The 144,179-nt window shown below is 39.8% G+C and overlaps 6 protein-coding genes and 1 pseudogene across 9 annotated transcripts; 3 read left to right on the forward strand and 4 right to left on the reverse strand.

Annotated features, from left to right (window-relative positions):
• The first annotated feature begins 21,074 nt into the window (after window positions 1-21,074).
• Window positions 21,075-29,582, forward strand: LOC119738133 (annotated as a pseudogene).
• A 19,438-nt stretch (window positions 29,583-49,020) lies between these two features.
• LOC119738202 (alpha-1,3-mannosyl-glycoprotein 4-beta-N-acetylglucosaminyltransferase C-like) lies at window positions 49,021-57,911 on the reverse strand. 2 transcript variants are annotated; one of them, XM_038212965.1, is made up of 5 exons: window positions 57,826-57,911; window positions 53,994-54,147; window positions 53,234-53,346; window positions 52,618-52,711; window positions 49,021-50,183 (listed from the first exon to the last, which is right to left on the reverse strand). In XM_038212965.1, exons 2-5 carry the CDS (start codon window positions 54,121-54,123, stop codon window positions 49,495-49,497), a joined length of 1,026 nt encoding a protein of 341 aa, XP_038068893.1. In that variant the 5' UTR covers window positions 54,124-54,147; window positions 57,826-57,911; the 3' UTR covers window positions 49,021-49,494. The 2 variants fall into 2 exon arrangements, with proteins under 2 accessions (XP_038068893.1, XP_038068892.1); XM_038212964.1 differs by lacking the exon at window positions 57,826-57,911 and adding an exon at window positions 55,464-56,028.
• A 316-nt stretch (window positions 57,912-58,227) lies between these two features.
• LOC119738203 (alpha-1,3-mannosyl-glycoprotein 4-beta-N-acetylglucosaminyltransferase C-like) lies at window positions 58,228-74,853 on the forward strand. 3 transcript variants are annotated; one of them, XM_038212966.1, is made up of 5 exons: window positions 58,228-58,351; window positions 69,111-69,244; window positions 70,855-70,991; window positions 72,116-72,212; window positions 73,317-74,853. In XM_038212966.1, exons 2-5 carry the CDS (start codon window positions 69,139-69,141, stop codon window positions 73,949-73,951), a joined length of 975 nt encoding a protein of 324 aa, XP_038068894.1. In that variant the 5' UTR covers window positions 58,228-58,351; window positions 69,111-69,138; the 3' UTR covers window positions 73,952-74,853. The 3 variants fall into 3 exon arrangements, with proteins under 3 accessions (XP_038068894.1, XP_038068896.1, XP_038068895.1); XM_038212968.1 differs by lacking the exon at window positions 58,228-58,351 and adding an exon at window positions 58,417-58,511; XM_038212967.1 differs by lacking the exon at window positions 58,228-58,351 and adding an exon at window positions 67,166-67,385.
• LOC119738201 (alpha-1,6-mannosyl-glycoprotein 4-beta-N-acetylglucosaminyltransferase-like) lies at window positions 60,677-67,106 on the reverse strand. Its single transcript, XM_038212962.1, has 5 exons — window positions 66,998-67,106; window positions 66,540-66,672; window positions 64,375-64,517; window positions 63,421-63,523; window positions 60,677-62,667 (listed from the first exon to the last, which is right to left on the reverse strand). The coding sequence occupies exons 2-5, from the start codon at window positions 66,643-66,645 to the stop codon at window positions 61,982-61,984; spliced, it is 1,038 nt and encodes a 345-aa protein (XP_038068890.1). The 5' UTR covers window positions 66,646-66,672; window positions 66,998-67,106; the 3' UTR covers window positions 60,677-61,981.
• A 1,182-nt stretch (window positions 74,854-76,035) lies between the features above and the next one.
• LOC119738403 lies at window positions 76,036-101,725 on the reverse strand. Its single transcript, XM_038213289.1, has 20 exons — window positions 100,813-101,725; window positions 97,793-97,930; window positions 96,933-97,103; window positions 95,598-95,699; window positions 95,038-95,103; window positions 94,540-94,737; window positions 91,658-91,812; window positions 90,795-90,903; window positions 88,932-88,992; window positions 88,060-88,261; window positions 87,187-87,365; window positions 86,257-86,334; window positions 83,923-84,088; window positions 83,095-83,227; window positions 82,431-82,538; window positions 81,767-81,889; window positions 80,973-81,119; window positions 80,138-80,326; window positions 78,593-78,745; window positions 76,036-76,350 (listed from the first exon to the last, which is right to left on the reverse strand). The coding sequence occupies exons 1-20, from the start codon at window positions 101,416-101,418 to the stop codon at window positions 76,144-76,146; spliced, it is 3,291 nt and encodes a 1,096-aa protein (XP_038069217.1). The 5' UTR covers window positions 101,419-101,725; the 3' UTR covers window positions 76,036-76,143.
• A 2,429-nt stretch (window positions 101,726-104,154) lies between these two features.
• Window positions 104,155-119,282, forward strand: LOC119737741 (HMG box-containing protein 4-like). Its single transcript, XM_038212302.1, has 7 exons — window positions 104,155-104,293; window positions 106,628-106,772; window positions 110,330-111,840; window positions 112,456-112,528; window positions 113,247-113,539; window positions 114,454-114,576; window positions 116,895-119,282. The coding sequence occupies exons 2-7, from the start codon at window positions 106,655-106,657 to the stop codon at window positions 116,940-116,942; spliced, it is 2,166 nt and encodes a 721-aa protein (XP_038068230.1). The 5' UTR covers window positions 104,155-104,293; window positions 106,628-106,654; the 3' UTR covers window positions 116,943-119,282.
• An 8,022-nt stretch (window positions 119,283-127,304) lies between these two features.
• LOC119737657 lies at window positions 127,305-138,212 on the reverse strand. Its single transcript, XM_038212147.1, has 11 exons — window positions 138,063-138,212; window positions 136,989-137,251; window positions 136,252-136,407; window positions 135,394-135,676; window positions 134,188-134,246; window positions 133,233-133,954; window positions 132,837-132,998; window positions 132,197-132,349; window positions 131,435-131,569; window positions 130,786-130,982; window positions 127,305-130,078 (listed from the first exon to the last, which is right to left on the reverse strand). The coding sequence occupies exons 1-11, from the start codon at window positions 138,132-138,134 to the stop codon at window positions 129,902-129,904; spliced, it is 2,379 nt and encodes a 792-aa protein (XP_038068075.1). The 5' UTR covers window positions 138,135-138,212; the 3' UTR covers window positions 127,305-129,901.
• Between the last annotated feature and the right edge of the window lie 5,967 nt (window positions 138,213-144,179).

Below are 144,179 nucleotides of genomic sequence, written 5' to 3' on the forward strand. Positions count from 1 at the left end.
TGTTTAACGTTGAGGGTAAAAAACGAAACACATTTTAAGGAAACTAGTGAAATTTCGGAGCTTGGACCAAACAGAGAGCATCGTTTGCTACTTCATTTGAGGAATTCGTTTCGTTCACAAACCCCCTTAGCCTATGTAGCTTATAGTAAAATTAAACCCAATATCCATCTTAGTTGCTTTAAAGGAATAAAAAAGAAAAGAAAAATACTCATAGAACAGAGAATGAATCACGTGCATGTACCGCACTCTTCCGGATCACGTGTAAACTGTCGCAGTCTGAAATGATTGAAATGCGGAGTTAAGTTACACGTAAGGAAGTTTAAGGTTTCGCCTTAAACAACTAGAAGCAAAAAAGATCCTATCAGACCCGTGGCCTACCTGGCATGTAGTGATTAGCTTGGTCCGGTAGGTCAGTGCACAAACACCTAGGAACCAGGCAATATTTTCATTAAACTTAACCCACTTTGCATATTGGTAACCTTGAACATGTCCTGGGTTTTACCTCTATTAAGAAGGAGGTTAGCTGACGTAATCACGACTCCCTAGACTCGACAGGTGTTTCTTGTTGTTTAGTCTGATCCTACACCCACACCCTTTCCCGGCGACCCAGACGCCCCTACTTTGAGCCCCCTGTGTTTAATCGGGACGAGACACGGCAAGCCTGCAGCAGGTTGAAGCGATTGGAGACGTTTTGTCTGAGGCCTATGCGAGTCGAGTTTTGTTCTTCATATCCATTCAGGTAATTTGATTGGTTGGTGTTAAATGTATAATAGACCTATGAACAAAGAGGCCTCTAATTCTATTAATTTATACAAATCCGCACGTCTACAGAGGTCTGCGATAACGATGAAGCGCATTTCAATAGTTGGCGCAAGTCGGTTTTTTTTTAATTTTAGGTCGAATGAGCATCCTTCATCGGTTTCTTTACCTCGTTTTTTTTAATTCTAATGTAATGTTACTTTAAAATGTACATGATATTATTTTTTCGACTGCAATGGATGTAAGCCTATTCCAAGTTCGCGGCCCCTAGGGCGCTACAGGCTGGTATTATTCAGGGAGAACTTGTCCAAACCAGTTTACATTGATTGACTGTTCCACGTCTTCATATACAGCAATCGGAATCAGGTTAACATCAGAAGCAGAAACCGGCGCCCGTTTAGACAGGTCAGGCCAATTCAAGCACAAACCCACATGAACTCGCTACTTAAAGTATCATACAACATTTGCTTTTGCTGTAATTTTCCGGAATGGATGGATTTGGGGATAAGTATTTCATAGCAAATATTGTTATACTGACCTGTTTAAAGTTTTGTGTTCATGGATGATGGAAAAACCAAGAACAAAATGCTACTCTTGTAGTCTGGTTCCCCGACCCTACTTCAGACGAAACGGAGCAATTTATAGACGTCGGGGAATTTTCAGGGGCAGTAAATTGGGGGCAGTATTTGAAGGAATAAAAGCTGGTGTTTTTCCAACTTTTTCCTGAAAATGGCAACACACCAGGTGCCATGATGTCACAGGATGCTTGAGACTATTATTCACTTACAGTCAAGTAATGTATTTTATAATACGTAATTTGGTAGTTTGTTTTTGATGTTTGCAAATGTTGTATATTACCTTTAAAAATGCACTGCCGTGGTATAGATGTTGATTTCAATTTGCTGTTTTTCCAGCAATACAAAATTGATTCTTCTTTTTTTTTATATAAGACATCGAACAATCGATCCACGTTCAGTTTATAGGGAGTATTTACTTATCGAATTTCGAGTTATCTGCGGCCGAACAATAATTCAGTTCTCACAGGGTAGACTGGCTACCGCCTCTGTCGAAATAGCCAATCCAGTGACCGGGAACCTGTCTACTCACAGGGGCAACCCAAATATATATTTTTTTCAGAGGGTTAAAGACGTCTGAAATTGAATATCCCAAAAGGTGTTTTTTTTTTCGTTAAAATTAAATATTCAAATGACAAAAATCGTTAAGAGAAAAGAAATCGAATTCTTTCAAAAGCAAGGACAGTAAGCCTACATCTTTAAAATTTGGACACAGCTCGGCGACTGTGTAAGCAGAATTTCGCTGGTTAACGACCGTTTTTCGCTGCACCACTTTTACAGTAAAGGATGCCCGTGAAATCCCATCCCAAATGTGTTACATTTCCCATAGTTATAAATTCTATTGATTTGTATGGCTCTGTAAAGGTAAACCACTTCTGAATGTACATTGGCGTGCAAAATTATGGCCACACTGTCTGACTATATGGAAACTAGAGAAATTAGCTGTCAAAAGTTCTCTAGCGTTGCTGCAACTGGCGGATATCTTCATTCATTAGTAGTGTAGGATACAGACTCGGGGATGGTGGGCGTGTCTGCCTTAACCACGCCTCCTTCCATCACCAATCATCCGCTAGCATTAAGACTTTACATGCACATCCATCCAGTCACGGCCAGAGTCACGCACTGGGGACTACGTACACTTAACTCGCGTTCCGACTATAATCAAAATCACCCGGCGCTGGGTCTGCTACAGACAAACTGACTTCAGTTGCCATTTCAGTGAGAAGAGAGGTTTACCTAAATGGTGGCCAGGGAAGGCGCTGTTCTCAGTGCATGTTTTTACTCTACACCGGTCTGACATAATATTTTTTTGTTAAATCAAAAACACAAGACTTGGTCACGCATTTAGGAGTTCATTGTCAGAGCCTATATCCGTGTTCAGCCTTATATCTTGAGCATGAACGTGGTTCGATGTCGAACCATTGGCGCTATAGGTTTGCACACTTAAAAGCAGTTAGGCTAAACGTTTGAAATAACGAGTAACTGTATTTTTGTTCAACTTTTCAGTGAGTAGAATTGCTGATCGACATTAAGGATAGACATTAATATTGATGAACTAGACGGGAATTGGATATCTCTCTCGGCGTGGTGTTCACATCGCTCTGTATATATTGGGCTTCTAGCCTGTTTCCAAGTTCAGACTTTGCTGCTATGTTTTTGTCAATCCTCGCAAGAAAGCGTTCAATCATAAACAACATCACTAGGTCTTTCTACATCTGTAGTTCATTTCGTAAGTACGGTCTGATTTTGGACCGTCGGACGCACGATGTATGATCCACGATCGTGGTCTCATGGTCATCAGGGCGCCCTCTATAAATCGATAAATCAGCAGGAATTGTTTCTATTTCGAGAGGTCATTTTGGATGAAACCATTTTCGACTTGCGTCTTCAAGAATCAAACAAAAAAGAAAAACTCTCACACAAGATTGGGTATGGGTGTGTGACAGTCTTTAACTGCAAATACAAGATGGCCGTGTTTTCCCCCGTTTGAAATATTAAAACTTGCCCTATTAATAAGATAAAGTAGGTAAGGCAAAGCAGAATTAGACCTATTAAATTGACATTGTCAATGATATAGCACAAAGAGAGTCCGGGGAGGTGTAAGTTTTCAACAAACTGTAAACCGAGTGAGGTTCATTGATCTGCGCGATGCAGAGAAGAAAAACAAGAATCGAGGCTTGAAATCCAACCACGGCACATGAGTTTACTCGTGTCCCGAGGCTAACACAAAAATCCAATGCGACGGGGGGCTCACACACGGAACACTTACGGAAATCATAAATTAAAAACACCAGCCGACGTCTGGGTTACTTTACACATTGCAAAACTTGCCCCTAGGACGAAAGCTTTCAAGATGACATCATTTATCGACTTGGATATATTTCTTGGTTTCCTCTTGCCCAATTTGGAAAAATTAGCAGCGGAAGAGCATCCCTCAAATGTGAAAGTTGAAAAGTCCTTTGCGTTGAAAAGTGTGCCTATGCTCACGCATGAAGCTGTAAAATGTAGAGCCTTTGCGGTTCTTGATTTGTTCCAAATAATGCCAAGTTATAGGTACACCGTCATTTCGTTGTAAACACTGAGGTCATCATATTTAAACCCAATGCGTCTGTACAACATGTGTTTTTTTTTTTTAGGGTGGGGTCTTCCGGTGTTTTGTTGTCCAATTTAACGTCACTTTACGTCATGTTCTGTAAAAAAAAAAAAAAAAAAATTGTAGTAAATACATGTATGAAAACAATCCACAGAAATAAGAATTTGAAGATACCTTTGTCTGTAGAATCCTATCACTTTTCTTGAATGCTTGTTCTTGGGTTCCAACTGTCCCAAATTAACGTGGCGATGGTCTCTCAGTGGGATTTCTTTCTAGGAACCGTGGACTGTATAGTCCCCTGGATTCAACTCATTGAAACCTCCTTCTGGAAGCATGCCAAAAAGTGTTCACTGCACCATTTTTTTTCTGCCAGAACAAATTCTCAGAATCACTGAACTTCCTATCTCGCTTGATCCTTAAAACAACATCCCGGACGTGATTTTGGATATTGGTTTATTTTGTGCCCAACCCCTAACGACAAAATGCGAAAAAGTTAAAGGTACGTTGATATGTGTACGATACAGGGCTTGCAGTTTACAAGGAAACTATATTTACCCTTTTTTTGTTAGAACTAGTTTCATCCCGGTATTAAAGAGGTTGTGGAATGCTCGAAGACATTTCCGTCATTTTTCGGGTATATGTAGCCTAAGGTGTGATGAAATAAAAACGACTATTGTGTCTGCCATGAAATAAGTATTTCATAAGCATAGGTCGAAACAGGACCTGATAAACAGCTCTCAAAAGTACCTTTTGTACTCATTTCATGATAGACACAATAGTCGTTTTTATTTCATCACACCTTAGGCTACATATACCCAAAATGACGGAAATGTCTTCGAGCATTCCACGACCTCTTTAAGCACACATTGGCACAGGTAAATTTACCACGACTACTGGGTGTAACTATTTTCGTCTGGCGTACGTAAACGCGTCAACTGTTTTCTCGTTTTACGGGTATGTTTTGGTGTACGACCGACGCATCTATTTCTGGGATGCCCTCAGGAATCAAGAAGCTTAATCGGAATTTAGCTTGCGGCAAAGCGGGAGGTTATTCATTATTAGACTAAAAGTTGCCACATATTTTTGTATTTTTGAAGTAAAATTTTATATACCACACGAAAATAATTCTCTTAGGATGTCCTTTGCCCCGCAACCTGTCCTGCCAGTCGTTACTGTTCATCATCACTAGTACAAATCACACCCGTAAACAACCTTCATAATAATTCCATGTGGAATAAAGTGCCTTGTCTGATGAGGACGCGAACGAAATAGTAACTGAACACCACAAGAAATAACGGCAGTGTGAGGACTAATGGGGACTTTACAAATAAGTGACAATACAATACTTTTATGAATAATTATTGTGCACCAAAATTGCATTATTGTGTTCACGTTACATGAACAGTTACGTGCAAAACATTGAGATTATGAAATCGAAAACAAACAAAAACATCAAAAAGCCACCTGTTCACTTCAATTTAGAAACCATCCAAATTTTCCATGAACTTGCCTAATTATAACGTAAATTATAGAACATCCACGACCACATGAATGTATTGTGCATGGACAGGAATGGACGAGAAGGTTGCCTAGACATGTAGACATACACATGAAAAAATGGACTAACTGTGAACAGAAATTTGACCATTTGACGCTAATAATAATCACTTCTAAATTAAATTTAATAAAATGCTTTGATTCTGTTTTTGTACACTGACAGGGTGTTACAAGATGGGATTTACTGCGAATTTCCAGCAGACATGTCCTGAAAAAAACCCCGAAATTTGATAAGACAGCGATTGCGATAACCGAGTTCACGTCCAAACACTGTCTGCGAATGTTGGTCTCTCCCAATGTAAAACAAACAAAACCAGACCATAAAATTTAACAGCATAGATAACGAACTTTTAACTTTAATACCACTTATCTTTGTCGCGCATAATGTTCTGTTGATTGTTTTCCTTGTTCTCAACATGAATGTTCAAGTGCAATTTTTATAAGGGTCGCAACTGATAAGAGCAAATCGCTGGCTTCCCTTTTTCTTAAACAAATGAGGCATTCACGCACTGGTTGAGACTTATTATTTCCGGGAAGGAACGTGGCCGATGTCGAAACTGAGAATGGGAGGTGACAAATGGTAGTGACCCACCCCTAACAAACTTGGAAGAACCGCCATTGACTGCAAAGCAAAACATTGGCACGTGTCCAAATAATGATAACCGGCTTATATATTGCGCATGGAGCGTGGCATGTGTGAAATGTTGCTAGAGTTTTCGGTCAGTGACGTGTAGGGGCGGATCCCATTGTGTCAGACGGGGGAGAGAACAAGTTCCTTCGCATGTTCTACTTTCTTCAAGTGAAAAAATACTTTGTGCACGGTCTTTGTGTTTTATCGAAGAAGCTACAAACTCAAATAATGTGGTAAAATTGTTCAAAATATTGTATATTTTCAAATGCGTCAAAATTAACATCATAATTACCGGTATTCAAACAGAAAAGGCGTAATATATTTCCTTTATTTGAAGGGGTTAGGGTTAGAGTTGATTTTCTCCCATTTCAATATGACAAAGCATACGTTTACAGAATGAGGCTTTAAACTAAAGGCATAGGATCATTTACTTTTAATACATTTTCCTCATTTCCAACAATAACAAAGCTCAAAATACAAAGAAGAATGCAAACCCTAACCATGATGAACTTTCAGCTCATCGGATTACACGTTTTGAGAAAACAGTGAAAAACCATGCATGCACAATCTTTTGATCACGAAACACGGTCTCGTCTACTATAACTCTTTATTTCCAAAAATCTGTCAGTTCATGATCGTCGGCAATCACCTACATTCTAAATAACAACAAGCTAGATGGAATGATTTCATGAGGTGTTTAGTACCAGTTCGATCTTTAATCCAAGTAGGCCTACGCTTTTTGATAATAACTCCGAGGTTACGTTTGGGATAAATGCAAATGATCCTAGCATTGCCTTTTACTCGTAAATCACGCTGTCCTTTGTATTCTCGTCCACTAGTTGCATTTATGTCGAAACTGTATTATCTCCAAAGTCAATTAACGCAGAAACCGGTGGGGAAATCGAGTTTCCTCGTTCATATTTCAAAAACACGGTTACCCCCCCCCCCCCACACACACACACACCTTAAAGTAAAGTGGACACCTGAAGGTCTTGATAGTTGGTTGGTTTGACGAACCACATCCGGCAGTCCGAGCTCACTGCAGGAATTTCCTCTTCCGGTAGAAGTGCGCCTAAAAAGCGAGATGAATCCCTCCCCCTACATGATGCGGTTAAAAGTTGTTTGAAATTATATATAGGTGTTGGTGGTTTATTGCATGGAATCCATTCCCTTTCTATGTTTTCTCCCTCCTCGGACCCCTTATCTTCCCACACATGTTATACTTTGGTTTCCTTTGTTTTTACTTTACTAAAGAAACAATAGGTGTCCCGTATAGACTAATCCAGTGACAGCCATTTTCTGCGGTGGCACCAGGCTCGCGCGAGTCGCGCTCAGGTAGTACGCACGCACTTCGGGCTCCTTCGACCAATAGGAATACCAAAATGCGCGTGCGCCAGGGTGACCGTAAGGTCATGGCAAAATTCTACTAAATGCACTACACAAATCTGTCAGATTTATCAAAAATCTGCCAAATTCCCAGAATTCCTCGAAATACACAAAAAACACTTAAAATCACATGCAGATTTCTAGTATTGCCTTAATAAAGGTTCATATTACATTATTAACAATTTATAGTCACATAAAGATGTTATGAAAGTATTGCGTAAATTTCAGGCAAAACGCGGTTGCGTTATGACGAAGTCTGGTTCCCAGTGAACCTCAGCACCTAGACCAGCCAACCTGTCCCATTATGCAAGGGTTTGTTTGAAAAGATTGAAGATTTTTTAAACAAATATACAAATTGTTGGTTTTTTTTCAAATTTGCTATGGTTTTCTGTCAAATAACAATTTTTAAGAATTCTGCCAGAAATCTGCCAAAAAATGCATTCTGTCAAATTTTCTGTCAAACTCGTTTTTTTTTAACAAACGAATCTGTCGGAGTTAGCCGAAAATCGGTTAAAACGGTCACCCTGGCGTGCGCCTCGTCTGTAAGAACGCGTGCGGTATTCGCGTGAGCGTGACCACCACAGTAATGGCTTCTAATAATTCTGGTCGCCTTATAGTGGTTTGTGTAGCTATGTTCAATTGGATCCCAATTGGAATACCCAATCGAAATTTCCAACGAACATGAGTTACTATTGTGGTGAACGTGCCGCATTTCAGGTCTCCACGTACGCGTGACCCCAAAATACATAAGGGGTTTGTATCAAGTTACCCTCCAAAACAATTCGACCTTGCCAATGGTTGGCAGAGATTTGAACATGCATACACCGAAACATTAATGTTGGCAAATTTCCAAAATGTCCATGCCCGCTGATGACTTTGGTGGTTGCATGCATTCAAGGTAACATGAACACATACGTTGGAACTTGACCACAGTTGAATGGAGTTGCATAGCAATATTCTTACATGAATATTAATATGATCAACAAGAAATTTGTTTTAATCTCTCATCCCGTTTAAAGGGAAGATACAACATTTGCAATCATCATAAAACGAAATGATCAAATTATCACGAAATACCTTACTGGATTGTAAGGGAATGACAGTCTAAAGCACCCTGTAAAATCGTGGCTCCTTGTGTGCTGACATTTTCAAGAAAATCAAGAAAAATGGTATTTTTTCCAACGCTTATCGGCCGACCAGCGTTGGAGAAAACTGGCTTTTTTCCCAAAAACTGCTCCTATTTTTTCCTAATTAGTTATTCAGCATTTTCTTTGCAATTGATTACTCACCTGTGAAGGGGAACAAGCCTTCTAGACTGATTCTCTAACTTTACAATTCCCCAAAGTCTGTAAATTGCTCCGTTTCATCTTAAGTGGGGTCAGGGAACCACACTACAAAAACATGATTGGTTTTCTTGGTTTTTCCAGCATCTACTAGCCCAAAACGTGTAACAAGTTATTTTAACAATATTTGCTATAACATACTGATCCTCCAAATTCATTTATTTCTGAAAATTGCAGCAAAAGTAAATGTTGTACATTCCCTTTAATATAGCCAACCATTTTGTGTCGAATATTCGTGTTTTTTATATAGGCCTATTCACCATGATCCCTTATTTATTTTAATCGTTTTGTACAAAATGGTTCATAAACTAGATAGGCGTATACAAAAATGCAGGATTTTTCACTTGAAGACGCTGATGCGGAAGTCTGTAGGGGCTTATGTTATCCCAGCGGAAACGTTTGCTTAAACTTAGGATTTGAAACTTTACATTATTTTGTGTAGTTATCGACGTATGCAGGCCTATAGAGTAATTCTAAAACGACATATTACTACACTAAAAGGGACAATCAAGCCACCTGGACCGCGCCCTCTTGTTGACGGGACATCCAGTCGACTTTGTTTTGTTGTGGACAATTTGGCATCGGCCGGAAATTAATAAGAGCTGACTTATGCGGTCAATTACTACATGTTTAAAATGAAAACCGACTATTCGGATGTACCTGGTATGGTGTAAGTAAACATCCGGAACGGAAAAGCTTTATATAAATAATTGTCTATTTTTAGAAGTCTAATTCATTTTTAACTCTTTGCTTCTCTTCGTCTGACAGCTGAATAATAACGTCTCAAGGAATAGAATAAACACGGCTTCCTGTTTAGGGATGCGTTTTACTTATATTAATGAGTTCACCTACGTCACTGAGGTTCGGGTCTGCCGAAGAGAAAATTATGCCGCGGTCTATTTTTAGCACGTGTCATCGACTGCTGCATTCGCTCGTAAATTCTTGGGATCGGTTGGGTCAAGGGTCGCGTCAAATCCCAAGGGACTGGAAAGCATATTATCATGCTTATGCGAGGGGTATGCTTGAGAAACTCTAGTTCTAATGCTCATTGGAAAGTCGACAAGTTAGATGTGGGGGAACTATTTGTCATAAAATGTTTCAGGCAAAAAGTTGCTCTTTATTCCCACAACGGGTCAAGAAGGAGTATACCAACCACTATGCAGCAGTCATTCGTGAAATGCAGGATAGACTTAAAACAGACTACAATTTAATAAAACATTGAAAAATGAGAGATTTGCTTTCCAAGTGACTTACAACCTCCCCCAAATTGCGTTTGTCAAGCTCTATTGGACTGGTTCCCGTCTCCTACATGCTGATGGACAGTTAATAACAAGGGACCCGAACAATTATTAGACCCCCAGATTTAGAACATGGGTTTTCACAACTGTTGTTGTCGAAGTTCAAATGAGCATTTATACAGTTGGGGTTTCTCAAGCAAGGGGAGGGGCAAGTTGAGAGAACCTGATATTTGCATCCAATCTCGATGAAGATTTTCGTATGAAAGACCATGCTGGATTGGGATACCTCGTATCCAATGTTAGTTAATTGACAAACAACCTGCTGACCTATACTGCCTGGTGTTTTTTTGCTGAGCAACCTGTTGTGATTAGGCATTTTTTTGGGACAGGTTGAAATAGAAACCCCCAAAATCCAGCCTATCATCGTTATGAAGTAGGCACGTGCCCTTCGCGAGCCAAGGTACGCGCAGGAACTTATCCGCAATACCCCTGGGTGTTTGGGATACGAGGTGAACCACCACAGCAGGTGTAGTGGAAGGATTAAGTGGGTGCAGGATTGAGTAATCCTATACTGACTGTAACTGAGCATAAATGACTCCCAGATCGCCTATTTATGAATACAATAGCCTATAATATACCTCTTTTTTTTAGCATGATGGATAGTTTTTACGGGGGGATTTTTGTTTTTAATGCTGAGGTCCCCAATGTCCATGAATGTTCTCAAACAATCAAGTGATGTCGACCCTTCTTGACAGGCACGCAGGCAAAATGGAAAGTCGATGCCTTCTAGTAATGTAGACAATATGTTTTGAAGGCTCCCTAAGAAACTCCTATTGATGGATTGGCTAAAACGAGGGATTGGACTGAGCAAGAACATTCGGGTCCAATTTTGTTTCCATATTTCGGTTAAGTTCGGGCAATCTCTAGTGTTATTGTGCAAGACATGAACAAGTGGCTTAAGTAGTGGGATAAAAAAAAAATCACGTTGAGCAAGCAACTCTGTTTATCTGCGATAATAAGAGGCCGAACGAAAGATATTTTGAGCGGTTATGTTCAATTGTCCGAGTAAGTCTGACATCAGGGCGTTTCGAGTCGATTTTTTACTTCAGCAAAAAAGTTGGATGAATAAGTTCTTTTGTAGCAACTAACTGATACGTTTTATTAGAATCAAAGTCCATGATTTTAACTTGTCCCTATACACGATGTTTAATTGTCCAAAAAGTACATTGTACATGTACATGCACGTCGAACACCAAGCCGTGGAACCAGTGGCGTATTTAGGTAAACTTCTGAGGGCGGGCACCTGTGGTGCATGCATTTTGCGGGAGGAGGGGGGGGGGGGGCTGAAGGCAAATGATAATTTTTGCACAATTCAATAATTTTAAATCTGAGGGTGCACAAGGGGGCACGGAAATCTGTTAAGGGAGGGGGTCGCGTGCCCCATGCCCCCGTAGTTACACCACTGCAGTGCGTGGAACTGCCCTTCGGATGTTTCCTCATACCTATACGCCTGGGTGGTTAATCCTACGGTCCATGGTCATCCATGTCAGTTCCCGCTGAGATATCTTCAGTCAACACCTGTCATCATGCGGTCGTGTTTCAACCGCCCCTCCATTATCAGCCCATTGCATGACCACTTTATAGGGTGTTAATGAAATTACCACCAATCGACCTGTTGTATAGCAATTTACGCTCGTGCCTCCAAACATCATGTTCAAACAAAAACCTTCTCTTCTGTCAAAAGTCTGGGCACGCGACCGGACGGCTTAAGAGGTGTTGATTGGCGTTTCATTGTCACGTGGTGGCAAGTGTGAATTGATGACTGGCTGATGAGTGACTGTACTTACAGACGAAACAATGCAGCCTGTGTGCCGTTTATGCTAAGCCAATGTTCCGTGCATAGACTCTTGGTCATTCAAATTATCTCCAGGTCCGTAGATGGGGAGTGGGCTGGAGTTCAAAGTGGCGAAATGCTTCATGGTGCATTTCATATTAATCATAACAATGACAGTTTAATGATTGTTTTTTTCCCTGGAAAGTGTCTTCTTTTTTAAAGGTCTTCACAGTAAAATATGATTTATTGATGGTTATCGTGTAAACATTTTAAATCAAAATGTACACAAGTTCTAGGAAAATGTATGCACTGTGTTGACGCAATTGGTTTAGGAATGTTAACAAAATACCGATTCTGACCTTGCAGGGTCGTTTTTTCTGTCAATCTTTTCCTCACATGTTTAAAGTATACTTAACTGACACAACGTTGGGACACCATTTTGAGTGGTAGAAGCTGAATATCAGCCTTGTGATTTTATCCAGGTGTCGGACGCAGCACGTTTCTTAAAGTCACAAAGGATCATTTACTTTTCATGCACAATGCTCCTCCCCAATAACAACACCACTCACCATCAAAAGAGAATATTCAAAACCTAAGTTGCAGCTCAGTAGATATTAGACTATTCGAGAAAACAGTGGGGGGAAAAAAGTATGATCACAACCTTTTTGATCACAAAACACGATTTAGTCAATAAAACTCTTTATTTCCAATGATCAGTCAATTGACTGATTTTGGGAAACCACCATACATTTCTTGATTTCTTCTAAATGACAGTAAGACAGATGGAATAATTTCACGGGGTGTTTAGTACCAGTATGATCTTTAATCCCAATAAGGTTTTTTTTTTTTTAATAATTCGCAAGGTTACTCTGGGGATAAATGCAAATAATTCGCAAATGACCCCATAGGCCCTACACCTTTAAACCATCATCGCAAATTCAAGGCAAAGTTTTGGTCCCTTTACCTGGAATAGTGGCACCGGAACGCAATTCCCTTGCTGCATACCAACTTACCGAAGATCCAGATGCTGATCACTTCCCTGAAATCGGTGCATTCCTCGGCGGACGACAAACCGAAAATCCCGGAAAGAAACTACGCGGAAACGGATGTGCTTTCTTCACATTTCCTTAACCTTGACATCTATCATCAAAGTCAAACTCTTCGCTTTTGCCAAACAAAAAAAAGAGGACAATCTATGAGCGTGTATGTCGTCACGCTCACAAATGAAGGAATTCTATCATCTTAGAAATTAGACGCAAGGAGTTAAGATTTACCAGTATAAGTACCTTTATATTTGAGAAATTAGTTAATGGATTTTTTTTATCTTGACGAATTTTCGATTTGTAAGGTTTGTTTAAACAGGGGAAAAAAAACCTAGTTTGTTCCGATTTTGGGCGTCTGCAACCCTCCGAAATAGGGCTTTAATTTTGCGAACAAACTGAACCTGCCCCACGAGAGCCGAATTTTAGGCACCCTTTTGTGAAGAAATTCATAACTAAACGTTGATGATTTCTTTTTCGTTCGATGTCTCACTCAGAAGTGAATAACTTTTATATTGCTAGGAAAATAGCAATTAAAAAAAAACCCAGATACTTTTGGGGGTAAAATTCGAAAATAGCACGGGGAACCTTCTTTGAGCAAAATAACGATTAGGCCTAATCCAGAGTTAACCTTGCCAAGATACCCATCCATTGACAAGGAAATGTGTCGTTCACTGTGCATTTGTCAATGAATGGAATGGCACCGGAACGGAAACATATTTTTTTTTCTGAATGGCTAAAAGAAATCAGCCACCTGTAGATTTCAAGGATTGTATTGCCAGAGTAGTTTGGATTCTTCAGAAAAATGGGGGAATTTGGCCAGCAGTTTTTCGACCCAGAAAAAAATATATAGAGAGACTTGGTGTTAAACTCTGTACCCTTTCCATCTCGTGTTCCATCAACGACGATGTTCCCCAGTACCTATGTTCCCCAATACCGATGTTCCCCGAAATCCTTAGGATTAGGGTTAGGGTTTGGGTTAGGGCTAGGGTTAGGGTTAGAGTTATAGGGTAAGGATTTCGGGGAACATCGGTATTGGGGAACATAGGTATTGGGGAACATAGGTATGCACCCAACGACATGCACTTTTTTCAAACATGCTAGCAGGGCTACCGTGCAAAACTGTTAACTTTAGGCCTTTATCCTTCGACAAGTTCTGAAATAAACGACCACTATTTGTTGCTTTGGCTTCTTGTTTATGATTGACTTAGCCAGCCGTGGAGGTTATATACCATATACCCCGGATACCAGACGAGTAACAGACCCCAGGACAAACTAGAAGACATGCCTGCCTATATACGTCCCTGGCGACACTGTATCGATGTTTGGATTATCAAGCAGTTACGCTTTTGATTACAAAAGATGTAAACATGATGGACCCTGTCTATAGCTTGATGATAAACAGGTTTGGCTATAGAACCCAGACATTGAAATGTCCGGTGGTTTCGATAGCAGGATTTTACCCTGATGTTTATTATTTATATCAAGGGCGGATCAAAGGGAAGTTTGGGAAGGCCAGTAACCAAACCCCCCCCCCCCCCCTTGCATCCGACTGACCGATGTTAACTATTTACATTACGGGAAAATCCCAAAATCACTCAATATTGCTAATCTTGTTTCATTACTGTAGAACTGTGTGATCTTTTTTTATGCGATGGCCACCCCATCCACCCCCCCCCCTTTTTTCTTTTTTCTTTTAACAAATCTTGGCCTTCAACATCCCAGCCAGACCCCCCTCTCCCCAACCCCTTTGGAAAATGCTGGATCCGCCTCTAATATATATCGGCTTGGTTGTAAAATCCATTGCTAAGCAGAGCCAATTCAACGACTATATTTTAACAATAGCTTTGTCTAGAAAAAGAGGACAAATACCCGAAAGCCCTATATATATTTTTGATCATTAAGGTTGAAGTTTACAGGTTGCACCGTATAGCAAATCTCTTTTGTGAGTTTGTGGGTTTCTGAAACGAATCGGGGAAACTCAACGGTCTCCTGACAACGGGCAGAGCATACTGTCCGATGCTTTGAGTTTCCCGGTTTGAGTTACAACCTCAGAAACCAACAAGAGAGATGCAACCGTATAAAGGCTTAATCTCATTGCTGTCGTCACCTAATGCAAACCTTCAAATCTTATTATTGATCATGGGAGGTGGTGTCAACATCTTGTGACAATGAGTGTGCTACTGGCATGAACGGCAATTGCTCCCGCTGGTAGCTCAACACACAAACTATGCCCTTTAGAAAACAAACACAATGCAACAAAATGTCACAGATGAACATGCTGAGTCAACTCGATGACAATATCTTAGTTGTCGATCGTTTACTAGAGGAAATATGGTTCTGCCCATATCCCGTCCCAAATTGCGAATTCAGATGTCAACAGAAAAAACAATTTAACGAGTTCGACCGTAAAAATACTCACCGATTTACATCAATGAAATTCGATTGAGACAAAATATTGAAGTACTGCCTTAATGTACATGTACAATATAACTAGCGTAAAAATTATTGAAATGCACAGAAATTACCCCCCCCCCCTTCCCCCTTCACTCTTACTGGCGGACTTAAGATACAGCTCATTCTGGAAAAAATGACCTTCTATATGTATGTGATGCTGCGCGAGAGGTTAGACAACCTGTAAAGTCAGACACCGATCTTTTTTAACCTGGACTGTCGTACCGTGTGCGCTGTACTCGGATGGAAATGCAATCCAATTAAAGGGCTTAATGATTTGCCACGTGCCGTGTCTGTTTATTCCATCACAGCGGCAGGTTGATTACTGGGTGTTACATGGATGTGGTCGCTTCGCAGACACCCCGGTTTCGGCCTTGGTTTATGGTTCAAAAATACCGATACTCAAAAAATTGGACCACGGGGTCTATTAAATTGCAGATTTTTTTTTACCCAAAGATTTGTTTTCTTGTACGTACATAGCGGCGCGGTCTTGAATGATGTCTGCTGATTCAGAGCCAGCTGAGTAATAGATGTTTTACCGAAGTTAAAAGTGCAAGGACAACTATTTAATAAAATCAAAATCACATTGAAACTCGTACCCCGTGTGTCGATTTGTCAATATTACAGTGTGTGTCTCTGTCTGTGTCCCCATGTGTGTCCACTTCCCCCCTCTGCTCTCTAATTTCCAAAGAGTGAAATTGGGGACTAAACGTGTTAGAGTGAAAATCACTCTCATTTTAGACTGAAAAAGTATGAAAAATGAACCACTTCAGTCGAAGCTTGAGTGAAAGCTCGATCTTTACGATTGAAGAAATTTCACTCTAAAACATCTAGTCCCTAGTTTCCGACTGTGGGAGTGAATCTTCACTCGAATGGAGTGAATTTTCACTCTTTGGAATTTAGAGAGTGCAACTAAGTAATATGGCTTTTATACCTTGTACAACTACAAAACAAGCTTCCGTGCATGCAGCTCAAAAGTGGAAGAAGTTTTATCCAGACTTTACAGAATCAAGAAGGTCGTGAATTGAAAAAAAAAACAGTGGTACCATCCATTGTTCCCAAATGGTTTTAGTCGGATGATTCATGCATTGCGAATGATGTTTAGCTTTAATCGGCAAAAATATTACAAGTGGTTTTGATGCTACTGGTAGATGTCTAGCGAAGATTTCTGAAACCATAGACGAGGCCTGGATCGGTCTCCATGCCTGATTTAACCCGTAAACCTTGGAAATCGAATCTGTCACATAACAGGATAAACCCTTCGGGCAGTTACACTGTGCGGCACACGACTGCCACGTGGCATATCTCTGAAGGCCACACGAAGATAGATCGGACCATGATATTGTAAAACTATACTCAAATGTACCGGTACTTTAGGGCCTTTACATCTATTTCACTGTACCGGAAAAAATACACTGGCTAGGTAAATCGTGACTGTACCGACACTGTCTCGGTAAATCGTCACTTGTGGCGACACTGTCTTAGCTAAATCGTCATTGTACCGACAATATTTCATTAAGTCGTCAGTGTGCCGACCCCGCTGAACCGAAACTCTCTCGGTGAATCTTCACTGTGCCGACAATATTTCGGTAAATCGTCAATGTGCCGACCCAAACCGAAACTCTCTCGGTGAATCGTCACCGTGCCGACAATATGTCGGTAAATCGTCCCTGTGCCGACCAAGTCGACATTGTCTCGGTAAATCGCCACTGTGCCGACACTGTCTTGCTGAATCGTCATTGTATCGTCAATATTTAAGTAAATCGTCACTGTGCCGACCAAAAACGAACTCTCTTGGTGAAAATCGTCACAGTGCCGACAATTTTTCGGTGAATCGTCACTGAACCGACAACATTTGCGGTAAATCGTCACTGTGCCGACCCAAACCGAAACTCTCTCGGTGAATCGTCACTATGCCGACCAAATCGTCACTGTCTCGGTAAATCGCCACTGTGTCGACATTATTTCGGTAAATCGTCACTGTGCCGACACAACCAACGCTTTCTACGTGGAAAGTCCCTGTACCTATCAGTTCTTTGATCTTACAGCTCTGTCCTCTCCAACCGGTTTACCAAGCCGGTGCAGTCCCACCGCACCAAATCGACAAATCGACAACGGTTGAAACCAAGTCGGTACTTTCATGGTTCAACTGTAGAAACCTTTGACGAAGAGCAACACCAAATGAAACTGAAATGTTTGTCAGCAACGTTTGGTCTGCAACATTTGGTCTTGATTTTATTACGAACTCAATCTTGGTTAATTCCTAAATGTCTGATGGGCCAAAGTATTCTTAGCAAGACAACTACGGTTGTAGGTTCGATTTTCCTTTCTTGTTTGGCTTTATCGCTACCATTCTGCAACCGCGATTCTCAACTGAACGTTTTCTGCAACTCGACTCACTGAGCCACTTTCGTTCAAAATGTCACCCTGACGTTTTCTTGTATCCACAGCCACATCGCCGTAAAAAAAACCCTAAAATGTTTATTTAAATCTTTCTAGCCAACAGTGAGTGTGATTCCAAGATCATGCAAAGGGCACTTGCCCCATTTTCTCCCCAGCCGACTTCGATAAACGTCAACCTCCTGAAACAAAACGGAAATCGGTGATAAATATGTACAGCAAAACGAGAAATTGTTTTGATTTGTTCATTTCCGCGGTGTCGAGCCCCATCGGTTGGACATGGTTAGCACACGGTGGAAACCCGAAGATGACTTACCCGCATTCCCCTTGGGTACAAACTATTACCTCAAGTTTCGTTGCTACAGGAGATTTTGTTGTCGGAGGCAATATGTCGCTAAATTTCGTAGTTCTGAATGAAAGTGTTTGTTTGTTGCTTTGTAGTGTCCTAATGAAACACCAGACTCAGAACAATACACGAGTTTAAATGTGTTGTCGGAGGATGCCACGAATTACTTTTCAAACGCGCCATCATTTTTTTTTAATTTCGAGGTTTTTTCTGACGGATATTTTTTGCCTTATAGATACATTAGTACACCCTCTTTGACTTATATTTATAAAGACAAAACAGTTTGTCCACATGGATCTAAAATACCTATCCGTGAGGAACAGGGAAGGGTTATTTCAAATATCAACAATAATATACCGCCCAAATTAAAAAAACAAAACGCCAAAAGATAATTATTGTTTTCCTGTCACAAACAACGTCTTCATGTCTTAAATTGTATAATAACACTTCAGTGTTTCTTAATCTTTTTCGCTGTGGAACAGGCAGTAATTAATTCCGATTATTTTCCGTGCATAAGTCACAGTTTCCTGTCCTTCCTTCCCGCCGAAAGACAATGCCCGCAATCCCTTTGTCAGAAGTAATTTCACTGGCTTGGTGAAAACTACCAAAACGAGCGCGGAAATTTGACCAAATTGTGAGCTTCCGTGACCGGCCGGCGTCTGAAGGAAATACACCCATTAAATCTGATGCTTGCTGCTAATGAACAATTACAATACGGTACCCAAACGCGCAGGTGCTGACAGATAGTTTAATATTGACCGCGCTCATAAAACCTGGTTTGGTAACACCAGGTTTAGTGCGAAGTGTTTGCAGACTTTTAAGAAAAGAAATTTGAGAGTCCGAAAGGGCTACTAGAAACACGTGCACGAAACTGGTCCCCGAGGAGGGATTAAACGCTGGATTATGAAGGTCGAAAGATGTTTCAGGGAACCAGCCAATAACACGGCCATTCCCAAGTACACGGAGATTTAAAATCATCAGAATCAATCGTCAGTTTATTAGTGAACAATGATTTCATTTATGGCAAACTAGGCTTGAAGGAGAAATACCAAGGTTGTGATAAAGTCTGCCAGTACATTTGTGACAGGATACCTGTAGGCTAGAGTAAGGAACAACCACTGAAGGACACACGGAGTACCTCAAGCTTCTTTTGAGATTTAGGTCATTGAGTAATGTATCGATCTACTCAAAAATTGTAGGAAAAAAATAACGGAGGTACGACCTAAGGCAGAATTACCATCCTCTCTCTATACTCGAAAGGCCCACCCCTTAATTCACGCGGGACCGAACGGTCGCGTTGTGAACATTTTTTCAAGGCAACCTAGAGAAGAAAACAAACCTGCATGAGGTCGACAGCAAGTGGGCTCAATTCCAAGTTGTCTGAATGTTGCCATACCCCGCCCCCGCCAGTAAGACCTTGCCGTTAAACCAGGTGCCAATCACAGAGCTGTAAATCAGTCAAAGCTAAGTTAAGGATTCGCTCGCGGGTTTAGTCTATAAGATCAAGATCCACGGCCGCGTTGGCCTTTCGAGGTTTCAGCTCACGCACCAGACAAAAATACACCGAGCTCACTCAAGCTTGCTCCGTCATGGTGGTTACTTGGGACCTCAACAAGTGCCCAAAGTCGTGCAGGGATTAACATTCTGTTTATCTCTCTGCTTATCTTTAATTCCCGCGACTTTGCGCTTACCCCGTAATCCAGAAATCAGGGGGTCAGATGGGATTGAGCCTGACATCCGGCTGGGCACGTGGCGGTCGCTCGCCGTGCTCCATGCCAAGGGCATTTCCCCTGAGGGCCTGAAGCTTGACAAGAAACACCACGAGTCACCAGCATTAAATCCCATCAAGAGAGCCTGTTCCCCACCAGGCCATGAAAACAGCTTAACCTGCTGGTATCGCTGACGTCATAGGACGGATGATTTGCGAGAAGGCGCTAATGCCAGTCGTGTCTCCTTGAAAGTGTTGGGACTAATAAAAGGTGGTATCGGTAACGATCTGCAGTTCAAACAGACCTTTATTTCCATCAAAACAACGGAAAAAAATGTGGCCCCAGTTTCCCTACACATAAAAAAGTACGTTTAAACCCCAGAATATGGCTTCAAACAGGAAACCATAAAACTATAAAACATAAACACTACAGAGTACAGGATTCCTTGAAAATGTCTTGGAATTACTTTGAATGAGACGGTGCCACTTTACACATGGTTTTGCTAGATGCTTTCACGAGAAAATCTAAAGTTCAACTTGTCATACACAGAAACATGGGAGCAAATATTCATTCAATGTATAGAAATGCGAAATGAGGTTTTAGAACATACACGTTTTTACACCCGCCGCATCGCAATACAGAACGTCGCCTTGGCTTTTTTTAATTGCCGATTATAATGTAAAATATGTGTGTGGTTTGTCATGTTTGGAGATTGGAGTAAAGAGAGAGGAGACAGGGGAAAGAAAAGGAATTACAGATTCCAAGAAGAGAGAGATCATTTTGAGTTGAAGCAGCATAAGGAATTCATACAACTCAACGCCGGTATCCAAACTTTTAGGCTGCGGGGAAGCCACGAACCAGGCAGCTCATGATGACATTGAGAACCCTTCACCAAGTCTGTGCATAATGTACGGTGTGTGTACATGTACGTGTTACTCAAACCACGCGTGCATGGTCAGCAAGTCACTTTTAGCGCGTGGGTCAAAATAATCTACGTGCTCCCAAAGTTGCCAGCAGAGCCCCTCATGACGCAAAGGGGGCGGTGCTTAAACATCTAGGCACAAGCGTCACTCGCAACTCTGACCCCAACGGCACGCGATCACTGGGGTGCTTTTGTTCCCACCCCTACTTTGATAATGGTCGTGTCCAAGAGAGTGACAAGTCAGCATGCAATGCGGATATACTATAGCCTAGCTCCGTGATATGCTAAACTATGCCTTTTCTGGCATGCGCGGATTACTGTTCACTGCCACAAGCCGTGCGCGTGCAATGCCTCTACGTCGTCTGTCAATCAACCTTACACCAACTGAACTGTAACAAGCCAACAAGTGGTCCGCGAAGTTCTTATAAAAAGGATCCATATTCATAACAATTTTTTAAACTCGCAATTGTTTCAAGCCAAGCTACACCACGTACCTGTTTGCCTGCGCTGCACAGTCCTCCATCATTTCTGTCCCTTTTTGCCGGTTGGATCGCTTCGATAAGTTTATCAACAGCACAGAGGATTTGCGTCAGGGCACAGCTCCAGCAAGGTTTACCCCGGACGTGTACTTCCTGACCCTTCAAATAAAGATGGAATATCTGTCCAGAATTTTAAAATAGATTTTTTTTTTATTTTTCACGTGGACGAATGTACTGCATAAAAGCGTTCTGCACGTACATGCGAGCATAACTAGACAGTGTTTATCATTGCTGTGTTGTAAACAGACTCTGTTCTTCATCGGCCGAGATCCACTGAAGTTTGGATCCATTTAGCGTCAGACGTGCCTTCACCTGCTGTTCTTTAACCCCCAATCGTTCCGTCAGTTCCCTGGAGATTTGCTGGGATCGACCACTTTTCATTTTACCCGAGGCGTCCCCGTCAAAGTGGTTCCAGAACTGACCAATAAGATTGCTGCTTTGAATAGAATTCACCTTAAAAAACGCAGGCTCTGAATATCAATCGCTTAAAACGAGGGAAAACAAGACCGGCTATCACTGCGGAGGTCTAGCATCGGGAGAAGTTGGAGCACACGCGGATTCCAAACTAATTTTGAGCGTCGGAATTTCTACCAAGTCCCAACAAGTGAGCAACACTTAAAGGTAAGAAATCACACCATGCCTCGTCCGTAGTGTTTGATGTTATAATAGTTGTGTTTTTTTTCTGCGCGCGTTTAACTGAATAGCCCTGTGACGCGGTCTGAAAAAAACCTCATCATCAGCCCGTGGGAAATCGCATCAGGAAAACGGGTTTCCTGAACTATAACTACGCGGCTCTCACTCAAATTATAGCCAATTAAGCCTCGATATATTATCTCCTATCAATGCTGGTTTTGTTGAAACTATTAGGTTTCCAATGGTATATCTACACTATACCAAACCTTATAATACTGTTTGTTGGACAGCAAGCGTAGTTCTACACATCTTACGCCTTGCACAATGTGAAATCACAGTTTCTGAATAATTTTCAGAGTTTGAGTGAACGCTGGAAGGTTTCAGTGGAAGCCATGAAACGAAACCAATACACGTTTGCAATAAATGTTTTTCTTTCTGTTGAATTACATTTGGTACAGTCATATTTAACATGGTCTCAAGTAAAAGATCACCCTGTTTACCATGTAATTCTGTGATACCAACGAAATATTGTAAAGCACGCATATTCATTGAAAGTGTTTGTTTCTCATGGCTTTAACACTATATCTACTTTTGAAAACTGAAAATGCCATGTTTGTTAATTTGGGCTTCATGAAACAGTTTATATTTTTATAGACCTAGGCCCCCTAACGTTCCATTCCAAATGCTGAACATTCGAAGTAAATTGTGCGTGTTGCCGATTTTAAATATTTATTGCACACTAATTGTGCAATAAATATTTTGTTATTTTTATTTTGTAATTTTGTGCATTACATGCACGAAATAATTAATCACAAGTACTTGTTTTCTGTATCTTTTACGTTTTATGGTGAATACATGATCAAAGCTTATTCAACATATTTTCCAAAATATCATTGCTTAAAACCAGGGTTAATCTGCCTAAAGGTTTTCGATATTCCTATAAAAGTTCCTCTATGTGGTGCGAGTTTCTTTGTAATACGAAAGCTTCGCAAAATTTAAAGGCATATATAGGATCACTTGATTTTCAGGCATTTTGTTCGTTTCCAATAATAATTCCACTCACAATCCAAAGAAGAATGTTCAAAACCTAACCTGTTGAAGTTTCAGCTCAGTAGATATTCACATTACCAGAAAACAGTGAAAACCCATGCACAACCTTTTGATCACTAAACACGATTTTGTGAATAGAACTGTTTATTTCAAATCACCTACATTTCTTGATTTCTTCGAAACGACAGCAAAGCCAGATGGAATAATTTCACGGGGTGTTTAATACCAGTGTAATGTTTAATCCAAGTAAGCTTTTGAAAATCATTTGGTAAGTTACCTTCGGGATAAATTCAAACGATCCCGTGTAAAGCAGAACAATTTTGCAACACATGAAATGGTTAAGTTGGATCATCTCCGCCTAGGCTATTTCGCATATTTACTCTCAACTAAAATAATTCGTTTTTGTATTTGAGATTTCACGAGTTTGAACAAGGGTTTGTTTTTACTGCCCATGATTTACGTGGGAAACAATAGTATTATATATGCGAAGCGGAAATGTTCCTATAGTTGCACTGTAACATTGGACTCATCCCTGGGACGACAACTGCAATGCGCACGCTCTTGTTTTACCAGAGGGGTCACCAAACAGGAAACTCTGGGTCAGTTTGCTGCAAACTATAGGCATCAGACAATCAATTAAATATCGATCACGAGTAAACATAAGTTTCTAAAAAAATCTTTGTAAATTGTATGTTTTACTCCGATGGAATTGTCGGCTTAAGTTCAATTTGGGAGGGGTGATTTCAAACCATTGCTCAACAGACTTTTAAAAGTTGGGTTGGAATTACAGTATGCTCAAACTCTCTTTTCACAACAGAGTAAAAGTAGGAACCAAACAATTTAAAGCGAAAATCACTCCGATTTTAGATTGAAAAAAGTGAAAGAAGACACTCCATAGCATTGGAAACTTGAGTGAACATTCGATCTATTTCAATGAATGAATTTCAATCTAAATCGTCTTGTCCCTACAGCTTCAGTCTCATGAAATGAATTTTCACTCAATTCGAGTGATTTTGTTTCACTCTTTAGAATTTTTACTTAGACTATTTTAAGCGACGTGCATTCTTTAAAAAAAAAATTGACATTGTGGAGTCCGCGTTCACAGAAGGCGTGTTTTGAGTTGAAGCCACAAGGCAGGAAGGACCCTTGGTCATACGGAAATCCGCCTTCGAGACCAGGTCTTGTATTCCACATGCAAAATGCGCTCAGCAATATTGCACGTGCCCACAGTGATAGCTAACCAGGTCGCACTCAGTGCGTGCTCGCAAATGACCTCTCTATCTCTACTCCACGTAAACCATGATTGATTTGTGAAACTGAAACAATGAAATCACTATCAGCTGGACTGAATTTGAATCTAGTATTTATCATTGATGATGTATTTATAAGTTGTCTCACCTTCCCTGAAAGGGCAGATTGGACAAGTGACGAAAGGTCACTTACAAGGATTTTGTACACCCTTATAGGACACCAACTTTAACTGCCAAAGTGTCGTGGTTTGCGTTTAATTATTAAGTATTGATGCCCGTGATTTAAATTAATTGTGTGATTTGACGCTGACTCCTATAATGAATAGCATGGAATAATATGTTTTATATTGTCAGAGTTCGCCCTACCGCAGAAGACAATTGAAAAATTTAAAGATGCACACCCTGTGATCTTCAGAAAAAAAGATGTTTTTTTTCTCCTAACGCTGATTTTTTTTTCTCCCAACGAATTTAACAAAAAATCTACTATATTCCGATTTTGGGCGTCTGCGACCCTCTGAAAAAAGGACTTTCGTTTTGCGCACAAAATATGAACCCAACCTGCGAAAGCCGAATTATTGTCTGGCAGCCAATGATTTGAATTTTGTGAAGAAATAAGTCAATAACTAAACGTCGGTGGAACGCATCCATCTTTAATAAAGGTGCTGCTGGAATACAGTAATATATCTACGAACAGGTTGTGAGAACCAAAACTAACTGAAACTAAACTTTGGAAGCAAAGTATTAACAAACACAAGTTTTATCATCATGGAATTGAAACAACATAATTTTATCGTCTGAGATAAACTTACAATGAATATGTGGAATGGCTTTTAAACGATGATCTTTAATTTGCCTGAAATTGTTTGCAGAAATCCTTCGAACCCAAATAGCAACTTACGAAGAAAATAGGTGCAGGGTAAAGTTTTGCTGCCGTATATCCACTCTTTTGTTGAGAATTAAGCACTCAAGGAAGTCAGTTTAATATAAATTAACTATGTGCTCTCTTATTTTTGTTACATTTTTATCGAAAAACAAAGAGGCCCGAAACAGAAACCAAAAGTGCGGGAAGAAACCCCCTAAATTTTCCCGCGAAAGAAATTTATTTAAAAAAAACCTATTCGCAGATGAAATCTGATCTTCCCGGAAAAACGTGTAGTTGGCCCCACGGCAAGAGACATTTGCGTTCAATTACTGGGTTAAACGGAGAGGGACCACAAGGGGTCTGTGGGGGACTTCACGGGAACTCAGACGATTCATTAGTGTCATATTTTGATGGAAAATATTCCTTTACATGGAAAAGCAGGAAGAGATTTAGGTCCATTATAACTGTATTTTTTTAGGTTCCCTTTCGAACAAACTTCTTAGCTTCTTTACCCATCATTTTTGTACCGTTTTGGTGGGGGTCTACCCGATGTGAGTCCCCAATACCCTCTAAATTCCAAAGAGTGAAATTAGGGACTAGACGTTTTAGAATGAAAATCACTCTCATTTTCGATTGAAATAGTCTGAAAAATGAACCACTTCAGTCGAAGCTCGAGTGAAAACTCGATCTTTACGATTGAAGAAATTTCACTCTAAAACGTCTAGTCCCTAGTTTCCGACTGTGGGAGTGAATCTTCACTCGAATGGAGTGAATTTTCACTCTTTTGAAGTTAGACAGTACCGATGTTCCCTGAAATCCTTAGGATATAGGGTTAGGGTTAGGGCTAGGGTTAGGGTAAGGGTGAGGATTTCGGGGAACATCGGTATTGGGGAACATCGGTATTGGGGAACATAGGTATGCACCCGTTTTGGTGCACTGTGCACCCAATAAGGAAACTATTCCAGAAAAAAACTACGTAAAATCAACTCAATCATTTAATTAAATGAATAAGCAATTCATTCCCCAACAGAAGGAAAACTGCACAAACAATCAAAATATTACTGATTTTGCTTGTACTATCTTTAAAAACAAAATGGTTAGGATATAAGAGAAGATATCATGAAAATACTTGAGGTAAACATTCAAACTGAAACTTTTCGTGATTTCAATAAATTCACTTTCGCTCCAAAATGAAACACAATTTCCTCACTTCGGGTATCCCTATTCAACCAGATCAAAAATCCTTGAATTCAGTACGAAAACAATAATCAAGAGATGATTCTTCAACATCTGTTTGCCAGAACCATCCTCAGCCTTGCGTGAAATCGAAGAGGTTTTCCTGGAGCCAGGTTTATTCCCCCAGCATATTTTGTTTTGCGAAATTCTGGCTACCAACAAGGAACGTGTCGGAACGTGTCTGAGTGGCGTAGCTCGTGCCTGCCGTGCATGCAGCGCGCCGCTCGGCACACGACACTGGCGCGCGGTACGGCCACAGAGACCTCGGCCCGGGCCCGAGGCGGGCCCCGAGAAACCACCTGCTGAGCCGAACCGTGCATACATTGATATGTAAACAATTCCTGGTACACGTACCTGGTAGTGTCTGGTACTGGTAGAAAAGACCGTTATTACCTACCAGTTCACCGTTCTGCGCGTGCGCAGTGCTGGAGTGCACATCACCGAGTGTTACATGTTAACTAAGAAATGTAAACCAGCATCTAATTCTCAAAGCAGTAAGTAGCAAATGAAGATTAGCTTAATCTAAGTTGTTATTTATTGTTCAAGTCAAGACAAGAAATGGTAGGCTAATCCCTATGTTTATGGTATCGCTTGTTTATTTTAAAAGCAATCAGACGAGGTAGACGTGTTTTAAGGCCATCTGTTTGTATCCGTGTCAATTCGAAGATCACTGGAAATGTTATCAGCATTCCACCTTATCTTCTCTCCTTTTCAATTTTCCCTCAGGCTGAGTGGACTCGTCCGAACGTCTGCGCATGAGCAATGGCTTCAGTCGCCGTCACGGCAAACTTACTTGGGATTGGTCGAGACCACGGACTTTTGTCAAGAACCTTGTTGGTTCCCTCACCTCAGGTGACAACGCCTATCAGCCCAGGTGGTATGACGACGGTAAGCCGTAATGGATCCGTTCGCGACCACCATACGACCACGAGCTATTCTGTGCCATCACCCAGCCCAGCACTGCGGGAGAGTTTCACCTTCACACGAGCCACGACGAGTCCGGAGGATAGGAAAGATCTGGGTCAGTTGCTGGGTGTGGAGGATGATCAAACAAGAGCTGTGGCACCAAAGTTGGTGGATTGAGCATCAAGACACAGCAGCAAACCACTGAGAACTGCCTGCTGTCTCCTGTATCACCACATTCAATACTGAGTAGTCCTGCGATTCTCCCTACCGAAACATCCAACATTGAGCCGGCTGCAAGAATGCAGCATTCTCCTCACGTCACCTGGACTTTTCCCACCGTGGTCAACTCGTCTCCAGCCACGCAGGGTCTGTCCGAGCTCCAGAATAACGCCACTTTCACCATCCATCCAAGAAGCCAAAATGTGTTCTGCAATGTCCGGCAGGCTGGCTTCGCACCGCTGATTGAACGAGCCGGAGGACCGCCCAAAGTCATCCGTCGCATGTTCACCAACAGCCGCGAGCGGTGGAGGCAACAGAACGTCAACTCGGGGTTCTCGGAGCTTCGGAAGATGCTCCCCACGCACCCAATCGACAAGAAGCTCAGTAAGAATGAGATCCTCCGGCTGGCCATCCGATACATCAATTTTCTTGAGGATCTCAGAGATGAGCAGATTGCGGAGGATGCGGCGGCGGCCAGAGCCGAAGGGGACATGGACTCAGTGGAATGCTCACCAACTCGCACCTACTGCAAGGAGGAGAGAGTAACCGTCTCACCTCCAACAATCTCCGTCCACAACACTGACACTACTATCTGCCGTCAGACGATGCGTCCACGAGACAGCCGGAGCTCATCGGAGAGCGGCATTGGGGACACGGAGAGTCTCTGCGGGAGTGCCGGCAGTGGTTGTGACAGCCACGGCAGCGTGTACTTCAGTGACGATAACGTGGGATCAGTCGATTCCTCTGCTTGGTTCTCCTCCCCTGGAAGTAACCAGAGTATGTAAGAATCCCACCCTGCCATAATTGCATGATTTTCTGCAGATCGGTTGTATAAACAAGATTGGTGCGTTTGACTTAAATATGCTCTAGAACTTCCCAAGATTGCAATTATACAAGTTTGTAAGTCTGTCGTGTAGTATACATTCCTTAAAAGCCATACACAGTTGTGAACATAATTCACAGGGATATCTTAACGAATATGAATGAAGTAATCTGTTATTATCACTGCGCTCAAATTTTGGCTTTAACAAATGAAACGTCCAATTAATGGTTCATGTACTATGTACATGATAGATATGGCTCATTTGTGACTTAATGTTGGGCCTACATAATTATAAATAGAACTGACGTCAGGAACCTTGTCGTGTTGTGTGTTCATGTAACTAATGAGATTGTGTTTTTAATGTTAAAGCCCATTTATTTTGTCTAGCCCTGCCTATAAATAGGTGGAAAACATTCATTGGAATTTCCTAGGTGTAATGGTAAATTAACTTCCGTGAGAGACTGGTGTATTTTTGTGCATAGAGTTGAAGAGTTCGTATATAAGAAGACAGACTTTCCTCACGCAGATGTGATTAAAACAAAACAACAGGTTGACATTTTGGCCCGACACGGAAATAGAAATGTGTTTGGGGCAAAACATTCCAATCAGCTAATACCGTATTGGGGCGAATATTTCCATCTTTAATTAGATATATTCCTAATTCTGCCACAATACTTGTATTTCTGTATTTTTTCAAAATTGAAGATCATTCTGAATTTCTGATTGCTATTAAGTGCCGGACCTTCTGCGCATGAGCGGAACCGTGGCCTTAGGAAGCGATAATGTTTTACTATCTCGTGAGTTTGCAAGATGAATTTAAATCAAGTCGTATCTGTTGCAGACATTTTGATGTATATGGGAATTCCTAAGAAAAGATCTGTTAATTAAGAAATATTTTTATGTGTTTTACCGTCCAGTTTTTGAAATTATTGACGCCCGTGGGTGGTGTTTTTTGTACAGTATTTCATACAAGAAAATCGTTGGAAATAATATGTGTTATAGTAGGCCTACGATTGATTTGTTGTGAAATTACATTGTGTTAATGTGGCTGAACAAACAAACAAACACCAGTACGTAAATTTGAATGATGAAACCGTGGTCCAAATATTGTCGTGATTAGCGCGCACACTTATAGAACTGAGACATAATTTTCCACTTTGCCTTTAAGAAAGATCCTGCCAGGATAGGACCAGAACAAGGTCCATCCAGCAGTGTTGTAGTCGAGTCCATCACAAGTCATTGCAAGTCCCCACAAGGCCATCACATGTCCTCACAAGTCCATCACAAGTCCTCGCAAGTCCCCACAAGTCCTCAAATGTCCTCACAAGTCCTCACAAGTCCATCACAAGTCCATGCAAGTCCTCACAAGTCCTCACAAGTCCATCACAATTCCTTACAAGTCCATCACAATTCCATCACATGTCCTCACAAGTCCCTGCAAGTCCTCGTAAGTCCATCACAAGTCACACATGCAGTCCCAATGCAAGTCACAAGTATTTCAAATGATCCAATTGGCCAGGTCCGAATCACATGGCTACGGGCGGGAATAACACAAGAGTCTATGGCAAGTGGCTGCAGCCGCTAGCCATGGCTTCCACATAGTGTGTGTTTATTCCCGGCCGTAGCCTATAGTGATTCGGACATGTTGCTTAGGACTGGAGTTGTGAATGGACTTTTTGATTTACCTGTGATGGGACTCGTGATGGGCGTGTGATGGGTTCGACTACGACACTTCCACCCAGTTTATAGTAAGCAGTTTGTAGCAGTTTGTATTTCACACGCTTGTACATCAGGTTTTATAGACTTCCATAAGGAAAGAGCATATCGAATGGCGAACGAAACATCGGAGAAGGGCAACAGATTTTACAGTTTTGACAATTGGCATTTGTTACTTGCATAAACACTTTCTGGCGACACATTATTGGGTAATTCCGTGAGTGACAAGTACACCAGGAGTTGAGCCCTTACTGCCCTCAATGCCGAAAAGGTCGCCAAATTATAATTATGGATTTAGTGTCCACACTTGGTTTGTAAATCTGTCTCCACCAGACATGGAAATCAGTTCTATCCGGGTCTAGGTACCATCCACAGACATGCATTTGCTATTCACCTTGTACACCTAATTGCCCGACATATGCAAATGTAATATTACTTGGGTCCCTCTGGGGTGCATGCGATTGACTTCAAAGACCATCTGTGTGGAAAACCTACAGGTTTTTTTTCTCGACTAAGTTGTATATTATTCCTGCAAGAATCTCAAAGTTTGCAGGAGGTATACTTGGCAAGTGCGCGCGAAGCTTTACCCTTTATTTCCGTAGGTCGTAGATCTGTCACGAATTGACCGAGGCAAAGCGACCACATTTGACCTTTTAGCTGGAAACTCAACTGTGTAAATTGTGAGCTTAGTAGAGAAAGTGTACCAGCACCACAGTGATCCAACCGACCTGAAATGACCCTTAATTCTCCTGATGTTGGCTGGGGAGAAAGAAAAAACTGAAGTAGGCACGCTTATTAACAAATCTGCTAAACTTGCAGAACCCGGTCGGGTTGAGATTGCTAAGGGGTGTGGCACGCGCTAAGCTTGCAGCGACCGTGCAGGTTCTACCGAGGCTAGCACGTGCCTGATAGATTTACCAACCCCCATCAAAAAAATTGTTTATTCGGCCGTATTCAGTCTGGTCCACAGCATCTCCTTCACTTGGTACATTCCACGCGTGAAGGGATACAGGGTACCTTACATCGACCACGCCCTTAGGTCAGGGGTCACGCACGCGCACTTCTCAAGCTTATCATGTTGGGTTGTTCTATAAACATCTATAATGTTCGTGTTCTGGATAGTTTCTATACCTGCCACTAGCATCGTGAGCGCATATCCTACTCCTGCATCTGTTTCCAGGTCGCTGTGAAAAATAGCAATGACTTGTTACACGTGCCATAAATTCTGACTTTTTGAGGACATTTCTGGCAGGTTTTTTTTTTTACTTACGTTCAAAATAACTTGGTCAAAACAATTAAAAGTGATGCTTACGCCATGCTAACGCCTGATGTTTAGATTGACGCCCTTACCCTGATGTAGCAATTAAGTACACGATTTGGACAGTTGCGATTTCAAAGGAAAACCGTCCAGAAGTGTTCACGAACTTCAAAAGCATTCAAGTTGTTATAAGATGTTTCAATTAAGATGAGAATTTTTCTTCTTAACTTTTTTAAATTGAAGAAAGGCGCTGCATATGCGGAGAAAGGGTGTGGGCTTGCAAGTACATTTAATTATTTTGTTAATCAATTTTATTAATTTTTTTCTTAGGCTTAGGCCTATTCGATTTGTTTCAAAATCATTGAACCTCATGTCCGTCCACTGATTGTAAGACTGAGGGTTTGTACGTGTATCAACACAACACACTTGTGATTTAGTTATGCGCCTATCAATTCCCCCCTCCTGTGACAAATTCCCACCCCTCGGGCAAAATTTAAGTGACAATCTCCGACAAACATGCGTTGGGCGCACTAGTGATTGCCTTTCCATGTTGTACACCAATGGTAACAATGTTTTTGAGTGACCAAAATCCCCACCCTGGGGGCATGAAAACATAGCCAAATCCCGACATCGGACCGGGGGCAACGCGAGGGGGAGGAGAGTCTGCTGGGGGAAACTTTGATAGGCGCATTATAGAGTAGTAACCGTCCATTGGTTCGAAGTATGAAGCAAAATCCATTTTTTTTAAGAACTAACCATAACTGGTTAGGGTAGATTATGGGCTTGTTTACTTGAATATAGGCCTACCTATGGAAAACATGGTATTTTTTTTTTATTTACTTACTACATACCTTAATAATTTTAGTTAAATGCTGTGCCTGGAAGATATATCAGGCTTATTGTAGAGTAATTACTGTCTATTTTCTATGCAAATGCTTTGTACAGTATTGATAGTATTAGCTATGGACATTTATACCAGAATATTCTTAATTGAGGAGGATTGTTTATTTTGGTGAGACAGCAAATTCAAAGCGGAAATTTACAAACTCTAAGATCCGGGTTTTTGTTTGTCTGAATCTGGCTTTTATTTTTATAAGTGAAGTAAAGAGAATAGGCAAACATGACTGTACGTTTGGCACTTTGGAACAACTTTCAATGCTTTTCAAGTTGTAACTGTGGTGAAAAGATAATTGGTATACCAAATGAAAGGGATTTGATTGACTTAAGTCAGTCGTTTGAAAATGAAGGAAAAACTTTCTACCACAACTTGTAATTCATGAGATAAGTGAAAGAAAGATTTACCTTTCGACTTAGGTTGGAAATGAACGAGATCTGAAGACTATATTGTGAATTCGTGGAAACGTGTAACGCGGATGTAAAGCGTATCCTGTTTGGTGATGTATTTTTGTTCTGTATTGCATGATCATGCGAACAGATGTTTTTGTGCTGGGCTGTGCTATATGTTAATTTTTCCTAGTGAGTAATACAAACAGAAATTATAATGTAGAGAGAAAAAGTATTATTTTATATTCTATCTGATTTCTTTTTTGTTTTGGGCTGGACCCATTCTGTTAGAGTTGATTTCTGTTATTTTAAAATTTAGAATTATAGGTATCGTATAGTAAATAAGTAGCAATATTTCGTTTGGTTTCATAGAATGTATACTTTCGTCGATTGCTTTGTATATTGCTCAGATAAATTGTTTTATCTTTCCGAGGCACGATAACTTCTTTCATTGGAGGATGCATCTTCATCTTAGTTCTAAAACTGTTCAGCCTTTTTTTTTTAATTTACTGATTGAATGGCTGCACTTGTCAAATTCTTGTTATACACTTGTGCGCATGCTTAGAATTACGTAACCAAGTCGAACAGTGTCGATGTCTGCTGCCACCTACGTTTGAAGTCTGCTCGTGAGTTGGTCTCTCGCCATATATTTTTGTACATAAGTCATACTTTTCCGATTTTTGTAATATATTTTGATATTATGCTGTTAGTATTTCGTCCATTTTACATTCCTGTTAAAATAGTACGTTACGATATCTAGTCCGCCCGCTTTCACATTTGCCTGTACATACTATAGATGCCTTTCATGCAGCCTGCTGTACATTCCATAATCGTATCAATTAATGTTACAGACAGTAATGAATTTGACTTAATTTGTATTGAAAAAAATAAACAGAATACACGAAGTTTGTGATGTAACGAGAGTTTTCATGAGTTTGTTTCTGCATTCAATAGGGGACGTTGAACAATAGAGGACAATAGGGTCCCCAATTCCCAAAGGTCCCCTATTTGGCGATCGTGTACAAAACATATGTGAGGTCTTCCTTAAAAGTTAAAGTACAAACAAAAGAGTGACAATAGGGGCCCCCGATTGCAGGCAAAAGCGTTGGTTTTGTTTGATTTGTTATGCCTTTATACTTTTTTATGCTGGCAGATATCGCATAATTACATCAAGACAAAAGCACAGGGCACCTTATTAAAGATACACCTCAACCCGGCTATTTTGAAATTTCAGATTTCGCATGCCACAAATACACGTGATATTCATCCAAGCATATTAGGAGGTTCCCTTTAATCAAAAACCTTCACTCTGCCCCAACCGGATACACTACACAAACCTACCCATAACCCATTTGTAAAACCCCCCCCCCCCCAACCGTTTATAATATTCTCAAGCTGGGAATGGTTGCAATCAACATGTGAAAATAACAAACGTTCAAAAATGGTTTAACCTTATAAGTTATAGGAAGACGCCAAAAGGTTTCCTGAGAACTAGAACGTGTCTCCCAATCAGTGGCACACCCAGGATTTGGCTGGGGGGGGGGTTAAAAAAAAATCCACATTTTTTTAGAAATTGATTTTGTTTTTTTAAATGTTGCCCAAAATTTTTGGCCGCAGACATTTTTTTTTTTTGGGGGGGGGGGACTATTTTGACGTTGGTGGCGCCATTTACACCCCTATTTATATTATACTACTTGAAAATAGGCCACATACATATCAAATCATGGGACTAAAAAAATACATTTTCATATTCTAGAGTCTTGTGAACTGGGCGTCAAGCCTCCCTTAAATGCTCTCTACTTAAGGTTGGGTAAGAATGCAAAATCCATTGAGAGACAGCAGGTGACAGAGAACGCTTTTAGAGCAGACACTGATGCTCGTGCGAAGACGAGAAAGTTAAACTAAAATTTGCCCCTCGCCCTAGAAGTGTCTTCTTTATTAGTAATTGAAAAAGAACAGGAATATAGATGACTAATCTTTAAATGGGTGCTACTAATTCCCTTCACCCTACAGATTTATGAAATATGAATTAAGGAGAAAAAGAGCACCCCATCGTCAAATGAGAGCCATTCCCGCCCCCCCCCCACACTTTTCGAATTTGCAGCAGCCAGCTGACCTTTCGGCCCCCTGACAATTTCGATTCTGGATCTGCCCTTGTGGTGCCCCTCTTAATGCTGGTGCCCCCCCCCTCCTCCCCGCGCCCGGCTTCCCCCCCCCCCCCCCCCCCCATTGAAAAAAATCCTGGCTACGCAGGCGCGGATCCGGGGAGGGGGGGTTCGGGGTCAACCCCCCCCCCCCCAGCTCTGTCAAAAATTTGTTTTTTCCACTGGAAATGTAAAAAAAAAATTATAACCCCCCCCCTGCTCTGACACCCCAAAACAATTATACTGGTATTAATATACGTCTGTGCACAAAATACGGACAGAGCCTGCTGGGTTACGGGGGTATTTGTACAATATCCTGTAATATTGTGTTAATTATCGTTGGCTTTGAACAGCGCCCCCATTGAAAGTATGGTACGAGCCCCCTTGGATTAATGGTCGTACTGTACACCCCGTGACGTGCTGTCATTTAGAAGAAATCAAGAAATGTAGGTGATTTCCAACGATCAGTCAATAGACTGATCGTTGGGAAAGAAAAGGAGTTCTGTTCACGAAATCGTGTTTAATGATCAAAAGTTTGTACATGGTTTTCAACTGTGTTATTTTCTGGAAAAGTGTAATATCCACCAAGCTGACGCTTCGACAGGTTAGGTTTTGAACATTCGTCTTTGGATTTTGAGTGGGGTTGTTATTGAAAACGAACAAAATGCATGAAAAGCAAAATGATTCTATATACCTTTAATGAATAGGCTACGTGCAAAGCGAAAAGGCCTTGATCTTAACTGCAGTCTTAAGACGGATTGCCGTGGGCTAGAGACGAAGTTGATGTATGGCCCGTGTACAACACAATGCACTAGGGAGTTGAACGTTGGGAGTATTTACAAAGTTATTTTTGCTGGCAGTCTCGACCGACGTGTCTTTGTGTATTACTTCTAAAACAAAATCTGGAATGAAAAATGAAAAACCGGTATCTGAAAGGCAAGCCTTGAGAAGTAATTCAATTAAATATGAAAATCGATGTCGCTTGACCCTTTTCTTACTGGGCGTTGTCGCCCAGGACCGTTTTATCAGTAAGGTCATTACGCTCACAAAAAAAAACACAGATTCAGTAGGCTATTTGAACAATCTCTGATTTCGTTTGCCATCCATGCTTCGTATGTGTAGTGCACATCAGTTCTTTAATATTATTATTCATCCAATCGAACATATTTAGTGTGTCAAGTGAAGATGAAGACGAATACAGAAGACCGTGATGGAAAGAAGTGAGTCAACACTGAGTTACTCTGGAATCTAAAATCTACCCCTTTTTTGCTCATTTTCGTTTATATTTTGTATTCAATTGTCCTTATGTTTTATTTGTTTATTTGTTGGGTTGTTAAAGATTTCGTTCAATAATAACAAGCCTGGTGGAAAACATAAACATTGTTAATATCAGAACTGACCAATGTTTTGCTGAAAACAAAGGCCAGCAATTATTTTCAGAATTGGGACAGCCCATCAAAATAAGTTTGCTTTACTCATTGATTTGAATCTTTTTTGTATTTTTGTTTTGTAAGATCCCGACCGGCCGGCCATAGGCGGGGTCACGTCTAGAGAATTAAACAAACCCAATAATGGACGTCAATGTCTCTACGGGGAGAACCATTTTGACAGCTCGAGCTGAAATGATGCAGCATCCAGTAATCCAGTTTGACTTTCAGAACACTTGTCATAGCGTCCGAAGTGACGAAACGAGAAGTTGCCTTTTATTAGTGTTGTTGTTAGAGAAATTATGGGGATTGACGTGGTCCAGACTGTTGTGATTAAAACGCATGGGCGATATTTTTGTTATGCACCGATGAGGCCCTACCCATGAGAGCCAATGTTGAGTGGGGAGATATAAAGCTAGTGCTGCACACATGTTGCCAGGGACCTAAACGTTAAGAAGGGGGTACAGGAATGGAGATAAGGGCATTTCGAAACCCGAGCGCCTGTGGTGCGTGGGCTAGCGTTTCCTTGCGCCCATAATACAAACAGGAACAGCCAATCAGCGCGCTAATTCGGGCAAGAATTGAAAAATTGGCGGTTACGGAAAGCACGTCACAACGCGAGGTTTTGTGCTGTTGGTCGGTGCTCTTTAAGGGGACGAACAGGTCTTGAAGGAATATCTTCCATACACTCTCAGTCATGCCCATAACATTGCATGGCTACAGCAGTTGTTGCCAAGTTAAAGGGAAAATACAACATTTGCAAACATCAAAAAATAAAACTACCAAATCATTTTGAAATACCTTGCTGGACTGTTAGTGAATGACAGTGTAAAGCATCCTGTAAAATCATGGCACCTGGTATACTGTCATTTTCAAGAAAAGTGGTATTTTTGTATCAATTTCCAACGCTGATCGGCCGATCAGCGTTAGAAAAAAACTAGCTTTTTTTCAAATACTGGCCCCAATTGACCATCGCACTTGTTTGCAATCGATTACACACCTATGAACGGGTACAAGCCAGCTAGACTGGTTCCCTGACCTTACAATTCCCCAATGTATGTAAACTGCTCTGTTTCTTCTTAAATGGAGTCAGGGAACCAGACTACAGGAAAATTATTGTTTTTCTTGGTTTTTATAGCATTTGTGAACCCAAAACCTCAAAAAAGTCAGTGTAACTATATTTGCTATATATTTCCAACCCCCAATTCCATCCATTTCTGAAAATTACAGCAAAAGCAAATGATGTATATTCCCTTTAAAGACTTGAAGGCATTAAAGGATCATTTGCTTTTCATGCATTTTGTTGGTTTCCAATAATAGCACCACTAAATATACAAAGAAGAATGTTCAGAACTTAACCTAATCACTTCAATTAGTAGTACATGGAGGTACAGGCCGGGTGCGCATTTGTATGTTCCAACACAGAGAGTACAATCTGCGCGCCTGTCCGCCAATGCGATTCCCTATGTCATAGTATACAATTTCAACGGCGGATCCGGGGGGGGGGACGCACAGGGGGGGGGGGCATGCCCCCCCCCCCCAAAAAAAACAACCACGTACCCAATTTAGGCCTATGTCTTTAAAGTAACGTCGCAAAAAATAGGCAGCCACTGCGAACACCACCATCTTTTGCTACAAAAAAAAGAGGTCAGAAATTGCCTCAGATCGCACCACAGAGCAAAAAAATGTCAGGGCCTTAAGTGCAGCGGGCCCCGAACCCCACGCCGTAAATTTTTAGATCAACTTTTTTTGGGGGGGAACTACATTTTTTTAACCCCCACGTCACAACGTGAGGTTTTGTGCTGTTGGTCAGCAGCAAGGCTTAGGGTGCCACCTCGTTTCCTCCCTTTTATGGTGCTTGATCCTTCGCGTTATACTGTATGGATGGACAGGGAAGGAGGTGTGTGGGCCGGGAAACCTGAGAGCCCAGAAGAGTCCTAGATTGGGAGTCGGTAATGGGCTCATTCAGTGAGTTCCTATATTAAGTCCGACTCCTGAATGCTTGGTCAACACCACATAACTTTGTGCTTTTATTCATCCCCTCTTTTCCCTTTCGCAAGATTAAGGTACCGGTATTTTAAAAACGAAAAGGTTGTCGTCAATCAATACAAATCGAAACCTAACTCAGCTGTTTTACATAATTTCAACTTCAATATTTCTGCTTATGAATATTATGGTTTATAAGGAGCATGGATAATAATTTTTTTGCTTATGATTATTTGTCTATGGCCAAGTAGATCAATCACAGCACTCAAGGCTTCCATCACTAAACAGGCTAACACAATTGTTGTTTCCTATAATTTAGAAAGAGTCCAGTTAGGATTTGAACTTTTCATTTTACAGTTAATTATGTTTTGGCGACCGGATACCTGTCTCGTTTATCTCCCCTTAAATTTGTACTTATACCGTACAGTGTGTCGATCAGTTTGTTCGTCAGTCCGTCTGTTTCTTTGTATTACCAGTACCATACTCGGTGGATTGGTGGAAGAGGTAAGAAGAGGTTTAATAAGTTGGTCTCGATTTTTCGCTGCCCTGGAGTTTTCCAAATTGATGTTTTTCATCACTTCTGACAATACTTGCAGGCTGTTCCTCTCTGCTTTTTGCATTGACAGGGTTTTGGAGGGCTGGCACCCCAGGCTCTGGTCTGATGAGCGACGTGGTACTCGTATACGCCTTGGTTCAAGCCAAACTACCTTGACTTTTTGTCCTAGTAGCTGAGTCACTGGATTTGATTGGGCAAAATAGTTCTTGATAATTTGCATACATCCCTTTCAGTGTCCGACCATATTGGTGGTGAAACGGGGACACATGACCTAGAACAGGTTCACACGTAGGCCTGCTAGGCCCAACTAGATCATTGGTCCCAACTTTAGTTGGGAGGGTCCCAACCTGAGTTGGGGCCGTCCCAACTCGTGAATTGTGTAACTGGACTACATATACTGGGATGGTCTGAGCTTAAATTGGGACCTTGGCCTAAATCGGGGCGTAACAGACCTGCCAAGGAGACGCACGTGCAGATGATCGCGGGGAGACGTGCATGCCTGAGGATTGGGAAACGGGACCGATATTATGCCAAACATTTGAATTCTGGATTTTGATATCAGAAGGAAGAAATAGCAGGCAGAAATCACGGGGAATCTAAAACTGTGTGTCATAGAGATCATATTTTGAGCGAATTTGGTAGGTGTACACATGTATACGATGTCATTGTCATGGAACAAATATTAGCAATATGGTGAAGAAATTTAGAAGCTTTACCGCAGTGTAAAAATTAAAGGCATGTAGGACCATTTGCATTTATCCAATTGTAACCTAGCGAAGTATTATCAAAATGCTTACTTGGATTAAAGATCGTGATGGTAGGCCTACTGAACATCTCGTGAAATTAGTCCGTCTGGCTTGCTGTCATTTTGAAGATATCAAGAAAATGTAGGCTATTTCCAATGATCAGTCAATTGACTCATTTTTGGAAATAAAGAGTGCTATTGACAAAATGTATTTCGTGATCAAACGGTTGTGCATGGTTTTTTCACTGTTTTCTCAAAATGTTTAATATCCACTGAGCTGCAACTTCAACAGGTTAGGTTTTGAACATTCTTCTTTGGATTTTAAGCGGTGGTATTATTGGAAACGAGGAAGTAAATTGCACGAAAAGCAAATGTTTATTGTGCCTCTATATATAAAAATGTAATTTCTGATTTACAGCAACATTTATACTCGCGGCAATAACCTTGGACTCAATACCTGTTTGAACCCAACATAGCATCGCTACAGCGCCCTCACAGTCGCTTAAAATATGGCAAATATACGGATTTTTTTATTTGCTTTTAGTGGGTTTGGACGTTGGAACAGTTCTCTCAGACCAGGTCATAGTGCTGCACTTTAAAGGCAATATACAACATTTGCGCCATCAAAAAACAAAACTACCAAATTATTATGGAAAAAACCTTACTGGACTGTTAGTAAATGACAGTCTTAAGCATCCTGTAAAATCATGGCACCTGGTGTGCTGTAATTTTTAAGAAAAGTGGTATTTTGTTTATCAGTTTCCAATGCTGGTCCATTTACCATATTATTTTAGTTAGTCCGCTTTTGTTTGCAATCGATAACACACCTATGAACGAACGGGTACAAGCCAGCTGGACTGGTTCCTTGACCTTACAATTCCCCGACGTCTATAAATTGCTCCGATTCATCTTAAGTGGGGTCAGGGAAACAGACTACACGAACATGATTGTTTTTCTTGGTTTTTCCAGCATCTACGAACACAAAACATTCAAACAAGTCAGTGTAAAAATAGTTGTTATAAAATACTAAACCCCAAATCCACCCTTTTCTGAAATTACAGCAAAAACAAATGTTGTATGTTCCCTTTAAATCACTTACGATTTTTATTGATAGTGGACTTTCTCAACTCACGATTTTTTTTTTCGCAAAACATGTCAATACATTGCAGACATGGGGGGGGGCAGTAAGGGATGATAATCTCGTATCCAAGGAAAAAGGTAACAAGAATCACCTGCCCTGCGTCACGTGTAATTAATTACTCGCTAAGATGCACGGATCACGTGATAATATCATCACTAGAATGACATTTCAGTAATGTTCAATTGTGCGTATCCTTGATAACATTAACAATGTTATCCAAGGCCTAGCCTCCGACCCGAAACCGGCAGAGGGGTTTATTTTTAATACCAGCCCCGTTGCTATCTTTACATATTGCTGACGGTACCTCCTATAGTAGGCCTATATAACTAATATGACTGACATTTTCACTTTCTTGCGCTGGCCGGGGATTAAAGTCTTAAGACTCGGTCTTTATCTTCATTCACCAACCCCCGGATGCTTACGGAGTTCCGAGAAGCGAAGACAGAGCACGATGCAAGCTGAACAGTTTCTCCCTGAATAGAAACATGTATCTCGTCTGACTCGTCACTGTTGATTCCTTAGAAGCCATGAAATTTTACGACAGTTGTCGGTTGGGTATGATCAATTACTGTCAATATTGTGCTTGGCGGTGAGGTATGTTTCACCTTATCTCGCACCCAACGTAGGCCTATGTATCACTTACATCGGACCATAATTATATACTCTCCATTCCAAAACAGCTTCATGTTTGTTAAGATTGTTTGGTTGTTGGCGTTATAGCATAACTATGGGGTGGTGTTCGACTCGTGTGCCGTTCGAATCCTGACCGTGGGAACGTGGTTCTTGTGCTCGTATTAATCCTCATTAAAGAACCCAGTTACACTTATCGCTAAGAGTTGCCCCGGTGTTTCTGGCAGTGGCTGCAGTATGCGCCCCAGCACCCTACATAATGGGTCTCATAGTTCTCATTAACTTCAGGGCCTCCATGGAAAGCAATGCCTTGCACTGATTGGAGTTTACCCTCATTAAAGATGACGTACAAAAGAATCGCCCCAAAACTGAACCGTTTGTTAACCAATAAATTTATCAGTAAAACGAGGAAACCGTATTAAGCCTAATATAGTTTTCCCTAGTAATATACGTCTTAGCCTGTTCTACAGATGCTATCATGGTATGTACTCAGAAGGTCTCTCACTTGTTGCCCCTTCCGTTCACACCTTCACTCGCAGCACACGTTTTGCAATCTCCACTCATCCCTTCACTGTATCTGTTCCACAGGCCAGTACTGTGAGATATTCTTCTAGCTATTTCCCTCGTACTGCTGCACTATGCAACTCCTTAACCGAATCCTGTTTTCCCACCAACTTATAATCTATCCCTGTTCAAAAGAAATGAGAACAGATATCTTCTCTCTCCGTAACTTTTTTCTCTATGTACTTTCTATTTGTAGCCCGCACCTTGAATGGCCTCCTGGCCATTTTAAAAAGGTGGAGTTTGAGGGTTTGGTTTTTTAGTGTTTCCCTGATAGCTACAAGTAAACATTTTGTTCGCTTATTGTAACAGAATTAAAATACCAAAAGGACACTTTCTGAGATACCTGCCTTTGCCTTTTTCTGTGGCGGCAAATTCTTCACACACAAATTCAGTCCCTTTTGATTTGCCCTTCCACATTCGAATCCTTTGGAGGTGGATTGGGAGGAACAAAAATCTTGAATGCCTTTTCTACATGTGTCATTATTTTAGCGAATCCTTTCGCGGTAATGCGTTCCAGGCCTCCGGCTATTCCTGAGTCTTCCAAACGCCTGCAACTATATAAAGCTTCCCTTGGACTTTTAATGTCAAATTCTTCACAAACTGAACTAAACAGAGGCGTTTGATGAGTAACACGAGACATGAACTTTATTAGCTCGAGTTTGGTCATTTTTTTAACTGTTAAAAGTTGTCCACATGAGGCGCGGTTCTAGAACCAATATTTGGGGGGGGGGGCTAGCAGGGTGGATCCAGAATTTTTTTCAGGGAGGCGAGCTGAAATGTAGACCGGTTATTTTCTCCAGACACTTAGGCCTCCGAAAATCAATTAGGGGGGGGGGGGGGGGGCTCATGCCATATTTTCAATGGGGAGCGCCAATAAAATCCTAAAATCATTCACACTATATTAACTACAAATGCACCCTTGTCATGGCTATTTCTTCTTTAGGAGGAGACCGTTCGCATGTACATCACAATGCTAATGCAATTTTTTACGGAATTTATTTGGGGGGGGGGGGCTAGACAAAATTTGGGGGGCTAAACCCCAGCCCCCCCCCCCCCTCCCGTAGAACCGCGCCTGTCCACATCTACAGATCGTTTGCACTGCAGCCATGTTTGAGGTATGTGTTTTTGTTCAGCGTGGATCCGCATGAGTAGACTTCTTGTGCCTTCATTGTTAATGAATGAACACAACAGAACACTCCTCAAAGACTACTCTATCAGTCTATGCACCTTATTCAAGAGGAAGCCATTTTTTGATCGTGTTCCCTGAATGTATTTTATAAATTGTAAACTGTTGAATGGGATGGTGCCAGACTATTTAAGCCTCACTTTCATTTCATTTTCTAAACGTGGCTTAAAACACTAGGGTATGTTTAATCACAATTTTTAATTCTTCACCAGAGCAGATTAATTGGTAATTAACTTTATTTCATTGGTTTAATTTCTATTCGCAAGTTCCAGAAAATAAAGATTTTACCTCGCTTTCAATCTGATTTTGCCGACTCATGAATGCACCTATTCTCAAAACGTTCGGGTCAGTTTTGTGTTTCATGAACGACCCCAAGGATTTTCTTTCCAGAGTTCACTAGGGTCGATCTTCCTCGGATAATTGACGGTAACGTAATTTCCCCTTCTTGTCACCATGCATGTAGTTCTTGCTGGAAAACTACGACAGGTCGTAAAGATCTCAGTGTTTCCTAATCACATTTGTCAGATTTTTGTTCCACATTTGAGATTGTAGGAGCGGAAATTTGGAAAAGTAAACTTCAACATTTTTGGTGGAATTTGTCTTTAATCTCGTTGTTAGCCTTCAACCCAAATACTGATGTTTCTCCTAGGAGTTGCGCCCTCCTCCTTCCCAAAACAAAACAAACACATTTTCCCTTGAAGATAATGTAATTATGTTCCCTGTTTAGGTCCATGTTAATCTTGCGCCCTTTTTATCAATTGTTTGTTGGGTTGCTTGGTTTTGTTTGTTGGGTGTTTGTTTGTTAGTTAGGGTGTTGTTGGGTTGTTGGGCTGTACGTGGGTGCGTGTATATATAGGGTGAAGTAAACAACACCACTGATAGCGCGTGTATACGGTAAAGAAGACTGGGAGTTTCTTCACGGGTATCGTCAACCATGTTTAAAGCGTGGGGGAGGGGGAGGGGCTGGACATCCTCTGACAAATGGGGGTGCTGTTCAAAGCGGACAAAACTTGACACAATATAGGTGGCGCTATTCCTTGCGGCCTATATCATGCCGACAGACAAACGTGTTTTTCCCCATATGTACATCATTATTTAAGATTAGATTAATATAGGGTTGTGATGCCCCATTCCTCCTAATGACGACCCTGTTTTCCATTTGTAACTTCTTGTTTCAAAGGCGTGTCATCTTCTTCTAATGATTTCGGATCTTTCGACGTTAGTGCCTTTCGTAGGCCTATATTTCAAATCAACGCGCGAGATAATCGAAATCATATCTGTTGGTCAGTTCAGCTGTTTGACTGTGTATCATCTTGTCTTGTCGGTGTCTGCTGTTGATCCGGACAATCTTCCAGTTTGAGCCATTAGACTTACCTTTTTTTCCAGGGGTAATTTTTAAGGAGAAATCAACCTAAATATCCCTGGACGCCATAGGCTACTCGTCAGAGTCCGACCGAAGACTTGATGACAAGTACAAGCGTGTAAGGGGGCCACTAAGCCCCAGAGAGGGGGAGATTTCCTCCCCATGGGGGTATACTTCCCCCTCTTAACAGCAACCGCGTTCATCGGTTTACCAAAAAAGGGGGTCAGACACACCAGTGGCGGCAGACTGACAGTATGCACTCCGCTCCACATGTACTTGGCTGATCTAGCTCATAGATCTGATACACCGTGCCCTCTCAAACATGCACACAATAGGGAACAAAAGATTGTACACGTCTCCACGTGGCAATTTCTATAGATGAATACGTCTCCACAAGGTTTTCACGAAATAGATATATGGATTTTACTTTCAGCCAAGCAAATTTATTCTGGTTAAAATAAGAGCATTTTGAAACTGCATTTTCAAAGTCGAAGATATTAGTACACGAGAACAAACAAATGTCTCTACAAGGATACAAATTTCAGTATGGGTGGTTTCTTGAGTGGATAGCAGAATTCAAAACAAAGCTTTGTAAACCATATCAAGTTTGTTCACAGCATTGGGTGTTGTGCTCATTGTGATACCGACTTAAAGCAAACTGCTCTATTCTGCGATGTATCACATGAAATATGGGTGGTTCAAAAGTATTGGCGTTTAACCCTGATCCTCAAGGGTTCATTTTGGATTATGCAAAATCCTGTTGAATTGAGCGTGATATCGGGAAATGATATGAGAAAGATGCTTTGGTGGCTGTATTGCCTGTCAACATGACGTCACAGGGGACGCGATCCATAATCCAAATCAAAACTAAAACATACACCAAAATGCCCTTGAACATCGGAAATTGAAAATCAGATTAAATTGACACAAAGGTACATTTTCGAGGATTGCATTAAAAAAACTTACATTGCACGGGCCATCCTTGTAAAGAATTAGCCTCGTTCTTTTTTTTTCACGGCGCGTCCAAAGATATAATCTGTGAACTCAGCTGACTACACGATTTTGGACGACAAACCTTGTTTTCTCGAAGAACTCCTAACATATACAATACCTGTAATGTTTGAACCCCTCAAAAATGTGATTTTGATTATAATCTGTTTTGAGGGAAATATGTATCGGGTCTGAATCTGTAAGTTATCGCCTTCATCGAACGATAGGTGTCAGAAACGACGGAAAGAGACTGCGTCTGTGGGGACACAGTGAGCCCGAGTGTAAAGCAAAATACGCACCTAGCCTTAATTTGAAAACATGACATCTAGATCCGTTACACCACTGCACGCCGCTTCAGCTACGGGTGTTGATGGCAAAAAGGGGAAATTATTCCCGTGTTTAGAATGAATCGGCAAATGTTCCCCTGGATGGCGTGGGGCATTGGTGTCAGATGGGGGTAGGTGTGGCCAGACGACAGCACCGACCCATACCACCGTAGACTGCCGTTTGGGACTTTTCGTACTATTTGATAGTGATGAGAGGATAGGCTTATTTTGTTGCGGGATCAGGAAATATTTTTTTTTGGCTGTTGTTCTGCACGCTACGTTGACAAGCTGACCAGACTGCCCATTGTGAGATAAACATGGAGGGTTTGAGGTGAAGAAAATAACTTGTCAACAATGGCAGAGTTTAGGACTTATTTTTTACCTGTTTTAAATCCAGTACTAATGCCATAACGCAATAAAAAAAAATAACCATCACTCCTATAGGAATTCACAGGTTGTGCAAACTAGATATGAAACACATGTCGTGAGACTGAAGCCAAGTATATAAAAACTACTTAAAGGGAAAATACAACATTTGCAAACATTAAAAAATAAAACTACCAAATCATTTTGAAATACCTTGCTGGACTGTTAGTAAATGACAGTGTAAAGCATCCTGTAAAATCATGGCACCTGGTATACTATCATTTTCAAGAAAAGTGGTATTTTTGTATCAATTTCCAACGCTGATTGGAAACAACTGGCTTTTTTTCAAATACTGGCCCCAATTGACCATCGCACTTGTTTGCAATCGATTACAAACCTATGAACGGGTACGAGCCAGCTAGACTGGTTCCCTGACCTTATAATTCCCCAATGTATGTTAACTGCTCTGTTTCTTCTTATATGTAGTCACGGAACCAGACTATAGGAAAATGATCGTTTTTCTTGGTTTTTATAGCATTTTCGAACCCAAAACCTCAAAAAAGTCAGTGTAACTATATTTGCTATATATTTCCAACACCCCAATTCCATCCATTTCGAAAATTACAGCAAAAGCAAATGATGTATATTTCCTTTAATAATATAAAAAAAAAACTTTGAATATGGCTATCAATAACACATGTCCATGAGAAGTGGATTTGGATGCTGGCATGGGCTCATGACTGCCAAGTAATTCGGACGCAGACATATTTTTGTAGACAGCGTCATCAACGTCCCTTCTCGGAATCATAAACTTACGGCAATCAATTACGTTACTGACACTCATACAGGAAACTAGACAACAAATATAGAGTCGACGGATGACACATTTTGCTCTGGGACCTCGATGACGTCATTAATTTTCCAAACATTCCTTTGCCATGCAGGGAGGATTATGAAAACGTTCCTGATATTGTTTTTCTTTTGCTGATGTATCGACAGTTTTTTTTATGTCACTATCCAAAATGTTAAAAGCATATAGAATCATTTGCTTTTCATGCATTTTGTTCGTTTCCAATGACGTAACACACTCAAAATCCAAAGAAGAATGTTCAAAACCTAACCTGTTGAAGTGTCGGCTTAGTGGATATTACACCTGTCGAGAAAACAGTGAAAAAGTCTGCACGACCTTTTGATCGCGAAACACGATTTCTTCTAAAGATCTCTTATTTCAAAAAAATCAGTCAATTGACTGATCGTTGGAAATCAACTATTTTTCTTGATTTCTTCTAAATGACAGCAAGTCAGACGGAAGAATTTCATGTGGTGTTTAGTACCAATACGATCTTTAATCCAAGTGAGTTTTTTGTCAATAATACGGTTACTTTGGGATAAATGCAAATGATATTCCTTTCATTAAATGATTTGTTATGAAACTTTGTTCTTTTCTTAATGATCTAAGCATCGATATCACCGTTAGTCAAGCAAAGAGTGCGAGACGCGCTCATCATGAACTCCCTCACCATAAAGCCACGCTGATTTCCCGATCCTATCACCGGCAAGGGCTTACCAACCCATCCCGGGGCATTCTCGTTTCATCACGGTCTACCCTTCACTCCCTCTAACCCTGCGCTGTGTATTGCAACTGATGTGGTTTCTATCATCAGGCCAGGGGAAGTTGATAAGGTCGGCGCCCCCCGGCCTCAGCCCCCCCCCCCCCCCCCCCCCCCCCCCCCTTCACTGGCGCCACGACGCAGCTGCACGGGAAGCCGAGGATCTGGTAGGGCGCCGCCACAGCTGGTTTCTCCAATGAGTGCCTCGGCATTATAAACACGGCGAAAGACTTGTAATCAAAGGTCATCATAATTCCAAAAATATGTCAAGTGGTATAGTGTAACTGCAGGCTCTCCCCCCACTTTTCCAACGAAACTCCACCCACCTCAGCTCAGCTGGCAATGATATACTTTAATAGCGTAGATTGTGATGTCATGAATGTTTTACTAATGTGTTGGCACTCGCGTACTAATGACGCACAATATATTGGCTGAGGGTTCATTGGCATTAAATGGATGATGCCTTGTGAGTCATTTCATTTCAGCCGGAGACAATCCCCTTAAAAATTGTTCCCGACAAACCCTAACACGAATTTCGGACACAAAATGGCCTCCTGGGCAATGATGCATCATTTGAAATATGCACCAGTGTGTTAATTCATTTTGTCATTAAACTGTCTATGAGACTTTCTACAACCTTGTACAACTCTGTGTGCGATACTAAAAACTGCGCCATCAACGTCCAAACAGAACAAACAGACGTTCACCTCGAAATGCCGACCAGTTGTACCAGAGCCCGCCCTCTATTGATGCAAGGGAGTAGGATAGGACACGGGAATACAGCCGTGATTTTATACGGAGCACACTTTCTTCCGAAACTTCGGCATGGACACTTCTCACTGAAAACAGCGCACAGGCGATGACAACAGGTCAAGGAAGGTAAACCAATCAATCAAGGAGTGGTGGAACCGTATCTTGCTCCATTCTTCATTCTAAGGAAATGTTTACCACCAAACTATAAGTCTCCTTTGTTGTCAACATCCATTGTTATTTTCTTGGCTGTCGCGGTAATGCAAAAAGTCCGCTTGGTCGTGTTATTGTACTCGATAATAAGAGACAAACACCTTACTGCTGTTACGTTTGTCGGTTAAAAATAAGTTTAAGGGTGGAGACCTTTTTTTTAGCCAGTGACGTAGAGTTACCTTGTGGTCAACCTCGTCCCCAAATCGATTTACAAAGGTGTTCTGCGACACGATCGATTTTGCAGGAAGCTGTGGGGTCTCCTAAGATTGAGGGCGCTATTCAGCAAAAGTAGGGGGCAAAGAGAAATTCCTCGATACCGCTCTCATGAGATCCCTGTGACTTCAGGAGGGGAAGAAACAACACCCCGAACCAAAAAGAAACCCCAACATTTGGGGACAATCTAAGATGGTTATGACTTTTAAGCAAGAACTACGCAAAAAGCTGCGTACAGCGTAAAAACTGCATTACATTAAATTATAAATTACAATTGTTTATTTCACAATCGAACTCTTTGTTCTCTCTCCCTTTACATGTAATGTTTTTAATTTTCAAGAAGAATTTAGGAAATTCAACAAGAGGCTTATCCAAAGATGCAATAGGAAACAGTCGTCTAAAAATGGTTTGCATATTTTGTTCGATTAATTTCAAATACTTATAGAAATGGGAATTTGTATAATCAAATGGATGAGGTAAGTAGATGGTGCCTTCACTTTGCTATAGACGGTGGCCCCCTGTAATGGCGGAAGTGTTTGGCCAGCTATTGCACAGATCAACTGTTTCATGACAGTTATCCTGAACAATAGCTAGCACTATGCTTTCGCCATTGGAGGGGGCTGTGGTAGAAGTGATAGGCGTGCTATAGGATTGGTCTATTTGCTTGTCTAATTTCTTCCTCGTTGTATGCAGAACCAGTCAAGACTTAAGAAGTGACATTTCAGTGGTGAACATGCCGTCCTTTGTTCTTCAACTCTAACGACGACACATTGCCCAAGTGCTTGAAGATGTGAGGTTTCACGACAAAGTGGCGTCTCTGAAGATGAAGCTGCATGAGGGCGCTAAACAAGAAATCTACGGGTTGCTCCTGGTAGAATTGCACCAAGTACCGAGCCACGTGCAACAAGTCCCAATCGCGAAATAATTTCCCTGTTCCCTTGTCTGATATGTCCAAAAGAATCCAATGTTCGGCTCGGTTCAGGGCAATGAACCTGCGGATTGTTGAGACGTATCCAGGTACCGTCGTGAAATCATCGTCTAGTTGAAGGTAATAGTCAGACATGCTGACAGAGTAAGCGAAGAGAAAGACATTATCGATGTTTTCCTTGGACCGCCAATACACTCGCTCGTCTGGGTTATCGAACGTTCTCTTCAAGTTTTTGAGAGGCGGGTAGAAAGACCTTGGGGCTTCGATGAGTTGGAGAAATCCACTCTCAAGATGTTTGGGGAATCTGAAGACGATGTCGCGAGCTTCTTGGCGAGCTGACTCTTTGAAATCACACGCAAAGACGACGATACTCATCTGAGATCGTTCCGTGGCATTAGTGTTCACTATCAAAGAGTTTAAGGTCTGGTAGAGATAGCTGGCGTTTATGCGCTCTACAGTTGTTATTCCAATCGTAAGAAAACCTGTAGAGGAAAGATATAAAACTAGTGATAGGATATGTGGTAATCGTATCCGGCATTGCGTCCTTCGTGCGTGTTTACTTCGAAATGAAAGCCCAATAACTGTGACGAAACTTCCATTATTATTGGACCATGTTATCATTCAAACAGATGACAATGAGAACACGTTCGAGATATGATGAATATTTATTATTTTCCTAAAATGGAATTTTTGCGTCGGGGTGATGTAAATCAATACAAGGTTTTGCCCTTCACCGACGTATAACGCAGTGTGTTATTAAGTGGGTGCGGAGGGTTTGAAATTTTAAAACCGTTACGTAAAGCTTCACTTTGTGAAAATTGAATGCCGTTTTGTAGTCCAGACCATGTTTATCGGTCAAAGGTACATAGGATCATTTGCTCTTTGTGCACATTGTTGTTTTCATTTGAATGAACAAAATTGCTCAAAATATTAAGTACGATGGACAACAACTAATAATCTGTTGAAATTTTAGCTCAGTGGCTACTATAAATTTTAAGAAAACAGAAAACATGATGCACTTTTTTGGGGGGGGGTCTCCTAACTGGAGTCCGTTGCCTGCGGACACATTTTGTTTTTAAAACCACCTTCAATAATTGATTTCGTTTGATTTAAACTATAGGTTTTCCGGTCTATTTTAAACGTTTATCATTCGAATTCACCGTTTCTAATATACAAATTCGTCCATCAACATCGATTTAGTACACTTCCAATGTTTATTTTCGTCTTTTGTCAGACAACTTCAAATTTATTTCAAGCAAATTCAAACAATGAGCCCACGTTTTCGTCCTGGATTATTCAAATAACCTTGTTATTCAGAAATCAATTTCGTCTATTAATTGATTTATATCAGACGGATTCGATCTCTGAATGCTGCCATTCGGCAACAGCTTAGACGAATTTGATCTGAAATGACGAATATTCTCGACTCGGTGACTAAAGAGGGTGACCAAACTTTAAAATTGAATGGTAGATGACTAAATTGGTTTTGTTAAAAGCGTGTGAATCTTCTCGTGGACGAAATTGAATGATAGAGTGGGTGAATTTGAATGAAACGTCTTTAAAAATAGCCGGGAAATTCTATATTTTCTGGAGGGATAATTTCAAGGAGGTATTTGGGGCTATCCCTAATTTCACTTTGAGGATGGTCTGTTTTTCTCATTAAAGGGGAGATACACACAACATTTGCAAACATCACAAAATGAAATGACCCAATTATCACGAAATACCTTACTGGATTGTTAGGGAATGACAGTCTGAAAGCATCCTTTAAAATCGTGGCTCCTGGTGTGCTGTCATTTTCAAGAAAAATGGGATTTTTATGGCTTTTTCCAAAAAAAACCGCTCCTACTTATCATATTTAGTTATTCCGCGTTTTCTTTGCAATTGATAACACACCAGTGAAGGGGTACAAGCCTGCTAAACTGATTCTCTGACCTTACAACTCCCCAAAGTCTATAAATTGCTTCGTTTCATAAGTGGTTTTTCCAGCATCTACAAGCCCAAATCGTGAAACAAGTCATTTTATCAATATTTGCTATAACATACTAATCCTCCAAATCCATTTATTTCTGGAAATTGCATTAAAGGTTGTACATTCCCTTTAAGTTTCCGGGTAGTCATGTTCCTAGTGCGTGCCTTTTAAACATTTCTCATAAACGTGTGCACGGTTTGCTGCGGCGTGATGTTACTACTCTCACAGACTTTACAGGAACCCAGTCGAGACACCACACCGTGAAATCACTACCAAAGGAGACGACTGCCAATGACTGGGACCTGGGACCTAATGACGTCATGGTTTTGTTTACATATGCACTTTCCTATGGGAGCGAATTCGGACGCCAGACTAAGTATAGGGTTGCGGGCCAGTAAATCGGTGCAACATTGTCTACGCCGGCCAAGTCACGATTTGCATGGCCTCAAATTCTTATTTCAAATTCAAGTTATTTGAGCACATTGTGGGCCATAAACTTGAGGGTTTGTTAAAAAACAATATGGGTGGAAGCCGTGCACATGGCTGTGCGCTTGTAGTTATGTGCCATTTGAATGAAATTGGAGCCCTAAAAGCGATCTATTTTGCAATGGAATGTAGGCGTCGTTTTTCTAAATGGCGATGGGCTTCAGGACCATTTTAAGGGGTGATCATCTTTGGATGGAAATTTCTCCTTAGAAAAGTCATCACTTAACTCCCCAAAAATTGAAAAGAAAATGAAAGATGCTGAAATAAGCTTTAATTTGATGTTTGTCTCGAACACCTTGGAGAGTTGTGAGTATTTTTCCTGAATTTTTGAAGTGGAGGCATTTATCATTGGGGTCTATGGCAGTTTATTTACTGGTCTGCAACCATAGGGACCGTCTACCACATGTAAACAAAGCGTGACGTCATTAGGTCTCAGGCCTATTGTGAGTCTATCCTACCTCGCTCTTTTCTGCGATGACCAAGAACCAACGCTTTGTCTCGGTCGAGGTTCGGTAGGTTCATGCAACCCATATCAGATGTCAATCCTGGAACCTTACGAGAAAAAAAACACACCAATCAATCAAAACGTAAATATTAATGTCATCACTTACACAATGACAAATGTTGAGAAGCAAGAAACTGTATACGATCTGTCTGAAGTGAAAACCTTTAATTAAACAGCTTTTAAGTATCATTATGTCATCATCATCTCATCTTCATATACTGTGCAGAAGCCTCCGCTGGAGTATACTCGCACATTGGTTGAAGTGCAAACAAGCAGGTGCATACATAACTCGAGGCATACAAAGACAAATATGTGCAAGTAAAAACAGCTGTTTTGGGACAGGTTGGTTACCCGTAACGTTCACTCTGGTGTGACTACCATAGTTTATGAAACTGATTTTATTTTGGCAGGGTTGTTGTGATCCAAATTCGATTCTGAAATTCAAAGAGAACCTCGTTGGATCACAACTAGTGTCGATGCTTCAATTGCGCATTTTGTGTTGTCATTTAAGACAAGGTGTCGATACTCAAAACACCATTCTTGTGTGTTAACTCATTGTTCTTTAATACCTTGGTAGGGTCGATACCAGTATCGATACTCCAAGTGCCGTCCAGTGCTGTTCGAGTCTGCTCCGTTGTGTATCTGACCAATACCTCAGGCATCCAAGGCAGGTTGCTGTAGCCTGAACAGGAGAAATGATATGAACAATTTCAGTGGTTGCTATGGAAACCTCTCCACTCCTGGTTAAAATAAAATCTTCGAATAAAGGTTCAAAGTAATTAGGCGTAAACAATATTTATAAAAACACCAGAATCCTCGTTTTGTAAGAGGTATTATTATTTGACACTTTGTGTTGATATCCGATTTTAATTAACAAAGTCTGCAATTTATAATTGTCTCTTTTTTTGTAAAGAGGTAGTGGAATGCTCGAAGACATTTCCGTCATTTTTTGGGTATATGTAGCCTAAGGTGTGATGAAATAAAAACGACTATTGTGTCTGTCATGAAATGAGTACAAAAGGTACTTTTGAGAGCTGTTGTTCAGGTCCTGTTTCGACCCGAACGTGCAATTTGTGTAAAAGTCGTCGTTGGGGGCAGCAAAAAAAACACAGTAAATCGTGACGTAATAAACAGGACTCCCGATGCAGCGTAGTATAAAATGGTAAAGAATCATTTTACAGCTATTGTTTCACAGACAACTGGCTGTACTTACTTTAAGTAGGGCCTAGGCGATGTTATATCTCTGACTTCGCTAAAACTTTTCAGGGTTTTACCACTTAATTGCAAATTGATCCTTAGACGGATACAACTGATACAATTAAAAAGTACCTTGCGCGACAATTCCTCTGGTGTCCCCCAACTCCAAACCATTCCGTGCGGCAATCACCACGACAATGACACAAGCCACTGTCAACCACAGCCACCTCTTCTGCAGGCACAGCCACGCTTTAATGCCCATATCAGCCTTTCGACGTTCGACGACCTGTGCAAAATGACAAGAATGTTCGCACGTCAGACATCCCCCTTGGTCACGGGTGGCGTATAACAGAGCCGCATAGAGCATGGATGACGACATGAAAATGTCATATGGTCAGTCACTTTGTCTATATATGTATCTATCGATATCATACACCGATGGAGTGGCGATATCACAGATATGAAACTGAGAAGTAAAACTGCTCGAAACATAGTTTACAAATGCTCAAAAATCTTGAATTTAATCAATCATTTTCGTTAAAGGGAATGTAGATCATTGGCTTTTGCTGTAATTTTCAGAAATGAACTATTTGAGGGGTTAGTATAATTGATCAAATATTGTTACACTGACATTTTTTAAGTTTTGTGTTCGAAAAGGTTGGAAAAAACCAAGAAAAACAAAAATGTTCATGTAGTCTGGTTCCCTGACTCCACAAAAGATAAAATGAATCAATTTATAGATGATGGAAAATTGTAAGGCAAGGGAACCAGTCTAGCTAGCCTGCAGCCGTTCATGAACATGTAACCAATAGCAAACAAATTTGGACTGAAAAAATGGTAAACTTGGAGCAGTAGTTGAAAAATAGTTAGGTTTTTCCAACGCTGGTCGGCCGACCACCGTTGGAAATGTATACAAAAATACCATTTTCTTGAAAATGACTTCACACCAGATGCCATAATTTTACAAGATGCTTGAGACTGTCATTTACCAACATCCTAGTAAGGTTTTCGTAAAAACTTGGTAGTTTTATTTTTCGATGTTTGCAAATGTTGTATATTCCCTTTAAATTATGTTTCCGGAAATTTGCTTTCAATCGTAAAACACTTCTTTAATGGCAGTATATCCTCAAATTGGAGGCTCACGATACTGCAGGAAAGCGGAACTACAATTTGGAACAATCCACTTTCATCGCATGCCGCGAAGGTGTAAAGAGGCATACATTAAAACATTTGCCCCTCGATCTTAATTAACATAAGGCCCACCCCCTCTACACTGAATTATGTGTCCCACGAATTGTTGTGACTGTAACGGGGAAATATGTGCGGACGGTGAGTTTCTTTCATCATTTCACGCTTCTTTGGTTCAATTTCTTGTACCACAGAGACCTGGTTAACCTCTCAGATAAAGGGTTCATTCTGTGATGAATTTGTTTTAATCAAAATGAGGAAATAACCACCTGATTCCCTTACCGTTCATTGATACACGGACTCATTTTGGAAGCTCCATTATGACTAACACGTCAAGCCCGTCGCACAGCTATATCGGTACGTTGAACTGTGTATTTCTATGCATGTACATCAAACGAATAATATTATGCTTACCTTTAATTAATCAAGCTTCCTCTTCGTTCAACTACTTCGTGCAAAACATCACTTAAATTTGTAGCAATAAAAGCGAGATTTCTATTCGGTAACATCTTGAGCGGATCGTGTTCGATCGCCATCTTCCAGGGCAGCTGAATAACAGCTAACAATTCACATCCTATGACCTTAATTATGCTCGCGCCTCTTGAGACATTCCATTCGGATAAAGGGGTGAAGCCACACGGGGTGGCAAAGGTTTTATCTTGTTTTTGTGTGAGCAATAACCCTTGATTTTTAAGAGTGCATGCAAAACTTTTCATTTTTGTGAAATAATTCCGCTTTGTACAGGCGTATACGGCTGAATCCATTCTACGATTTCCAATTCGATTTTCACCTCCATTGGAGATACTGAAAAATAAAAGGTGATAAATCTCCAGCTGATCTGGCCATCGGGAATAGTCGTGCCACAGGAAATTTTCATCATGAGACTTGGGTGCTCTGGATGAACCCAAGCAGGCAAGGACCCTAGAGACCCAAAAACAGACGGTTCCTAATTGGTGCACTTTGTGCGTGCGGTGGTCCCTGTGGGGGACACCTCTTCTTAAAGGAAACATGCAGTGGAAATTCGGCTCATCTTATTTTCATGCACATTACTATGTGTTGCAACAATACATACAAGATCTTAATACTTGTTTTCATTGGAAGTGACTAAAAAGTGGTAGTTTTTTAATTACATCTTGTCATCAATATTATGTAAGAGGAGCTAAATGGAGACACTACTGTTGTGCCTGGAATGACATCACGCTTTGGCTCATGAATATGGAAATTTTTATTAGCAAAAAACTCAAACGTTGAAATTTCTCCCTTTTACTGCTACAACGAAGGTGGAAAGTCATAGTTACATGGCAAGAAAGCTGTTTAAAAAGGAATTTAAGTCATAAAAAAAATCCTATTGCTTGTTTCCTTTAAACTCGTAGTCTTTTCCCCAAGGCTGTGTAGTGACACTCTTCAAAACAGATCCCAAGTTTGCACGTACATGGAGAAAAGGGAACTAGGCACGTAATATTACACAGGATAAGTCATTTCCTGCTTGGGTGAGGTCGATTCCATGTGTAATCGCTATGACGAAGAGCATATAAGCAACGAACCGTTACATTAGTCATGCTGCATTAAAAAAATGGTAGAATTGCACGGTTGAGTACATGAGTACATCCATATTGCATCCACCACCGATTCAACAACAGCACTGAAAACCAGCCGCGATTTTCTCAAATTTTTTTCGCTCGCCCAACGGTCCAATGCAAACCAACGTCTTCATGGTGTTGTTTAAAATACAGGGTGAGTCCAAAAATGAAACCCAAATGTCGGGACATTTTTTTAGTGAAGTTCTGCATGTAGCACTTTCAAGATCTAGGATATAAAAGCCCAATTCATAAGCTTTCTTTTAGTACAAGAATAATTCAAATCACTAATGTACTTTTCAAGTTACGGAATTTTAAACACAACCACCGTTTCAAGGTTTTGTCCACGGATCACAAAAAAAGTTAAGTGGTTTTTTTTCAGCAAAACGAAAACAAATCACATAATTGTTTTCGTTTTCATGAAAGAACGCATGCCTTTTTTTGTGATCCGTGGACAGAACTTTAAAACGGTGGTTGTGTTTAAAACTCCGTAACTTAAAAAATACATGAGTGATTTGAATTATACTTAAACTTAAAGAAAGCTTATGAATTGGGCTTTCCTATGCTAGATTTTGAAAGTGCTACATGCAGAACTTTACTAAAACAATGGTCCTGACATTTGGGTTTCGCTTTTTGTTTACTCACCCTGTAGTCTTTAAATAAACATGAAAAGAAACTATGAACGTGCGACCTTTTCTGTTTTTCTATCCACCACTCCGTTTCCCTTTCCTACACCATGTACACACTTCTTATTCCTCCATTGCTGAGCAAAATGTTCACACGGCCCAATAACTGCAACCAAAAACAAACCTGAAATCTCTTTCATCACCCAAAGGTGGAAAAATAATCAAAGGGGGCTCCCGGGTCCAACAGTGGGTCGAGGGGATGAGAAGGGTTACAGCTCCACGATTTATTTTCATCCTCAAGGGTCCAGTTTGATCGCACATAAGCGTTGTTTATTAACAGCCGAGAGTGTTGGAATGTTACTTAAAGATGTCATATCGCGGCGGTTGTAATAAAAAAAAATAAGCAGATGGAATTTGGAAACATTATTAACACGCCTAGAAGACAGTGACAGGTAGATGCGAGGATTTGTAATTTCTGACATTGGGCATGGAGCCTTTTGTCCTTTTATCCGATTGTAATTTTATCTTTAACCCCCACCCTCTTGTTTCTCCATGCATATCGCATAGACTTACTCTTCACGGCACAACAAAGTTGCTTGTCGACCTGCAAGATTTCAATCACTGATGACGTCAACGAGCCGGCTGTCAGTGCTGCGGCAGCAGTATGCGGAATGGTGTGAATGTTGTGAACAACTTTTCTCGAGGTTTGTTTTCTGCTGTTGGTCTTTGAGGAAGCACTGTGTGTTGATGTATGCCCAGGAGAAATCTCGCACAGCAACTTAGCGGAGAAACTCGATCAACTTGAAGCATTGAGTAATATACATGAAGCAAACTGTGATGGGTTCTCGTTAAAATCCGTCTTTGCCTTCCCGTAGCTGCTGATGCCGCCAGTCACAGTCACAGAGCAAGGAAGGACGAATGATGACTAATTCCACATTATTATGAACACAGGACGAGCTAATATAACCGATATAACACGGCAGTCTGATGTTTGACTTCAAGTTGCCGGTGCGTATACTTGCGCTCACCCTGTTGGTCTGGTACATGAACGTAGCCTACAGCAACACATCGTCTACGAACAGGACATACAAGGTCAAAGGTTGGTTATCATTTACATCTTCCTTTCACTCCGCAGCCATCTCACCGCTGTTTCGATAAGAACTCGTACATTCCAGATACTGATATGCCAGGCACTGATCTAGGCATATAGATATCGGTTTGGATATGTGATCCCGGGGAACCAGCGAGACAGACGAATGGTTCGTAGTTTTGTTTCACTATTATATTTCACCTCGATAAAGCTGCTGTTATAAACAACATGTGCGCGGATTATACGGGAAATCACAGGCTGAGCACGATTTTATTCAGTTATTACTGTTGCCACGCTTGCTGTGTGTTTGTTTTCCTCCTTCACCGTCTGACTTTTAGGTATGGGGAATAACACCACACCACTTACCCAACTGATGTCAGCCTGCATACAAGGCTATTCTGTGTATATTATTAGACCCTAGTTTCATGATTAGAACGACTTCCCATGACTCACTGGGATGTTTGGTAACCATTTTATGCGCATCGAACAGTCGTACAAAAGTACAGAAACCGTATGTCTACTGCTGTGCATATATAAGTTTGCAGACTAGTCAATCAACTGCCATAGACCCCAGTGATAAATACCCCCACTTTTTAAGATTAGGACAAATACTCACAACTCTCCAAGGTGTTTGAGACACCAATCAAATTAAAGCTCATTTCATCATCTTGCTTTTTCAGTTCAATTGGCGGGGGTAATCCGAAGATGACCACCCCTTAGTAAACTGGAGTAGTCATGAAGCCCATCGCCATTTTGAAAAAAAAAATGACGCCTCCGCTCCATTGCAAAATAGAGCAAATTTAGGGCTTCACTTAATACAATTTTTTTTAACAAACCCTCACGTTCATAGCTCATAAAATGCCATAATACAAAAAACACTGAGCGCATACAAATCGTGATTTGGCCCGCGTATGCAATATTGTCCTACACCCCTATGGCTGTGCATATAAATCTAGCGTATTACTGCAAAAAAAACTCGCCTGTAGATTGTTTATTTTATGTGGTCGACTGCATTTCCGTAAGAACATATTATTGTAAGTTCCTTCCTCAATGGCAAAATGAACTGTGTGCATGATGTTTATTAAAGTTATGTAGTAGGTTTTTTTTTTTATAAAGAATATCAATCTTTCGTTGCTGCACATGATTTGATTTCGAACTTTCTCACCGAAACCCTGCAACCCAAAGTCGTTAGCCAGACTGCTATTCTATTTTCGCATAAGAGCCATGCGTGAGCAGAAACTCTCGCTTGTAATTAAGTGTATGGAAGGATGGTGTATTTGTTCTTTTTCAAGTTCACGGACACCCGTTATGGACGTCCTGTGTGATCTGACAAGGACACGACTAGTCTGCCGTAGACTGTTTCCCGCTCCCATAACATGGGGATTGGTGGCTAAGTCCCATTTAAAGCCATTGATTGGATCGCTTTGCGCGTGTGCAGTATGATATATGTATTTTAGAAAATGGTGTTTATGCAACTTCGCGCATGGATGGTAGTTGTACACATGGCTATCAAAAAAACTGACTCAGTGGGCAAATTCGCCACAGTGTCTGCACGAAGGCAACTTTCAATCATTTCAATTGCATAGGTTTCAAATACTGAAAAGCAGTGCCCCTCTCTGTATTTGTAGTTGCCAGAGACACTCTCTAATCAGCGAAAATCGAAACTCATCACCCCACAAACTGCCATTAGTGGTAGCCTTAATTGCCATTTTGCAATAGGCTGGTTCCGCGCTTACATTATCGTTTGTGATTTTGTATTCAGGGGCCGGGAATCGGACCTTGTTGCATAATGGGTATATCTTTCTCGTCCTGCATGTAATTTGCATATATTAGGAGGAAATCCTAATAATGTTTCCTAATCTATTGCCCACCTAGTCTCTACATTCGAATTCCGAAGGACAGCGCAGAGACCGGGAACCAGACTAAGTCTGCCGGGCCTCGTGTCTTCGTTTCAGCTTCACTCCCTTGGTACTGAAAATGAGTCACCTAGCCAACAAAATGTTCTGTTCCAAATAACTTCCACAATTCTGACGCTGACACATCAAACAATAAGTATTTTTTGTTGGTCATCATTTTGGGGGGTTGAAAGTATTTTTTAATCCCAAAATTGTTCCTTTGTCAACAGACCAGTTGTTGGTCTTGCATTATCGTGGTTGAAAGAGCCCGTTCATTTGGAGACGATCGGCCGATTTAACCTCGAACCAGTTTGCGTGATTTAAATAAAGCAAATTAGCTGAAATTAAGGGGTGAGTATAGTAATACAAATCTCCATTTCATTCCACCTTATATATCAGTCAAAGGACCAGACCAAATAGTGGACACTCTTACAGCGTAAATCCAGCCTGCCACACTTCGGGTTCAGTTTGAGATTTTTTCGTATAATCATCTTCTTTTTGTGAGTGTTTAAAGACTAGAAAGTCAGAGGAAAACGAGACGATTGAAAGTCTTTCAGAATAAGAAAATAACTACAAACAAACTATGAAATTGTCTCTGCCCGAACCGTTCAAAACTCACCTTTCCTTTTAAATCCAAACGTTTTCTTTGTTTAATTGTCATATTTACAATTCAGTATTTTTTAAAAGAATGTTTGATGGAACTATCACGTATAAAAAAAGACGTGCGGTTCTTTTTTTTTCAATTTTCGGCTTGGAAGTTCTTGCATTAAAGACTTGTATGACCAATTGGTAATTTTCAAGGAACGTGCCTACTGAATTATAAGAAAACCCTTGCTCAAATTGAAGATAGGACTAATACCAAAATATCATGTGACATTCTTCTGACAGAGGTGGTTTCGATCGAAAGAAAATAATTGAAGGTGGTTTAAAAACAGCACACTTTTTTACAAGCATTATCAACGGAATCTTGTTAGAAGGCCCCCAAAATGTGCTTGTTTGTCTCTGCTTTCTCAAAATGTACACTAGCCACTGAGCTTATCAACAACAGTTACAGTCGACCCTACTTACGATTTTGAGCAATTGTGTTACTTCATACGAGAGAACAGAATCCTACGAATCTTTAGGCTTATAACTACAAAAAAGTTGAGCGAATCAGACGAGTACCACAGTATACGCTTTCCCCCTTGTGTAGTACAGGTTGTTCCACACACAAAAACTAACAGTCGAAAACCAAATAATAAAGGCATGTGAGTTTTGGAATATTTTCAAAATACCTCTTAAAGTCAGATAACCAATCTACCATAAAAAACTTCATTTCATTCAAATCGATGCATTGGAACAAACGCCATGCTTCATTGAACTCAAGGGTTGAACATCATCTTGGGCCACTTTCCGTTGAAAGTGGGAAAGCGCAGTTAGAGAAACACACAAAGGATTTATTTCCTTTGTTCAAGAGTAACGTGTGACTTATCCGACCGGCTTCGATCTGTAAACTTGATAAATAAAAAAAAGTGGCCATTTTCAAGTCCAGTATTGTGATTGCTGTATATTTTGAACAAAACATCCTAATGAAACTAATTAAAAAGCATTTGGAAGACCAATTATTCTAACTCAGCAATACGTTAGACACGACTTTGAATACTACCCCCCACTTTTCTGCAAAACTGCCCGATTCGACTGTCTCTGGTTGAACAACCTGTAGGCTCTATACAGTAATATTGTTAAGTTCAGAATCGGTTCGTTTTCAGCCTCCACCGTTTTTATTTTTCAACGCTAACGTGGACACCACCCCCAAATGTTTGAACAGTGGGGGCTCCACCACGTGGTGTTTGCCCTGATCCTGCAGTCTCATCATCGAGTTCAGTAGAAGATCCACGGGTTGTTCTTGGTAAAACTGGACCAGGTACCGTCCCAGCAGGAGTAAGTCCTTATCCCGGAACAGCTTACCCGTGCCCCTCTCTGAGATGTCCAGCAGTATCCAGTGATCTCCTTGGTGCTTCGTGATGAAGTTTCGGATCGTCTGGATGTAACCTGGGAAGGTCACAAGATCGTCATCAAGTAACATGTAATAATCGGACATCTGGACGCAGAAGGCGAAGAGGAAGACGTTGTCGATGTTCTCCTTGGACCGCCATTTAACCCTCTCCATCGGGTCATTAAATGTTTGCTTGAGCTTGTCGAGGGGCGGATAGAAGGACTTGTCCGCTTGAATCAGCTGGAGCAACCCGCTCTGGACGTGCTCGGCGAAGCTGTGGGAGACGATGTCTCGGGCCTCTTGCCGATCCTCATCTTTTAAATCACAAGCGAAGACGACGATGCGGAGTTTGGATCTCTCTTCCTCGTTGGCGTTGTCGATGAGAGACTGGAGCGTTGGTTTCAGGTAGCTGGCGTTCTTGCGCTTGACGTTGGTTATACCAATCGTGAGGAAGCCTGCAGTGGAATGTGAACAAGTTATCATGAATAAAAAGGTTCACGTGTTTTGTTTTGTTTTTGTTGTTGTTGGCAGTCAACTCCAATGTAGGCCATAGCGGTGCATTCACGATTTGGCCGAACTGTTCAAGTCCAAGAAATGTATTGTGATTGACGAGATTGTAATTTGAGGAAACTTAAAGGAAGTTTGTGATTTTTCTAGTAGGCCTATGAAGACACTCAGCCACCCCAATGACCTCAACTAAATCCGCAATGCAGTACATTATCTTAATCCTAATGAACTTATTCCTCCCTTGAATATATAACCAAACTTGGATCTCGTCTCAGTGTCATTCCTGCTTTTATGCTAACTAACTTGGTGAGCCGCAAATTTGTGAATTGTAGAAGCCTCCAGTAAAATCTCTCGATATTTGAGCCCATAAAAAATGAATATTTTTCAAAGCAAGATGGCAGCAAATAAACATCTCTTCCAGCCATTTTCATTTTTCGAAGTTCGCAACAGTCTGGATCCCAGACCAAATTTCCAGATTATTTCGACACATCTTGTCGGGCACCCGCCACGGCTAAAAATAAACATGACCAAAATGAGCAGGGTCCTGCCCAATTCCGAAAATGTCCGAAGTTTACCGAATATACATTTCGTTGACGCCAGGCTATATTTATTCGCAACAGCTAGAACCAGACTAGATTGCTCTGGACCTCTTACAGTCAAGAATCTGTCAGCATACCCTAATGCATCTTGCCTTACGTTACCTCTGTCTTTCCTACGATGGCCGATCACCAAGGCTTTTTCCTTGTCGATGTGCTCTAGGTCCATACAGCCCATCACTGGGGGTCCAACGGGCAGCGGGCCAGTCTGTTCGAAACGGGGTACAGAACAGAATCAACAATGGCTGAGGCCCGGTTCATACTTCACGCGAATGCGAATGTGAAGCGAATTTGACGTCACGAAGCATTCGCTGCGAAATTCACACGAGTTGAAATATGTTCAACTTTTACGAATTCGCAGCGCGAATACTTAATTCCCATGACATCACAAATTCGCGTTGGCTTTCGCTTTCGCGCCGAGTACGAACCGGGCTTAAGGATTACTACCGATACATAAGGGCAGGCCTATATGCCGAAATAGCTTCAAAGAAATGTAACTTAAAGATTTTTAGTTATTGTTTACTACTACCACTGCGTACACCGCCTCATAAAATAACTAAGGCGCCCTCTTGTGGTACATTTCGTTTTAGGATTTTTCTCTTCCATAGCATTTGGCTAATAAAATTGGAGCTAGTCTTTACTCCCAAGCAGGCCTCATATAAGACACAATTACGAGGCAATAACTTTTAGTATTAAGCAATCCGGTCACAATATTAGAGGCCAGGGTGGCACTACCCTCGCGCGCAGGTCGTACGCGCATACTGTGTTTTTGACCAAGAGCGTACTTACAAGAGGCCAAAATGCTCACGCCCCTAAAATTTGAGAACAAGTTTGACATGCGGCGTTTGACGAGTGCTAAGTAATAGCATTTAATTTTGGATTAGCAAGGTAAAAAAGCCTCTGTACTAATGATGTCACACTTTGTTTACGTGTGTGCTTTTCTATGGTGCTCAGTGGACCTTGGGCCCCCATGGCTCCATAGGAAAGTGCACATGTAAACAAAGTGGTGACGTCATTAGTACAGAGGCTTATTGTTTTACTTTTTTCAGATCACAATACCTTGTTCTTGGGTTCGTCTTTGCTCTTCTTCACTTCCAACTCTATCCTCTTTTGCGTATCAAAGGTTATTTTCTGCTTGATAACACGTTCCTCTTTCAGTTTTGTCTCGATCTCCAGTGGATGTGGCTCGACCTGTCCATGACCTGGTAAAACCATTATGAATCGCATTGGGAATTACAATGGCAAGGCTGCCTAAATAAGCCTACCGGCTATTACCGCCTTATAGATTCCTGTGTGCATGTGTCGCTTATAATATTCATTCACGTCACGCTTGGGTTGATCGTTAATAATGCATAGTTTACTCATAGCGTGTTATACGTGGCTGTGTTTAGTAATGGCAAACAGAACCAAGTGTAATACATGAGCCAAATAATTATGTTTTCCAACATGGACATTTTCACGGTCATTTTGCAACGTTTCCTTCAGTAGGGTGTTTGATGGTGAGGTTTACGATTATTCAGCTCAGGCTCGACGCATAATTTGATGGGGAGTTTGGCCCGCTTTCTTTCGAATCTATGTCGCCGAAATATGAATCCTCTGGGGTTTTGTTTATTAACATAATTTAAGCTTCTAATTTTATATCTTGTCCAGCTGTCACCTTATCGATTCCCATTGTTTTGTTTTGTTAACATTGTTATCGAGACGTATATGAGTGCAGCGTGCACAATTCAAGGCAATCATATAAAAAAAAACCCTGCTGTATCGCATGCAGTGAACAATTAAATAAGTATGGTCAAAAATTAATTAAAGTTTGCCCAAAAGCATTGCTGGGAATTTCAGATTATTTTCCGGGTTTCAAAATGGCTTCTGGGCAATTAAATTTAGCTACGGTAACACGATGCATTAAATGTACATGATAAGTGGATTCGTACGTACAGAGAAAGGGACATTCATATTGGAGTTGAGTGGAATAAAACAGAAAACGGGAATTCGAGAATAACACGAACAACATTTCTAAGGATTTTTTGAGGTATTTATTTATTTATTTCTTCTTTATACTGGGTGGCCCATTCAGTCCTTTTGTCAGAAACTGATCTCCCATGGGTCCCAGTAGGAGTAATAAAACAATAAACATTATTTTAACGTTAAAATGAAATAGATAAAATCATATACATGCGTGTAACCTATATTTAACATTGCACAGTAAACGTTATTTTAAAAGCGGAGAGCATAAAAATTGCTTTAAATTGAGCGTTAAAAATTGTGCCGGGGAAAAAAAAAAATTAAAAATCAATTTTATCTAGTCGCTATAGTGCCCAACAAAAGGCACATTATTCAATCCCTCAGAAATAATGGTTGCATATAAAGAAAATCAATACAAGGTAGCTGTTTAAAGGGAATAAACATGTAGAACATGTTCTTTTTCTGTAATTTTCAGAAATGGATAGGTTTTGGGGGTTAGTATTTTATAGCAAATATTGTTACACTGACTTGTTTGAAGTTTTGTGTTCGTAGATGCTGGAAAATCCAAGAAAAATAATCATGTTCCTGTAGTCTGGTTCCCTGACTCCACTGAAGAAGAAACGGAGCAATTGATAGACGTATGGGAATTGTAAAGTCAGGAAACCAGTCTAGCTGGCTTGTACCCGTTCATAGGTGTGTAATCAATTGCAAAGAAAGCGTGGTCTAACTAAATATGGTAAATTGGGGGCAGTATTTGAAAAAAAGCCAGTATAAATTTCCAACGCTTGTCGACCGACCAGCGCTGGAAATTTATACAAAAATACCACTTTTCTTGAAAATGGCAGCACACCGGGTGCCATGATTTTACAGGATACTTTAGACTGTCATACACTAACAGTCCAGTGAGGTATTTCTGATTGGTAGTTCTGTTTTTTGATGTTTGGAAATGTATATTCTCTTTAAGTATTTCACAGCTGTTACTGTTATTATTTGCCATGACTATATCCCCTTGAGAATATCGAGTTTTATTTGCAGTGTGATCAATCATTGTCATGAATTATGCAGTGTTAGAAAATATCTTGTGCCCGAAGAAAGAAGGTGGGGCCGGCTAAGTCCATTTTTTTCTGTCAAGGCATACGAAAAATACAGTATAAAAAAAACACTTTTTAGGTAAAAAGAAGAACCTGGTCTCGGGCCCGATCTTTACGAAAGCGTTTCATTCGTGGATTAGGCATTGAAGATATTCCAATCGCCCGACTTACCCCCTCCGTCGTCTCTGATCGTGAATATGTAATAAACTGCCGTCAGGACAACCGCCGCAAAAACCACCCAGAATGCTGTAAGAATCCTCCGTTCCCTCTGTCTCATTCTGCGTCTGGTCTCTCACAAACATACCTGTTATATTGTCGGGAAAAAGGAGATCAATCAGTGTATACACAGCAGGTGATTTACAAATTCATACCGATTCGATTGTACCGGCAGTTGTTTACAAATAAAAAAATTAACCAAGTCTTCATATGTTTTTAGACTACATGTACTTCATGCATGGTTCTCAAGATGTATCTGAAAGTCTGCGTCATTTTTCGGTAGAAATTAAAACAAGGCATGTCAAAAACTACGAAGTTCAAGTTCCGTCTTTAAGTCAGTGAGTTCAAACATTGTTCGAACATTCAAGCCATCTTTCTATCAAGTTGACATCGGGCAATGTAGATATACTTACGAAAGTTTAATTATTGAAGGATGCAGGAAGCAGCCAGCTGATTTGTTCTTGATTTTGGTGTATATTTCTGTGATGACGCACACTATCCCAGTCGACCTGTGTGGTATATCCTGCCTTGTCAATTTTGAATACGTGTACATGTAGTTGCCTTAACTGTTCCATGCATACCACGAAGCCTCTATACAATTTTACGTCCTTAACGGTTGAATGCACCACAATTGAACAAGCTGAATAAAATCAAGAACAGTCATATTCAATATGGCCGGCTTTAACCTTCTGCTACCTTACATTTCCATAACAATATTTGTGTTGTGTTGCATGCAAATGCGAAGCTCCGCGCAGTATATTACGCTTAATAACACAGGACCGTTCTCCGTTTCTTCGACGTGTAAGTATTAGAGCAAATAACTCTTGAATATTCTCCCACTTGTTCATGGATTATTAAAGTTTTGTTGTGTTAATTTTGTGTGATCTAAGCGAATTTTAAATTCGAGTAACATTATATTGGACTTCCATTCCAACGACTAAACCATGATTTTTATGACGTTGGCTTTGTTATCAATAACTCTGTAGTTTCTATGCATTCAGTACACTTGTGTTGAATGCATATGTATGGGACCTTGACCCATGTCTGGATCCCTGAAGATACAGCGAAATCAATTCGCGTATTTTTAAAATAATGATATACATCTTTATGGGGCCAGACTGTGACACGTTCCCTTCTTGTGTTGACCAGTCTTCCCCTGGATGCAGTAAACCCTCATCTCCTCGTGTTTTCATCTTGCATCATTGATTTATTTTTCCCCTCCTTGATCGTCCCAAGGCGTCTCACGTCCAACGGTTCGTCACAGAGTGATTCGCTCCTCTATCGGCATGGGCGTCGCCAGGATTTTTTTTAGAGGGGGGCAAAACAATTTTTTGACAAAAAATGCTTGTATTTCTCAACACATTCTCGATTTATCAGTTTTAGAGGGGGGCAGGGACAGTTTGCCCCCCCCCCCCCCCACTCATTAAATTTACACCACTTTGTCTTCGCGCCTCTTTTTCTTTTTTCTTTTTTTTTCTTTTTTTTTCTTCCTATTTTTTTTTTTTTTTTTGTTGCTTTTCCAGGGGGGGGGGGGGCAAGTGCCCCCCCTTGCCCCCCCCCTCGCGACGCCCATGTCTATCGGGCTTTTTTGGGATCACCGGGAGAATTCTGTACAATACAGAAATTGCCTTGATTACGTCGTTTTACTAATGAACAACTTCTCTAGGGCCTGCAAGGAGAACATAATTTCCATCCGCATAATTTTTTGGATAATGAACCTTTATTTCAAAAGTCTAACCAAATTTTCATTTATATATTTATACTTATATTGTATACATTTTGTTGAAGATCTATTTAATTTTTGTGTAGACATTTCGAGCATGGCTAGGCAGGCCTTAGGGCTACAGTGTTTAAGTACACTTTTGTTTACCCTGGCCGGTTTGGAATGTTATATTGTCCTTGTTTTCTATCCCTCTATCTCCTCTCCCTTGTCAAACTGTCCACCCTCCCTCCCTCCCCCCCCCCCCCATTCCTTCTCGCATCCTTCAGTCTTGCCTGGTCATACTTTTTTTATTTCCAATTTTGTTTACTTTTTGATATATATTTGCCTTGTCATTGTACTTTTGTTCATTTGTTGGCTGAATAAATAATAATAATGAAAATAATAATAAATTTTCCTTGTAAATGTTTGCTGTATGCTAATGACACCTGCCCTGCCAAATAAGCATGGACTTTTTTTTTTTCGAAATACCAGACTACGAAGAATTGTGACCGACTGGTACATTATTCCTTGTATGACTGTTATTTCCATTAGCCGCGCCACCGACATGGCAATATAATTATTACTCGTAATCCCGATTTAATGACATGCGCAATTACGTGCACTTTACACATAGACACACCGCCGGAGCGATTTTATATCCGTATTGTTCCGATTCGATTTTTGTGAACTCCCGATAATAGTCATCCCATGGCTGCGTGTTAGCTGCATGAATGGACAATTCGACCCCTGAGTTAATGTGTCGCCGCCATTTTGTTGCCTTGAATTGAACTTCACGCTCATTCTTTCTCTATTTTATTCACAAGTTTTAATGTAGATAGGCCGGGAGTCAAGATGCGCCGTCAGTGTAGGTGGACGTGCATACCAGTCGTCGTAGCTGTGGTGATATTGTGTCTCACACCGGCATATCTGCTACTGGTGAAGGGTACGAACTACTGGGGTAAGCCATGGACTGGACTGAACATTGCTTCTTTGGTGTGGGTTGGTGAATGCCATATATAAAAACGGCCTATCAACCATTTTATATTATCTCTCGATGAATGTACTTTGTGCTACTGGCACTTGCAAAATAAGAATGGAAATTGACGAACTATCACGACCACGAAGAAGACCTATACATCATAATCAACATTGAAGTCAAACAGAATAGGCCTATAAAGATATACATTCTGCACGAAAAATGTACATTGTTGAAATAGAGTCATATAAGTGAGACGAGGCGGTCCTTCAAAAACAATCAAGCGGCGCAAAGCAATTGTCAAAATCTGCTCATTCTCAAACACCCGTTTTCATTCTTTTTAAAGAAAACCCACCCTGTAAGCACATCTTTACGTTGTAAACATAAAGGTTGGGTAAAAACATAGAGCTATATTAAATTACGGGCGCTATAGTACTGCCGATTGGTGATGTGATAAGCGCCTCACGATACAAGTATGGCATTTTGCACACAGTCAGAGTATGTCATGAGAAATGATTATTATTATTTATTCATGCCATAAAAAAGTCACACCACCCAACTGGGGTACGGTTCAGAGACCATGGATGCGAGGGTAGGCGGACCAAATTCCCCATACAAATTATGCGTCCGAGCCTGAGCTGAAAACTCGTAAACTTCACCGACAGACACTCTACTGAAGGAGACATTGCAAAATGACTCTGAAAATGTCCATGTTGGAAACATGATTTGGCTTATGTATTACAGTTGTTTCTGTCAGTCGTAACTAAAAGCACAGCCACGTATAACACGCTACGAATAAAGTATGCGTTATAAACGACAAAATCATATGCACGGCAAATTCATCTGCAGTTAAAACGCGCCATAATAATGGTTTGCGCCATGGGTTTCCGCGGATCAAATTGAAACGCTTATTTACTGATTGTGCGTTTCGGTTTTGGGCGCATCGGCTTCGATAACGCACCTGTATAGAATATTAAAAAAAAAAAAACAGATATGCAAATAGCCGTACAAAAGCCTTACAAAATTTCGAGTTTTCCATATAGGTTTGTGCCATAGAGCTATATTAAATTAATTTTATATAGCTCTATATGGTTTGTGCACAAATATGGGTGCGCCCAGCAGGCATCACTTTGTACATCGAGCCAGTTATTGAACATAGAGCTCTATGGGCCAAACGCTGTTGGCATTGTTATTTGCCCAACATTGGTATGAAGTTACCTCATCATTGGTTCATTCGGGTAAAAATGGACCACCTATTGGGAAGAATTTACCCAAGAGCGTCGGCGGTGGCTGTGTTGGCCAACTATGGGGAAAATACCAACCCATTTGCCCATTTTTTTTAAAAACAGAATACTGATTTAAGTGTTGGTGTTTTTTTTCTTCTTATTTTGTTATATTTAATTTAATTGTTTATTCACGGGGAGCCTTCGGGCCTGGCTAAGTACAAGCATCGGCTTTCTACGAGCCTCCACCATTCATCACCTAATTGTTGTATACTCTTGTAACTTTAAATGTTGTTCATTATTGTATTTGTGATATTTGGGAATAGATCAAACCAAATCAAAAGCCTATGTCATCTTTCAATATTGTAGGGAGTGGCATTTTACATGTAAAGGAGGAGGCACCTAAAAAGGATATCGGAACGACTCGAAGTGTTCCACCAACTGGAATTCGGCAAGAAAAGACAAGAATAAACAGTACACAACAGGTCAGCAGTGAACAAAGCAAGGTTAGAAATAATGCCAATAATATCCCGTTGAAGACATGTAGGATCATTTTCCTTCATCCCAAACGTAACCAACCGAATTGTTAAAGAGGTTGTGGAATGCTCGAAGACATTTCCATCATTTTTCGGGTATATGTAGCCTAAGGTGTGATGAAATGAAAACGACTATTGTGTCTGTCATGAAATGAGTACAAAAGGTACTTTTGAGAGCTGTTTTTCAGGTCCTGTTTCGACCCGAACGTGCAATTCGTGTAAAAGTCGTCGTTGGGGGCAGCAAACAAAACATAGTAAATCGTGACGTAATAAACAGGACTCCCGATGCAGTGTAGTATACACGAGTCCTGTTTATTACGTCACGATTTACTATGTTGGAACAGGTCGAAACAGGACCTGAAAAACAGCTCTCAAAAGTACCTTTTGTACTCATTTCATGACAGACACAATAGTCGTTTTTATTTCATCACACCTTAGGCTACATATACCCGAAAAATGACGGAAATGTCTTCGAGCATTCCACAACCTCTTTAAAGATCGAAATGGTACTAAACAGCCCGTGAAATTGCTGTCCGTTAGAAGAAATCAAGAGACGTAGGTGATTTCCAACGATCACTCAGGTTAATTGATTGACTTTTGGAAATAAAAAGCGCTATTGACGAAACCGTGTTTCATGATCAAAAGCTTGTGCATGGGTTCTCATTGTTTTCTCCAAAAGTGTAAAGCTTAATATGCACTGAGCTGAAACTTCCTCAGGTTAGGTTTTGAACATTCTTCTTTGAATTTGCAGTGGAGTTATTATTGGAAACAAACAAAATATATGAAAAAGCAAACGATCATATATGCCTTTAACGTTTTATTACCGGTTAATCAAATCTTGTTTGATTTCTTGTAAGGATGTTTAATAGTAAAACAAGAGGAAATCGAAACGCAAGTGCATTCGAATTTTGGAACCATCCAAATTTCACTGCCAAATATTTGAGGTCACTGGTGGTAACCAGGACTAGTGGTGCAAACGTTTTACACCCATAGTCCTGTATAGATACCACTGGTGTTCAATTTAACACCGATGTTTTTGCAGTGCTCCACTTAATATCTGTTCTGAATCTATGGGATTTGACTTTGTTTGACAGAGTTTGGATGCGTCACCCATTGCAGTGTGTTGCATGGATCTGATGAACCTCGACAAAGATAGAGCTCTGGTGATGGGTCATCGAAGGAAAAGCAAAGGTACAGTTAGACTTTGCCTAAGTCTGGGTTGCGCTCGGTGTGTGCCTGTGGTAAATCCACGCATAGCGCATACGTACGTCCATACCATAACGCGCGCCCTCATGCGTCGAATTCGGACCTTCACGTTAAAAACGGACATGTATTATTTTTAAGTGATGCAGCGACCCATGGCCATACGCGTGTTGTATAATGTACATACAGTGTTCACGCATTGTTATACTCGGAAATATGTAAACTAAGTAATTTTTGTGATTTTCTTTACTCATTTTTTAAGATACTGACTTAAAGCAATTCCGACTTGAGTCAAGTCTAAGGTAAAGTGGAAAGCCTGACATCGATCGTGTCACATGAAGAATGTGTTGGGGATTTGTGCTTCAGTGAGCAGGGAAGGGAATTATTATGCATAATCCGATAGGGAACAGATACCAGAAAATTGCCACTGACGTTAACGACGTACATGCACCCCCAATTCAAGAATTGAGGCAAAAAATACCAGCAACTCTCGCAAAATCGAGGACTTTCGGGTGCAAATTCATCTAAATTTCTCAGACATACATTAAGCTCAATTTCAGAACCATTGCTACAAGCCCTCAAGCGCAAGGGCCAAAAAACTCTCTATTAAGAGAAGTAACTGCATGAGGAAGGAAATTGTCTTTAGTTGGCGTGGGTAATTTGGGATCCATTTACTGGCCTGCAACCCGAAAGGCATGCAAGATTATTTGACTTTACCCCAAAAGTAACCTAGCAAATTATTATCAAAAAACTTACTTCGATTAAAGATCATATACGGGTGCTAAACACGTCGTGAAATTATTCCGTCTGGCTTGCTGTCATTTATAATCAAGAAATGTAGGTCATTTCCTACCATCAGTCAATTGACTGATCTTTGGATCAAATGGTTGTGCATTTTCTTGTTCACTGTTTTCTCAAAAGGTGTAATATCCACAGAGCTGAAACCTTAACAGATTAAGTCTTGGAGCATTAGGCTTTGGATTTTGAGTGGCGTCATTAGTGGAAGCGAACAAAATGCATGAAAAGTAAATGATCCAATGTGCCTTTAAATAGTCTGAATTACCGAAGTATTGGTGTTATTTTCTTTCGCAGGGTTTCTAACAATCGGCATCCCCTTTACTCCCCGGTCGGGAGGAAAGAGCGACCTCAGAAAAACCCTGGAATCCTTGATTCAGAACACTCCCAGTGAGCTCTTAAAATCTCAAGTGACCATTGTGATCTTCACGAGTGCCTTGGACGTGGGTTTCCGACAATCAGCTCACGCTATCGTATCTAGCTTCCCCGACCACGTTCAGGGAAGCGTCTTGCAGTTGATTGAAGCCCCAAGATCTTTCTACCCGAACCTTTCGGCCCTCGGGAACTCCTTCCTCTCCGGCCGCGTCAAGATGAATCTGGACAACGCGTTTCTCCTCGCCTACGCGAGGGATAGTTCGGAGTTCTACCTCCAATTATCATACGACCTGAGAGCGCCTCCCAACTACCTGCAAACAATACGGAATTTCATCCGGCAGCAAGGCGCGAACTACTGGGTCACGCTGGAGTTTTACCCGGTGGGGTTCGCCGGTAAGTTGTTCCGCGGAGGGGGGCGGGACATCCAGCAGCTGATCCACCTACTGACGGAGTACAGCAAAGAGCAATCCTTGGGAAATTTGTTTGTTCAATTCAAAAACTTGAATGTACAACAGAGGGATATTTTATGGAGACCTCCCCTGTTCTCTCAATTGTGAATAGTCAGGGTTTATATCGGTGTCGTATGAAATTTGGACTCCTGTGAAATCACGGCGTCACGTGACTTGTCGTCACTGCTCCGTTTCTGCCCATTATAGGCATGCGCAATGCAACCAATGAGTCCGTATTTCATAATTATAAAGGCAACATTTTACACAACACCGGAATGTCTTTCAAGGACGTTTCCACCACCACCATCTCTTTTTTTATTCTCCTTTTTTTCCTCATTTTTAAACTCTCTGATTAATTCTTCGGACATCGCTAATCGTTCATGAGAGTTCACTTATTTATTTTCGACATACAACTCATGGTAAATCATAAATATAACTTGTTGGCACAATTGTATTAAGTCACCATGGCGATAAATTGGAGCAAAGCTCTGAAAATTTTGGATTATGGATAAATTATTGGGAGCCATCATCTATTGAATTTAGTGGTAATGTGGAGGATGAAGACTGAAGGTGTATCTTCTTTGAAATTGAAAAGATCGTCATACATGCAATTTATAAAATATTTAATTGTAATAATCATATTATTAGTTCATGTTCAAGTTGAGTGGCATAACTATTCACATGGACGTATCGCGTGGAATTTTCCTTTGTCTTTCGATTTTTAGGATAAGGTGGAGGCTGACGAACTTTCTTTTAATACAAAGTTTACAGTTTTGAAACAAGTTTTACGATTTTGTGCAACATTCTTCCCATTTTAAAATTGTATAGGGTGCAGCTCTTAAAAAGGCTTCTACTTTTTCCATATAAAGAAAGACTTATTTCGGGTGCTGTTTGATACAATCAGGTGATAGGCCTATGGCTGATGCTTTAGTTAAACGATATATATGTCCTTACGTACAATGACTAAGTGCCAAACGAAGAGTCTAATAAATGTCTTTAAAATAATTACAGCGAACAATAATATACTTCCCAGTAATACTTTTTCTTACAGCTATTCAAAGATTATGCACCCTGTTATCCGAATGGTACATTGGTTAAACAGTTTACAGTTAATCACACGTCCTATCATTGATAAATCACAAGTCCAGTCACAAGTCCAGTCACAAGTAACAGGAGATGAACAATAACACCTGAGTGGAACAGCTTGTGACTTAAATTGAGACTGGCGGACTTGTGATGGATTTGTGAAGACTTAGTGATGGACTTGTGAGGACTTTTGCATTTGTGAGGACTTATGATGACTTGTGAGGACTTGTGATGACTTGTGATGGACTTGTGAAGACATAATGATAGACGCAAGGAGTTGTGAGGACTTGTGATGGACTTGTGGAGACTTGTGAGGACTTGTGAGGACTTGTGAGGACTTGTGAGGACTTGGGATGGACGTATGAGGACTTGAGGGACTCGATTACAACACATTCAGCTTGTCGTCGTTGCTGAAGAAGGGATGTATTCTTAACACACTTTGCGGTGAAATGTTTAAAGACACGTTTTGTGATAACATAATCATACATGTACTTCCAACAAAACAAAGACACAATAGTTAATCACAAAACTTCGGTACATCACAGATACCCTAACACGATCAAATAATCACAAAAGTTACCGGAACGTATTTTATACCTTATTTTACACATGCCTATTGGATAATCAGGGCCTTGATTATGACGGTGGGATGGGATGGGGTGGGTGGGACCCATGCAAAGTAATTATTTTAATGCAGTCTTTGAAAATGTGACTTTGTGTCCCATTTAACCTTATTTTCAGTTGTTGGTTTGCCATTTTCAAATGCCTTTCGGGTTGCAAGCCAGTAAATGGATCCCAAATTACCCACGCTAACTAAAGACAATTTTAATTCCTTACCCTCATGCAGTTACTTCTCTTAATAGAGAGTTTTGTTGCCCTTGCGGGACTTATTCAATGAAGGGTCCGGCTCTGAACTTGAGCTTGTATTTCTGAGAAATTTGGATGAAATTGCACTCGACTTCCTCTACTTTGCGAGAGTTGTCGGTATTTTTTCCTGATTTCTTGACTTGAGGTGTCTTTTGGGTTTTTTATGCTAATGCGAATTTCCATATTCACGAGTAACAGTGTGGTGTCATTTCAGGCAGAAACCTCAATGTTATAGCTATTTCAGCATCAGCTTTCATACATTTAAGAGGAGTAGCAAGTTGCAGAAAACGTGTTCCTAAGACAATTCATCTCATGGACCCTTAAGTTCAGCCGCATCCAGGTGAGCACTACATTCTGGCGGTTGCCGTGCTACTTCCAGCGGGAGTATCAAGATCAGGCAGCTGTGACTCCTCGGTTCCCGATTCAGTAGTATAGTCCCTGGAAGGAGAAAAGCCACAGACCAGACCACACGTCCAGCAACCAAAGCCCCTGCCGTTCCCTGGCAGTACGCGCGAGCTGCCTCGTCCCTTCAGCTCGTCTAACTGGCTCTCAAGCTGGGGAGTTAAGGTTGGATAAGGTTAAAGGGAAGATACACCATTTGCAAACATCAAAAAACAAAACTAACAAATTATTATGATATACCCAACTGGACTGTTAGTGAATGACAGTCTTAAGCATCCTGTAAAATCATGGCACCTGATGTGCTGTCATTTTCAAGAACGGTGGTATTTTTGTATCAATTTCAAACATAGTCGGCCGACCAGCGTTGGGGAAAAAAATGGCTTTTTTTTCAAATACTGCCCCCAATTTACCAAATTTAGTTAGTGAACATGTACAAGCCTGCTAGACTAGTTCTCTGACCTTACAATTCCCTAACGTCTATAAATTGCTATGTTTCATCTTAAGTGGGGCCAAGGAACCAGGGAACATGATTGTTTTTTCTTGGTTTTTCTAGCATCTACAAACACAAAACTTCAAACAAGTCAGCGTAACAGCATTTGATATAAAATACCCCCCCCCCCCCCATCCATCCATTTCTGAAATTGACAGCCAAAGCAAATGATGTCTATTCCCTTTAATCATTGTACAGACACGTAATTGGGGGGGGGGGGTTCTGTGAAGATTATTTAGATTTGTCACATTTTTGTCAATGAATGAACCAGCGCTTTCAAGGCAAGGAAGATTTTGAATAAAAATAATGTTATCCATTTGGCGAGGCCCTTGCGACGGCTCAGTTTAATTTGAGTCACATAATATTCACAAAATCCTGTATATTAGAATCAGGGATATAATACAGGCGAGGTGTTCAATGTTGTATACTATTATCAGTAAAATAGTATGGAGTCATGTACATGTACATGGAATGTCAAGCATTTGGCAAGGCTCTTGCGACGGCTCAGTTGAGTCTCATAATATTCACAAAATCCTGGACTAGAATCAGGGATATAATACAGGCGAGGTGTTCTATGTTGTATACTATTATCAGTAAAATAGTATGGAGTCATGTACATGTACATGGAATGTCATGGAGTCATTTGAACTATGCACTGCGGGTAGGCCTTTATGTCACGGTGTTAATGAGGTTGAACTTGCTATTGTTTGTCCCTAAAATCGTGTCTGCATGGCTACACTGAATATAATCGTAAGTGGAACAACATGAAAGCGGAAATGTATATACCATAGATTCAGGAAAGACCGTGAACAAATATCTCAATTCGTATAAGGGCGGTCTTGAACATTCATTGTACCGCGATAAGGCTTGTGCATATTAAAGTGGCATTGAATTCAACGTTTCCGCATTTCAGTATTGTTAATGCTTCAACTCCCCATGTAAATAGAAAACAAACCGAAAGTTTACTTTACTTTATCTAAGGTTTCAATTTCGTCAGGTTGTTTTGTCTGTTCTTGGTTACTTTTCTATGTCAGTTTATACAATCTGCTCGTATTATTAACTCGATAACTATACGCATATCTCTTAAAATGCATAACATCGACTATTAAAACAAGGAAAAGAACACTGTTAAAAAAAATATTTAGATTTGGAAAGGGCAGGGCGGAATTCACCCGATTTAGTTTAATATTATTTTATTTAATACTTACAACGATACTAACAAAACGCACTGAGCTTAAGTTTTACTGAGCATGGATATTTTTATTTACATACCACTCGAGATGAGAATCGGACTTTGTTTCAGAAGGGGTCGGGCGTAGTCCAACTGGCTTAAACACGTCTTAATTTTTGAAACTCTTTTGTTTTTGTTAGTTGCTTATTCTCAATTAAGTACAATTGAATATTCAAATGCGATGAAAAATACTAAACAACAGGTGTACAGATTGCTATAAAAACGAAATCATGGTTCTTAACATGTATCGTTACACAGGCTGTGCACTACAGTAAACAGGGCCCAATTTCATTGAGCTGCTTAAGCAGAAAATTTGCTTAAGCACGAAAAAATATTGCTTAGTAAAATTAGGTTACCGGCCAAAACTCCATGTGATGTACATTGCTTGTGACTGGTATTTAGCTGTTGTTTATTTAGCATAACAATCGCATGGAGTTTTGGCCGGTAACCTGATTTTATTAAGCAAGACGTTTTTGTGCTTAAGCAAATTTCGTGCTTAATTAAGCAGCTCTATAAAATTGGCCCCAGGTGATTAGAAATGAACTATCAATTTACCATATTTAATTAACTTAGGACAATTTACGGACACGAAAGACAATTTGCTGAAGAAATGGGCAACGAACAAACGTGATTGTTGAGCTTGATACAATCTGGAATGCAACTCCACGCATACCTCTTGGATTCTCGTTTTCAATTGGTCATTTTCCGCGGTCAAGCTCGTGTTTGTTCCCGTCCCGCTATTCAACGTCCTGTTGACGGCATTCTTAGAGCGTGATATTCCGGATTGGGCAGGATCCCCATCCGGGTATTTCACTACCGCAATGATCTGAAATTACAAATACCAATCAATAAGGCTGCGTTGATTTCCGAACGTTCCATACCAAATCTCACATAAATTTTCAAGGAATTCATTATCACATTGTCTTTCTTTTTACAGGTTTTGTATGTAGTTGAAGTTGACCTAGACTGGGGGTCTGTTGTTTGGCAACAGCGCCCCCATGCGACAATGGTACATTCTTGATTCACGACACGCCTGTGCAGAATGCCGTGAAAACAGAGAAGATACGACATTACATCACACTAGGGCCGGACGGAATCTGCCCCCTCTGGTACCTTTTACATTTACTGATTTCATCGATGTGCCGTTGTTGTTCCTGTCTAGTCTTAATGAATTTGTAGACTGCTACCTGTTGGTCATAAGTTACCTAAAGATCGGACGTAGCGTTCGTGCAAAATGTCAAAATCGTCAACGCGGGTCGCCAAAATGTCTTATGTAATATAAGCATAAATGCCTAGCAGACCAAATTTCATTGCAGTTGGTCATATTATTGCATTTTCCAGATCAAAGGGACGGCGGAATTTGTCCCCCCCCCCTTCCGGATTTAAGATAATAAAAAACCGGTTTTTCTATGGTTAAAAGTAATGGACACCATTTGAATGTTTCTGTCGATTCAAGGAACAACAATACAATAAATCCACAGCAGGTCATTAAAAAAATCAACCTGTCGAAATTTCAGCTCCGTAGATGATTATACTTTTTGAGAAAACTGTGAAAATACCTCTTCATCTTTCTCCATGCAAAGCATTATTATGTTTGAAAGCGCGATGGTTTGGTCTATAATCATCGCGAGGAATCGGTGATAGTTCCTCTTTTCTTGAATGTGACAGCATTCTAGGCTTAAAGATTCCCTAGGATCTGTATCTGTATCTGTATGGGTACGTTGCAGAAACCTATTCAGGCATTAACGCAACGGAGAGAGAGGGTGCACGCTGGGATGTTACACTGAGTGAGGTCCGTGGCCGAGGAGGGTTTTAAACCTCTTGACCGAGTCGGCTTGAACAAGGTTTTCCTCAAGATGGTTCCAGTCTATAATTGAATGAATTTTTAAGTTGATCTGTGTTGCACCAGGATACTTTGAAGCACTTGGAGTTCATGGCGATGGAACTTTCTATAGTATTCGATGAGGATGTACCGTCAATCTTTCTTGGCCGAATTTTTCTGCCTTGTTTTCTGGGTGTTAGGTATAGATGTGAGGGGATGGCCGGAACCAGTCCTGCAACTACCTTGTACAGGAGTATCAGGCGTAGTATAGGATGCTTGATCCTTTATTACTTACTTATACAATCTAGTGGGATGTGATATTTGGACAGTTTCATTTTTGAATGTTTGCAAATGGTGCCCAATTTCTTTATTAAAGTATTTGGTATTGAAACCTACCTTAGGCACGAAGACCACGATAAGTGTGATGCTGGTACAGAAGAGGATGATGCAGGACACGAAGGCGAAGAGTGCCTCAGGATTGGTACTGATGACGACACTGACAGCCACGCCAATGAGGCACAGAATGATGACATTGTAGACACTGACACCGATCAGTTTACTGTCGTTCAGACCCGGGATGCTCACCTGTCATGAATAATTCAATAATCTCATGAATAATTCAATAACCTGTGGCGACTGAGGGCGCTGCGACTCGACGCCATTTTGGAGTGTACAAACATGCTTGAATTCAAATTACCTTGACGTAGGTATTGAGTTTACATGGTTTTGTATTGCAGAAATTACTGTTAAACAGTCTCTTTGTTTGTGATTTTAAAAATCGCTTCAATAGGCACATTTTTACCAAATTTAGCCGATTTGGAGACGAATCAGAGTCTTCATATGAGCAGACGCGGAGTGCGCAAACTCAGAATGACGTCGTTGGGAAAGGACCGGCATACCTCGAGATTCCAAATATCTTTCATTAATATTCTGGCTTATCAATGCCATCTATACTTTGAAATTAAAGCAGTGCAAAGTCACTTTATTGTTCACTCGTGTGAATATGTATACCATTCAACCTAACTATTTTTTAGGCATGATTTAAACAAACTTGTACCGTTCGTTTTGCCGAAGGTCTGTAGTTTGATAAGATACCGGTGTTTATTTATGCATGTGTGCTTTACGAGAAATACCTTATTCTTTATTTGCCAAAACATCACATTTCTTTCTAAGTTTGGACCATCATTCAAACATCTACAGGCAGAGAGAGGTTTCAAATGGAACACCATACCTTACGCGTTTCCCACGCCAAGAACGTGCCAAATATCAGCAGCAATCCTTTGTATCCGTACAGTGCACCTAGCCAATACGTCAACGTGTCGCAGGTACAGAACTGTACGTATTGCTGTATGACACGATTCGGAATCTCAGGGTCATCCTGTGCAGAGAAAACATTAATGTAGTTATATTGATGAATTATCTTCCATGTGATTGAGTTGGTGTTACTCTAAATATATTTGTTTTTGTCTTCATAAAATCATTTTGAGATGATACCCAGTGCCTGAGGGTGTTGGGTAGGACATGGTACGACCACTGATCTCCATGTAAGAAAAACCTGGAGAGGTCGTTGGCCATTCCGAGCTGTACATACAAATGAAGCTACGCGCTGGTTCCTATCGCTCCATTCGAAAGCAGGGAGGGAACCAGACTTAACCACTCCCATCGTTTAAACAAATCAAAATAGAGCCGTCTTAAAGCGTACGAAACTTTTTTTTTTCTCAATAGAAAACTTATATACAAGATGTTTTATTGTCATTTTAATTTTTGCATACAATACAATAATACGTCGAGTAAAAAAAAGTGTACACGTCAAATAAATAAGATATATTTCTTTGCAAATCTATTGTTCTCGGAGTGGAAACATGGCGGACCGTGACTTCACTTCCAACAGCCAATGGGCATCCAGATTTTGATCAGTGTTGTTGAGCATGCAGGAGTGGACTCGTGAGTTGGCCACGCAGCGCCCTCTACGTTTATGCACTGATCCAAGATCATAATCAGCCCCAACTGGTTATTTTCCTATACCTGCGGATAGAGATCCATGGTTTCCATGACTACCGGGTCTATCAACTGCCATAACGTCAGAATGATGACGTCAATCGACAGGAGGACAAAAACCATGAGAAAAAGCTGCCCGTCCGTCACGATCTAAAAAAAATATCAAAGCAGACAATTTTCTTTATGCAAGTTTCGTAAGTAAGGTGCTAAGTATGCAGTTGTTTGCAACCTTGCGGATTCTTTAAACTTAAGGCAAATCCAATAATAACACCACTAAAGATCCAAAGAAAAATGTTCAAAACCTAACCTGTTGAAGTTTCAGCTCCGTGGATATGACACTTTTCGAGAAAACAGTGAAAAACCATGCACAACCTTTTGATCACATAACACCATTTCGTCATTAGAACTCTTTATTCCAAAAATCAGTCAATTGACTGATCGTTGGAAATCACCTACATTTTTTGATCTCTTCTAAATGACAGCAAGCCAGACGGAATAATTTCACGGGGTGTTTAGTACCAGTACGATCTTTAAAGCTTTTTGATAATAATTCGGTAGGTTACTTTTGGATAAATGCAAAATAAAAAGCGGCATTTAATGACGCATTGAGCTTGGTTCTATAGCTTCCACTGTTGAACAAGAAGACGTTGGTGTCGACGAGTTGATTTTTGAAAGTAAAGTCTGGTTTTACCCTTCGTTTAGGAGTTTTGAAGGCGGCCACGCGATGTACTCTCCATGTCTTGCTGAACATCGCACCGAATGCCAGCACAAAACCCACGGATAGAACCCATGTCTTCACCTGTAAACAAATGCATAGAGAATTTCACTCGGTAACATTTTGTATTTCTGTCTCGCCAAAATATTGATAACTTGCATTAAAGGTACACTGGAACATTTGCTTTTTGTGCAAGTTTCTTGTCGTTTGATGCAACAAATTTGCTCAAAATCCTGAGAAGGGTGCTTAATAATAATAGGGGGCCTACTTTACATTTTGACCAAAAAAAGGAGAATTTCAAAACGTATGCACAATTTTTGGGCGCGCGGGCACATTCGTAAACCACCTTCAATTATTGTTTTCTTCCGAATGATACCATTTCAGACGGAATAATTTCACAGGGTATTTGGTACCAGTCCTATCTTCACTTTGAGCAAGGATTTTATCGTAAAATCGGTAGGTACATTTCCGGGTAATTGCAAATGTCCCTACGTGCCTTTAAACAATTACGTTTTGTTACGTCGTGTTTTCCTTAAGAGATTGAATGTATTTCACTCGACAAAACCTAGAGAAATGTTCAAGATGGATCAAGTACTGACTTAGACTTTGTATGTGTTGTTTTGAATGAAACGATTCTTACATGGCAGAGAATAACAAAGACTTCGTCGGAGACAAGGTTGGTATCCAGCCCGGCAACGATAACAAACATGTAGACCAGCAGTGCACCAACGATGATCAAATTGTTCAGATTGGGACTCGACATCTTCACGTGCCTGGGAGGACGAACAGAAAAATTGAAGAGAACATTTGCAAAATCTGGATGGGAGTTTAACGGTCTTAAGACAACAAACTGTTGTAACATTTGGGGGAAACTTTGAAGCCTCATTTTCTATAAACAGAGGAAGCACTCAATGAAATTGTAACAATGAAAATATAACAATGTTTGCCTTCCCCAAATTTCTGAGCGTGGAGGGTTGGGGCACTATATGGGCACAGGCATCAGGAGGCGTACAAGACATGCCATCAAGGCCCCTTACCTGCCACGTAAGTATTCAAAGGTATTCAAAGCCAAGAACCTGATTTTAATGAAAGTATTGGATAAAAGAACTGTGCAACGAATAATTTTATTAGGTTAACTAGACCCCATTGTTCTGTTCTGTGAAGTAAGGTTACCCCTGCAGAGAAATCACATTCTTTGATGAATACAACTTCATTAAAATTGCGCTCCCGCGCTATTTTCAAGGCAAGGACGTGACATTTAAATGAAAGGTTTAAAATGAAGCTCAAGTCAAATAAGTTGTAATACACGAGTTGACGTTGTGTGCGGGTTGGATGGTATAGTGTGCTTTCGTGTATACACTATACACGATGGAAGTCTTTGAGCCTTCAGTTTTTCGTCTAAAAAGACTGAATGTTTCACCATTATATCGGGAATTTTGAAATGATGATAAAACTTGAACTCTAATACCTCTGTTGGCGATACTTGATGTTAAATGCCAAGAAACAGAGCGAAGCCACGATACAGAATGCAGCCACTCCACAGATGCAGAAATACAGGGTGGGCGTCACGCCTAGATACTGCCGTATGATCTCCACGATGATCACCGGGGTACGATCCAATGGCGGCCCCTCACCTGACGTCATCATAAAAATATTAATGCTTGTTTAGTTTTTGAGATATTTGGTCCGATTCAGTGGCGCACCGGGTCCCGGGTGGCTTGTTTTTTTTTTTTTTTTGTCAATTTTGTTTTAGTTCCACGATTTGACCTTGGTGATATGTATGTGGTCTATTTTCCAGTAGTATAATTGAGGTGTAAATGGCGTCAAAATAGTCCTCCCCTCCCCCCCCCCCCAAAAAAAAAACACCATTTTTTTTTCTTTGGCCAAAAATATTAGGCAACATTTTTGGAAAAAAATTCAAACTTCTAAAAAATTTGAACACAAAATTGTGAACCACCCCCCCCCCCCCCAGCCATATCCTGGGTGCGCCACTGATCAGATTTGTTTTTTTGGGTAGGACTAAAAGTTTCTCTCATATACTGAGGTCCAAGGGTGGTCCGATACCAAGAGGGTGGTCGGGGGCTTTAAGCCCAACCCCCCCCCCCCCCCCAACTGACTAATGTTAATCATTTACGTAATTGAACAAATGTCAACAACTTAACGACACATCATTTCCTTAACGACACATAGGATCATTTGCATTTATCCCAAAAGCAACCTACCCAATTATTATCATTAAAAAAAGCTTACTTAGATTAAAAATCGCACTGGTACTAAACACCCCGTGAAATTATTTGGCCTGGCTTGCTGTCATTTAGAAGAAATCCAGAAATATTGGTCATTGCAAACAATCAGGCAACTGACTGATTTTTTTTCGGACAAAGAGTAAAACGAAATCGTGTTTTGTGATCAAAAGGTTGTGCATGGTTTTCACTGTTTTTTTCCCCACTTTTTTTCACGAAAAGTGTAATATCCACTGTTCTGAAAATTCAACGGGTTTGACATTGAACATTCTTCTTTGGATTTCGAGCGGAGTTATTATTGTAAACGAACAAAATGCATAAAAAATTAAAGCCAATGATCCTTTATGTCTCTAAGTTCCCTGAACAACGTCATCTCCATTTCAATCCTTAATGCGTGATTTCAGGCCTTTGGTCTTTTCATGTGTTGACTGTAACACCTCATCCCCACCTCGATAAATCTAGGACTTCAACGCCCCAAGCCAACCAACTTTGGAAAATCCCGGATCCGCCCCTGTGTTTACAAGAAACCTAGTGCTACAAATGCAGGACAACGTACCTATTCTATATTCAGTCTTGTCAACGGCGCATGCCCAGTTACACAAATACAATGTCGTTACAGAACATTCCCAGATCATTACACTCAATATTGTCATCCTGTTATGATCACTGTCTTATTACGATGTACCGCCAGATAATTCACCGAACTCTCTTCCGGTCTGGACCTGCCCTAATCATCAGAAGAAATCAATATTTCCCAACCATATAGCCTTTTCGTTCAGGATACTGTTACATCAGCAGTTCATTTCGGCAACAAAGAAAATAAATTTCAGCCTTGTTGTGACTAATTGGTTTATCTTATTGATGCGGCATAGTGGTCCAATTACGCTGGACCATATAATTGGATTATAATTGGATGCCCCATCCAATTATAATAATAATGATAATACCGGTGTCTTATACATGTATAGCGCACGTGTCTAAACCAACAATTAGGTACTCAAGGCGCTGGTAATCTATTTTTCAAGACAGGTAAATGATGTTTATGAGAAATATACGACCCATTATATGTCGCCCCTTTGAAAGGGTTTACAAGGTGCTGAAGCGCATATTGCAGCCACCGCCAGAAACACCGGGGCAAACCCCTTCGATAAATGTTACTGGGTATAACACAACACACGGGACCGACGGCTTTACGTCCCATCCGAAAGACGAAGCAATAATGGTAAAGTGCCTCGCTCAAGAACACAAGCACCATGTTCCCCGTCATGATTCATACCCACGTACCACGGCACACGAGTCGAACACCGTAACCATTGGACCACAGCACCCTATCAGGCTTTTATTAAGTATACTATTCATCCGTTGTGTTTTGAGAAGAAAGGTATACCCACGCAGCCAAGTAAACACATTTTTGTGTTGAATACAACTTCATTAAAGCAACAAATTTTCAGTTTCAAAGAAAATTCCTACCATTCGTCCAGACAGCACGCGATCTTAACATTACAAAAAAAATGCCGACGACTGATTACTGTAATCACATGCACACTGAACCGACTCACCCGGCCATTCGATATCACTCCGCCATTCTAAAGTGTCATCGAGTGCACTGTAAAACGCAATCTGCTTTTCAGAAAACTCTGTGCAGGTAAAGAAAATAAAAACAATACGCCGATTTTTGCTGGTATGAGGGTCAGCCTATAGACCATTATCATGTGCGGCCATCTTGGTTTTTCCCATTCAAATCAACGTAACCAAAGCGAGGCTGGAAGGAAAAATAGACTGGTTCCTTTTTGCACGAAAAAATTATCATTCAGTATTGTTATTGGATACAGGGAACATGACTGAAATGGTGGCAGCATGATAAAGGTCTATTCATTGGTCCATGGAGGTAGAATACGTCACTGACTAACTGACTTTATACGGTCAATTGTGAATTAGACTTGTTCAGCCTCACGTTGGTCCCAAAAATGTCTCAGATATACCTAGACTTAGACCAAACTAGTTTGGGACCAGCTTTGCTAATCTTGCTAGGATTTCAGGATGCAAAATAAAACGAACTAGAAGGAGGGCCGGCTTTTTGCCTCGGAACGTGAAAAAAATATACTATCAAACTCCATTGTTTACTTTTACATTCTCTTTATTTCTCGGGATATAACTGTACCATAAAATTGACATCAAACACAGTAGAAATGAAAACAAAAACGATGCAAAAAGACAAAATTAACGAGCTCCCGAAGGATCACTCAAAAGAAACAAAGTTACTAACTCCCGACTAATTGGCCTTATTTTTTTTTTAATGGTTCGAATTCCTTGTCCTATAGGCCCTAGCTACAAATTATTTCCACTACCTGATTTGCCCTACGTTTACATACCTTACTGTTCATAACTCTGCAATGGCTTGTCCTTCTTAATAATTTACTTAATTGGTATTCGTCTATTGTGTGGTTGTAATTAAGCTGTCGGTCCTTTTTGCCTAATTAAGAACATACCTGCGCGAACGCGGCAAATGAACGGCATCAGTTCGTTACAGTCTATTGTCTGCAATCTCCCGTCTTGTTGATAATCGACGACTACGCACGCGCTGTTGTCAGTGACGTCAGCCGGACTATCGTGGGGGGTCCAAGAAGCATTCTTCGCACCACCAGACTCGTGTAAAACAGTCACCAACCTAGTGCGTGAAGAATAATTTGCGTACAAGATGCAAAAAAGAGAAGAAGTCAACTGAAGTTAAGATTTGAAGGTTTGCGTGGTGGAAACTCCGAGGATGGGAGGCTTGTGGTCGCAGCATGGATGTCAAATCTCTGTTGTGACTGTGTTTGGTTCTGAAAAGAATTTTTAATTCAATGTGCAGATTCTGAATATAACGCTCTGATCCCAAAATATGGTTTTCTGCTGGAAGTTGCAGGCCCGGAACGCAACTTTCCGCTTCATTAAGCAAACAGTTTTGTCTTCTTCTTTTTAAGTAACAAAAAAGTAAACAGAATCTATGATAAACTTCGTCTACGGTTAATACAGGAGAATTATGGGCTAAGATAGATACCGATTTCCTTATTTCAAACATGTTGGATCTCACGAATTGGGTCTTCATGACAAATATTTAGTTATTATAAAATTACACGTGCAGTGACAAACGCATAATTTGCTCTTCATTTTTGTATAACTAAGTTTGACATCTTCACGATATTTATACAGGTATTATGTGAACAAGTGTTGATTGTTTCATTTATTTCTATCGTATAAGATTATGTAAGGTCAGGCGAATTTGGATTTATTTTGTAATGTTGAGTCACAAATGAGAAGAAATCGTTACTTATTGTTTTTTTTCTTCTGAATATTTCATTTCCCCCTTTTTTCAGACTTACCACTTTTGTGGGGAATCTATCACTCTTGAGTTGGACACATTGCTGAGGAAGTCGTGTTCATTCTCGTTACCGATGTGGGCGAGTGAAGCACCGGGGCTGAGTGAGGCGCAGTGGGCCTGGGCCTGGGCAGACCGAAGCATGGGTTCCGCTACAAACTTGAAGCACGTGGCCCGGTGTTTCTCCCACCCCTCCGAGCAGGAACCTTGAATGATACACAATGAACACGGCTCAATTTCTAGAGATATTTTCATGCAGTTAAGAATAACATGACGCACGTTATCTTCTGGCAAAACGGGTCCGGGTGCTGGAGGCGATGGTGCGCAGCAGGCTAGTCTATGCAGTGCAAACCGAACGACTCCGAGCCTCCGTACGAGACAAGCTTGACAGCCTGTGGGTGAATTTCTGCAGGAAGCTAGTCAAAGGCGGGTTTAGCAAGAAAAAGAACATGGACGGTAAGGACACCTACGTTTTCAAGTTTAATGCCGGCGAGATACTGAAAATCTGCCGGACATCCGGAGCGAGCGAGTTTTGTCTAAAACAGCACGTCAAGTACATGGCGCACATTACGCGCATACCAAACTCGAGCGAGCAGAAATAGTGGCTGTACACCAAGGCAGAGCATAAATACGTCCGGAGCCAGTGGATAGCCCTCGGCCAGGACCTAGGCGGACTGGACGAAATGCAAGTTAGGCGCACGCTTCAATCGCGAAGAGCTCAACGCGTGCCTTCGGCGCCACGAGTCACAATGGACGTAAAACGTCTGCAAGTGACACCCATGATGATGATGATGATGATGATGATTTATATTGAGCAGGTCAACTTCATTCAACTGATATACAGTGAATACAATCAATTAAAATACAATTAATTACCTTGTAATTGTTCTATTTGTGTGATTCCGACTCTGTCGCCTTGCTTGAATGCTACAGGTCCCTGTGACAGAAACAAAAAAAAGTAGAGATGGTTCAGAAAATACCCGAAATGGTGCTCATAGAAGCTGGAAATCGCCTGTGCACAGCTGCCATGGATATTGTAAATATATTATCAAAGCACTTTAAATAGTTTTTATAGTGACGCAGTCAAGTAACATTCACCTAAGGTCTTGCTAACTAAAAACATGATGGCAAGATCGTTTTGCAAACATCCTCATTTGAACTTCGTATAGCAACCTTGAATTACATTTTGAAAAATTATTCCAAAGCAATTTCACGTTTTCATGTAATTTTTATGGCATTTACTGATAAGAACTATGAGAATATCAACGGAAATATATCAGATTTGGATTCATACATCGTCGCCGACGTCGCGTATAATCTTGTTCACTCCCAAAAATCAATTTCATCCAAAATTAATTTCTTGCTCGGTTCTAATGCCGACTCCTGCACCTGCCCAATTTCAGCCATTTGCGGCCTTTCCGAACATTTCTTTTTATTTTATCACAAATCAACACTTTTACTTGCCCAGTCCGCCTTTGGCAGTTAATGTGAGTTTTTTTCTCTGACATTCAAATATTTATATTAAAAGAGTGTCCAGTAGATGAAAGTGCAGCGTATTATGTCAACACTATAATTATGCCCTCAACGAACTCTGTATATTGGAACTGTAATTCAAAAGACGTCAGAACAGAACCCTTCAGGAATATTTTCCCTCGAAAGAATTGGAAATGAATAAAATGATGTACGTGTTCCATTAGGCGCTTGAGACGTCTGTGTTTACTGTACGAAATAGTAAATAACAGACTGTGAAAAACAATATTCGTAGGGCAGAGGTAGGATAAAAGATGTATTTTGATCGGTTCTTGAAAGCACATCGGAACAATAGGAACAATTTGAAGAGATGAAATGTAATTGGTTATTTCGTGATCAAAACGTTGTGCATGATTTTTTTCACTTTTTACGTTTATTTTGTAATTTGGGACCCTTTTAACAAGCCAAAAATTGAAAACATACATCTCACTGTAACTATTTCTGGAATAAATTAAATCATTCTTTGAGAAATAGTCGACCTTATACGATAGGTTTTTTTTTATTAGGTTATTTATAATATTGTGATTAATGTCTTGATAATCGTCAACTGCAAGGCTAAACGTAACGCTGGTTCAGTGCATTATATCATTTTTTAAATTTATTTAAATTGATTGATGAAGACATTTTCGTAAAATACCGTGGTTTTGCAAAAGAGTTTTGTGGTGTTGACCAAGCATTCACGGGTCGGACTATATGATTCAACTATAAAATGAACCCATTACCGACTCCTAATCCAGGACTCTTCAGGGCTCTTGGGTTTCTCGACCCACCACACCTCCTTCCCTGTCCATTCATATAACCCAAGGGCCAAGCACCATAAAAGGGAGGAAACGAGGTGGCACCCTATGCCTTCCTGCCGAGACAGCAAAGAGCCCCGTACCTTTATACGAACATGCGAACCAGTCTTGGACTTCGCGGACAGTCCCAACTGGTGAACAAAGCGTTGTCGCTAAGTTATGTTGGTATTTGACGAGAGTAATTACATCTCTAATAATATTGACTGAACGCGTTCATTGAAATCAAAAGACAAGTGCAGTTCATATAATTAAACTTAGGCCTGTTATTCCGCCAAAATGAAATATAGAATACTGAATACATGAGACTTTTTGCACAAATACTGAAAATTTCGTAGAGGAATTAGGCAAGATCTAAGGGTCGAAAACCCCGAGGGTAACCTTCCAGTCACTTAAGCCAGAAATGTCCACTTACAGACACGCCTTTAAACTCCGTTTCGTTCAGCAGATTAAAGAACAACTCCGCCATTTCTTTGTCGTCATAGGTAAAGTCCTCCAGGCGCCTGAAACTGCCGTCCGAAAACCTTTCAGTATTTTTTTGAAAAGAAGGAAAGAAAAATCTAATTAGGCCTGTACGACTCAAACCGAATGTCTTTCCCACAAATGGAAGCCCACTGAAAAGCGTTTCTCATAATTTGTAGCGCTGTTTTGTTACGAAATGCACGTTCTCTGTTTATGAACATTTAAACTCTCCACAGCAATTCGCTAATCTGATAAAGCGTCCAGCTAATCTGATCATTAAAAGAAACGATTTTTAATTCTTTTCTTCGTCTTTTCTTATTACGTTAAGTAACAAAATTGCTGCAGCATTAGGGTAAATCAATTGGCATGTCTTTTCCCTAGGAGGCCTTGTCGAATTTTTTTGTAACTTTTGATCGAAGTGGGATGAGTTTCGATGTTTGTCAAGACAGAAATTTGCGAGGTACAAGATAATATTTGCTCAGTGATAGACTTTGTTTGGCAGCCAAAATAACACGCCTTGTGACTGGTATTTCAGCTAATTCTGCACATTTGTGGGTTCGAGTCCAGGCTGGGGTTATGGTGCATATGCCCTTGGGCCTAGGCACTCATTGCTTCTCCCTACATGTATATGTTCGTCGCAAAGCAGCTATTAAATCAACCACAATGACCATCTCTGTCCTCACAAGTCCCCAATAATTTCGTATCTTGAGATTGAGAGTGAGAAATCAGGACAGTTAAATTAATCCACTCACAAATACTGACGTGAAAGTTTTCAAAGGATTGAAGCTCAAAATGTCGACAAGTTTGTATCGGTACCTTTTTGTCTTGAGAACCTCCACGGATTTGTTGAATGTCAAGGCAATGGCCCATGCAGCGTCGTACACGAACGGGCCGAGACTGTTCCATCTATACCCCTGATTCTCTGGCCACGACATACGGTCCTGATACAACGTCTCGTACTCGGCAGGAGTCTGTGCAAATAACGAGCCCGTACCCCCCAAAAAATTACATTAGAAAATACCGACAGATCGTTACTTGTAAACAATATTTAAAGGTTATGGTCACCATTAGCAAATTAAATAATGTAAGTTTGCCGCTTCAATGAACAACAATACAATAAAAGAATCTGAAACGGGTTATTGAAAAACTAACCTGCCGACATTTTAGCTAAGCACTTTTGAGAAAACTGTGAATATGCATCTGCTCGACGCAAAGCAAGGTTACCGTTCAAAGCCCTCCCTTCCAAAAGTGTTCACTAATACGTTTTGACTTGCGCCCTCTTTTAGTATGATCTCCAGTTTGTCAGTCGGGAAAAAAAAATTGTCATTCACGGATATGTAACCGATTGCAAACCAAACTACATTGGCTCAATTGTGTGCAGTATTTTAAAAGGTGCCTTTTTCTCGCCATGGTCGGCCCAAAGCATTGCGAGGAAATGATGACAAAATGCCTCTTTTCTCACTGGGCGAAACGATTTCACATAATGCCTAATTCTATTATTTACTTACAATCAAGTCAACTATTCCATTTTTTTGGCACTTTCGTTTTTTGAATGTTTGTAAATGATGTCCATAGGCAAAGCAAGACACCGAGTGACTATTTGTGGGCAGTAGTCAATGTTGTGAATCAAGTTCGATCGGTAATTTTGCATGTCTGTGATGACTCATTGTAATTATAATGAACATAAGTGATGCGATCAAGCTAAATGAGTCGTTTGTCGACCCCGGTCAAAATTTGATTTATTACAGATTTAAAAAGAGCACAATCTCAGCATTACTGCTGTGAAAACTGCATCCTGATACCATCTTTAGTTGAAAAATTATGGAAGTCGGAACACCAAGAAATGTGATGAAGTGATGTGATGAAGTGGCCCTATTTTGGCCTGTATCTCCAAATGAAAATTCCCGACAAACGACTCATGTAGCTTGATCGCAATGTCAATGATTTTCAGGGACATTATTAAAGTTATCTATTATTCTGGCCGTTCTCCACATTATCGATGGTCGGAGTCTTTCTATATACAGGGCCTTCTCTTGTATCCTCCGAGTAAGACTCCTAGTTAACTACCCATGTATATTACTTCTTTTATATTGGAGGGACTTCATGTACATTGCATCACATTTGTCTTGATGTTATTCCTTGAGATACTCAGACCCCTATCGACTCTAATCATGAACATGCCCATAATGCTCCTACGGTAACCGGCCGTGATAAATCCGACCAATTGAAAGGCGATAATAAGTGTTTGGAAAATATCTCTGGGTTTGAGTTCAATGAACCTCATTTGTTTTGTGTTTTCAAGAATTTCTCTTTCGTTCACCGTCTTCAGGCCTGAAGTGAAGAAAGACACCTCATTCAATTTAACAAAAAAAATTACTGGAGGCGAAACCATCTGCGTCAGTATGCTTGGGGTTAGTCTTCTCAAGGTTCCGTTTTTAAGTTGGAATTTCGTGCGTCGATGAAATTTCTATTAATGCATCAATTTTCCTCCCAATTTAAGACTAATACACCTGCTGCAAGACTCGTCCTTCCAGCGGTTAAAATGCTTGGCAAAAGCCTTCGACACTTCAGCGTTTATAGGTATCGGGAATTGTAGCGCATTGAAGCCTTGTTTTCATAAATTTGATTAGTATTTTGGGAAAGGTTATACATTGTATTAAGCGAATATAGGGTGTCCCCCGAAAAAGTTGTGCGAGAAGATATCCTTTAATTTCTCAAAAACTGCTTAACGTGAGTATTTCATCTTGATGAGGCATATTAATTATACTCTTGTGTATTTTCAGTAACAATGTCATGGAAATCCATTCATTAAAAACCAGAGATCTAACAGATTATAAAACTCTTAAACAGGCTTAACTTTAAAAAGGCTGGTGTTATTAACAGACTATATAAATGTTTATAAAAGGTTTTTCGCCCATTCCAATTGAATGGGAATTACACGATTAACTTAATTTACATTCCAGTAAAAAGGCCCATAACAATCTGATGCGCTATGATATCGCTAACTGTGTAAATCCCATTGTAATGGGTGAAAAACCATAGCCTTTTACAATCTGTTAGATCTCTGATTTGCATGAACGAATTTCCATGGCATTTTCACTGATTATACACAAGAGTATAATAAATACGCTCCATCAAGATGAAATACTCACATTAAGTAGTTTTTGAGAAATTAAAAGATATCTGCTTGCACAATTTTTTGGGCACCCTGTATATTCGATAAAGACAATAAAAATATTAAAGTTGCATACTCCGAGATTTTCAAAAAAACCGAGGCTTTGTTTCTCCTAACGTAGTTTCAATTTGTATGTTTTGTTTTAACAAAAAGACCACTTTATTCCGATTTTGGGCGTCTGCAACCCTTTGAAAAGGACTTTCATTTTGCGCACAAAACGAACCCATCCTGCGAGATCCGAATTGTCTGGCAGCCGGCTATTCAACTTTGGGGAAGAAATATTTCGATAGCTCAAGGTCGGCGGATTTTTTCGTTCGATGCCTCATTCAAAAGTTAATAACTTGTATATTGCTAGGAAAATAGCAACTGAAATAGCCAATCTATTTTTAGAGGTGACACTCAATACCATAGCACGGGGAACGCTTCTTTAAATAAATGAAATAAAAAAAGCAGTTTCCTGCCACAGAGCATATCAACATTTCCCATTCAAATGTTTATGAATCAAATGAATGCATTTTCTCACAATTCCAGCCACTGTCGGCTCCTTTGACGTGCTCAGCGGGAGAGACTCTGTGGATATGTACTGCACGCCCTCTACGGCCATCCTCATCTCATCGACGGAGCACGTGATCGTGTCGTCATCGTCCAACCACCATTTGTCTTTGTACCAGCCAATCAGCATCCAAACGTAGTCAGCACTAGTCATACCCTGCTTATAAGCCTGGGTACAAGACGGGGAGAAAGACAATTTTGATGGAGCTGTACATGAAGAAAGTTTCCCCTATGGTGCTGCAGCTAACTTAAAGTAATTCGGTTTGACGATTCCAGAACTTTCAGAGAAAAAATAAATCTGTCATTCGTAAGCCTTAAAGAGGGCAATCAGAATTCGTTGGAGTAGCCTCTGAATAAAATATCATTATTTACGTTGAAAGTCAATTTCGTTTGTCAATTTCAAAACTTGAAAAGGTAAACATATTGAGGATGGGCTGACAGTTTGACATGAACATTAATAGAAACCAACCTCACAGAACAGTCGTCTAGCCATGTGGGCATACATGTTACCAATGATGATCTTGGCATCCTGACTCTGAAGGAAAAGAAACGAGACAAAGAAACATTGTTGTTTATGTGTGACTCTTTCATGTTTAGGAATAATAATGATGTAGTAGACATAGTATTCGTTCTGAAACATTGAAGACGACAGAGGTTAGGGGCGGACCCAAAAATCAGACTGGAGGGCGGGGAGGTTGAATCTTCCGTCATCAGTCGGTAAAGGCCATACGTCACAAAATTCTAGAACCACTATTTTCGCAGACATGAGGGGGATACGAGCGGCAAATCAAGCGAAACAAGGGAAAAGAGGCGTTTTAGACATCACATACATCTCATATCACACATCCTGTCAGGAAGCTAGGAATAAAAAAATCTGCAATGTACATTTGAGGGGATATCAACAAAGTCACATAGAGGGCGCACCGGGTCCGCTGTTATAAAGGAACAAAACACATGCCATGACAGCACCTTTAAGGCAACGCCCAAATCATGACCAGTAAATTCGGTTTTTTCTTTTGTGGCTCATACCTTAAGACTTTCTATCTGGTTCTTCGGATCTTCGGAGAAGCTTTCCGATGAGATGACGGTGATGTTTGCTTCTTTCAGCAGGGTCAAAAGGTCGTCGATAGCCTATCCGAAAACAGAAAAATAAATAAGCCAAAACATTGTAACATGATGAAATTTGTTAATTTTAATTCAACAGTAAAAATCAATTAACGTCAGTCGGTATTAAAGTCGGTATTTTTGTGTCAGAGTTTTTCAGATTCTCGAGATCTAAATAGTAATTTCCGACCTGGGGAGATGGGAACCATTGTATCGCGTGAATAAATTAATTTCAAAGAATTGTATACAATTTAAATGAACGAAAAAGTACATTTTAAGGCATTTCAGCCGAGAATTGCCGCTGTATGTTTTCTTAATTCTGAAAGCTAAATTTAATCAAATCATTTTCAATTTTCTTTACACTTCCTTTTTTTTCTTTGAATCGTTTTTCAAGTATTTTTAAGGTAAAAGTCATATAATTGAATTAAAAATTAATCCAAAGGAAGCACTACAGTCCAAATCAATGTTTTCCTTTAATCCCGCTACTTTGCCACTTTCTAAGCCTTTCCTGGAGACACAATTTGTGCATTTTGTGGACAATTCCTTTCCTTTTGTGATGGAAATTACATTAAGCAATCCCGCAGTTCGTGGAGCTAAATTGCCGGTCGAAGCACTGCTTTGTTCGTTCGTTTGATGAAAGTGGATTACGTTTTAAAAGCCCTACGCAAAAATAAAATCGGCATTTCACGATGAACCGCTACACAGCGAAGTCATTTTATTTCTCCCATGCACCATGCATTACCAGAACCAACGATTCTTTTTCTCTCTGCAAATGTAATTTTGTAAAATTACATACTCAAATTTGGTAGCTGAATTCCATATTCTTCCTCGTATACAGCCAAACCTTTACAATAATGATAAACTATCTGCAAATGTTAAGGGGATACTTCAACTAAACATTAACAAGAAATAAGACTTGGATGTATTGTATGAAAAGATCACTCCATAATTATAGACCAAGCTAGTCGCAATTTCAATTAGCTGTTTTCATCGAAAATTGTGCTGAGCAAATTCAGAAGCTCAGCAAAAATTAGCGGGGAACCCAGTCGATAGCAATACACTTCACCATGCCAGTTTAGCTGGTAACCTTTTTTTTTTTTTTTTGGCTAAGAAAATCTTGTCTGCGCTTAGCACCATTGTGTGCTTAGGGTATTTCTACAGAATGTATAGATGCTTGTCAACCAGTAGGGAATTTTACTGACCTTCCCGTATTTAAAAAAAAATCTATTTCCCCCTCCCCTTTATCTCTTTTTGCCTCACCAGTGAAAAGACTTCGTGGTTCTCATGGATCGTAGCCACTCTCTTCCAGCCGAACTCTCGCATTAGGCGGATTCTCACGGGATTAAACATGGCGTCTGGCATGTAGGTGCGATAGAACAGGGGATACTTCTCACGGTTGGACAAGCCGGGAGATGCAGCCGAAGGAGAAATCTAATTGCAAGAAAGTCCGGACAAAACAAAGGCTTTTTAAACTCATTAAATTAAATATTGCAGGTTTATAGTTAGTTTTTTTCGGCGTGATGTGTTGAAGAAAATCAAAATAGACTTGCCTAGTCGAGCTGGACTCAAATGTTTCAGTTAAGGACATTATTAACTCAGTGACTCAGTCACTCTCAATTAGTCAGTATAAGTAAGTGACTCAGTCAGTGACTCAGACATTGACTCAGTCAGTGACTCGAGAGTCGGTCGGGGAGTCAGTCAGTCACTGACTCAGTCAGTAAGTCAGTGACTGAGCCAATGACTGAGTCAGTCGAACTTGGTCAGTGACTCAGTCATTGACTCAGTCATTGACTCAGTCATTGGCTCAGTCATTGACTCAGTCATTGACTCAGTCATTGATTCAGTCAGTGACTCAGTCAGCGACCCAGTCAGTGACTCAGTCAGTGACTCATTCATTCAGAAGAGAACAGGGCTGGCTATCCCTTTTGGTTCAGCAAAAGTCAGAATAATTAGACAAAGTTCAGTCATATCGGCATTTAGACGTTCATTCATCGATTGTGTATAAATTACTTTGCTTTCAAATTGGCTAAAGTCAGAATCGATGATGGAGGGACTGAGAGCCATTCTATTCTTTGCTGCATTTAAATTCGGGGTTAATTCTCGTCCATGTTAAAACTCACCGCGATGAGGTTCCAGTAGTAGGCGGTGCCAGAGATGATCTGGGAGGCGGGCGAGCAGGGTGCACCGAGGATCATGGTCTTCTTGGGCTCGCGGAAAAGTTGATCGAAGAAGACTCGAGTTCCCAGACCAGCCTCACACTGCAAGATAAGCATGGGGGAAATACTCATGCACCTTGCCAATTTGTACGTGTATTCTTTTTTTGATTTAACCTGACTTAGGTCGATAGTTCACCCAGCTTTTGCAATATCACACAATACTACTCCAAAAGCAGGCATAGGGTTATTGGAATGTGACTGAATGGAAAAGTGATGAGTGACATTTTGATCATTTCGTGATGCCGTCCAATTCTTTTACTTTTCCTTCATTAAAGTCTTGACACCTGATTCAAAGCTGGACAACAAATGAATCAAACATCGGCTCCTAAAATGGACGTCATCGATGCAATAGTGTCAAGATATGCTATCTAATAGCAAGGTGATGACAAAGAAGTGCTTATAGCTTGACGCAGAATCTAGTGAATGATCACTTCATTTGGAAAAAATCTGAGTTTTATTCGTGCGACATATTTTTTTCTTCTTGAGAAGCATGTGACCCCATTTTGAACATGGCAACCCATTTATAATATTTCGATCATAACAAATCTTTCATAAAATTTCAATTTATGGTGGCTTTCCTTCCCAGCCTCCGCCTTAGTTTGTCCATTACAATCGCACTGTGTAAAACACAGAAAACATAAAACCATCATCAGTTTAAATCGCTCTTTAAAAAAAGTGGGGCTTTTAATTTTGCTGATTAAGAGACGAACTGAAGTACCATTTGTTGTAAACAGACTAATAACGAGCGTCTGTGCTTTGGAACTGTACTTTCAGGATCATAAACACAACTCAGCCCGAACAATCGGACAAATATCTGCGGGGACAGCGTTTACTAAAGACCCACTTTTAAACGTCAAATTCTGCCGTGTCTAATTCAAATAATGGCCTAAGATGACGTTCGACATTTGAAGCAGGCTTTTTATCGTAATCGCATGCGATCTCAATTGACTCAAAGGCACAGTAAACATTTGGAAATTTTTAAACAAACAGTAAACCTCCATCATTCTCTAGGCATCTCATTTTCCCTTGTCTTGATGTGTACAGTTTAGGTTAACACAATGAATCCATTCGGCAAAGAAACGTGCACGGTTCTGAAAAGAACCAATATCCTTAATCATGAAGTGAGAAAGGTGTTCTTGACGTTTGTGGCAGCGTGCGCTCTCTGCCCTCAGGACCTCAGGGAAACGTTTCTTATCCATTTAGGATATTGCCTCTTTTCAGGACTGCGCGTCTTCGAATTCGCCGAAGAGATGTATTCACATGGTGCTACGCGCAAATTTAAACCCACTAGAGCTCTTCCTAAGAGTGAGACCAGGAGAATCGACGATTTAGAGTGAAAATCACACTAATTTTTTGATGTAAATGCTCTGGGGGGAAAAATAATCAATCCTGGAAACTCGTTTGTGACCTCAACCTTCTCGACTGAATGAATTTTATCTGAAGCATCTATTAACTAGTTTTAGTATAGGTGGGAGTGAGTTTCACTGTAATTGCGAGAGTGTACCTTTCAGCTAAGCATGTCTTCAAATCAGTCTTGTCTACAAACATACATTATCCTTTAGTTGGGCTTAAAGGGTTCATAAGATGATTTTTTTCTGAGGACCACATTTTGTGCACGTTTCTACTGTTCTTAAATGTATGAAAACTATTTGACAATCCTTTAATTTGTTAATTATTGTATTGAAAAAAAGTGCACTTATTTAAACATCCAAAAAACGCCATGCTTTTTCGGAAAACTATAAAGGGCGCGCCTGCTGTGATGTCATTTCAGGAACTACTGTTCAGTTTAGAGGTTTTCTGTTCAAATTGTGAACCCAAAAATTTGCTCATTGAAAACATTTGTGAGAAAACTTTGGTCATTGGCCTACTGCCATGTACTAACACAACAACGAATCATCAAAGAAAAGATAATTTACAACAGCAAAACATCCACCCTTCTGCCAACTTTTCGTGCTGAAATATATGTAACATTAAAGTTTCTGCATGAAATAATATCACACTTTTACTCATGAATACGGAAATTTGCATTTATTTAGCATAAAAACCAAAAAAGGCACCCAAATACCTTTGAAAATGGCAAAACGAAATTGAAAATATGGTTAAATGGGACACAAAGGTGCATTTTCAAGGATTGCATTAAAAGAAATATGGGCCCTTTAAGCTAACTCTATCCATAGTGTTAGCCAGATGAAGCCTTAATTATTACACAGTGCAATGTAAACATCACTAATTGATGTACAGGTGGATTACACTGCACCATTCCAGGGTCTTTATTCAAACAATGTTAAAATATCAATTATCAATATCCCCATGATGTTGCCTGCAATTCTTGTCGCATCTTTCTTCTACCCGAGGCAGCACTATGACCACGTTTTGAGATTAGATTTGCCCACGAAACAGACAACACAACAAACCTCTTTCGATGTTTAATGAACCCCGCATTCTTTCTCTGTCTCTAAATAAAGAAGCGTTAAAGGCCAGATAACCGCTCGAAGGCGATTGAACCGAGGTGATTATAGTAGTACGGAATGTTTAATTAACATAGGATTCTCTGCGGTATAGAAAAGTAATCCGAATATTTCAATTCTATGAAAAATAGTATTCGCTAAAGGTACATGAATGAAAATGTAGTTGGGTTGAACTTTCAAGATGTAGTTGATGTATGGTTCGAGGTATAATTTTTTATGTCCTGTTTCTACAACCAATGATGATCCTTTGATCATGGTGCTCGTGTCCTTAAGCAAGGCATTTTACTGTGATTGGTTTGTCCAAGAGATGTGTTTTTTGTATCTAATATATTCAGTTTCCTGGCCAATTTAACGTTCTACACTTACTTCAGTTAAGGTTTCGAGCTGGCGGAATGTTATAAACATTAATCGTGACTATATGATGAGACCCTTTGAAATGCAAACACAATAACTTACTTGAGTATCGTTCCAAACCATCTTCAACTCGTACCCTGGTAGCACATCCGCCCGCTGGTTGATGTGATCTAGAGCCATCTGACAGGCTGGTAGCATCCCGCTTCCCTCCCATCCTCCACCGAAACTAAAGTAACCACCGATGTAGATGGGTATCTTCTCTTGAGTCGGCAACTCCGTGGTGGAAACATCACCGGGCACCGTGTTTGTCATGTTGGGGCGTGGGGCAGCCAACGGGGTATTCACGGTACCACTCGGTGCATCAGAGGTCCGGACACTCGGAGTTGGGCCGTCCGTGCCATTTACCCCGGAAACCAATTCACCGCTTTGGTATGCGTCGCTCGGAACGGTGCTTGCATCTTCACCCATTGCATGAGATGTGAGTTGAACAGAAGGTACGGTCTCTTCACCGTGCTCGCCAGGCATGGTAGCCGTCGGTTCTCCGCCATCATCACCGGTGCTTCCTCGCCAGCTGGCATCCGTTGTTCCAGCCAATCCTCCCCATGGCATCTCAGTCGAATTCGGAGGCTCGTTTGGCAGCGTTCGTGTTTGAATTTGCAACGCGGAAAGACACACGCGTAAAATTATAAACGTCCACATCGACTCCATTTCACCATAAGTGCGCACTTAAGATGAGTAGCCAATTTATATATAAAAAAAATACATCCGTTGACCAACACCGCACTAATATTTAATCTTCAGATCCGTTAGGCAGAAACAATTTATTGGATTTCTACATCTTAGTTACGCACTAAGGCAAGTTTGCGGCACTATGAATGAAAGAGGCTGCAGCGCGTGTACGTGTACGCGCAAAGATGTGGCTTGTTAGCTAGCTGCTCCGTGCTTTATTCCTTCGCTGAGTGGACTGAATTGAAGACTACCTACGGTCTCCTGTTTGCTACAAGTTAATTTTCTGTATAGCCCAGACCCCCCCCCCCCTCCCCCCCCCCCCCCCGGTGCATCGTACTGGCCAGAGGCCCCATAATTGGCTGATGCCAACAGAGCTTGATACTGATTGGACATTGTATACAATAATTCTTTCTATCCATTCGAGACAATTTGTGGTTCATACAGTATTGTGAGATGATGAACCTTAATAAAGATTGATTAAAGCAGGCAAACATTTTTTTGCGACAACGTGTGCTTGTGCATGCAGTGCACTAATTGGTACGCATTGTGTTATGAACAATAGGCGTTAATAGTCTATTCACCAGGCCGGTTCTTCATTATTTTACAAGGTTATCGACGTGATTGAGAAGTGACTCAAGAAACACTGTGAATTTCGCCGGAGTTGATATGAGCTCAAATTCTGCAAATTCGCAAGGTGACCATGACATCACAAAAATCTGAATTCCCTTAAAAATGAGTAACAAAAGGTGTAGCGTGAAATTTAGACTCTGTTAAAAAATATGGTATCCTTGGTTGTATTGCGCATGCCTCGGGCCACGGCCGCGGTTCACGTGTGAGGGTAAAGAGACCTGATTTCTCGTGAGTCCAAATTTCATACGGCACTTATTTTGTTGTTGACTATATCCAATCTTTTACGCACCAGCACAAGCTGTGTTTTCTCGAAAATAGTTAGTAGAATTGTTTTTGACATTGAGAAATATCCTGCCATACCAGGATTTTTGTTGGGGACAATTTGACTATAGAAGGCGCTGTTCAAAGATGTATGTGTGTTTTTCGTATGCACATTCTTTATACAAAATGTACACGTTTCTTTAAAAAATGTAAAAAGTAAAGTCTGTCACGAGCAAATGTGGCCCATCAGGCCGGCGTTTATCTCCGGTTTCAGTAGCATGAAACGACTGAGAATATTTCTACCCCCCCCCCCCCGATGGGATGCTAGTCTATCGCAGATCACTCTCCAGCTAGTGTCGGTATACACTCCTGGGTGGAGAGAGGCAAGTGGGGGTGAAGTGGCTTGCCCAAGGACACAACATATGACCAGCAGCTGGATTCGAACCCTGGATCCTCTAACTGTCATGAGTCATGAACCCCAAACCACTAGGTCACACAACTTTAGGTACATTTGGCTGATTTAATCCCGGGACATACCGTTATTTCGTTTTACCGTTTTGGATTTCCTCAAAAACAAAAATAGTAAACGCACCGTTGACCGTTTTTTCGTTTTACAGTTTTGTAAAACGGTCAAACGGTATGATTAGGTCACAAAAACAATGACCTTTTTGTTGTTTTTCTTAATTGTTGAAAGCGATAAACGGTTAGTTGCTTCATTTCAGAGTGTTGTTTTACGAGAACATGACAATGAAAAAAGGTCAATAGGCCTGTCGACCATTTTTTGATTTAGGTTAGGCAATTAAGCAATGCACCTAGGAATGTTAATGCGTCCTCATGGGATCGAGTCATTGCCTGGGACCCAAATTACCCTCCTCACATTTCGTTCTCACGACATAGTTTTCGAACTGCCTATTGAATTAAGAGCCGCGCCGAACTCCAATTTCCTTCAAATATCTGCAACTTCTTCAAACGTATTACCATCCTGTATCCATTGTAAAAAGTAATGTCCTCCCTTGAAGTTTTCCAGCGCCATTTTTGCTTGCAACTCTGAAGCCCCACCAACTGAATCGCGTGAGAAGGGGGGTCAGGGTCACGCCAGGAATACCACGCATTATGCCGAGGTAACACTTTTTCATGTAAAGCATGGTCCCCCTCCATCCCCCTTGCCCAGCACCACAAAATGCACCACGGACTGTTCACTATGACACTGAAATAAAAAAAACAGTCTGTATTCAATACTGACCGTTTTGCTGTTTTTCAAAGTTATTTGTGTAAAACTGTAAAACAAAAATCATTGACTGTTATGCTGTAATGAATTTTATCAAACTTATAAAACAAAGAAACCGTAAATATCTTAATACCGTTTGACCGTTTTACAAAACTGTAAAACGACAAAACGGTCAATGGTTTGTTTACTGTTTTTGTTTTGAGGAAATACAAAACGGTAAAACGAAATAACGGTATGTCCCGGGATTTAAAATATATACGCAACTAAAGCTGGCCATGTGGCCGCTGAGCTGTACATAATTATAAGGGAAAAAAACATCATTCGTTTTCAGGGTTGGTATTCATTGGGCGCGGCGAGAATGTCTCAAAAAGTCAATTGTTAATGTTAACCCACCGAAAATTGAAAAGAAAATGAAAGATGACAACGATGATCATCATTTTTTTCTGCGCAGCCTGAACACCTGTGAGAGTTTTAATAATTTCTAAAAGAATTTTGAAGTATTGGGATTTATAATGGGACGTCAGGCACGACAGCCTGCACGCCACGCTGCAAGTGCAAAGTCTGTTTGTGTTCATTTTTCACGATTTGAGCAATTGGTGGCGCCCTTTCATCAAAGATGGCGCCAAGCTGAGACCACTCGCACCATTGCATTGAAATGAGTAGGAGGACTGTAATTTCGTTCACAGTTTTATTTGTGATCCTACTGGACCGTATTGGATAGATTGAGTGTATAATGTAAGCATTAATAATATAATTTCTTCTTTTTTAATATCTATGCAATTTTATGGAGCTAGTTTATGCATGTGGAATTGGCGGGCATCACTTGTTATGAACTTATTTTGTTATTGTTTGAATGACACGACCCAAGCAAACCTAGCTAGTATGATCCTTAGCGTTATGTTTATGCATAACGCTAGGAAACTCACAATAGCAAAACTGGCAATTTTTTTCAGATACGAAAAGGTTTATAATATATTCAATATTGAAGTATTATACTAATACAGTATGAAGTACAGACCTATAATGCACCAAATGATGAAAAGATGAATAGTAAAATACTGACAACTCACGTTTTTCCAGATAATTTTGGGAGGTCTGTTTTTGTCAACTCACACTGAAGCACACTCAAAATGACTGTCGAGTGTAAACACATGTCACAGGTCAACGCAAGGTACTTTGCATTAAGTAGCACGCATTGTTTACCAGCGCTAAGCAATGGTCGGGTGCGCTTCCACCGCCACTGTTTTCCATGTTGAATATGTATACCAGACGACTGTTACATGTTGCTATTAGTTGAGATAAGTATCACAACACACGTCAGGGCACCACAATCAATATATCAGAATATGACATGAAACAGTCGTATACAATCTGGATGGTATTGTGGGGTTGGGGACACAATCCAAATATCTTGAAGTGACTGCATGGTGGCGATGTTTAAGCCAGCAAGAAAATGTGTATGCATGAGGCAATGAAAAGACAGTCGTATTTGTTGACATGTTTGTAACAAAGGTCTCCTCAGTTTCAGCCAAAATATACGTAATATACGTATTTATCATTCAAGTACTGGAAAAAGTTTAGCAACTATTATTATCCAGGTTTTAAGACAGTTCTCTCCGTTTTGAGGAATATATTGCAAATGACATGGTTCTGAAAGAGATGTGCAATAGCTAAAGCAAACCCTGATGAGTATGACATGTATGACTAGGGCGATCGTGTATCTACGGGCCCGGTTCCTATAGGGAACAACATTTTATTTTATTTTTACATTATTTGACCTACCAAACTAGTTGGCGACATTAAGAACGTACATGTATGTCATAGATGTAGATAAATTTTTGAGGGAAATTTTTGGGTAAAATAAAAATGACAATGACAACGACGAAAACGCAACACGAAAATAAGGATGGCGATCACCGCGCGATGTACTGTGAACGTGCAAGGCGCGCTGAATCACACGGCGCACACTGTAAACCGCGCGGGAAAATCGTAATTTCTACCCCAAACAACTGTTTAAAAATTACGAAAAAGGTGTCATTATACAGGATGGATAAAAAAAAAACGAAACCGAGATATTATTGCTAATTGGAACAGAAGCAGGGCACATGTGAATCAAAGGGAGATATCCTCTGTTAAGGTTGAATTGCCTCTTTAAAATGACACCCTGATCATGTTATTACATTCACGGTTTACTGAGCAGTGACCAATTTTATGAAAAGGGTCTATTTAGAGAGTTGCGCCACTTTTCAATTGTGGTTGATGTGGTGTTTTTGTCACAGAGTGAAAGGCTATGGTTGCCAATCAAGGCAGGTTGAGAAAAAAGAGATTTCACCATGAAAAATAGCGCAACTCGTAGTGCAGGCTTAATTTCTTGGTTTCGTTTTTTTTTTATCCACCCTGTATTGAGAGAAGTCTGCCCTACACTACTACACAATCGCCATGACTAGAAACTCAGTATGAGTCTGACCTGATGACATTGACATGTATGAGACTAGTCTGAAAAATTCTAATTGTTTTTTCAGTTAATGCTTCAATATTTTCCCGCAGAAAATGTTGCAACCTGACACTACTTCACTTAGTTCAGGGGTTGTGTACAAAGTCTATCATGTCTGTGGAGAGTCAAGTAATTTTTTTTTCTAAGTATTTCCTAACAAAATTGGAAATGTGTTTTAATTACTAGTCCAAGATTCATGTCTTATCACCATTTTTGCAATAACTGACCTTCATTGAGATGATATATGTTTTCTCAGTGCTTCAATATTTTCCCAGGAATGAATGTGCTAAATTTCCTGAAAACATGCGTTTCCTGAATTTAAGATCTTCTGAGTTCTCTAACAAATTTGTCATTTTTTTTTCAAAACACATTTTCATTGACTGACTGTCACTTTGGTCAAACATAGTGGCCTTTAAATACAGCATTATACCCAAACTAACAATCAGCTAACTTTTTCTTTCAGCTACTCTGCAGTATGTTTATAAAATAAACCATGTACTTAGGTAGGGATGGAATCATGTGCAGAATTGTTTTTGTAAATTATATTTTCTTTTGTAACTGATCTGATTTTATAGAGTAGCGACAAATATTGCTGACTCACGATGTCTAGTCGGAGCAGAAAGAGAAAACGAACTGCCACATCAGAGGTTGCAGTGGAAGAGGCAACGTCAACAAGACGAGAAACCAAAACCTCTGATGAAGACGATGAGATGACACAAGGTTTGTTCTCTTGTGTTTATGTATATGGGCAATTCTCCATGGGAGAGCAAAAAATGTCAAAAATAAATATTTACATATTAAACCTTTTTTGTACTTTTTCCAGACCTCAATTAAATGGGGAATTCAGTTCAAAAAACGAAATTGAAAAAATATACATATTTCTGGTAAAAACAGTGATTTTTGCAATTTATGATTAAAAACGTTAAGATTTGGTAAAAAAATAAAATTTTGTGTATGTATTACTTTCTGAATTATAGGGAAAAGATTTGATTTATTTTATGATGTTACAAGTTACCAACATTACTCAGGGTCATTAAAAAAAAATCTAAAAATCTAAATATATAAATATATATATATATATAGTGTAGGCCTTCATTTAAAATGTCAAAATTAGCACGTAATTCCGTTACCGAAAAAATGGCAAAAGTTACTTATTTTACAAATTTTCTTGTTTTTTTTCTTCAAATCATGTATGTTGAGAAAAGACCCTACTATAAACATAAATGAAAAATAAAAACTTTAAAACAGTAATTTCTTGGCATTTTTCCAAGTGGTAACGGAATTACGAAACGGTAACGGAATTACGGTAACGGAATTACGCATGCACAAAGTATGCACATTTCCTCCAGATTATGTACATGACATAATAGGAGATTTGCATGTAACCTTGGACAATAACTTTAAATACTAAATTACTTGTTAAATCATTTCCCTCTTTAATTTGCTATTATACAATTAAAAATAATCAGGTGTTCCATTGATTTTTTTACTTTTACTTTTTCTTTTTTACTATTTAAAAAATGCTAATAGTTGTTTGGATGCTTTAATTAAAGGGAATATACAACATTTTCAAACATCAGAAAATAAAACTACCAAGTTTTTACAAAATACCTTAACTACGATGTTGGTAAATGACAGTCTAAAGCATCCTGTAAAATTATGGCACCTGGTGTGAAGTAATTTTCAAGAAAATGATATTTTTGTATACATTTCCACTGTTGGAAAAACCTAACTATTTTTCAACTACTGCTCCAACTTTACACTCTTTCCAGTCCAAATTTTGTTTGCTATTTGTTACATGTTCATGAACGGGTGCAGGCCAGCTAGTCTGGTTCCCTTACCCTCCAATTTTCCGGCATCTATAAATTGATCCATTTTACCTTTAGTGGAGTCAAGGAACCAGACTACTTGAACAGTTTTGTTTTTCTTGGTTTTTCCAGCATTTTCGAATGCAAAACTTCAAACATGTCAGTGTAACAATATTTGATCTATTACACTAACCCCTCGAATAGTTCATTTCTTAAAATTACAGCAAAAGCCAGTGATGTACATGTACATGTACATTCCCTTTAAATATGTGTTGCCAAAGCCGTTGTCTGGTACCCACAGAAAATATATTCCACAACAAGTAAATGAAAGTTGAGTACCAGACTGTACTTGTACTTCTACTTGGCATAACTTAACATCTTCCCTTGCTCAGAGATGCCAACCAGTGCAGTTTTATTGTATTTTCCACAATAAACTAGTGAAATACGATAATACAATTGTTCATAGTCAAATTCGATTTTCGGTAAAAAAATATATATACATATACATTGCTTTCATTTGACCTTGACCTTTGACCTAAAAATGAAGCCCAGACATGTTTAGGCCTACATTTACATTTTGATCTGCTAATTTCACTTAGCTTTCCCCTTGTGGCATTTTATAAACTTCTAAAATTTGTATTGTGATGAGTTTATGTTGAATTCAATGTAAAAGTATTGCATTTACCTATTACATGTAAACCTATGGCGTAATTCCATTACCGCCCAGGCGTAATTCCGTTACCGTGATTAAAATGCAAATTATGAAAAGAGTGATTATTTTTTCAACTTTGTTCTGCATTGTAGTTAACAACACCCCTGAACTCTACAAATACCAGGTAGTGTCCAATTTTAAAATTTCAAAACTTCAGAGAGTTTTATTAATTTATGCGACAACTCAAATATGCTTGTCCTCCGTCCGTAATTCCGTTACCGATATTAAGCTCCGCCCCTTAAAGGGTAATCTTGTGGGATTTTTTTTTTTTTAGTGGTCAATCAATTCTACTGGGTCTTGGCTCCCTTTCCATGTTTAGATTAGTTGCCTAGCATAGAACATATTTTCTTGGGAAAGAATAATCCTTGACAAAGTGACAAATGGGCGTAATTCCGTTACCAAAGAATTGCCCATATATATGGTTCAGTAAAGTTCTGGTTCTTGTTCATGTGGAAAGTTCTGGTTCTAGTTCTGTGAAGGCAAAATCTGGGTTAGAATCCATTGGAAAGTTTCCGTTCTGGTTCAAATGGAAAGTTCCGGTTCAAATGAAAAGTTCTGGTTCAAATGAAAAGTTCTGGTTCAAATGAAAAGTTCTGGTTCAAATGGAAGTTCTGGTTGTAATGGAAAGTTCTGGTTCTGATTGTGATGGAAAAAGTCTTGATACGTCCCAATGGAAAGTGTTCGTTCTGGTTCTGTTGGAAAGTTCTGGTTCCGGATCCAGTGGAAAGCTCTGGTTCTAATGGTATGCATTAGTTCAAAAAGTCTGGATTAGGTTCCAGTGGATGGTTTTGGTTCTGGTATTTGTCAATGTCTACTACCCATGATCAAAAGTAATATACAACGTTTGCTTTGTCGGAAATGACCTGTTTAAAAATTTTTGTATAGAGACTGGGAAAACCAAGAAAAAATGCTGTTCTTATAGTCTGGTTCCCTGACCCTAATTCGGACGAAACACAGCAATATTTATGGACGTCTGAAATTTGTCACGTCATGTCAGGGAGCCAGACTAGCTGGCTTGCACCCGTTCACAGATGTGTACCCGATTGCAAACAAAATGTGGACTAACTAAAGTGGTAAATTTCGGGTACTATTTTGAAGGAAAAAAAGTCAGTTATTTTCCCAACGATGGTCGGCCGATAATCGTTGGAAATTGATACAAAAATTACTCCTTTCTTGAAAATGACAGCACATCAGGTAGATTGATTTCACAGGATGCCTAAGACTATAAAGTAACAGTCAAGTAAGGTATTTCATAATTTGGTAGTTGTGTTTTTTGATGTTTGCAAATGTTGTATATGACCAAAGTTCTTTTGCCTCTTTCGTGTGACATCAATAAATATCAAAAAAACATGCTCTGATTCAAGACAGTTTCAATTTGACATGCTGCTGCAGATTCCCATTTTCAGGCATCCACAAATTATGTTATCAGTCTCAATAATTGCACTGCTAAGGCCAAACAAAATAATAGTTCTGCTTCCGGTTTCCCTGCCTACCCTATTCTGACTGCCCCTACCCTAATATTTCTATTGGAAAAATGAGAAAAAAACACCCAAAACCATCAATTTCTACCTTTTACCCTTGACTACACGCAGACGCCTCCATATGATCGTACACACAAAAAAATTGGCCCCCCCCCCAAAAAAAAATCCCTACCTACCTACCCTATTTTCGAATGCCATGTAATCGGAAGCAGAAATTTTTTTTTTTTGGCCTACACAGTAACTTTAATCAATTTTTTTCCCATTCCAATCTTAAAGATATCCCAACCGCTCGTCCAAGCCGCAACAGGAGGAAATCAGCTAAACTAGCAGAAGCAGAAGACAGCGTGAAGTCACCCAGTGAGGAACCACGAAGACTTGGCGTGATCTCTCTCCATCATGAGAAAGGAGGGAAGAAAGACTCTGGCGATTCCTGGACGATTACCTCCTCCAGTAAGCCTAGGAGAAAGCGGGCTCCTTCAAAATACGATGATGATGAAGAAGAAGAGGTGGAAGAAAAGGAGGAAGAAAAGAGCCAATTACTTCACCTCGTCAGCAAAGGCAAACAACAAACAATTAAAATCAAACCACTTCATAAACCAGAACCTGAGGAGAAACCAACCTCCTCGAGGTCTGCCAAGAAGTCCCAGCAGAAGGCTTTACCCCCGGTGGCTATCAAGGAGGACAGCGGGATTAAACTGAAGCTCATCTTGTCTCCAAAGGACAAAGGGAAAGACAGTCCAGAGGCGGTAGCCAGTGTGGCATCCAAAGACAAACGATCAACTTCCAGGGGGAGATCTGGGAAGTCCTCCACGAAGGATAAAGACGAGCCCACGAAGGCCAAGTTTGTATTCGGGGACCAGGTGTTGAGGATGGAGGGGGATAAGATCGTACTGGGACAGAGTAAGAAACGCAAACATGGCGACACGGAAGCCGAATTGTCTGATTCTCCAGTAACAAGCAAAGGAGGCAAGAAGAGGAAGACAGCTCCGACAGAAGAAGAACAGGCAACACCCAAAAAGGCCGGGAAGTCGACGCCGGGGAACAAATCAGCTTCAAAAGTTGAAACTAAGGCCGCGTCTTCTGATAAGTCTTCTAAAGGAAGTTCTAAGAATTCCAAAAAGACTCCGGACAAATCAGGTCAGGGGAAGAGTGACAATAAGAGCAAGACAAAGCCTCCCGAGGAAACGAACAGCCAGTCCTCGGACACATCCAAAGATGACAACAAATCAAAGAAAAAGAAGGCCAAAGCTGTTAAAGCAGCAGCCAACTTCAATTTGCTGTCACTTGACGAGTCAGTGGATGATCTAGTCATTGATGAACCCCAACTTGAGTCTTCCAAGAAAAGTAAATCCGACAAAACGAAGCCGGACAAGAAGAAGAAATCCAACGACTCGGACTCCTCGCACAAAAGCAAGAAACACAAGAGCAAAGAGGTCAAGAAACACAAAGCGAAGTTTATCAACACGGGCACCAAGAAGCCCGGCCGTAACGTGGGACTAGATCCCGTGACAGCATCGCATATGTTTGGTCAATTCGACGGCATGCCTCCGCAACCTCAGTCCAGTCTGGAGGGACCGGGTCTTGACGACGAGAGTTTCTTCATGGCCGGCAACGATGCCACCATTCCCTCGTTCCCCGAGGCCATGGGTATGCCCGAGCTGGGCTTCCCAAGCACTTTCGGAAAGAGCGTCAAGAAAAAGGACTCCAAGAAATTCAGTAAGAAGGGCGAGAAGGACAAAAGGAAAAAGAAGAAAAAAGACAAACTGAAGAAAGATGAAAAATCTAAGGTAATCATGGTAACCAGATTTTTCATGTTTGTGATCAGTAGTCCAACATTGACGGATTCATATTCCAATCCACATTTTAGCCAGGATTTCCAAGATTTCGTCCAAGAATGCATTACATTGAAACCAGACAGCAGCATGTTGCTAACAAAGGGAACAAGATGTTTAAAAGACACGTAGACTTCCCTCAGATCGAAATAATATCTGTGGACATTTCTTGAAGAAATTGCATTATGGATCACAAATGGGGCAACTATACTGATGAAAGTACATTATCCAAAATCCATACATTTTCTTTCCACTACCACTTAAAACACACATCATTATTTCACCGAAATTTTTGAAAGATCAAAGTTAATAATCTTTGTGAGGCTTCATTATCACTTCCTGACAAATAAAACAAAATTTCTGATGACTTCAAGTCCAATTTGAGGAGCAATCAATGTCCATGTTGTCAAAGTTTTGTTGCAGGAAGACTGTTAATAAGGAGTAAATACAGCAAAGAACATTCACTTCAACATAATCCTGCAACAACAGTGTACATCAATGTTAATCATAAACAATGAAACACTATTTGCTCATTGTTGACCAGCTCATTTGTTCCCTGTAATTTTTCAGAAGCCACTGTCAGCATACATGTTATGGTGCGGGCAGACGAGACGTAATGTAGTGGCCCAGAACCCAGGACTCGGTAAGAGACTGCTCATTTTGGCAAAGTAAAGAATGATCACTTTTTGATCCCTTAGTAAAACTTACCTGAAAATTTTTAATCTACTTATGTAACATTTGATACGCTATTTGTATCATCAACACCCAACTTAATGAATTTGGCTCATTAATATTTTCAATTAAGCTTCGTTTTAAAGGGATCTTATTTATCATCTAAATGTAATTTAAGAAAAATGCAAAACTGAACAGCATTTATGTGTAAAGATATGTCTGTGCAATTTTGAAGTTTCAACCCAAAACTGTTTTCAGTACAACAGTAATTCACTTTTTAACGAATTGTCAAACGAAATAATCTTCCCTTTTTGAGCACTAGATGTGCAATTTTGAGCAAGCTAAAATAAAATCTTTTCAGAAAGTTGCAGATGCTCTCTGCCCTCCTAAAATGTTTTTTTGGGGGGGTAAAAATCAAACGTGAAAAATTGAAAATCAAACATTAACCATTTGTTTGAAGAAAAAAATTCCATTCGTTGAAGAGCATGAACAGTATATCTTTAAAGAAAGCAAAATGTGTAAATGACATTTTTAAACTGCTTGAAAATCAAGTGATAAGGCATGGAGTTTGGCACTGGTTGGAATCGAACCAGGCATGCCAAAAATGTAGGAAATAAATGGACAATAACCCAATTTAAAGGCACATGTAATTTCATTTATTTACAACCTCTTTCTCAACCACCGCCCAGATTTCTCCGGTATCAGCAGGATGATGGGTACGCTGTGGCAACAACTCCCTGAGAAGGAGAAACAAGTCTGGTACAGCAAGCAGCGTCTTCAGCACGTCAAGCATAAGAACGTCCCCAGCTTGTCCAAGCAGAAATTCCGACGGTCGAGTTCCTCTGGGAAAGGTTCGAGGTCGCCCCACGGGAGCCCCGTCCGCCATTTCTCCCCCCGGACTGAACCGATTGACAGTGCTGCACACCTCAAACTGCTCGGGGAATCGTTGTCGTTGGTTGGCGACCGGCTGCAAAACCATGTCGTGAGTACCAACCAAAACAAATCTTCACAAAAATATCTTCAACAAGTGATAGCACTGCTGAATAGTTTAATACTGAAAAAGTTGTGCTAACCTTAGGCATATTCAGTTTATAGATGTGCAAAGCCTACACATACATGATGACTTCTCCTGCTGCGTCACGTTTTTAGCAAATTCCACCTTTAAAGTAAGCATGTTGTTGTGGTTATGTCTGTAAAAAAGACCTATGACATAATGACGTCACGCTTTCTTGTGAGAGTCCGGTGGGACGAGACCCACTAAGCTCCCATAGGAAAGTGCACATGCAAACAGAGCGTGACGTGTCGTGATCATGTCTATTGACGGAGACTTAATAAGTCTGGGTGGTAATTGTTAATGTGAAACTTGACAAACTGACAACCCCAAAATGGAAACACATGTTGTTTCACATTTTCGACAACAAATCAGTCACGACATCATGGATGAAACCATGGTATTTCTTGAGGTAGATACAAAATAATCTAAATTAGAGATCTGTGTGTCTGTCTGAAGAGGGATCACAGGACTTTTCCGTGGACCTGTACAAAGTCTATGGGATTTGGGGTAGAACAAAAATAAAAAAGAAAAGGAATCTAGAGAAAAAAAATCAGAACCAAAATAAAGGCTTTTCTACAGAGATTGCGAAAAAGCCAATTAAAGGCTGATTTCAGTCCTACATGTAGGTTTGAAGATTTGGGGGCATGAATAGTGCCTGTCCTTGATGTAATCATAACTTGAAAGATGGTTCAGACGTCAGACAGGGTTCTTCACAAAAGGGAAATTTTTGAGGTAAAATTTTGATTTAGAAAAAGCAAGGTTTTTTGTCGCCACAGTATGATCATTTATGGTTTATCTGATCTTGTTTGAATTCTTAAGCCATGTTGTTTGACCTTTAACAGGGTCAGGTGGAAATTCACGGTAGTCTGTCCGTCCTGCTGGACTCTACGCTGTGCTGCTTGGCTCCGCTGATGTCACTGACCAGTCAGGTGCCGGAGCTAAACAGCATCAGTAAGGATACCATAGTAAGTACAGTCTGTAAAATCTGTGACCCAACATAGGTGTAAAAAATGGTTTATGGCTTCTAACTTGCTCCCTTAAAACATAGATATTGACAAATTGGGAACAGCCAACATAGGGCTAGATAGCTTAGTTGGTAGAGCACTGGAACGGCAATCCGAAGACCGTGGGTGCAAACCTACTTGAATGCCGTTTGCAACATAACATTCGAATGTTCAGTATATTCGACACGGCCCTATGATATTGTGTCACACAATCAAATCTGAAGCGTAAATTACTACTGTCATCAAGTGATTTTGATAAGTGTTTTTGAGTGACTAGGTTGGCTGGAACCTATTTGCAGGACACGTAGCTCGATAGAACACTGCTCACGTATTCTAAAGTTCATGGGCGTTGCCAGGATTTTTTCTAGAGGGGGGCAAAACATATTTTTGCCAAAAAATGCCTGTATTTCTCAACACATTCTTGATTTATCAGTTTTAGAGGGGGGCAGGGACATTTTGCCCCCCCCCCCACCACTATGACTTCGTGCTTCTTTTTCTTTTCTTTTTCAGCGGTCGGGCACAACCCGACCACTCTTTGGATTTGTTTCGATTAATCTCTTTTTTTTTTTCTTTTTTTTTCCGGACAATACTTCTCCGCGGGTTTTCTGTTAAACGGTATATGGTATGAACTTGTAACTTTCAATATATATCGACCCTCATCCGAAGTGGTGCATATTACTCTGACGACATGATTACGTCATCAGGTGTCAAATTACAAGTGATTTTATCTGAAAAAGTGACCAATTACTTTCACCTATAACTCTTGAACTAAACAATCAATGATGTTTGTATTCTGTAATCAGATAGACCATTAATCGCTTAACAGTTTTTGTCGTGGACGTGAACTCGCTTGACCTCTACTTGCGGGTCTACCGGAAGGTCAAAGTTAGGAGAATTCAAAATGAGGACGTTAGCCTGACATCAAAACAAAACAAAATTTCTTCCAAACGGTTCACGGTATGATCACAAAACCTTGTGTGAATTTTTTATTATTAAAAGCGGCATCCTTGCGACGCGTGTCTGTTGCTAGCCGTGCAAGTTCGTGTAACTTATCCCCGTTTTCTTCTGTTATGGTGCCATCTCCTTGGAGATTGGAAGATTAGATACATAAATTGACGGGAAAAGTGCAGATGTCGCAGCCTGACTGTAATTTTATTCCCTGACAGACTGCAGATCACAATTTGTCTGTTTTAATCGGGTTGGCGCAGAAGTTCTTCCTGGCCTTTCACCTCCATGGCCCGAGTTCAATTCCTGGCCAGGTCCACGTGTGGATTGGGTATTCAGTCTTCCTATGGGGCTGCCGTTCAAATCGGACTATCATGGACAGTATCGGACAAAATGTGGTGCTCTTCAATCCGGCAAATTTGCCGACAGGGCTGATGTTCCCGACAAGACAACGATTTTGCCGACAAAAACACTTAAGGGGGGGGGGGGGGGAGGGGGTCATATCCTCCATGCCCCCCCCCCCCCCCTAGGGATGTTCGTGACCAGAATTCTTTTTTTTTCCTGTGGAGTCGTCATGATCTCAAAACAGAATTTATGTCTACGGTCTCTTAACATGAACTATTATATTGGAGAAAAAACCTGAAAACTAAGGAAGCTCCTTTGTCTTTGTTTAAAACATTTCACTGCCCACTGCCTGCCAATTAATTTATCACAATGCTCTCTACAAAGTAAAGGCACACAACAGCGTGAAGTCATGCCTGAGAGCCTTCACAGATGTCACATAAAAGTAATACATGTAATTGGACATTGTCTCCACTACATGTATGACGCCCCATTACCACAATGCGTGACAAGGCCAAATGATGCCACCGGTAAATTTCAATTAACTTGGAGCAATAACCGAACCCCTCACAAATTAGCCTGGACCATTAAATTCCGGTGTCTCAAAGAACACAACAAATCTCCCAATTACTGCAGTATACCCATTCATGATTGTTTTGCCAATTTAGCCCCCGATCTTCTCATTCCCGGGTTGGTGCTGCACTTTTTATAGCCTCCGATCTTCTCATTCCCGGGTTGGTGCTGCACTTTTTATAGCGGCAATAAATAATAATTGCCTTATATTGACCTTGTACATCGTGTTGCAAAATCTATGGATCAGTACTGAAATTGTTTTAATGGTGTCCAGAGGCCCCTGAAAATAGAAGCTATTATGAGGAATTCCATAAAACCATTTCATTTTGTGTTTCATCACCGATTAATTCACTTTGTCACTTTCCTTTGTGATGTAATTTTTTTGTTTTTTTGTTATTTGCTTCCTTTGTCTCTTCCAGGCCTCAACAATGGACAACATAGCCTATATCATGCCTGGTCTGGGTTGATTGCTACGTGTTGCAATGGATAATACACAGGTACAGGCTAGGTAAAGTGGAACAAGTGCATGCAGGTGTCGGGCAAAGCCAGAGTTACACGGGTTTGAATTCAGCATTCCAGTGACACGCAGATGATATATTCTTCTCTGACAATTACGGCTTCCCTTTTTATTTCTATGGTTCTCATATTTTTTTTGCTTCTAAATTTGGTTGGTCGTTTGGTAACAAAATAAAAATCCTGACAAAAGAATTGCAGTTGCACCCGTGTGGATGGCTAAATTAAATGATGCCAAGTGCGTATTGCCTCTAGTTTTGTTTACTGCAATGAGATTATCATGAGGTGATATTACTGAACAAAATAATAAAACCATCATTGGCAAGATGTAGTTGACTTACATTATATGTGCACCATCCATCTCACTAACGTTTTGGCTGTAGTGGCAGCCATGACATACCAGTAAAAGTAAACTATAGACCCCTAATATGATGAGAGGCAACATCCTCTCATCTTCTTGGTAAATTTGGAATTGTTTTCCATTTCTTCTCATAACACAGAGCCTGATTGCCTGAATTTTGTATTCCTTTTTTTTTTTCTTCAAATGTTATTTTGTTTGTTGGGTCGGCAGAAATAATTTATTAATTTTTTTCTTGGGTCAGGAACCCAGAATAGGGTCTGTCGGAACTGAGAACCACAGAATAAAAATGGATGCCCTTAGAATAAAGTTCTACATGTGAAACAATAAGCCTCTGTACTGATGACGTCAAACTTTGTTTACCTGTGCTTTTTTCTATGGGGCTATGAAACCGTCCCCACCAGGCTCCCAACACGTGAGAGGTCGACTGTTGCAGTCATACTTCAGTGCTTAAAATTGTTCTCTGCTTTCGCAAAATGTTCAGTGGCCATTGAGCTAAAACTTTCACTGCCAAAGTGGTTATGTATTCTGCTTAAGATTTTGAGGAATTTTGTTGCTTCAAAGAAAATAGGCAAATGATTCTACATAATTTGAGCTTAACATCATGACTCAGTTAACTCTAAAGCAAAGAGTCTTCAATAACTTGAAGCATGTGCTTATCCTGTTACTAAGAATTCTGTGCTTAATGCTTGTAGGAATTTTGAAGAATTTGTGCACTATAAAAAAAGGAATCTAAGATCAGAAGAGCCATGATATTGGGATGGAGGGTTACCCCCAGCATTGGTCCCATGCCTTTTGAGTTTTTGTAGAAATTCATGCACTCTTCTGTGAAGTTGTGTACTGTATTATGTGTGTACAGTTTGAATTTTAGTTGGCATTAGTTATCGCATTTTTAAATCTGGATCTCGACACAAAAATAGAACTGTGTACATAATTTTAAACTGTTACATTGTCAAGTTTGGCATTTTGGGGTATTTGGGGACAGAGTACGTCACACTTTGGAAGTTAGTTTTCAGCCGAAACTAATATTCATTTCATGGTCTTTTATGTCATTTTAAAAAACTTTTTAAATTTGTTTGTATCTGTTTCGGAATGAATGATTGACGGTTTTCTTGGATAGATTGTAAACGGCAATTAGATAGTTTTCAAAGTCTGCTGAAACAACATCAAGTTTCTTGTACATTATCTGTAAAAAAAACCCCAACAATTAGGTAATGAAAGTTGTTTTCGGGCTTAGTGCTAGAATAAGTGTAGTCATTCACAAACCTCCGCAACGAGGTTTATGTTGGAGTTTGTTCTTAACTTTCCTTCTTATGGACCACAAAGAATTTGCATCCAAAATGTGACTGAAAGTTATTGCCTCTTTTTGAAAATCGTTACTAAAGTCACTTATCTGCAATAAATTTCAATACTTGTTCATTCAATGTTTGATCTAATTTTTTTTTTATGAGAGTCGCCCATCTCAAGGCTCTTAAGGGCAACTCAATGTAAGAGCTACACAAAGAAGGGATAGAAAAGGAATTCTAAGAAAGAGAAAAAACACTTCAAGTAGAAAGATGAGTATTGACGTTGCATTTGAACTGGGACAGATCATAAGCCCCTAAAAAAAAAAGATACAGGTCAGGAGTTGCGTAGTGAGGCAGTGCATGGGAAGAAACTGGATGAATAATTTCTAGAATATATCCACTACAGTGCCGTTTACCCATTACAGCACGGTCAAGGTTAAGAGAATTTGTTTGGAGTTTTTGTTTTTGTCCTGCCATCTTTCCATTTCCTTCATTCAATTGGACATACATAACAAGTGTACATATACATGTAAATATTATCTTGTTTTTACATTTATAATAGAACTGTACTTTGTAAATAGTAACAAATATGAACTTCTGATGGTCCCTTTTTCTCTGGACATTGTATATAAATGACTCAAGGCAATGAATATCTTTCTGATTTATGTAGCAGTTTAATTGTTCTCATTTGCTTAAATCTCAATTTTGTTGCCTTTGTTGAAATATTTTCAAGGTGCACCTTAAAAAAATAGATTTTGTTTTCAAATTGCTATTTTCCTAGCAATTCAAAATTTGTTCACTTTTGAATAAGACATCAAACAACCACTCACGTTTTATTACGGAATGTTTACTTTACAAATCTGACATAATTTCCGGCCCGACAATAAGTCACCTGTTTATTTTTGTGCGTTATGGGATTAAAGCAAGCCCACAGAAAACATCCAAAATAGAAAAAAGGAACATTTTTTTCCCATTTTAAGAAAACATACAAACTGCAAGTATTAAAGTAAAAAGTTAACCCCTTGCAAGATTGTATTTTAAAATGAAAGGTTAACCTCTTGCAAGATTTTAATGAAAATAGGTAAGGTTAACCCCTTACCAAATTTGGATTAAAAATGTAAGGTTAACCACTTGTCAAATTTAAATTAAAAATGTAAAGTTAACCCCTTGTCAAATTTGATTTAAAAATATAAGGTTAACTGCTTGCCAATTTCATTTAGAAATATAAGGTTAACCCCTTTCCAAATTTCAATAAAAAAATTAAGGTTAACCTCTTGCCAAATTTGAATAAAAATGTAAGGTTAACCCCTTGTCAAATTTATGTAAGGTTAACCCCCCCCCCCCAACTTTGAATTCAAAATGAAAGGTTAACCCCTTGTCAAATTTGAATTAAAAATGTAAGGTTAACCCCTTGTCATATTTTAATTAAAATGTAAGGTTAACCCCTTGCCAAATTTGAATTAAAATGTAAGGTTAACCCTTGCAAAATTTGAATTAAACTGTAAGGTTAACCCCTTGCTAATTTGAATTAAAATGTAAGGTTAACCTCTTGCCAAATTTGGATTAAAATGTAAGGTTAACCCCTTGCCAAATTTGCATTCAAAATATAAGGCTAACCCCTTGCCAAATTTGAATTGATAATGTAAGGCTAACCCCTTGCCAAATTTCACTTAAAAATATAAGATTAACCCCTTTCCAAGTTTCACTTAAAAATGTAAGGTTAACCCCTTGCCAAATTGGAATTAAAAATGTAAGGTTAACCCCTTGCAAATTTGAATTAAAATGTAAGGTTAACCTCTTGCCAAATTTGAATTGAAATGTAAGGTTAACCCCTTGCCAAATTTGAATTCAAAATGTAAGGTTAACCCCTTGCCAAATTTGAATTAAAATGTAAGGTTAACCCCTTGCTAATTTGAATTAAAATGTAAGGTTAACCTCTTGCCAAATTTTTACTTAAAAATGTAAGGTTAACCCCTTGCCAAATTTGAATTAACATGCAAGGTTAACCCCTTGCAAAATTTTACTTACAAATATTATAAGGTTAACCCCTTGCAAGATTTGAATTAAAAATGTAAGGTTAATTTCTTGCCAAATTTGAATAAAAACGTAAGGTTAACCCCTTGCCCAATTTGAATAAAAATGTAAGGTTAACCCCTTGCCAAATTTGAATTAAAATGTAAGGTTAACCCCTTCCCAAATTTGAATTAAAATGTAAGGTTAACCCCTTCCCAAATTTGAATTAAAATGTAAGGTTAACCCCTTCCCAAATTTGAATTAAAATGTAAGGTAAACCCCTTGCAAATTTGAATTCAAAATGTAAGGCTTACCCCTTGCCAAATTTCACTTATAAACATAAGGTAAACCCCTTGCCAAATTTGAATTGATAATGTAAGGCTAACCCCTTGCCAAATTTCAATTAAAACAACAAGGTTAACCCTTGCCAAATTTCATTTAAAAATGTAAGGTTAACCCCTTGCCAAATTTCACATAAAAATGTAAGGTTAACACCTCGCATATTTGAAATCAAAATGTAAGGCTAACACCTTGCCAAATTTCACTTAAAAACATAAGGTTAACCCCTTGCCAAATTTGAAATCAAAATGAAAGGCTAACCCCTTGCCAAATTTCACTTAAAAATACAAGGATAACCCTTTGCCAAATTTGAATAAAAATGTAAGGTTAACCCCTTGTCAAATTTATGTAAGGTTACCCCCCCCCCCCAACTTTGAATTCAAAATGAAAGGTTAACCCCTTGTCAAATTTGAATTAAAAATGTAAGGTTAACCCCTTGTCATATTTTAATTAAAATGTAAGGTTAACCCCTTGCCAAATTTGAATTAAAATGTAAGGTTAACCCCTTGCCAAATTTGAATTAAAATGTAAGGTTAACCCCTTGCTAATTTGAATTAAAATGTAAGGTTAACCTCTTGCCAAATTTTTACTTAAAAATGTAAGGTTAACCCCTTGCCAAATTTGAATTAACATGCAAGGTTAACCCCTTGCAAAATTTTACTTACAAATATTATAAGGTTAACCCCTTGCAAGATTTGAATTAAAAATGTAAGGTTAATTTCTTGCCAAATTTGAATAAAAACGTAAGGTTAACCCCTTGCCCAATTTGAATAAAAATGTAAGGTTAACCCCTTGCCAAATTTGAATTAAAATGTAAGGTTAACCCCTTCCTAAATTTGAATTAAAAATGTAAGGTTAACCCCTTCCCAAATTTGAATTAAAATGTAAGGTTAACCCCTTGCAAATTTGAATTCAAAATGTAAGGCTTACCCCTTGCCAAATTTCACTTAAAAACATAAGGTAAACCCCTTGCCAAATTTTAATTGATAATGTAAGGCTAACCCCTTGCCAAATTTCATTTAAAAATGTAAGGTTAACCCCTTGCCAAATTTCACATAAAAATGTAAGGTTAACACCTCGCATATTTGAAATCAAAATGTAAGGCTAACCCCTTGCCAAATTTCACTTAAAAACATAAGGTTAACCCCTTGCCAAATTTGAAATCAAAATGAAAGGCTAACCCCTTGCCAAATTTCACTTAAAAATACAAGGTTAACCCTTTGCCAAATTTGAATAAAAATGTAAGGTTAACCCTTGTCAAATTTATGTAAGGTTAACCCCCCCCCCAACTTTGAATTCAAAATGAAAGGTTAACCCCTTGTCAAATTTGAATTAAAAATGTAAGGTTAACCCCTTGTCATATTTTAATTAAAATGAAAGGTTAACCCCTTGCCAAATTTGAATTAAAATGTAAGGTTAACCCTTGCCAAATTTGAATTAAAATGTAAGGTTAACCCCTTGCTAATTTGAATTAAAATGTAAGGTTAACCTCTTGCCAAATTTGGATTAAAATGTAAGGTTAACCCCTTGCCAAATTTGCATTCAAAATATAAGGTTAACCCCTTGCCAAATTTGAATTAAAATGTAAGGTTAACCCCTTGCTAATTTGAATTAAAATGTAAGGTTAACCTCTTGCCAAATTTTTACTTAAAAATGTAAGGTTAACCCCTTGCCAAATTTGAATTAACATGCAAGGTTAACCCCTTGCAAAATTTTACTTACAAATATTATAAGGTTAACCCCTTGCAAGATTTGAATTAAAAATGTAAGGTTAATTTCTTGCCAAATTTGAATAAAAACGTAAGGTTAACCCCTTGCCCAATTTGAATAAAAATGTAAGGTTAACCCCTTGCCAAATTTGAATTAAAATGTAAGGTTAACCCCTTCCTAAATTTGAATTAAAAATGTAAGGTTAACCCCTTGCCAAATTTCACTTAAAAATACAAGGTTAACCCTTTGCCAAATTTGAATAAAAATGTAAGGTTAACCCTTGTCAAATTTATGTAAGGTTAACCCCCCCCCCCCCAACTTTGAATTCAAAATGAAAGGTTAACCCCTTGTCAAATTTGAATTAAAAATGTAAGGTTAACCCCTTGTCATATTTTAATTAAAATGAAAGGTTAACCCCTTGCCAAATTTGAATTAAAATGTAAGGTTAACCCTTGCCAAATTTGAATTAAAATGTAAGGTTAACCCCTTGCTAATTTGAATTAAAATGTAAGGTTAACCTCTTGCCAAATTTGGATTAAAATGTAAGGTTAACCCCTTGCCAAATTTGCATTCAAAATATAAGGTTAACCCCTTGCCAAATTTGAATTAAAATGTAAGGTTAACCCCTTGCTAATTTGAATTAAAATGTAAGGTTAACCTCTTGCCAAATTTTTACTTAAAAATGTAAGGTTAACCCCTTGCCAAATTTGAATTAACATGCAAGGTTAACCCCTTGCAAAATTTTACTTACAAATATTATAAGGTTAACCCCTTGCAAGATTTGAATTAAAAATGTAAGGTTAATTTCTTGCCAAATTTGAATAAAAACGTAAGGTTAACCCCTTGCCCAATTTGAATAAAAATGTAAGGTTAACCCCTTGCCAAATTTGAATTAAAATGTAAGGTTAACCCCTTCCTAAATTTGAATTAAAAATGTAAGGTTAACCCCTTCCCAAATTTGAATTAAAATGTAAGGTTAACCCCTTGCAAATTTCACTTAAAAACATAAGGTAAACCCCTTGCCAAATTTGAATTGATTATGTAAGGCTAACCCCTTGCCAAATTTCAATTAAAACAACAAGGTTAACCCCTTGCCAAATTTCATTTAAAAATGTAAGGTTAACCCCTTGCCAAATTTCACATAAAAATGTAAGGTTAACGCCTCGCATATTTGAAATCAAAATGTAAGGCTAACCCCTTGCCAAATTTCACTTAAAAACATAAGGTTAACCCCTTGCCAAATTTGAAATCAAAATGAAAGGCTAACCCCTTGCCAAATTTCACTTAAAAATACAAGGTTAACCCTTTGCCAAATTTGAATAAAAATGTAAGGTTAACCCTTGTCAAATTTATGTAAGGTTAACCCCCCCCCCCCCAACTTTGAATTCAAAATGAAAGGTTAACCCCTTGTCAAATTTGAATTAAAAATGTAAGGTTAACCCCTTGTCATATTTTAATTAAAATGTAAGGTTAACCCCTTGCCAAATTTGAATTAAAATGTAAGGTTAACCCTTGCCAAATTTGAATTAAAATGTAAGGTTAACCCCTTGCTAATTTGAATTAAAATGTAAGGTTAACCTCTTGCCAAATTTGGATTAAAATGTAAGGTTAACCCCTTGCCAAATTTGCATTCAAAATATAAGGCTAACCCCTTGCCAAATTTGAATTGATAATGTAAGGCTAACCCCTTGCCAAATTTCACTTAAAAATATAAGATTAACCCCTTTCCAAGTTTCACTTAAAAATGTAAGGTTAACCCCTTGCCAAATTGGAATTAAAAATGTAAGGTTAACCCCTTGCAAATTTGAATTAAAATGTAAGGTTAACCTCTTGCCAAATTTGAATTGAAATGTAAGGTTAACCCCTTGCCAAATTTGAATTCAAAATGTAAGGTTAACCCCTTGCCAAATTTGAATTAAAATGTAAGGTTAACCCCTTGCTAATTTGAATTAAAATGTAAGGTTAACCTCTTGCCAAATTTGAATTAAAATGTAAGGTAAACCCCTTGCAAATTTGAATTCAAAATGTAAGGCTTACCCCTTGCCAAATTTCACTTAAAAACATAAGGTAAACCCCTTGCCAAATTTGAATTGATTATGTAAGGCTAACCCCTTGCCAAATTTCAATTAAAACAACAAGGTTAACCCCTTGCCAAATTTCATTTAAAAATGTAAGGTTAACCCCTTGCCAAATTTCACATAAAAATGTAAGGTTAACGCCTCGCATATTTGAAATCAAAATGTAAGGCTAACCCCTTGCCAAATTTCACTTAAAAACATAAGGTTAACCCCTTGCCAAATTTGAAATCAAAATGAAAGGCTAACCCCTTGCCAAATTTCACTTAAAAATACAAGGTTAACCCTTTGCCAAATTTGAATAAAAATGTAAGGTTAACCCTTGTCAAATTTATGTAAGGTTAACCCCCCCCCCCCAACTTTGAATTCAAAATGAAAGGTTAACCCCTTGTCAAATTTGAATTAAAAATGTAAGGTTAACCCCTTGTCATATTTTAATTAAAATGTAAGGTTAACCCCTTGCCAAATTTGAATTAAAATGTAAGGTTAACCCTTGCCAAATTTGAATTAAAATGTAAGGTTAACCCCTTGCTAATTTGAATTAAAATGTAAGGTTAACCTCTTGCCAAATTTGGATTAAAATGTAAGGTTAACCCCTTGCCAAATTTGCATTCAAAATATAAGGCTAACCCCTTGCCAAATTTGAATTGATAATGTAAGGCTAACCCCTTGCCAAATTTCACTTAAAAATATAAGATTAACCCCTTTCCAAGTTTCACTTAAAAATGTAAGGTTAACCCCTTGCCAAATTGGAATTAAAAATGTAAGGTTAACCCCTTGCAAATTTGAATTAAAATGTAAGGTTAACCTCTTGCCAAATTTGAATTGAAATGTAAGGTTAACCCCTTGCCAAATTTGAATTCAAAATGTAAGGTTAACCCCTTGCCAAATTTGAATTAAAATGTAAGGTTAACCCCTTGCTAATTTGAATTAAAATGTAAGGTTAACCTCTTGCCAAATTTTTACTTAAAAATGTAAGGTTAACCCCTTGCCAAATTTGAATTAACATGCAAGGTTAACCCCTTGCAAAATTTTACTTACAAATATTATAAGGTTAACCCCTTGCAAGATTTGAATTAAAAATGTAAGGTTAATTTCTTGCCAAATTTGAATAACAACGTAAGGTTAACCCCTTGCCAAATTTGAATTAAAATTTAAGGTTAACCCCTTCCCAAATTTGAATTAAAATGTAAGGTTAACCCCTTCCCAAATTTGAATTAAAATGTAAGGTTAACCCCTTGCAAATTTGAATTCAAAATGTAAGGCTTACCCCTTGCCAAATTTCACTTCAAAACATAAGGTAAACCCCTTGCCAAATTTGAATTGATAATGTAAGGCTAACCCCTTGCCAAATTTCACTTAAAACAACAAGGTTAACCCCTTGCCAAATTTCACTTAAAAATGTAAGGTTAACCCCTTGCCAAATTTCACATAAAAATGTAAGGTTAACACCTCGCATATTTGAAATCAAAATGTAAGGCTAACCCCTTGCCAAATTTCACTTAAAAACATAAGGTTAACCCCTTGCCAAATTTGAAATCAAAATGTAAGGCTAACCCCTTGCCAAATTTCACTTAAAAATACAAGGTTAACCCTTTGCCAAATTTGAATAAAAATGTAAGGCTAACCCCTTGCCAAATTTGAATTAAAATGTAAGGTTAACCCCTTGCCAAATTTGATTTAACATGCAAGGTTAACCCCTTGCAAAATTTCACTGAAAAACATTATAAGGTTAATTAACCCCTTGCAAGATTTGAATTCAAATGGTTAAACCAAATTGGAAGTGCAAAGGTTAACCCCTTGTCAAATTTTAAAACTATATGCGAAAAACAAGCACAAATACAAGTGAATTAATTTCACTGAAATTTCTTCCAATTTAATTGGCCATCTAACATAAAAATGGAATGTTATTGCTCACATATAATATTGCAGTTACAATTATCTTAAATAATCTTATGATTTCATTGATGATGACATTACTAATGATATAAATCTGAACCCCTCGAAAAGTATAATTTAACAAAATGATGATGTTGAAAGATATCTTGACCCTCGAAATAAGCATGGGTGTAACCCTAGGTTTTTCAATAAAAAGTGATCTTAAAAATAGTGAAAAATGTAAGGTCAACGCATTGCATATTTTAAGGGCCAAGATTTTGAACAAATACCAGTGAATAAATAATTGGCAAGTAATAAATGTACGTGTTCATTGGCTGAGTGGCAGAGGAAAGCTCTATGGATTTAAAACTTAATAGTACGCTAAACTTCTTCATGTACCCTGCCATACATGTCACTAGTCTAATGCCAAAAATCAAAGTATTTCAAATCAATGCATGAACCACTTAAAATGAAGTATACTGTATTAGCTATTGAAGAGTGATAAATAAGACCCAAAAATATTAAGGTGTACTTCATTTGTGATGCGATCAAGCTAAATGACTCGTTTGTCGACCCTTGTCAATTTTTTTTTTTACAGATTTGAAAAGAGCACAATCTCAGCATTACTGCTGTGAAAACCGCATGCTGATACCATCTTTAGTTCAAAAATTATGGAAGTTGGAACACCAAGAAATGTGATGAAGTGATGTGATGAAGTGGTCCTATTTTGGCCTGAATCTCCAAATGAAAATTCCCGACAAACGACTCATTTAGCCTGATCACATCACATTTGTTCGCATTTTGAAGGCCCATTCTGACAATACAATATTGTGCTACAGATCCTTTATAAATACACAAATATGGAAATAAATAAATTTGGCATTTGAGCTACAAATAAAATAGTATACAAAAATTTTACAAGTTTGTAATCTAGAAATTTGAATATTTGTAACATTCAAAATCATATCGAGGTACCTATGTCTATAGAACTCTGTTGTGATATTCAGAACAACTAAAATGTTCAACAGACGTTTTCCCTTCATTTCCAGCATGAATGTTTTTAGTGCAAAAATCTTCAAATTTAAAAAATACAAGGATATGATTACGAATACACCTGAGTGATTTTTTCCAACTTTCACTCGGGAGGTAACACAATGAGTATACAGTGTTTAAACGTCGGTGAAGGGCAAAACCTAATTTGATACGAATACATCTAAGCAGTGCAGAAACAAGACCGTTATTTGCAAAAAAAAGAAAACAGAAAACTACCAACAGAATACCTTCAAACTGAATGATTTACAAAAGAGCACCTTGTATTTTCAGCTGGATATGCACCCTGAAAGCAAAAGAAGCTAACAAAAAATAATAACTGCCTATCTTAATTCAGCACCCTGCTCATACGTGGAATTCAGTTAAAGCGTGAATATATCTTTTCACAACAGAATTGAGCTTCTGAAATAGCATCTTGATTTAAAATAAATACATGTATTACCATTCAGAAATTAAAACATTTGTTCTGTAAGCGTTGTAGATCTCAAGTATATTAAGTCTAGTTGCAGACAAAATGTGACAACTGATATATCAGTTCTACGTCTCTGTGAAAACACTTCAAGCAGGAAAAACAGTAAAAACGTACAAATGGCTTAACCAGTTCGTGCCGGGATTATTTTGACATCGACTGGACCCAGGCACAGGATTTTTTTTCATGAACCCCGATGCCAGACGGGTTCAGGCCGTCATCTGCGGGTAGCACACCCTGATATTTCCGGCATTGCTCACTGTGAGCAGGCCGCAGACAGGTATTTCCAGCCTCGCTCGTTGCGTCTTTATCCGTCATTCGTTCCGAATAACGCAAAAATTTGCTTGTATACACGTCATCCGACGTGAACTGGTTAAGCAAGACTGGGAAAATAGACTTAACGTTCAACATTCTACTACTCTACAAAATAGACTGTTTATAGACAGTTCATCCTGTTTATGAATAAACTTGAATGTGATATGAAAGCAATTACAAAAATGCCCCCAAAAATGCAAAATATTAATTTGATCAATTAATTAGCACCTGTAATGATAATTTGTATGATAAGTAAAAAGTATGCCTCTTTTAACAGTATGCACTATGCAGTGAGGGGGGGGGGGGCATGCTAAATGTAAAAATGAGGGAAACAAAAAAAAACTACAGCACCAGAAATCCAATAATTGCAGGATGCCTAAAATCTCTTGGATTGACTATGAAGAAAAACCCAGGATATAATTTGTTCTAAAGAAACTTTTCATTGAAATTTCAGTTCTGGTTACAATTTGTCTTCATAAGGACACTTTGAAATCACATGAATAAACGTCCTCAAAATACTGGCCAGTGTATCATCTACAGCTGACAATAAGCCAGTTCGTTATCTGGATGAAGTAGTCCATGTCAAAGGTCGTTCGGGATAAAATCGCTGACATGATGAAACTCGATGTTACGTGGACGCCCATTCTGCTTGTAATTAACACGCGAGCGTCGTACGCGAGCGTCGTGCGCCCTGTCCGTGCCTGTTCATGCCCCTTCGATGAGCCTTCGATTATCCGGAATGACCCGTGACCTATATCATTGTGCGCATGCGCAGTTCAAATACCGAACTGGCTTATTCTGGGACAGCTGGTATTGAAATAGACAGAGTTGTCGTCGAGGCCATCACAAGTCTTCCAGTCCAACACAAGCTATCCATACATGAACTTTGACAAAAGCATTCTTCCTTCAAGGTTCTCCACTGTTACTTGTGGCTGGACTTTTGATTTTCTTGTGAACGGACTTGTTATGGATTGCTCAAGATGACAGCTCATGGTAATGCAATCTCATCGGTCTCGTACCCAGACTTCTCAGCATTCATTGGTAATCATCTTCTCCACAGTACCCCAGTCTATTTTGTCGCACACCTTAATGACTCTTGATACATCAGCAATCATCATATCCACAGCCGCCGATCTATTTGGTACCCTGACTCCTCGGCGTACATTAGCAATCATCTTATAGACGGCTCCCCAGTCTATTTGGTATCAAACCCTGACTCCTAAGCCTACATCAGCAAGCATCTTATCCAATGTGCCCCAGTCTATTAGGCCTCAAACCCTGACTCCTAAGCCTACATCAGCAATCATCTTATCCACAGCACCCCAGTCCATTTGGCCTCAAACCCTGACTCCTATTGCCTGCATCAGCAATCATCTCATCCTCAGCGCCCCAGTCTATTTTGGTATATTACCCTGACTCCTCACCGTACGTCAGCAATCATCTTATCCACAGCTCCCCAGTCTATATTGCTCAAGACACTCCCGCTGCTCACTGATGCTATTTCTTCTAGTTCCCTGATGTTGACTGAGGTTGTGTAATCGTCATACTCTAGCCCCTCGATGCTAACATCATCATCAGTTACTGCGCCCACATCTCCCTGCAACAGAGGATAGGGGACATTTATTCACTTCTAGACGTTTTGCAATCGTCATGCATCTTTGAGGGTATTTTTTAATTCGAATTTAAATTCAGTAACAATCAGGGATGTAGTTGAGTCCAGAAAGTCCCAATTCAGCTCACAAGATACTAAAATGAACTCTGACAAAGGCATTGCTTTGTCGTTGTTCATCTACCGTTTCTTGTGATGGACTTGCAATGGACTCTACCACATGATCCCTGGTAACAATGAATGCACAAGCGGTCTAAACATGTGTATATATCCTTGTGGAACAAAAATACGGTAATTTCCTAGGATGACAGTGAGAAAGTATCAGTTTTATACCCACACAGCCAAGAATCTTTTTGATGGAGAAGACATAGTGAAGGAAGTACCCAAAGGGATTAGGGTAGGGCTAGGGGGGTCAAGCACAGAAACTGACAATTTTGGGTAATTAAGGTGCTGAAAACTGACATTTTGGGGGGCAGAATATTTTCTTTGGCTAATTTGATGAACATTTGGTTACATCAGTATATATAAATATGCATTAATAATATGAGACAAAGTGACTCCATGACAAAATTGATGTGATAATACTTTTAATAATAGATTAGTTTTGCTTAAATTCTAGATTAATAGTTTAATAAGGTAGTTACTTCACACTCTACTGGTCACAATTACTGCTTACTGCGGGAAAACAAGCTCACCTCAAAACTATCCCGTCGATGCAGAATATCCATGACCTCATCAGATACGTTCCAGGAGCTCAGGTCACTGAAGCCTGACCTCTCGTCAAACTCCTCGACCCCCGGTGACCTTTGACCCTGCCTGGGATACGGCCGATGCCTGGCCATCGGGCTGTGAAGCCGTGGCGACTTGTAGGTTTCTCTCTGGACGGGTCCAACTGCAACAAAACACAGAGCTAAAAAGACTAGCAACAATATTTGTTTTGAACCACATTTAACTACAATTATGAAAATTCCCTAAACGGTGTTGAGATGCGTTCTCAGTCTGAGTAGGGTCATGCCTCCTGACTTCTGCTGCATATCTGATAGTCTTTTACTGTAGGTCTTGGTGAATCTAGTCGTGTTGCTATCTGCAGCTTTAGATGAACCTGTGATTCACAATTTGCTACACCTGATTTTTCTTCCCCGGCAGTTCCTTGATCAAGATCAGCTCAATCTGGTCTTTACCATCACCAGTACCCACTTGTACTCTGGTCGAAGAGCTAGAGAGGCAATTGTAGTTATGTATCTTGCTCAGGAACACAAGAAACCCCAAACCTTGTCCCCTGCTATAACCACTATACCATGGCACTGCACAGAAATATTTGTGCATCATGGGTTTGTTCCTTACCGTACGCAGTTTTATGCCGATGGGTCCGGGGCGCTTCTGAGCTCAGCCGTTGCAATTGCTCAACGTACGTCATAGGTTCTCTGTCCCGGGGTTTGTATTTCACGCCTACTTTAGGGGCGGGGCTTACTACGTCATCTGCAATGGCAAAAATTATCCAAAGAATTTAAATGATGAGTAAAACAGTTTAAATGAAAACACAAAAACTAGACATGTACAGTTTTTTAGTGGGGACAAAAGTTTTTGGGTTTGATTTCCATAAGTAAATTTAACAGATTGGAGGAATATTAAAAGAATTTTTTCATTTTTCAGCCTTGCACAGCTACAAACCAACATGTGAAAAAGGCATGATCTCTTAAACCCTTTACCAAAGGAATTGTGATATGTGACACTATGAAAAAAAGTTATGTTTTGAATTCCACATCCAAGGTCACACTGAGAAAAGAGGAGTTAGGCCACATACAAACAATTACTTTATATTTGTCAGTTTTTGTAAGGATGAGGTAAAAACAAAATCTGGATGGGCTATAGGCAACTGCGACTGATAAATATCTGAGTTCAATTTTGGACAAGAACAGAAAGAAAGCTAAGGCTGCGTCCTCATTACTGGCTGCGGCTTGCAATAGCACATGCGCCTATGGAAGCGGCTGAATCCACTTCCAATAGACGCGTGTGTTACATAGCCACAGCCATAGCCACGTAATATGGACATACCCATAGTGATTACAAAACAATGGTATTAAAGTATGTATAATGTAAACAAACCTCGGCCCCTGTACGTGCCAGATAACGACAGTGTGCCGAGCCGTTCATGGTACGGCGTCGAGGATCGCGGAGTCGGTTCTGGATGGAGACCCCGCCCTTCAACTTGCTGGCGACGATAAGGAGTGTCATCAAATGTCCCCAACGTCAATGTGCCTACAGAGGAAAGAAAACAGGACCGTCATCAAATGTCTCTAATGTCAGTGTACAACAGACGAAAGCAAACAGGATCATCAAATGTCACCAATGTCATTGTGCCTACAAAACAGAGCAAAAAGGACCGTCATCAAAAGTCTCTAGTCATTGTTCAACAGAAGAAAGCAAACAGAATCAGTAAATGTTTTTGAATCAAAGAAAGACCACTGTTTAATACAACAAATTGAAAAAAAATGATACTGTTACATTTAACAATTGTTACCTTAATGTGTGAAAACACTCAGTTATTGTTTCATTGCATCATCACTATGATATAAACACTGACAAGATGCTATAACAATACTAACACCGTGAGGACTTTATATGAGCAAAAATGCCAGAGGAATAAGGACAAATTCTTCACTCACTTACAGGAGAGTTTGAACATAATGTTCAATTTCAAAAAAATATCAATTTCAACAATACAAGATTTAACATTCCCACATACCTGTGTTAATCCTTGGCACTCCTTTGGGTCGCGTTCTCGGTCTGAGACGGGTCATGCCCCCTGACTTCTGTTGCATATCTGATAGCCTTTCACTGTAGGTTTTGGTGAACCTTGGTGTGGTGCTGTCGGCGGCTTTAGATGAACCTGGGATTCTTTTGGTGCCTTCATCAAATGAAAAAAAAAGGGAAAATTGGAATAGAATTTTTAAAAATGCAATTGACTGATCGTTGAAAAATCACATACAGTTCTTGATTTCGTCTAAATGACAACAAGCCGGACGGAATAATTTCACGGGGTGTTTAGTACCTGTATATGATCTTTAATCCAAGTAAGCTTTTTGATAATAATTCAGTAGGTTGCTTTTGGGATAAATGCAAATGAGATATAAAATCTCACCATACAATCGTTGTTTGGCCCTGAGCGTCTGCGACGACGTCTTCTTCCCCCCAGTCTCCCCCTTCATCTCCTGCAGCATCTCCGTGTACGTCTTCTGCGTCCTCACCGACACCGGCTGCTTCCTGGTGACCTCCGGCCTCTGAACCCTGACCACCTGATCAAACGGTTTGGGTCGGTAGAGCTTGGCCGGTTCCGTCTTGGCTCTGGATTCCGCCGAGATTTGGTCATCGTCTGTGAATTCTGTGATTCCTTCCAAGATCCTCCAATCATTGGATTCTCTCGTCTCTTGATTACGCCTGTTCAAGTCCCTACTAGAAGTCGGACCTCTTGCTCCGCGCTCCTCTGATCGCAATCTCCCGGTCCACCTTCCTCCCACTAACTCTTCATCTTCCCTCTCTAGGCTGTAACCAAAATCCTCGCCTCTGGAAGCCCTGGAGTCCGCCCTTCCGTCAACCCCTCCCTGGCTCCGAGCTTGAGGCCTGGGCTTATACGCCTCGCTGTCGACAAACAAGTACGTCCCCTTTGGTATCTGGCTGGTCGGTCGTTTATCAAGTCTTGAGCTCATCTCTGAGGCTCCTGAGTCTCGGAGAGTCCTGTCTTTCCTCTTTGTAGTGGATGCAGGGGCTTCTTCCGTTGGAAGCTGAGGTTTTTCGGTAAACATCTCTGCCATGAGCGCCTTGGCCTGCTGGACTCTCTCATCATGACTAGATTCTATCATATCCCTGAGTATTCAATCAAAACGTAATATGTGAATGGGTCCCGGCAAAATTATCAAAATGGATTTCTTTTTGGTTTTTCGTTATCATTCTTGGAGGATGACTGCATTAAGGAGTGCATCAAAATTATTAAAATCACAGATGTCAGATGTAACAGGGACAGGAAAAAAAGTGGACCTCAAATTTATATAGTGACCCACAAAAAACTTGAAGGTCAAAAAGAAAAAACTATGACTTACTTCTTCTTTCTGCCTCTTTCCCCTTCTTGCTTTTTGATCTCCTTCAAAGACGAAGGGCCCTGAAAGAAAAAAAACAATGTAAATTAAATATTATTGAAAAAATTAATTAACTGTACGACACAACAAAGTTAGGCAGCTGAAACAGCTGAGCAAGTCCGTTTGTTTGTTGGTTGTCTGGATGTCTATTGGTCTATTTGTGGGTTTGGTGTTTTCTTATTTGTTTTTAATTTCATCCCAATTTCTTACCATTTATTCACCAGCTTTCAGTTTTCGAGGATTAACCCTCCCATGCAAACATACATTCTGTGCAAGGTTGTCCTTTCAGTCAAAATCAGTCAAGTGACTGTTTTTAACGGTTAAGTGCGCCCTGCCCACAAAAAGCAGGATTGACTGGCTGTGACTGTTTATGTAACTTGATACAGCTGTGCTTTGACTGTAGGTGATTGATAAGCCAGCTGTGCCCACCAGTTTCCTGCTTTTGTCTGTTGACTGAAGTTGACTAGTCACAGTGCTTGCCTGAAATGTGATCTGACTGTTGGTGACTGGCCTGTGTAAAAGGCATGGAAGGGGAAGTGGATAGATTTTTTACTGTCTGTGACTGTTCAAACGGTAGGAGGGATAAGGTACTTCTAAATCAACACCTTCTACATCTTATATTAAGCTGCCTGTCTGTTTGTTTGTGTTCCTGTCTATTTGTCTGTCATTTCATTTGATCAGGTTGAAGTTCTTACCATTGATACACCAGCCTTAGGGTGATAAGGTTCTCGGTCCTTCTCAATCAATAAACAATGGTTTGTCTTCAACTCAGCTGTCTGTCTGTGTGTCTGGCTGGTTGCTTGTGGGTCAGTCTGTTTGTCCACAAGTTTGTCCATCCATGCTAGTTCTTACCATTGCATCGCCAGCCTTAAGGTGATAAGGTCTGCATTCCTTCTCAATCAACAAACACTTGTTTGTCTTCAACTCAGCTGTCTGTCTGTTTGTCTGGCTGATTGTTTGTGGGTCAGTCTGTTTGTCCACAAGTCTGTCCATCCTCAGTTCTTACCATTGTAACGCCAGCCTTAGGGTGATACGGTGCATAATCCTTCTCAATCAACAAACAATTATTTGTCTTCAACACAGCTGTCTGTCTGTTTGTCTGGCTGCTTGTTTGTGGGTCAGTCTGTTTGTCCACAAGTCCATCCGTATCCATCCATTCTAAGTTCTTACCATTGATTCCCCAGCCTTAGGGTGAAACGGTCTAAGTTCCCTCTCAATCAGTTCCTCTCGTTGTTTCTTATACTCGGCCAGACTCTTGGCCCTTTTGGTCACAGCCCAGTCCTTCAGCTCCTTCCTCTCTTTGTCACTCCTCTCCGCTGGTTTCCTCCGAGACGGCCATCTATCATCCTCGTCTTCATCTTGTCTCGGAGTCCGTGGTGTGGTGAGGAGTTCCCTGATCTGGTCACTGCTGAGTCTCGTGTAGTCTTCCACTCCAGGCTGTTCTGTCATTCTCCTGAATGAAAAAAATACAGTAGTATCAAAGGTTTGCTGGAGATCAAGCAGTTTTCTTTCCTGAGTGCTTACATGCAACCCACAGTTTGGCCATAAAACTATTGTAGCTGTTGACCACTTATATGGGGGAGTGTGGCTTAGTTGTTAGGGTTTGTGACTCGTGATCAGAGGGTCAAGGGTTCGAATCCAGCTGCTGACCATATGTTGTGTCCTTGGGCAAGCCACTTCACCCCACTTGCCTCTCTCCACCAAGAAGTATAAATGGGTATACCGGGATTAACTGGGGAGTAACCTGTGATGGACTAGCATCACATCCAGGGGGAATAGAAATATTCTATTAGAAACTAAAGGCAAACGCTAGCCTGATAAGCCATATAAGCTTGAAATTTTGTTTTACTACTTTACTACATACAAAACAGCCCGTATTGCGGGCCAAATTATTCGTAGATTTTAAAGGCCATTATCATCATGTTGCCTACACTGGAGACCCCTTGCATTTCCCTTCCTGGCTTGCAAGTTTGGCGTGCTTTTAAAAATTTGGGGGTTTTTTTTGGGGGGGGGGCTAATTTTGATTACCTCTGTTCCATCTTCTTTCTGGCTGCTTTCTGTTGCTGAGTCGAGATGCCCATCTTCAAGACGTCGCTAGCATCACCGTCTGCTATGACCTCAGCGATGATGTCACTGACCCCGCTGATGCCTGAGATACCTAGCGTCAAGGCGGTATCCTCAGCCCTGACAACCAACAGAAGAAATCAAGAAGTTTAAACAGATTTAAAGATCTTTCCCCGCACTACTTCTATTTTCACCCCGAAAATTAGGTTTGTCTTTTCTAATTGCTAACTGCAATATAGAAGTTATTCACTTTTGAATGAGAACGAAAACATTCAACCAACATTTAGTTATCGATTTATTCTAATTTACAAAATTTGAATTATTTGTAACCCAACAATTATTCTGCTCTCACAAAGTGAATTTGTTTGTGTTCATAATGAGGGTAGGTGGGTTGCAGAAGCCAAAAAATCTGGAATTTTTTTTTTTTTTTAAATCAAGCTAAACATACAAATCGAAAACTCTTTAGAATTTTTTTTTTTTTTTTAAAGAGCACAGGGCACACATCTTTAAGTCCCTTAACCCCAATGGGGCCGGGGCGGAATCTGCCCCGCCCCCCCCCCTCAACTTTTTCCGCGATAGCCTTGAAAATTTTTTTCACGACCCGAGCTGTTCTGACTTTTTAGCCTCGAGCCTTACGCATCTTTTGATACCAAAAAGATAACACTTTGACATTTGAGAACTGTTTTAAAAGGAAGTTCTACCTTTCAATTCCCGTTTGATTTCCCTCATCATCTGTAACCGTGGTAACCATTCCAGCCACATCTTTATCGTCCTCCTGTTGTTCCTCTGCTTGTCTGGAATCCTGACTTCTCATACTGTCATCGTGCACTTGAGCATCAAGTGTGCCAGGGCTGTCTGCATCAGTGTGGTCTGGTAACCGGTAGTCTCTCAGCGAGTAATCTGCCTTTGGTCTGGTGTCACCAGGGGCCATGGCATCAGTTAAGTTCTCCACTGTGTGCAACATCTACATTGGAAATAGCAGAATGAAAAAAAAATAAGTATTTTACTAACCATGCAGGGGGCATGGAACATAATACCTCTTTTCAAATTTATTTTTAGTTTTTATGTTAGCGAACAGTCTAAACATCAGTTGACAATCGGTGATTTTTGAAAAGCTTAGCCTTTTACTGTAAAATGGTTAGATATTATTTCTGTAGATTAAATTTCACCAATGCGGCCTGGTTTCGATCCAGTTCAGTGGACTGAATTTCAGTTTTTCAAAAATCATGAGTTACTTTATGAATTTTTATTTTCTAAAAAAGCATCCCGAATCAACCAAAATCCATTATCCATCACAATCAACCAACATTGTTTGAAAAATACAACAGTGACAGCAAACCTATAGATTAACATTGGCGGGGATAAACATTCCTAAATCCAAGAAAATACTGTAACACTAAGGCCAAATTTTGTGACTCTGCTAAACATAGCAGAAAATTCTGTGCTAAAAGAAAGCTCTTTTTACGGGTTAGCGAAGAATTTGGCTCATGTCTATGAGTAGATACAGTTATTAAAGATTCCGTACTCACAGGATTAGCGCATAATTTCTTTGCTAGTGCACAGAAGCACATAATGGCTATCAAAAAGCACAGATTTCTGGTAAGAGTTACTTTTAGGACCCCTCTATTTGCTGGGTTTGAAACATTAGAATGGGTATTAGTTCTCTTATCATGGGAACAGGGTCCTAAAAGTAACTATTACAAGAATGTTATGTTTAGCTGAGACAAAATTGTACTGTCTCTCTGAGGTAGTGAGAAGATCTCTCTGCTTCTTACCAGGCTTGTGTTCCTGAAATCCTGCTCTATATTAGCGGCTGACTCCTCGATAGCGTTCAGTTGCTGATCCATTTGGGCCAACCGTTGGTTCAGTTTCTCCTTGGTGGACTGCCGGGCCGATTCACTACGTGCCTTGCTCTGAGCAACTTGACGACTAGGAGTTTGAAAATGAAATCAAAATTGACACAAAATTATTCAATGGATTAAGAGAGATGATGCTAAATTTATTCAAACGAGACTGCATTCTGAAAAACCTCTTACATTAAATTCATTCATTTCATTCATTCATTCATTCTTAATTTTCCACATAACTGAAGTTGTATAATAAATTTAAATAGATACAATAAATGTGGATGGAGTCCCTCAAAAGCAGACATTTAGAATGCCTGAACGATGGAAAAACAAGACAGTTAAACAAACTTTAAAAAAAAAGTTCACAGGAGGTGCCTAGAGGCCAGAATTGAATTCCCTGCAGAGTTCAACTCATCACATTCAGTATCCAGTGAGAAAAGAAAACTTTTAGATTTTTTAAAATGCCCCCAAAACTTCAACGTTTTCCATAGCCGGCATCATCGAAAAAGTCAGTTTTTGACCCAAAAATCCAACTTCACAAAATCTCCTCAAAAGTTCACACGAGGTGCCTAGAGGCCAGAATTGAATTTCCTGAAGAGTTCAACTCATCACATTCAGTATCCAGTGAGAAAGAAAACTTTTTGATTTTTTACCAAATGCCCCCAAAACTTCAACGTTTTCCATAGCCGGCATCATCGAAAAAGTCAGTTTTTGACCCAAAAATCCAACTTCACCAAATCCCCTCAAAAGTTCACACGAGGTGCCTAGAGGCCAGAATTGAATTCCCTGAAGAGTTCAACTCATCACATTCAGTATCCAGTGAGAAAAGAAAACTTTTTGATTTTTTACCATATGCCCACAAAACTTCAACGTTTTCCATAGCCGGCATCATCGAAAAAGTCAGTTTTTGACCCAAAAATCCAACTTCACAAAATCTCCTCAAAAGTTCACACGAGGTGCCTAGAGGCCAGAATTGAATTTCCTGAAGAGTTCAACTCATCACATTCAGTATCCAGTGAGAAAGAAAGAAAACTTTTTTTTCACCAAATGCCCAAAACTTCAACGTTTTCCATAGCCGGCATCATCGAAAAAGTCAGTTTTTGACCCAAAAATCCAACTTCACCAAATCCCCTCAAAAGTTCACACGAGGTGCCTAGAGGCCAGAATTGAATTCCCTGAAGAGTTCAACTCATCACATTCAGTTTCCAGTGAGAAAAGAAAACTTTTTGATTTTTTACCATATGCCCACAAAACTTCAACGTTTTCCATAGCCGGCATCATCGAAAAAGTCAGTTTTTGACCCAAAAATCCAACTTCACCAAATCTCCCAAAAGTTCAGACGAGGTGCCTAGAGGCCAGAATTCAATTCCCTGAAGAGTTCAACTCATCACATTCAGTATCCAGTGAGAAAAGAAAACTTTTTGATTTTTTACCAAATGCCCCCAAAACTTCAACATTTTCCATAGCCGGCATCATCGAAAAAGTCAGTTTTTGACCCAAAAATCCAACTTCACCAAATCTCCTCAAAGTTCAGACGACGAGTGCCTAGAGGCCAAATTGAATTCCCTGAAGAGTTCAACTCATCACAGCCAGAATCCAGTTAGAAAAGAAAACTTTTTGATTTTGTATAAAATGCCCCCAAAACTTCAACGTTTTCCATAGCCGGCATCATCGAAAAAGTCAGTTTTTGACCCAAAAATCCAACTTCACCAAATCTCCTCAAAAGTTCACACGAGGTGCCTAGAGGCCAGAATTGAATTCCCTGAAGAGTTCAACTCATCACATTCAGTATCCAGTGAGAAAAGAAAACTTTTTGATTTTTTACAAAATGCCCACAAAACTTCAACGTTTTCCATAGCCGGCATCATCGAAAAAGTCAGTTTTTGACCCAAAAATCCAACTTCACCAAATCTCCTCAAAAGTTCACACGAGGTGCCTAGAGGCCAGAATTGAATTCCCTGAAGAGTTCAACTCATCACATTCAGTATCCAGTGAGAAAAGAAAACTTTTTGATTTTTTACAAAATGCCCACAAAACTTCAACGTTTTCCATAGCCGGCATCATCGAAAAAGTCAGTTTTTGACCCAAAAATCCAACTTCACCAAATCTCCTCAAAAGTTCACACGAGGTGCCTAGAGGCCAGAATTGAATTCCCTGAAGAGTTCAACTCACCACATTCAGTATCCAGTGAGAAAAGAAAACTTTTTGATTTTTTACAAAATGCCCGAAAACTTCAACGTTTCCATAGCCGGCATCATCGAAAAAGACAGTTTTTGACCCAAAAATCCAACTTCACCAATCTGCTCCAAAGTTCACACGAGGTGCTCAAAAGTTCACACGAGGTGCCTAGAGACCAGAATTGAAGTTCCTGAAGAAATCAACTCATCACATTCAGTATCCAGTAAGAAAAGAAAACTTTTTGATTTTTTCAAAATGCCCCCAAAACTTCAACGTTTTCCATAGCCGGCATCATCGAAAAAGTCAGTTTTTGACCCAAAAATCCAACTTCACCAAATCTCCTCAAAAGTTCACACGAGGTGCCGAGAGGCCAGAATTGAATTCCCTGAAGAGTTCAACTAATCACATTCAGTATCCAGTGAGAAAAGAAAACTTTTTGATTTTTTACAAAATGCCCCCAAAAACTTCAACGTTTTCCATAGCCGGCATCATCGAAAAAGTCAGTTTTTGACCCAAAAATCGAACTTCACCAAATCTCCTCAAAAGTTCACACGAGGTGCCTAAGGCCAGAATTGAATTCCCTGCAAAGTTCAACTCATCACATTCAGTATCCAGTGAGAAAAGAAAACTTTTTGATTTTTTACAAAATGCCCCAAAACTTCAACGTTTTCCATAGCCGGCATCATCGAAAAAGTCAGTTTTTGACACAAAAATCCAACTTCACCAAATCTCCTCAAAAGTTCACACGAGGTGCCTAGAGGCCAGAATTGAATTCCCTGAAGAGTTCAACTCATCACATTCAGTATCCAGTGAGAAAAGAAAACTTTTTGATTTTTTACAAAATGCCCCCAAAACTTCAACGTTTTCCATAGCCGGCATCATCGAAAAAGTCAGTTTTTGACCCAAAAATCCAACTTCACCAAATCTCCTCAAAAGTTCACACGAGGTGCCTAGAGGCCAGAATTGAATTCCCTGAAGAGTTCAACTCATCACAGCCAGAATCCAGTTAGAAAAGAAAACTTTTTGATTTTTTATAAAATGCCCCCAAAACTTCAACGTTTTCCATAGCCGGCATCATCGAAAAAGTCAGTTTTTGACCCAAAAATCCAACTTCACCAAATCTCCTCAAAGTTCACACGAGGTGCCTAGAGGCCAGAATTGAATTCCCTGAAGAGTTCAACTCATCACATTCAGTATCCAGTGAGAAAAGAAACTTTTTGATTTTTTACAAAATGCCCCAAAACTTCAACGTTTTCCATAGCCGGCATCATCGAAAAAGTCAGTTTTTGACCCAAAAATCCAACTTCACCAAATCTCCTCAAAAGTTCACACGAGGTGCCTAGAGGCCAGAATTGAATTCCCTGAAGAGTTCAACTCATCACATTCAGTATCCAGTGAGAAAAGAAAACTTTTTGATTTTTTACAAAATGCCCCGAAAACTTCAACGTTTTCCATAGCCGGCATCATCGAAAAAGACAGTTTTTGACCCAAAAATCCAACTTCACCAATCTGCTCCAAAGTTCACACGAGGTGCTCAAAAGTTCACACGAGGTGCCTAGAGACCAGAATTGAGTTCCTGAAGAATCAACTCATCACATTCAGTATCCAGTGAGAAAAGAAAACTTTTTGATTTTTTTCAAAATGCCCCCAAAACTTCAACGTTTTCCATAGCCGGCATCATCGAAAAAGTCAGTTTTTGACCCAAAAATCCAACTTCACCAAATCTCCTCAAAAGTTCACACGAGGTGCCGAGAGGCCAGAATTGAATTCCCTGAAGAGTTCAACTCATCACATTCAGTATCCAGTGAGAAAAGAAAACTTTTTGATTTTTTACAAAATGCCCACAAAACTTCAACGTTTTCCATAGCCGGCATCATCGAAAAAGTCAGTTTTTGACCCAAAATCGAACTTCACCAAATCTCCTCAAAAGTTCACACGAGGTGCCTAAAGGCCAGAATTGAATTCCCTGAAAGTTCAACTCATCACATTCAGTATCCAGTGAGAAAAGAAAACTTTTTGATTTTTTACAAAATGCCCCAAAACTTCAACGTTTTCCATAGCCGGCATCATCGAAAAAGTCAGTTTTTGACACAAAAATCCAACTTCACCAAATCTCCTCAAAAGTTCACACGAGGTGCCTAGAGGCCAGAATTGAATTCCCTGAAGAGTTCAACTCATCACATTCAGTATCCAGTGAGAAAAGAAAACTTTTTGATTTTTTACAAATGCCCCCAAAACTTCAACGTTTTCCATAGCCGGCATCATCGAAAAAGTCAGTTTTTGACCCAAAATCCAACTTCACCAAATCTCCTCAAAAGTTCACACGAGGTGCCTAGAGGCCAGAATTGAATTCCCTGAAGAGTTCAACTCATCACATTCAGTATCCAGTAAGAAAAGAAAACTTTTTGATTTTTTACAAAATGCCCCCAAAACTTCAACGTTTTCCATAGCCGGCATCATCAAAAAAGTCAGTTTTTGACCCAAAAATCCAACTTCACCAAATCTACTCAAAAAATCACACGAGGTGCCTAGAGGCCAGAATTGAATTCCCTGAAGAGTTCAACTCATCACATTCAGTATCCAGTGAGAAAAGAAAACTTTTGATTTTTTACAAAATGCCCACAAAACCTCAACGTTTTCCATAGCCGGCATCATCGAAAAAGTCAGTTTTTGACCCAAAAATCCAACTTCACCAAATCTCCTCAAAAGTTCACACGAGGTGCCTAGAGGCCAGAATTGAATTCCCTGAAAAGTTCAACTCATCACATTCAGTATCCAGTGAGAAAAGAAAACTTTTTGATTTTTACCAAATGCCCCCAAAACTTCAACGTTTTCCATAGCCGGCATCATCGAAAAAGTCAGTTTTTGACCCAAAAATCCAATTTCACCAAATCTGCTAAAAGTTCACACGAGGTGCCTAGAGGCCAGAATTGAATTCCCTGAAGAGTTCAACTCATCACATTCAGTATCCAGTGAGAAAAGAAAACTTTTTGATTTTTTACAAAATCCGCCCCAAACTTCAACGTTTTCCATAGCCGGCATCATCGAAAAAGTCAGTTTTTGACCCAAAAATCCAACTTCACCAAATCTCCTCAAAAGTTCACACGAGGTGCCTAGAGGCCAGAATTGAATTCCTGAAGAGTTCAACTCATCACATTCAAGTATCCAGTGAGAAAAGGAAACTTTTTGATTTTTACAAAATGCCCCCAAAACTTCAACGTTTTCCATAGCCGGCATCATCGAAAAAGTCAGTTTTTGACCCAAAAATCCAACTTCACCAAATCTGCTCAAAAGTTCACACGAGGTGCCTAGAGGCCAGAATTGAATTCCCTGAAGAGTTCAACTCATCACATTCAGTATCCAGTGAGAAAAGAAAACTTTTTGATTTTTTACAAAATGCCCCAAAACTTCAACGTTTTCCATAGCCGGCATCATCGAAAAAGTCAGTTTTTGACCCAAAAATCCAACTTCACCAAATCTGCTCCAAAGTTCACACGAGGTGCCTAGAGGCCAGAATTGAATTCCCTGAAGAGTTCAACTCATCACATTCAGTATCCAGTGAGAAAAGAAAACTTTTTGATTTTTTACCAAATGCCCAAAACTTCAACGTTTTCCATAGCCGGCATCATCGAAAAAGTCAGTTTTTGACCCAAAAATCCAACTTCACCAAATCCCCTCAAAAGTTCACAGAGGTGCCTAGAGGCCAGAATTGAATTCCCTGAAGAGTTCAACTCATCACATTCAGTATCCAGTGAGAAAAGAAACTTTTTGATTTTTTACCATATGCCCACAAAACTTCAACGTTTTCCATAGCCGGCATCATCGAAAAAGTCAGTTTTTGACCCAAAAATCCAACTTCACCAAATC

The sequence above is a fragment of the Patiria miniata genome, unplaced genomic scaffold (genome assembly GCF_015706575.1).
Source record: "Patiria miniata isolate m_02_andy unplaced genomic scaffold, ASM1570657v1 HiC_scaffold_3, whole genome shotgun sequence".
Lineage (NCBI taxonomy): Eukaryota > Metazoa > Echinodermata > Asteroidea > Valvatida > Asterinidae > Patiria > Patiria miniata.

What these genes read in the sequence shown, in the direction of transcription:
- LOC119738203 (XM_038212966.1), top strand. Translation starts at nt 69,139, where the DNA reads ATGCGCCGTCAGTGTAGGTGGACGTGCATACCAGTCGTCGTAGCTGTG. An exon ending in TCAGCAGTGAACAAAGCAAG is followed by an intron (nt 70,992 to 72,115) that starts GTTAGAAATAAT and finishes TTTGTTTGACAG; the next exon opens with AGTTTGGATGCGTCACCCAT. An exon ending in TCATCGAAGGAAAAGCAAAG is followed by an intron (nt 72,213 to 73,316) that starts GTACAGTTAGAC and finishes TTTCTTTCGCAG; the next exon opens with GGTTTCTAACAATCGGCATC.
- LOC119738201 (XM_038212962.1), bottom strand. Translation starts at nt 66,645, where the DNA reads ATGAGACAGAGGGAACGGAGGATTCTTACAGCATTCTGGGTGGTTTTT. An exon ending in AAGACGAACCCAAGAACAAG is followed by an intron (nt 63,524 to 64,374) that starts GTATTGTGATCT and finishes CGTTTCGAACAG; the next exon opens with ACTGGCCCGCTGCCCGTTGG. An exon ending in CCATCGTAGGAAAGACAGAG is followed by an intron (nt 62,668 to 63,420) that starts GTAACGTAAGGC and finishes ATTCCACTGCAG; the next exon opens with GCTTCCTCACGATTGGTATA.
- LOC119738403 (XM_038213289.1), bottom strand. Translation starts at nt 101,418, where the DNA reads ATGGAGTCGATGTGGACGTTTATAATTTTACGCGTGTGTCTTTCCGCG. An exon ending in ATCAAGTATCGCCAACAGAG is followed by an intron (nt 83,228 to 83,922) that starts GTATTAGAGTTC and finishes TCGTCCTCCCAG; the next exon opens with GCACGTGAAGATGTCGAGTC. An exon ending in TCAAAACTCCTAAACGAAGG is followed by an intron (nt 81,890 to 82,430) that starts GTAAAACCAGAC and finishes TATTTTTTTTAG; the next exon opens with ATCGTGACGGACGGGCAGCT.
- LOC119738202 (XM_038212965.1), bottom strand. Translation starts at nt 54,123, where the DNA reads ATGGGCATTAAAGCGTGGCTGTGCCTGCAGAAGAGGTGGCTGTGGTTG. An exon ending in CAGAGGAATTGTCGCGCAAG is followed by an intron (nt 53,347 to 53,993) that starts GTACTTTTTAAT and finishes TCTCCTGTTCAG; the next exon opens with GCTACAGCAACCTGCCTTGG. An exon ending in TCATCGCAGAAAAGAGCGAG is followed by an intron (nt 50,184 to 52,617) that starts GTAGGATAGACT and finishes TTTCCTCTACAG; the next exon opens with GTTTTCTTACGATTGGAATA.
- LOC119737657 (XM_038212147.1), bottom strand. Translation starts at nt 138,134, where the DNA reads ATGGATCAGCAACTGAACGCTATCGAGGAGTCAGCCGCTAATATAGAG. An exon ending in AGTGCCAAGGATTAACACAG is followed by an intron (nt 132,350 to 132,836) that starts GTATGTGGGAAT and finishes TTTCCTCTGTAG; the next exon opens with GCACATTGACGTTGGGGACA. An exon ending in ATCGACGGGATAGTTTTGAG is followed by an intron (nt 130,079 to 130,785) that starts GTGAGCTTGTTT and finishes CCTCTGTTGCAG; the next exon opens with GGAGATGTGGGCGCAGTAAC.
- LOC119737741 (XM_038212302.1), top strand. Translation starts at nt 106,655, where the DNA reads ATGTCTAGTCGGAGCAGAAAGAGAAAACGAACTGCCACATCAGAGGTT. An exon ending in AGACGATGAGATGACACAAG is followed by an intron (nt 106,773 to 110,329) that starts GTTTGTTCTCTT and finishes CCAATCTTAAAG; the next exon opens with ATATCCCAACCGCTCGTCCA. An exon ending in AGAAAGATGAAAAATCTAAG is followed by an intron (nt 111,841 to 112,455) that starts GTAATCATGGTA and finishes GTAATTTTTCAG; the next exon opens with AAGCCACTGTCAGCATACAT.